The 144179-nt window shown below is 39.2% G+C and overlaps 1 protein-coding gene, 2 non-coding genes and 1 pseudogene across 4 annotated transcripts; 3 read left to right on the top strand and 1 right to left on the bottom strand.

Moving 5' to 3' along the window:
• The first annotated feature begins 2053 nt into the window (after positions 1-2053).
• Positions 2054-2129, top strand: TRNAT-GGU (transfer RNA threonine (anticodon GGU)). Its single transcript has one exon. It is a non-coding gene; the product is annotated as a tRNA-Thr (tRNA).
• Positions 2130-11935: 9806 nt separating this feature from the next.
• On the top strand, positions 11936-20005 carry LOC136335450 (elongation factor 1-alpha 1-like; annotated as a pseudogene).
• Positions 20006-44141: 24136 nt separating this feature from the next.
• Positions 44142-114782, top strand: AP4E1 (adaptor related protein complex 4 subunit epsilon 1). Of its 2 annotated transcripts, XM_066276376.1 has the most exons (21): positions 44142-44304; positions 46424-46495; positions 49668-49791; positions 55244-55317; positions 57087-57208; positions 59737-59896; positions 61959-62125; positions 66417-66490; positions 74782-74904; positions 75007-75116; positions 79361-79504; positions 80621-80729; positions 80840-80958; positions 85893-86195; positions 88033-88147; positions 92385-92508; positions 97508-97766; positions 101067-101624; positions 102695-102885; positions 110154-110311; positions 111749-114782. In XM_066276376.1, the coding sequence occupies exons 1-21, from the start codon at positions 44155-44157 to the stop codon at positions 111907-111909; spliced, it is 3417 nt and encodes a 1138-aa protein (XP_066132473.1). In that variant the 5' UTR covers positions 44142-44154; the 3' UTR covers positions 111910-114782. The 2 variants fall into 2 exon arrangements, with proteins under 2 accessions (XP_066132473.1, XP_066132474.1); XM_066276377.1 differs by lacking the exons at positions 44142-44304; positions 49668-49791.
• On the bottom strand, positions 103460-103647 carry LOC136336789 (U2 spliceosomal RNA). The gene has a single exon (XR_010731603.1). It is a non-coding gene; the product is annotated as a U2 spliceosomal RNA (small nuclear RNA).
• Positions 114783-144179: the final 29397 nt, after the last annotated feature.

Here is a 144179-nt window from a genome sequence, read left to right as displayed (position 1 = left end):
CCCAAGTTTTCTTTCCCATTTCAAGAACCAGAAGATTCTTTATTTACATAAAGGCTCTGCCTCTGCCTTCCCTTGCTATAACGCCTGTCAGGTAGCTAAGGAAGATGTGTTCTGCTCCATCTCATTGGCTCTATTCAAAGTGAAAATAGAAGGGTTTTGGTCATAAGACAAAAGGTTTTAGTACTTCTTCTGTGCTTCCCCTTACACAATGACCTAGAAAAATTTAGACGTGAATGGATATGAGAAAGAAAATCACAGTCTTGCTATTCTGAACCTGCATGTAAAGTCAGACCTCAGAAGTTATCAAGTTGTAGTTTTGAGGCCACTGGGGTAGCCTAGAATGTTTTTGTTTTCTCTTTTTGTTGGCCACACAGAGGATAAGCAGAGAACCTACAGCCATGAAAGCTGCCTAGAGGCCTGGCAGCAGGGGCATTTACCTGAACCATTGGGGGAGAAAGTCCAGTCTCCTCAGCCAACAACAAGGGCCTCTCTTTTCACTGGCATCCGTTTAACTTTTAGATAAGGCACCTATGTTCAGTTTTGCACAAAGTGGCTGATTTCAGAGCAGTCGAAGCAGGAATGAAATTAACTTGGTGAATCTCAAAACAACACCAGATGAGAAGCCCATTTGGTGCTCACAGGAAGGTGACAAAGGTTAGGTTTGCCTGAGATGAGATGGATGTGATCAGAAAGAGAAGGACTAGTCAAGGAAAAAGAATGACATGAGTCATAGGATACTTCTGGAATGTGAAACAGAAATAGTTTACCTCTGTGGTTTCGTTCCCTGAGAAGTTTGAATACGCAGAATATAATTCTCCCAACCTTGCTCACTATCCTGGTTATTACCCCTAATCTTAGATTCTGAAATAGTTTTGCGGGGGTGGAAGGCGGCCACGACATAATATGGTCTACTACTGTCTTTACCTAGGCTCAGAGAAAGACATCTTACATACGTGTCAAAAGAGACTGAGGATTGGGTGGTGATGTGTCCACAGGAACCCAGGTCTGCAAATGGTCGTGTGTAGCTTCCTTAAATTACAGGATAGACTTAGGCATCAACAGTTTACCTGCTCAAGAAATTCTACTAGGAAGAGTCTAGTCCCTAATAGCATTTTTTCTCCATCTAGTCCCTCTATCTCAGCTCACTCCTTAGTGGTGATTCTTCCTCCAATTCCTTCAGTCTTCCAATTCCCACACCTGGTGTCCATCAAACACCCATCTTCCTATCCGGAATTATTGCAGAGCGCCACTTGATTCCTTGCAGGTGGGAAGCATGCAGATGGGAATGGGTGTTGCTCCAAGTTTCTCCCACATTCTCTCTATCAGGTGGATAGAGTTTAAGGGCATGAGTACCAACCACATTTTAAGCAAATCTGTTTTCTTTATTTTACTGGCCACAGTATAATTTTACTTGCAATACAAATATAACAGTGACTTATACTTTCTTTCTGGCGATTGGATGTGAGGATCACATACTCTTATTAAACAACCCTCAGCAGTTTACACTACATCTATCGTGACTTCAGTTCATCACCGTCCCTACCTGCAATGCTACCTGACACTCCCCTCCCCGAAGAGAAGAATTTGAATCTCTTGTGCTTCCTTTACTCTTTTGTGTAGAGACTCTCTTTTATACACATTCATGGCTTGTTGGAATCATGCTGCCCAGCTTCCTTTTCTTTCCAACCGGGTTCGGAGGCTTGGGGGTGATGTGAATTCTGTGCTCCTCTGTGTCTACTGGGTGCTTTGTTCCCTCTTTGCTCTTTCTTCTCCCTTCTCCTGCTCTCTCATCACTGGCATCTCCAATCTGCTTTTTCTTATCTCTTTCTTCCTTTGTCTAGTCTTATTGTACCCTCTAAGAAATGTGTCTAGCAGGAAGATGGTGTTGGTACAATTTCTTCTTTGGCTAGACTGCTAACCCTTGAACCAATGCCCATACAGTTGAAAGTCTGGATATAACTTTGGACTCCCCCCAAAACCAGAGGTGGATTAAGGTCAGTTGAGGTCCTGGGTGCAGAAGAAAATATTGGGCCCCTTAAAAAAAAGGGGAGAGGCCCTGGCCGGTTGGCTCAGTGGTAGAGCGTCAGCCTGGTATGCAGAAGTCCCGGGTTCGATTCCCGGCCAGGGCACACAGGAGAAGCGCCCATCTGCTTCTCCACCCTTCCCCTTCTCCTTCCTCTCTGTCTCTCTCTTCCCCTCCCGCAGCCGAGGCTCCATTGGAACAAAGATGGCGCGGGCGCTGAGGATGACTCCTTGGCCTCTGCCCCAGGCACTAGAGTGGCTCTGGTCGCAACAGAGCGACGCTCTGAAGGGGCAGAGCATCGCCCCCTGGTGGGCAGAGCGTCGCCCCTGGTGGGCGTGCCGCGTGGATCCCGGTAGGGCGCATGCGGGAGTCTGTCTGACTGTCTCTCCTCGTTTCCAGCTTCAGAAAAATACAAAAAAAAAAAAAAAAAAAAAAAAAAGGGAGAGACAGGGAAAATAAAAGTACACGTTAACCATATTTTTAAATAAATAAAAAATACTATGTACTATGAATGTTAAAATTGCACACATGAAACCAAACTTGGTGTCATTAGAAAAAAGTGTAAAGTTGGGGTTTTGCGGGGCCCTTCAGAAGTCGGGGCTCAGGGCGCATGCTCGGTGTGCCCGCCGTTAAATCTGCCTCTGCCCAAAACTTAAGATTGGTTCCAGGCCATCACAGATGATAAAGTCAGCAGATGCTCAAGTCCCCTCTATAAAATGGCATCGTGCAAAGCACACAGTCATCTCTCCACATCCAGGAACTCCCAACTATAGATTAAAAACAATATAGGTCTTTATTGGAAAAAAATGTACATATAAGTGGACCCATGTAGTTCAAACCTGTATTGTCCAAGGTTCAACTGTAGCTATAGCTTTTGTGTGGTCTCTGAAGTTTCTGTTCCAGCAACATGTCACAGAGGACAGCTGGACACTGAGGGAAGGAGGGGGGAAGTTGGGCAGAGAAAGCGAGGAAAGGAGGGGTGGACACCAAACAGGCAAACGTGGGCTATTGGGGAGTTACCCCTAAAAACAGACATACTTCTACAATATTTGTCATTTACAAAATGCTTTTTACATTTGTCAGCTGGTTTCTTTGGAGTGTATGTATGCTTTTTTATGTGCTGCAGATGAGGAAGTTGGAGATTTAAATTAAGAGTAATATAAACCGTGATGATGCAGTTTATAACAGCAGAATTGGGATTTGGGGCTTCTGACTTCAGCTCTGTTTCTCTATGGACTATTCCATAGTGCCTGGAAAGGTGAGGGGGTTGAACTCTGGGAGGATTCAAGTCTTCTTACAAGGCTATGCTTTTCACATATTTAAAAAACCAAAAAGTCAAGATGGAAGCCCTACATTATTGTGATTAATTTTTATGGTGGCAATTAGGTAATTTTAAAATTAGGCATGTTTGTTATAACAACAAGTAGTGAATTACTTTCCAAACTGGGAATATTCCATGATATTCAATTGAATAACGAGTAAAAGTGTGGAAGAGGAAATGTGCTTAACCCTTTGAGTAGTGAGTTTTTTGTTAACCCTTCAAATGAGGATGTACATCAGGGGGAGTCAACCTTTTTATACCTACCGCCCACTTTTGTATCTCTGTTAGTAGTAAAATTTTCTGACCGGTTCCACAGTAATGGTGATTTATAAAGTAGGGAAGTAACTTTACTTTATAGAATTTATAAAGCAGAGTTACACCAAGTTAAAGCATATAATAATAATTACTTACAAAGTACTTTATGTCAGATTTTTGCTAAGTTTGGCAGAATAAATCTTTATAAAACAACTTACTATAGTTAAATCTATCTTTTTATTTATACTTTGGTTGCTCCGCTACTGCCCACCATGAAAGCTGGAACGCCTATTAGTGGGCGGTAGGGACCAGGTTGACTACCACTTATGTACATGAGCGTTAGTACTACTCAAAGGGTTAAAGACAAATATAAGATTAAAATGTTTAAATCCCTGAGACAGTGACAGAGTATGAAACCTAATTTCCATGTGTGCCCTCCTTCTAGACCGGCTTTGCTGCAGTCCTGGGTAGAGGCGGAGGATGGGCACGGAGACCACTCAAGGTGCCCTCCCACAAGTCAGGAATGGTGAACATATTAGTGGGTCATTTTTTTTATTTCAAAAATCTTCAAATTCTATTTTTCCTCCTTTCTGTGCCTTTGTAAACTCTTTGTTCTACTTTATTTTTTTCAATGTTTATTTTATGGATTTTAGAGAGAGAAAGGGAGAGAGCAAGAAAGAAACAGGATCACCTGTTCCTGTATGTGCCCTGACCAGAGATGGAACCGGCAACCTTCACACTTTGGGATGATGCTCTAACCAACTGAGCTATCTAGCCAGGGCTGTTTGTTCTACTTTAAAGCCCCTTGGAATCACCAGGTCAAACAGTCTGGGCAAGGAGCTCACTGACTGTAAGGTCTCTGGAAAACAGACTGCTGCGTCATTGCATTTGGAAAGCAATCATTTAAGATAGTGTTCAGGTAGGTGAAAGAACAGCACAACAGACTGACAGAATGACCCAGGAACCTGAGCTGAAGCTCTGGCCAGGAGGCCTCTGTTTTGCTTGGAGTCCTGCCCCAATTTAAGGGTCAGATTGCAGCTCTCCTGAAAAATTGCTCTGTAATAGGCAGTGTTGCAGAGTTGAAAATTCCAACAAAGCACCAGAATGTCTGAGATAAGAGAGCTCTTTGTAAATTAAGGAGAAAAATAAAGGACATCAGCATAAATTTATCTCTAAGCCAAATCTGGATAATGTTAAAGGACTTCCCAATAACACCATTTAACTCCTTCTTTACAAGGAAGTACAAGAATTTGCACTGAAAGGCATGTCTCCCTTTTTCTCAGCAAAGCAAGGTGCATCACACCAAGAACTTACTATTTAAACTGTGGAAAAAAGGAAAAAAGAAAGTAGAAAAGAAGGTAAAATGGGAAGACCGCAAGGAAATGACCCACTCTCAAACATCTAAAAAATTATGCCAATGTTTGCTTAAAGAATGACTTCAGCCCCATTGGGACTGCTCATCACCCCCTCACCCCTACTGTCCTCTTACTTTCCTTCTTATGCAACTTCCATCCACGGTCGTTGTATACACCCCCATTTTCATTGCCCCTCTTTCATAGTACCTGTCTGGCAAACTTCTAACTCTAATTAAAACCAGCTCTCCCTACTTCGTACTTAAAGGTGTTGGCTAAAATTACAACCATGCCAACTAGACTCCATTTAAATTCGTCATCACGGACATCCCCTGGGCCTCCATGCTGCCAGGCTATTCCATCGCATCACCCATTCCCCTGGGTGGCTAGTCCACATCTGCTGCCCCTTTATACTCTGAAGGTCACCTTGCTTACCATTTCCTTATCTGAATAATCAGAGGAAACTTCCATGTGCTCCCATCAATGCAGTTCCTCCAGGACTCCTCTCTGTGAAGTTCTTGAAAGATGCGACTCAGCATTGTGCTCATGTACCTACTCTATTTGTCATTTACCTAAAGGGAAGAATATTTACTAGAAGTTAAAACAATCAAAGAGTATCAAGATAACACTGTCCTGGGTATGGTCCCTGGTAGCAGTATTCCTTTGCCTTGTGTTGCTGCATCTCTTCTGTTTGAAGCTTCAGTAAGTGAACGCAAGCCAATCTAAAGTAGGGAATGAATGTCCCCTTGTCGACATTTCTGCTGAACTTCAGGTCACATGTCTCCCTGAGCCAGCCCTGAGAGAATGCTAAGTATACAGACTGCTTCTGGGTCTCACTGCTGCTAACCCTGTTCAGCTGCCATCCAGAGCCCTGCCCAAGGTTTGCAGGTGCATGCCCCAGGGGTAAGATGGAACAGCACGTGTACAGGGCTGTCACTGAGAGTGAGCTGAGAGCCATCCTGTTTTCTGCTCCTCCTGACGTCTGCCAGAGGAAGAGATCATGGTAGGGCTTAAGACAACAGTACTGGATATATTCATAACAGCTACCATTTATTGAGTATCTGTTATGTTCCAAGAGCCTTAATGCATTTGCTTATTTAAGTCCCACAACCACATTCCAAGGTAAGTTTCATTGTCCTTACCTTCTAGATCTGAACACCTTCCTGTCTCTAGGGCCCCAGTTTCAGATTTCCAGATAGCACTTTCTCTGGCAAGAACAAACATTTTTTTCTAGGTACAAGTAACAGGGCTGTCCTAATCCATTGAGATTCATATGGAAAGAAAAGAGACATTACCTCCACCTCAAAAGCGACAATACAGGCAGAGATAGAGCACAGTCTCAGAGGTTAACAACAATTACGTTTCCAACGAGACGACCTGGTCAGGTTCTCCGCTGAGAACATTCGTGCTCAGGTTTCCTACAGTGCTCCCCCGCAACCCGCGGAAGCCATCGGTTTCGCTTTCTGTAAAGGGTCCGGTTGGTTCATTTCACCGGAACAAAAGGTGACATCGATGTGTAGTCTATCTAGACTGAAAAAGTGTCTAGCTTCAAAACAATAGCTTTTCCTGAACCACCCCACCTCTTAAAAATCTTATAGTTTCTGGGCATTCTGTTGAAACAACCTCATTCCAAAGATTAAAATACTGAGATTTAGAATATCTTGCTCAAGATCAGTCGGGACATGAGCCAAATCAATGCATTCCTTATTGTGGAACACTTAAATTAAACTACTCTTAACTCATAAAGACTTAAAATTTTTTCTTTTTAATTTATTGATTTTAGAGAGAGAGGAAGGGGGGGGGAGAGACAGAGATAAGAACATTGATTTGTTCCTATATGTGCCCTGACTGGGGATCGAATCAGGAATCAGCACTTTGGGACAAAGCCCTAAATAACCGAGCTATCCTATCTGGCCAGGGCTAACCTAAAAAAGACTTTGAAAGACATCTCTTAATAAGGACCCAAGGTTGAATATGACCCTATGAAATTTTTTTTCCCCTGTGGAAAAGAAAATAGCCCCAAATTGCTATATGACTATAGCTGGAAAAAAATAAATATTGATGAATTCTATATCATTGGAGCTTAGAGCTATAAACAAACTTTAGATTTATTTAATCCAAATCCATCATAAAATTTAAATATAAGAAAAAACTCAGAATAGCCATATTTAAAACAGAAAAGTGCCTTTAGATTGAGGTAATGTTATTTTCATAGACACATTATTGATAACTAATTCTCTTGAGACAAACATTATATTAGAGTAAGGTATCTTTGAGGCCACAACTGGTCCTTTTTATATTATTGGTAAAATTACAGGTTTGAAACATATGTTAGGATGAAGGTTAAAAGTTATTTCATGAAGACTATGAAAATACAATGAAAGTTTTGGCTTTCATACAAGGTTAGAGTTTGTTTTGTAGATTCTTCCTCATAATTAGATTTAGTGTTTAGATTATCTCATGTGACTCTTATAAAAACAGAAGTTTCAGCCAAGCACTGACAAGCAAAATATAAATGAAAAGCTTTTTCCTTCAGGGACTAGCCTAGCTATAGTTTTAGCTGGAAATTTAGTAATGCATCTACACATGGATGGTAATTAAATCTCACTTCTAACAAACTTAAATTTTAATGACCGTTTATAGCTGGATAATACATTGTATGTAAACAAGTCATAGATGGAGACCTTAGTTTCCTCATTGGTAACATACAATGGTTATAATTGGTAATTGTAACTAATGTGTGTATAGCGCTTGTCTCCAAAGCTCTTTTCTGTGCATGCTCTTCTTTAAGTCTATAAAGTAAGGACAGATGCTGTTACCCTCATTATACAAATGAAGAAACTGAGGCTCATAAGGGTAAAAATAAATGACCAAAGTCATGCAGTTTGTAAATGGTGGAGCTAGAGTTCAGATGCAGCGCTTCAGATACAATTCTGTGTAGGTGCATAACCTGCCTACCACCTCTACAAATCCGATTTAATAAAGTCATGTTTAGTCATTACTCAATTATAACCAGACTTTTAAAGTACCTTAAACACTATTCAGCAGGTACAACATGTTCTCTAGCCTGCAGGACTGAATGCTCTTATGATTCCACTGTAGGAGGATCCAATTAAGTGCTAAGTTAATAGCCAACTTTATAGCCAAGCTAATAAGAAAAGCCACAATGCACTGGCTCCATCTTGTCAGAACAGCCACTTTTAAGACTTTGTGCTGATTTATGTCCCCTGCTATTTGTTGGAACCCCTAGATTACTGTAAAAAATGCCTTCTCCCAGTGCTCTGTTACTAACATGTGTTAAGTCACAATGGTAGCCAGACCATTTGTAAGTAAACAATGCTGAGAATTCAACGAGTTTAAGAAAGGGTGGTAGTTAAGTATCTCTTCTTTCTCAGATATTTGACCCTGGGCATTTGTAAATCCTAAGAAGCCACTGTTTCAACAGTTCTTGGTTTCCACCCTAAGTCAAGCCAAATATTACATTTGCATGGTAGGTATATCTTCGTATTTTCCAAAGGGCTTGCACAGTCACTATTTCATTTTATCCTTATAAAACACTAATGCGTAGAATGAAGTTGTTCTCTGTAGTCTCCAAATAGCTAGTCATTTCTTTACTTAGTCTGTGATTTTGTGTCTGCTTTTAACCCATTGGGGCGTTACAAATGTTAAAGAGTGAATACAACAAGAGGGTCATAGAACTTCTATGAAGATAACATGTAGAATGAAAAATTTTAAAGTGTTAGTCCCCCCCCCAAAGTTAGTTGTGCTTGAAGTCAAGGAAGCAGCAATGATAAAATAGAGCAACATTGTGTTTCAAAAGTTATAAATCAACTTAAAAAATATAACCTAGGTTAAGCAATCAAATGTACAATTTGAAAAGATAATAGGAAGTTGGTAGGAAATGGCAAAAAAATACCTTTGTAGTAGAAATGCCAATAATACTTAAAGAGAAGGAAGCCAAAATAAATTAATACTAATTATTAAAAAAATATATATAAACAGTTGAACACAACTTTACCAAAACCCATGAATTGTCAATGTAAGAGAAGAGTATGTGGCATGAAGTTAACAATTAGTCATCATGGTTTAATCAATGGTCCTTTTTTTTTATAATCAAGTTTTAAAGATTATTTGAAAGTGTTAGTTCTCACAAAGAAGAAACATATACTAGTATGTATTTAAGAAAAAATATCTGAAAGCATATACACCACTTTATTAGCAGCAATTGTCTAGGAGAGAATATTTATTCGTGTGGACCTTGAACTGATCTCACACAGAAGTTTCCAAAAGTTCTTGAAGTATGTGAGCTATTATTCTCTTTCATAAGACAGTAAGTTCAGTCTCCTGTAAACATTCCAACTGGAGAGCTACTGATCTGCCTGTAAACTTACTGTCCCTTGAGACATTTTAAGTTAGTGTGTTTCAATCGTGAGCCCATCAGAACTTGGCTTTGTGCCTTTCTTATGAATTCTAATGGATGAGAGAGAAAGAAGAGAAGCAAGAGTGAGATCCAGGAGTCATAAGATGGAGGATAAAATATTTTGGTCCTATTTTAACTTCTCCAGGAACAGAGTGAGGAGCATTTTAAGTCTAATGCCCATCGTTTTGTATTGCAGAATACTCAGGGCCTCAGGGCTTTCAAACCATTTTATATCTGGAAAGACTCCAGACAAAGCTCAATATGGTTTATGGCCATTTGGGAACCATCCCGGCTCTGGAACAGGAGTTGTTTTTCTCATCTGCCCCCTAAAAGTGCACGTAAGTGGCCACCTAGTGACCAGGTTGGGAATTGCAGCTTCCCTACAGCCCCCGGGGAAGTTTTGTTAACTTAGAGGGCTCATGGAGAATGAGTTAAATTAGGTTGCCAAACCCCTCTCTAACGGAGACCACCTTAATGACCATTTTCAAATCTCTTTGTCCAGAAGCATCTCCCAGAGAGCCTTAAATTCTCACATTACCTAACAAGGTTACCAAGGGGGTAAGTTGAAATTACATAAACTAGGACATATAAATGTAGTTTTAAAAATTACTGTTATTGGCTCTGGCCGGTTGGCTCAGTGGTAGAGCGTCGGCCTGGCGTGCAGAAGTCCCGGGTTCGATTCCTGGCCAGGGCACACAGGAGAAGCGCCCATCTGCTTCTCCACCCCTCCCCCTCTCCTTCCTCTCTGTCTCTCTCTTCCCCTCTGGCAGCCGAGGCTCCACTGGAGCAAAGATGGCCCGGGCACTGGGGATGGCTCCTCGGCCTCTGCCCCAGGCGCTAGAGTGGCTCTGGTCTCAACAGAGCGACCCCCCGGAGGGGCAGAGCGTCGCCCCCTGGTGGGCGTGCTGGGTGGATCCCGGTCGGGCGCATGCGGGAGTCTGTCTGACTGTCTCTCCCCGTTTCCGGCTTCAGAAAAATACAGAAAAAAAAAAATAAATAAAAACAAACAAAAATAAATAAATAAAAATTACTGTTATTGTTTTTGTCAGTCAAACCCTTGAAATAAGTCACCCAAAAGCCTTGGTAAATGCCAAGTATGTCATAAAATCAGAGATGTTAAGAGAGGCAGACTTGAAAAATTGATTTCAAGAATGAGGAAACTGAGGCTCAGAGAAGTAAAGAGGGGGGACCTCATGGGGCTCTTATCCATTCATTCTTTTCTCTCTTTTTTTCTTTTTCTTTGGGAGAGATATGAGAAGCATCAACTCACAGTTGTGTCACTTGTTAGTTGTTCATTGATTGCTTGACCAGGGGGCTTCTGCTGAGGCAGTGACCTCTTGCTCAAGCCAGAGAACCTGGGCTCAAGCTGGCAACCATGGGATAATGCTGATGATCCCCACATTCAAGCTGGCAACCTGCACTCAAGCTGGTGATTCTGAGCTCAAGCCAGATGAGACCAGCTCAAGCTGGCAAACTCAAGTTTTCAAACCTGGAACCTCAGTGTCCCAGGTCAACACTCTATCCATTGGGCCACCACTGGTCAACCTCATTCATTTCTTGATTATTATTCGGCCCTGGCTGGTTGGCTCAGCAGTAGAGCACTGAAGTCATGTGTGGATGTCCCAGGTTTGATTCCTGGTCAGAGACACAGGAAAGGCTACCATCTGCTTTTCCCCCCTCCTTCCCCTTCTCCCTCTCCCTTTCTCTCTTCTCCTCCCGCAGCCATGACTTGATTGATTTGAGTATATCAGGCCCCCCCGGCCCTGAAGATGACTCTGTGTAGCCTCTGTCTCAGGTGCTAAAAATAGCTCAGTTAGGAGCGGCCCCTGACAGGGCAGAGCATCAGCTCCAGACCGGGGTTGCTGGGTGCATCCTGGTCAGGGTACATGTGGGAATCTGTCTCTGTACCTCCCCTACTCTCACTAAAATAAGTAAATAAATAAATAAATAAATAAATAAATAAAGACGGATAAGGCACAAAGGGAACTCTATCTAAAGAGGAGCCAGATTCAGAAGCAACTAAAAAAGTCTGGCAGTGCAGTGGTGGAGCCGTGCAAACGACCTGCTAATTCCAGCCCCACTGGAGGCACTGGATCCATATAAGACAACATATTTAAAAAACACACAGAATAAACAAAACATGGCACCTCCATAAAATGGAATATTATTTAACTTTAAAAAGGAAGGACATTCTGACACAGGCTACAACACGGGTAAACCTTGAAGACATTATGCTAAGTGAAATAAGCCAGTCACAGAAAGACAATGCTGTATGATTCCACCAATGTAAGGTTATTAAAGTAGTCAAATTCATAGAAACAGAAAATGGAATGGTGGTTGCCAGGAGCTGGGGGAGGGGCACATGGGGAGTTATTGTTTAATGGGAATAGACTTTCAGTTTGGGAAGATGAAAAAGTTCTGGAGATGGATGGTGGTGATGATTCTACAACATCGTAAATATACTTGATACCATTGAATTATACACGTAAATGTGGTTAAGATCTTAAATTTAAAAACTATAAACAGAAAACTACGAGAATGAAACCACTATGGCTCCATGCAGTATGACGTGGGACTCTCGCAATACTGAGCAAAGGAAGCCAGACACAAAAGGATGCAGACTGCAGGCTTCCCTTAAAAGTCAGGGCGGTGGTCGCCTCTGGGGACAGCAGAGAGGGGATAGCACGGGCTTCCGGGTTCCGGTAATACTACAGTTTCCTGATCAAGGAGTGTTGACTTTGTAAAAATTAATTGAACTACATACTTATAATTTGTGCAGTTTTCCTTGTGTGTGTTCAGCTTCATGTTTTTATTTTTGTTGATTTATAAAAAACATAGAAAAACGGAAGAGGAATCAGTAGGATAGTGAAGGGATTTTAAACCTTCCTAGGAGGAAAAGTTGAATGTTTTCAGGATGGTTAAAGTAGTTTGTTAGTCTTTAACTATTTGAAGGAGTGGCATGCAGTAGAGGAAGCTGACTTTGACGACTATCCAGCAGGGTAGAACTTGGAGGTGATGGTGGTGGTGGTGGGGGGGCAGAGGCAAAGGAAGGCAGAAGGCAGCTCATTATAAAGGATACTTCCATTGCAGGGTCCGAATGGGGTCTCTCAGGAGATCACACAGCTAAGTGGAATAAGCACGGACTTCTGGGCCAGCTGTAACGGGAACCTGGCTCTGCCACTTATTTGGACTATGTCATTCCATCAAGTGTCAGTTCCACATCTGTATAGTGGGTTAGTGCCAGCTACCTTATGGTTACTAACAGGATAAGTGATAATGTCTTTAACATGCCAAGCATGGGCCTTAGCCCATAAGAGGTTCTTAGTAAGTGGGTAGAAATTATTTTTAGTAGAAGGTGGAGAACACCTCAGAGTGGTGTTAGAATATGTATTCAAGCATTGGTCACTTTCAGCCCCAAGAATTTATAATTCTTTGTAACTTTCCCAAGATCACATAGCTACTAATGGCAAAGCCTTCTGTTCCTGACATCAGTTTACTCTAGTGGGCCTTAGGCAAGGTTACTCACTGCAAGCCATTGGTTAATCAATCACATCAGCAAGAGGCCCTAAGGAACAGGACCTTGTTCTTTTTATTTTATTTTATTTTTTTGACAGAGACAGAAAGAGAGACAGAGAGAGGGACAGATAAGGACAGACAGACAGGAAGGGAGAGAGATGAGAAGCATCAATTCTTCATTGTGGCACCTTAGTTGTTCATTGATTGCTTTCTCATATGTGCCTCTCATATGGGCTCTAGCAGAGCGAGTGACCCCTTGCTCAAGCCAGCGACCCTGGGCTCAAGCCAGTGACCATGGAGTCATGTCTGTGATCTCACGCTCAAGCTGGCGACCCCGCACTCAAGCTGACAACTTTGGGGCTTTAAACCGGAGTCCTCTGTGTCCTAGTCCAATGCTCTATCCACTGAGCCACTGCCTGGTCTGGCAGGGACCCTGATCTTCTAAATTCTGAGTGTGCCTGGGAAAAGTTCAAAGAGGGAAAATCTGGAAAGGTTGTTGAATTGATGGGCTATGAACTCACAGCCTTGAGGATAGTGTGAATCTGGGGTTGGTGGGTGAGGGAGATAGGGAAACAGTTCTAAAAAAGTAGATTAAACCAAAAATTAAAAGACAAACTTAGCCTACTGTACCATTTTTTAGGGCCCAAGTAGTTGTGGGATTGTTTTGTTTCGTTCCGTGAACTGGTAGTTAAGATAGCACTTATAATCAGGATTCTCTCTAAGGTGGGCGCCTGGGCAGCTGCCCAATGTGGAAATCACAAAGTACACTCCTTACTCTTTTTTAATGTTCATCTGCACAACAGCGTATTCTAAGCACCCGTAGTAATGTTCATTCATCCATAGGTAAGAAAAATTGCAAATGAGGATGCCAATCAAGAAGCCTAATGGAAATATCTTAAAGAACAGTTTTATTGTTTTTAGTCGGGTATTATTTAATATTTTTTCATTAATATTTTAAAACTTTCTTATAATCTAGTTTTGTGTGCCTCTTTTATTGTTCTTATTTAAGTATTAAATGTATAAAATAATAACTACCTCTTGGTATATTGTTTTTTTATACTTAATATGGTCATTAGGGCAGAGAACCGGTTGTTAAATTATTTGAATCCCACTACTGGGCCCAAGTCTTACTCGTTAAATTAATAAATCATTAGGCATAAATGAGATTTGGTACTTTGAAAACCGTTTTCTTTATTTGCTAGGAAAGCAACAGAGTCAATCCACATAGAAGAGAAAAACCGGGGTTAGTGTTGGGCAAACAAGTATGTTAGGCTTGCTCGCTTGTACTTTGCCTGATTGGTGCCTGAGCACGAGGCAGCAGCATGTGTGTATAGTCTGTGTAAGGCTGCAGGTGCTTGCCCAACGGGTGGCAGATTGTAGATTGCAGATTACCTGCCGCCATTGGGAGGGGCCATTTTTGCTACTGTTTGCTGTAAAAGGAGTCCCCCACCTACCACCACCACCTGTTCGCTCATCAGCTCTGAGAGAGAGAGTGCACGGGTTTTTTTCCCTTGCCTGCTTACTAGTCTGCTGTTGTGAGACTCTAATAAACAGAATGGCCCACCATCTTCAGGCTACACAGTTCCTTTACCATCTATCTGAATCCAATGAGAACCTGCATGGCCACGACCACCGGTTTTACAGTTAGTTTAGCACTTTTGGTTAAATTTTCCCAAAGCCTCTTTCTTACCGTGACTTTAGGCACCTTTACAATTCCAAAGAAAATGACTTGCTGGAGTGGGGCTTCTCAGTTTTACTGTAGGCTTCTTTCCTGACCTCTATGAATATTTATTCCTATGTTGGATTTATGCCCTGGAAAAAGGAGAGTCCCTGTGACAAGAAACATGAAGAAACAAACACCTAGAAACAGTCTCTCTTTGTTTTCGCCTTGCACACTCTGGTCAGACTCACAATCCAAACTTGCTCGTTCTCTATGGCTGCTCGAATGTTAGAAGACATAAGTCCAAACAACTTTCATATTAAATGAAAAATAAACGATATGAATATAGCTTGCTATAGCTTCGGCCTTAATTAAAGAACAGAAATACCATCAGCTTTCTTTTGCAAGTAGCAACTTATTTTAGCACTTCCACCGTTCAGACTAAAGCCCTTCCTAAAAACCAACATAACAGCCCAAGCCCACACAGAAACCTCAGCTTTTAGTCATATGTCTCGCAGGGATGTTACATCATTTCTTAGTTTACTGAACGGTGATATTTCCTGAAATACACAGACCCACTGCAAGAGTTTGCCTAACAGATTTGGGAATGATTGGCAACGAGATTTCTTTATTCAGTGATCCCATTAGCGGGTCTCCCCCTCCCTGCCCACCCCCTGCCCTTGGACAGTGAGCCTGTCCTTTTCATAGACAGCATACAAAGCAGTTGTCTTATTTTTGAGATCCCAAGAAGCCCCTACTAGACGGCGTTAGGGTCCTGTGGAAACGATGGCACACTCAAAATGAGAAATTTGAGGAGAGTATAACAAAGACTATTTACAAAGGTAAACAGGGTTTTGGTGGAAAAAACAAACAAGGGATTGGACAGTATCCCAGGGTTAGTAGCTATGAGCAAAGGAAAGGGAGTAGTGAGTTCCATCCGCGGTTTTAAACTTTGCATTCATCAGAATTACCTGGCGGGCTTTGTGAAAACAGGATGGCCAGGCCTGACCCTGTAGCTTCTGTCTCAGTAGGTTTGGGGGTAGGACCCATGCGCCTGTATTTCCCACACATTCCCTGGTGATGGTGAGGGACAGCAGAGTTTGCCACCCCAAAGTATGCTTTTGGGGGTACTGATTATTTTAAGTTGGTTATTTTTAGGAAGCAAGAGGCTCTCTCCCTTACCTGCCTAAAGGACTTTCCATAGAGATCCTGTTCCAGGGAGCTATTATTATAGATCACTATAGTTTAATATGAACTAGGTGCCATAGACAGGGAGGGACCTAGCAAGGTTGATCAAAGCCCTCTCTGTGTCCCAGCAACCATCTGTTTACCAAACTTGATGGGAATTGCCTTCCAGCCCTTTGAAGTCCCAAACTATAAGTACCCTCACCCCCTTAGCTCAAGGTGGCAATTTATGCCTCAACTGTCCAGTTCGCCCTCTGCCTCCATATTCTTATAGAACCCTTGTATGTACATACATAATAAATTTGGTTGTTTTCTCCTGTTAATCTGTCTCCTGTCAATTTGATTATTAGACTAGCCAGAAGAATTTAGAAGGGTAGAAGGAAAATTATTTTTCGACTTCCACAAGGGCAATGCTGCTGGTCTGGGAGAGAACTGCGTGGAGAAGGCAGTTTGACTTGAGTTACCCTCAGCACAGAGGTGTAGCCACCCGAGGAGACCCAGCTGGGAGGATCCTGGGAGAATCTAATCCAATCAGAGGAATAGTTCTCTCCCAATCCCCTTTGTTGCTATGCATTTTATTAAAGTCAGTGAGCAGTGAAAACAATGGGAGCCCATTGGCTCAGTTCAGAAAGATCAGTCTGCATGATACAGATCAGAGTGGATCTGGAAGAGCAAATGTAAAATATCAGCACTTTCACCCAAAAATATCTGCGAGTCTCTTCTCACCATTTTTTTTCATACTATGTGATATTTCTATCATGCTTTCCAGTGTACAAGAACACTCTTGTACGGGATATAAGGTGATTCTCCTGGCCAGGTGGCTCTGTGCGTAGAGCATCATCCTTGCACTCTGAGGTTGTGGGTTCGACCCCAGTCAGGGCACACATGAGAAGCAATCACCGAGTGCATAACTAAATGGAACAACTGAGTGGAACAACGAGTTGAAGCTTCTCTCTTTCTTCCTTCCCTACCTGTTCCCTCCATCTCTCTCTCTTTCTTTCTCAAATCAATGGAAAAAATAATTTAAAAAAAGATATGATGTGATTCTCACAGTACCCCTACAGGGTAGTTGGAAATAATATTTATGTTCACTTACAAATAAGGAAACCAAGGTTCAAAATGGTAAAGGCTGCACATTGGATAAGCTGGGACTTCAACCCAAATTTACTGGGTCTCACTTTGCAGCTCTTGCTATCACTTCACACTTCAGATATGAAGGAATCTGACAGTGATGCTGGTCTCTCCACTCCAGGCCCCTGCAAAGCTTCTCTTCACCCCTCATGAGCAAATCCTTCAAGCCGTATTCTCTTCTAGAAGAGGTGACTCCCTTCCTAGCTGAGGAGCTCAAGGGCATTTGATAAATTTAGTATCCTGCTTGAATAATTTCTTTGAGTTATTCCCTGGTTTTCCTTTCTTCTTTCTTTCTTTCTCTTTCTTTCTTTCTTTCTTTCTTTCTTTCTTTCTTTCTTTCTTTCTTCCTTCCTTCCTTCCTTCCTTCCTTCCTTCCTTTCCTCTTTCTTTCTTTCTTTCTTTCTTTCTTTCTTTCTTTCTTTCTTTCTTTCTTTCTTTCTTTCTAGGAGGGAAAATAGTGAGACTCTCACATATGCCCCAACTGGGATCAACCTAGCAACCCCCATCTGGGGCTGATGCTCAAATCAACCAAGTTATTTTTAGCACCTGAGGCTGATGCACTTGGACCAACCAAGCTATCCTCAGTGCCTGGGCCAACACTCAAATCAGTCGAGACACCATCTATAAGAGGGTAAGAGGGAAAAAAGGGGGAAAGGGAGGGGAAGAGAAGCAGATGGTTGCTACTTTTGTATGCCCTGACCAGGAATTGAACCTGGGATGTCCATACACTGGGCTAACACTCTATCCACTGAGCCAACCAGCCTGGGCCTCCCTGATTTTCAAAATTTCAAAAGTAGGGTTACTTAAAGTCTTGATATGGGGGCTTTGAAAAGCCCAATAAAGCAGAGCTCTTACCCCCTCTGTGTTCAGAACCTTTTAAAAACAGACCACAAATCACACACCTGTAGATAAAAGTGTCAGACCTTCTGGGGAGGTAGGAGCAGGTGTATGTGTGTGCATGAGGGGCTTGGGGCTGGGATGCACCTGTCTGGTAGACAGGCTAGTCCCAGAAGAAGATACAGAAGGGGCCGAGCTTGTTCAGTTCCTTACCCAGGGCCTAGTTAGATGAGTCACTCCTTCCTTAGGGAGAACTGAGAGGGGAGTAGCAGGAAGGTAAATGCTCTTCCTAATTTTGAAGAAGTGGAAGTTTCTAGTTTATGGAGCTGGGAGAGGGAGATAATGACTTCCTCCAGCAATAATGCCATTTTAGGAATATCTTGCACTTAGCAGTATATAAGAACAATTGATGTAGTTAATTCTGTCAGATGACTTAGATACTGTATTTTTAAAGACTTGACTCTTACTTTTTTACAAGGGGTTTGCTGCCAGAACCTAAGTGTCTTAAATCCACCACTAAATCAAAGCTAAAAAAGAGGAAGGAAGGAAATCATAACATCATCGTCACTGGACACGTAGATTCCGGCAAGTCCACCACTACTGGCCATAAGATCTACAAATGTGGTGGGATGGACAAAGGAACCATTGAAAAATTTGAGAGGGAGGCTGCTGAGATGGGGAAGGGATCCGACAAGCATGCCTGGGTCTTAGATGAATTGAAATATGGATGTGAGCATGGTATCACCACTGATATCTCCCTGTGGAAATTCAAGACCACCAATTACTCTGTGACCATCAGTGATGCCTCAGGATACAAAGACGTTATCAAAAACGTGCTTACAAGCACATCTCAGGCTGACGGTACAGTCCTGATTGTTGCTGCTGGCATTGGTGAAGCTGAAGCAGATGTCTCTAAGAACGAACAGACCCGTGAGCATGCCCTCCGGCTTACCCACTGGTTGTGAAACAACTGATTGTTGGTGTTAACAGAATGGATTCTTCTGAGCTGCCCTACAGCCAGAAGTAATACAAGGAAATAGTTAAAGAAGTCAGCACCTACATTAAGAAAATTGGCTACAACCCTGACACAGTAGCATTTGTGCCAATTACTGGTTGGAATGGCGACAACATGCTGGAGCCAAGTGCTAACATGCCTCGGTTTAAGGGACAGAAAGTCACCCAGAAAGATGGCAATACTAGTGGAACTTCACTGCTTAAAGCTATGGATTGCATCTTGCCACCAACTCATCCAACTGACAAGCCCCTGCGTCTGCCCCTCCAGGATCTCTATGAAATTGGTGGTATTGGTACTGTCTTTGTGGACTGAGTGGAGACTGATGTTCTCAAACCCAACATAGTGGTCACCTTTGCTCCAGTCAATGTTACAACTGAAGTCAAGTCTGCTGAAATGCTCCATGAAGCTTTGAGTGAAGCTCTTCCTGGGGACAATGTGAGCTTCAATGTCAAGAACATGTCCATCATGGCCTTGGCCTGTTGGCTCACTGGATAGAGCATTGGCCCAGTGGACGGATGTCCCAGGTTTGATTCCTGGTCTGGGCACACAAGAGAAGCGACCATCTGCTTCTCTCCCCTTCCCTCTCCCCCTTTCCCCTTCTTCCCCTCCTGCATCCAGTGGCCTACTGGTTCGAGCTTCAGCCCCGGGCACTGAGGATAGCTAGGTTGGTCTGAGTGTTGGCCTCAGATGATAAAAATAGCTCAGTTGATTTGAGCATCGACCCTAGAGGGGGGTTGCCAGGTGGATCCCAGTTGGGGTACATACAAGAGTCTGTCTCACTCCGCTATTCTCACTTAAAACAAAACAAAACAAAACAAAATGAAACAAAACAAAAACAAACAAAAAAACATGTTCGTCAAATATGTTCATTGTGGCAGTGTGGCTGGTGACAGCAAAAATGACTCAGAAGGAAATAGCTGGCTTCACAGCTCAGGTGATTATTCTGAACCATTCAGGACAAATCAGTGCTGGATATACACCTGTGCTGGACTGTCACACAGGTCACATTGCATGCAAACTTGCTGAGCTGAAGGAGAAGATTGATCGTCGTTCTGGGAAAAAGCTGGAAGATGGCCCAAAGTTTTTGAAATCTGATGATGCTGCCTCTTCGATATGGTTCTTGGCAAACCTATGTGTGTTGAGAGCTTCTCTTACTATCCTCCCTTGGTCATTTTGCTGTTTGTGACATGAGACAGACAGTTGCTGTGTGTCATCAAAGCAGTGGACAAGAAGGCAGCTGGAGCTGACAAAGTCACCAAGTTTGCCCAGAAAGCTCAGAAGGCTAAATGAATATTAATCCCCAATAACTGTCACCCCAGTCTTTTTTTTTTTTTGTATTTTTCTGAAGCTGGAAACGGGGAGGCAGTCAGATAGACTCCCGCATGTGCCTGACCGTGATCCACCCGGCATGCCCACCAGTGGGTGATGCTCTGCCCATCTGGGGTGTTGCTCTGTTGCAACCAGGGCCATTCCAGCACCTGAGGCGGAGGCCATAGAGCCATCCTCAGCGCCCGGGCCAACTCTGCTTCAATGGAGCCTTGGCTGCGGGAGGGGAAGAGAGAGACAGAGAGGAAGGAGAGGGGGAGGGGTGGAGAAGCAGATGGGCGCCTCTCCTGTGTGCCCTGGCCAGGAATCGAACCTGGGACTCCTGCACGCCAGGCCGACTCTCTACCACTGAGCCAACCAGCGAGGGCTGCCACCCCACTCTTAATCAGTGATGGCAAAACAGTTTCAAAGTTGTTTATCTCAATTGGCCATTGAAATTTACTAGTAAAACCTCCAGAAGAAACAGAATGTTTTGTGTATCATTTGGGGTTTTTTTTTGTGTGTGTATGTGGCAGTTTTTAGGTTATTAGTTTTTAAAATCAGTACTTTATAGTGGAAACAACTTGACCAAAAATCTGTCACAGAATTTTGAGACCTATTAAAACAAATTTTAATGAGAGGAGAAAAGAAAAAAGAAAGACTTGACTCTCATTAGTACATTATTATGGCTTCAGGCCTCAACAGTACTATCACATCTGTGGAACACTACTTTAGTTTCCTTTAACTTGGTGCATTTCTGGATCCCTTGATCACTCTCTACAGTGCTGTGGGATCAGGGCCTGCCTGCCTGAATATTAAGAAATTTCCCATGGTTTCTTTCTGAGAAGACCTCTGCTTATCAACTCTTAAGCTTATCTCTTTTTCTTGTCCAGGATCTATTGGGAAAACTTACAAAGATTTCCTGGGAACCAGATTTTTAAAACAAGTGTCTGTGGGAAAATACTCTCCAAGCACAGAGGGGGCTGTGTTTTTGCCTCTACTTATTTCTCAAGCTCCTTGGGGAAATGAAAGTATTACAGGTCAAATCCTTTTACAACTAAGCTCCGCTGGACTGTGCAAATACCTACTATGGATTAGAATGTTGTTTCATGGACCATACTTTGAATTAGGTTAGACATAAACTGGGCTGTGGAGGAGGGCTCTTCGTTAAGGATTTTCATTGCGAAGGTATTTGTTGTAAAAAGAATTTACCTTGTAAACATAGATCTACTCCAGCTGATGTTTTTACCAGGCTGATTCAGACCGGGGGCAGGAGTGGGAAAACACTGTGTACACAGTCTGCTGGCCAGCGGTCAGGGCAGAGGAAAGCAAACATAGGCAAAGGTCTGTGTGAAACGGGAATCTGAGTCACAGAGGGAGAGGAAGAAAATAGCATGTGTCATTCTGAAAAAGCTCCTCTTAGGGAAGTTTCTTTTGGCTGTACCGGCTGCCTCTCCCCTGCAGAGAGTGGCAGGGCCTCACTTGGCCCTTCTTGCCTCCTTGTCAGATTCAAAAGGAAGCAACCTTCAGGCAAATTCCTTCTCCTGCCCACAAAAGAAAATAAAAGGAAACTGAGAGTTCTGGTCTCGGAAGAAAGTGGGCTGGGTTTTGAACGAACCCAGTAGAGTGTCCTGCCAGTAGAGGCTGGGAACGTACAGTCACTGGGGCTTGCTCCTCTGGCGCCCTCTTGGGCATGAGGGTGGAACTGTGTTCTTCAAAATTGCCTAAACCCGCACCAGCTCAGTCCTCAGAACTCTATCCGGTCTGTCTTTTTCTAGGTCTTTTTTAGGCCTTTCAGCCTGAAGAGTTTCCTCAGCAACTTCTGGCCATTCCCAAGGCTCTACTCCTGAAGATTTTCTCTGGTCGCTCCAATAGAACCTCCTCAATATTTTAATATTTTTAAATGAATTCTCTTCCCATTTCTGCATGCTTCTCTTGGTCTCTATGTTCCAGAAAAAGCCTATAGTAAACTGTCAATCAATAATGGACAAGTATTTCTAAAGTTCATTTAAAATTTTACAGTTTTATTTAAGAGTAATTTACATATCATAAAATTCACCCATTGTAAGTATACAAATTATTTTTAATAAATTTATTGTGCTGTGCCACCATTGCCAACACTCTAGATTTAGAACATTCCCAAAACCTCATCAAGTTTCTTTATGAGTATCTCAATCAATCCTCAATTTCACCCTTAGTTTCAGGCAAATACTGACCTCATTTGACTTTATAGGTCAGATGAAGTAAATGCAATAATAAAATATGGAGTATTTTTCAACTGGCTTCTTCTTTTTTTTTTTTTTTTACAGAGAGAGAGAGTCAGAGAGAGGGACAGATAGGGACAGACAGACAGGAACGGAGAGAGATGAGAAGCACCAATCATCAATTTTTTGTTGCGACACCTTAGTTGTTCATGGATTGCTTTCTCATATGTGCCTTGACTGTGGGCCTTCAGCAGACTGAGTAACCCCTTGCTCGAGCCAGCAACCTTAGGTCCAAGCTGGTGAGCTCTGCTCAAACCAGATGAGCCCGCGCTCAAGCTGCCGACCTCGGGGTCTCGAACCTGGGTCTTCTGCATCCCAGTCCAAGGTTCTATCCACTGCACCACCGCCTAGTCAGGCTGGAAAGTCTTGGTATATCATTAGTGGTCCCCCAGTTTGAGAATCACTACCATGAAACACCAACTCTGATTACCTTGTAATGGTTAATTTTAGGTGGGCATGGAGTGCCCAGATTAAATATTATCTCTGGAGGTGTCTGTGAGGGTGTTTCTGGATGAGATTAGCATTTGAAGTGGTGAACTATGCAAAGCAGACTGCCCTCCCCATTGTGGATGGGGCAGCATTCAACCCATTGAGGGCCTGAATAGAATAAAAAGTCAGAGGAAGGGGGAATTTAATCTATGCTTGACTGCTGAGTTGAGACATGTCTTCTCTTGCCCTTGACTGGTAATTACACTATCAGCCATCTGGTTCTCAGAACTACACCACCATCATTCCTAGGTCTCTAGTTTGTAGACAGTAGATAATGAGACTTACCAGAATGTATAACTGCATGAGCCAATCTTGATAATAAATCACATATATACACACATATATACATATATATCTCAGTTCTGTTCTCTGAAAAATCTTGACTAATAGACTCTCTCTTTCATCTTCATGTTTTAATTTACTGATAAATGCATAATTTTGTAGTAAAGAATTATAATAGCACAGTCAGTAAAAGATTTTCAAGCAGATTGTTTTTTTCTGATAAAATCATGTAGGTGGCCTGGCCAGTTTTCTCAGTGGATAGAGTGTCGCTTCAGTATATGGATATCCCAGGTTTGGTCCCTGATCAGGGTACACATGAGAAGTGACCATCTGCTTCTCTTCCCCTCCTTCTCTCTCTTTTCTCTCTATTCCCCTCTTGCAGCCAATAGCTCAATTGATTTGAGTGTCAGTCCCAGGTGCTGAGGATAGCTCAGTTGATTTGAGCATGGTTCTCCGCATCCCAGTCCATCGCTCTATCCACTGTGCCACCACCTGGTCAGGCTCAACTGGCTTCTTTTATTTAATATTGTTTTTGAGGTTCATTCATGTTGTAACACGTATCAGTGCTTTATTCCTTTTTCTGGCTGGAAAATAGTCAATTGTAGGGGTCAGTGGTAGTCAACCTGGTCCCTACCGCCAGTGGGTGTTTCAGCTTTCATGGTGGGTGGTAGTGGAGCAACCGAAGTATAAATAAAAAGATAGATTTAACTATAGTAAGTTGTTCTATAAAGATTTATTCTGCCAAACTTAGCGAAAATCTGACATAAAGTACTTGGTAAGCAATTATTATTATATACTTTAACTTGCTGTAACTTTGCTTTATAAATTTTATAAAGTAAAGTTACTTTCCTACTTTATAAATCACCGTTACTGTGGAACCGGTGGGCAGTTAGAAGATTTTACTACTAACAGAGATACAAAAGTGGGCGGTAGGTATAAAAAGGCTGACTACCCCTGGTATGGGTATACTACATTTTGTTTATCCATCCAGCACTTGATGGGCATTTGCATTTTGGTTATTATAAATGGTGCTGCTGTGAACATTTAGGTACAAGTCTCTGTGTAAACATGTATTTTTATTTATTTTTGTATATATACCTAGTAGTGGAATTTCTGGGTCATATGGCAAATTTGTTTAGCTTTAAAAAAACTACCCAAATTTTTTACAGTGTGGCTGTTCATTTTACATTCCTGCCTGCAATATATATATATAAAAGTTTCCCCACAATCTCTCCAATAGTTGGTCTCATCTGTCCTTGGATTATAACCCTCATTAGTATGTAATGATATTATTGTGGTTTTAATTTGCATTTCTGTAATGACTAATGATGTTGAGAATCCTTTCAAGTGCTTTTTAGCTATTCATATGTCCTCTTTGGTGAAATGTGCATTCATATGTTTCACTCAGATTTTAATTGGATTGTTAGACTTTTTATTAGTGATGAGTCCTTTGTATATTTTAGATACAAGTTCTCTATTAGATACATACTTTGTAAATATTTTTCTTAGTCTGGGTCTGTCTTTGCAACTTATTAAGAGTATCTTTAGAAGCACAAAATTTTTTATATTGATGAAGTTCAATTTAGTAAAATTTTCTTTTGTGAACTATGCTTTTGATATCATATTTAAGAACTCTGCCTAGCTCAAGGTCATAAAGATTCTATCTATCCTATGTTTTCTTCTAGAACTTCTCTAGTATTACTTTTACATTTAGGTCTAAATCCATTTTCAGTTAATTTTATGTATGGTTTGAAGTAAAAATCTAAGTTAACATATTAGCATATGGATATCCAATTGTCCCAGAATCATTTGTTGAAAATACTGCCCTTTCTTCATTGAACTGTCAGCTAATTCCTTGAAAATCAATTGACCATAAATGTAAGAATTTATTCCTGACTCTTAACTTTGTTCCATTAATATATATTTCTATCTCTATACCAATATCATGTTGTCTTGATTATTGTAGGCTCATAGTATGTTTTGAAATTGGCTCTTGTAAGTCATCCATCTTTGTTCTTTTTAAAAATTGTTTTGGATATTCTATCTAAAATTTAGAAACAGCTTGTCTGTTTGTGACAAAAAGGCTGCTTCAGCTTTGCATAGAATCTCTAGGTCCATCTGCAATCACAATATTGATTCTTGCCAATCCATGAACATGGAATATCTACTTAGTCATTTAAATCTACCTATCAACAGAAGGAAAAAATGACAAAATTGAAGGGAGAAATACAGGCTGCAGTAGTAGTTGGAGACTTCAATATCCACTTTCAATAATGGATAGAAAACCAGACAGAAAATTGATAATGTAATAGTGGTCTTGAATAATGCTATACATCTCTTAGACCTAATAGACATAACATATACAAAATACTCCAGCCAACAACAGCAGGAATTTATATTCTTTTTAAGTTCAGATGGAATAGAGTATATATTTGGCTACAACACAAATCTTAATGTATTTTAAAAGGTTGAAATCATGTAGAGGAGGTCCTCTGGTTATGACACAGTTCTGTTCCTACAACAGTGATGTACCCAAATTTTGGTGTAAGTCGAAACACACCCTACTAACACAATTTGAACACTTGTATTTTTAATGGGCCAAAATGGCGTAAGTGTACTGGGGGACACCAGCTTCCTCACTAAAGCTCTGCATAACTGCATATTCATTTGTTGGGCGCAACCAAACTACTTCACTCATGTAGTCCATAAGTACGTTGCTAAGGGTGTAAGCCAAAACACTTTTGTCTTATTTTTCTAAAAGTTTTTATGGGGCCCTGGCCGGTTGGCTCAGTGGTAGAGTGTCGGCCTGGCGTGCGGGGAACCCGGGTTTGATTCCCGGCCAGGGCACATAGGAAAAGCGCCCATTTGCTTCTCCATCCCCTCCCCTTCCTTCCTCTCTGTCTCTCTCTTCCCCTCCCGCAGCCAAGGCTCCATTGGAGCAAAGATGGCCCAGGCGCTGGGGATGGCTCCTTGGCCTCTGCCCCAGGCACTAGAGTGGCTCTGGTCGCGGCAGAGCGACCCCCCCCCCCAGGGGCAGAGCATCGCCCCTGGTGGGCAGAGCAGAGCGTCGCCCCTGGTGGGCGTGCCGGGTGGATCCCGGTCCCGCGCATGCGGGAGTCTGTCTGACTGTCTTTCCCTGTTTCCAGCTTCAGGAAAAAAAAAAAAGTTTTTATGGGAGTGAGCATTGTAAACTCAAAATGTTGTATGTCGAGACTGTCATAACCTGAGGACCCCCTGTGTATATATGCAAAGTATTTTTTTCTGATCACACGAACTGAAACTAGAAATCAATAAAAAAAGGAAAACTGAAAATATGTGGAAATTAAACAACATACTCAAATAATCAATAGGTCAAAAGAGAAATAACAAAGGAGATTAGAAAACATCTTGAGATGATTGAAAACAAAAACACGGGGGAAGGGGGGGTGCACAAAGAAAACTAGATAGAAGGTGACGGAGGACAATCTGACTTTGGGTGATGGGTATGCAACATAATTGATTGACAAGATAACCTAGACATGTTTTCTTTGAACATATGTACCCTGATTTATTGATGTCACTCTAGTAAAATTAATAAAAAATAAATAAATTAAAAAAAAAGAAAACGAAAACACAACATACCAAAATGTATGCAATGCGGAAAAATAGTATTAAGAGGGAAATTTATAACTATAAACATATATTAAAAATAAAAAAGGATTCTTTTTTTTTTAGCTCCACTGAGGTATATTTGACAAATAGGAGATGTATAAAGTGTACAACTTGGTGTTTTGATACATGTATACACTGTGAAATGACCACCATAATCAAGCTAATTAACATACTCATCATCTACCTCACAGTCACCATTTTCTCTTTGTGGTAAGAACACTGAAGTTTCACCCTCTAAGCAAAATTTCAAGCATACAACACAGTATTGTTAACCCTGTCACCACGGTCTCCATTAGATCCCCAGACCTTATCATTTGTAACTGAAACCTTGTACCTTTTGACCTACGTCTCCTCATCCCCCCCCAACTACCATTCTACTCTCTGCTTAATAAAAAAGGATTCTAAATCAATAACCTAACTGTACATATTAAGGACCCAGAAGTAGAAGATAAAACTGAACCCAAAGCTAACAAAAGGAAGGAAATAATAAAGATTTGAGCAGAGAAAAATACAGTGGAAAATAGAAAAACAGTAAAGAGGTCAATGAGACTCTTCCAAACTCATTCTTTTTTCTGTTTTTAAGATTGAATAAGTTCTATTGATCTTCTTTCAAGTTTATAGATTATTTTTCTGCCATCTCAAATTTGCTATTGAACTCCTCTAGTGAATTTTCGATCATACTTTTCAACATTTGGTTCTTTTAAAAAAATTTTTGTTATATATGTTCATTGAAATTATTTATTTAAGTCATTATTGTCATATATTCTTTTAATTTTTATATGTGTTTTTTTAGTTCTTTGAACATATTTATAAGCACTTTGAAGTCTTTGCTAAATTCAACATGTGGGTGCATTCAGAAAGTTTTTATTAACTGCCTTTTCCCCTGCATATAGGTCATACTTTTCTATGTCTTTAAAGTTCTTACAGTTTTGTTGTTAAAAATTGGGCATTTTAGATTAAATTCTGTAACAAATCTGGTTTTTAATTTCTACCTCGAACAATAGTTGTGTTGGTGGTTTTTATTTGTTTGTTTAGTAATTTGCTTGGACTAACTCCATGGGTCAGGCTCCATCACATTGTGTGCTCACTGATGTCTCTGGTTTCTTAGGGATCACCCTGTGTCTGCCGAACTTAGTAGTCAGCCAATGATTGGTCAGAGATTGTACTCAGACATCAAGAGCCAGTAAGATTTCCATTCCTCTGCTAATAGATGTGTATGTGGTCACGGGAGAACTTCCACATTTTAGGCCAGAGGTCCCCAAACTATGGCCCGCGGGCCGCATGCGGCCCCCTGAGGCCATTTATCCAGCCCCTGCTGCCCTTCCAGAAGGGGCACCTCTTTCATTGGTGGTCAGTGAGAGGAGCACATTGACCATCTCATTAGCCAAAAGCAGGCCCATAGTTCCCATTGAAATACTGGTCAGTTTGTTGATTTAAATTTACTTGTTCTTTATTTTAAATATTGTATTTGTTCCCATTTTGTTTTTTTACTTTAAAATAAGATATGTGCAGTGTGCATAGGGATTTGTTCATAGTTTTTTTTTATAGTCTGGCCCTCCAACGGTCTGAGGGACAGTGAACTGGGCCTCTGGATAAAAAGTTTGGGGACCCCTGGTATATATGTACTACATCTTCTTTATCCAGTCATCTATTAAAGGGCTTTTTGATTGTTTCCATGTCTTGGCCACCGTGAACAATGCTGCAATGAACATGGGCTGCATGTGTCTTTATGTACCAATGTTTTTGAGTTTTGGGGGCACATACCCAGTAGAGGGATTGCTGGGTCATATGGTAGTTCTATTTTTAGTTTTTTGAGGTACCACTATACTTTCTTCCATAATGGTTGTGCTACTTTACATTTCCACCAACAGTGGATGAGGGTTCCTTTTTCTCCACAGCCTCTCCAACACTTGTTATTACCTGTCTTGTTGATAATAGCTAATCTAACAGGCGTGAGGTGGTATCTCATTGTAGTTTTGATTTGCATTTTTCTAATAGCTAATGAAGATGAGCATCTTTTCATATATCTGTTGGCCATTTGTATTTCTTCCTAAGAAAAGTGTCTGTTCATGTCTTCTTCCCATTTTTTAGTGGATTGTTTGTTTGTTTATTGTTGAGTTTTATGAGTTCTTTGTATATTTTGGATATTAGGCCCTTATCTAGGCTGTTGTTTAAAAATATCATTTCCCATTTAGTTGGCTGTTTTGTGTCAGTTTCTCCTGCTGTACAAAAGCTTCTTATTCTGATGTAGTCCAATTCATTTATTTTTGCCTTCACTTTCCTTGCCTTTGGAGTCAAATTCATAAAGTGCTCTTTATAACCAAGGTCCATGAGTTTAGTACCTATGTTTTCTTCTATGTACTTTATTGTTTCAGGTCTTATATTTAGGTCTTTGATCCATTTTGAATTAATTTTAGTACAAGGGGACAAACTGTAGCTGAGTTTCATTCTTTTGCATGTGGCTTTCCAGTTTTCCCAGCACCATTTGTTGAAGAGGCTTTCTTTTCTCCATGTGTGTGGTTGGCCCCTTTATTGAAAATTATTTGACCATATATATGTGGTTTTATTTCTGGGCTTTCTATTCTGTTCCATTGGTCTGAGTGTCTATTTTTCTGCCAATACCATGCTGTTTTGATTAATGTGGCTCCATAATATAATTTGAAGTCAGGTATTGTAATGCCCCCAGCTTCGTTCTTTTTCCTTAGGATTGCTTTGGCTATTTGGGGTTCTTTATAGTTCCATATAAACCTGATGATTTTTTGTTCCATTTCTTTAAAAAATGCCATTGGAATTTTGGTGGGAATTGCATTGAATTTGTATATCGCTTTGGGTAATATGGTCATTTTGATTATATTTATTTTTCCTATCCAAGAACAAGAAATATTTTTCCATTTTTGTATCTTTTTTGATTTCCCTTAACAATGCTTTATAGTTTTCATTATATAGGTCCTTTATATTCTTTGTTATGTTTATTACTAGGTATTTTTTGTTGTTGTTGTTGCAAGCATGAAGGAGATTAATTTTTTGAGTTCGTTTTCTGATGTTTCTTTGTTGGCATATATGAAGGCAATGAACTTTTGTATATTAATTTTGAGTCCTGCGACCTTACTGTATTGGTTTATTGTTTCTAGTAATCTTTTTGTGGAGTCTTTGGGATTTTCAATGTATAGGATCATATCATCTGCAAAAAGTGAAACCTTTACTTCTACTTTTCCAATATGAATGCCTTTTATTTCTTTTTCTTGTCTGATTGCTCTGGCTAGAACTTCCATCACCATGTTAAATAAAAGTGGAGAGGGTGGACAACCCTGTCTTGTTCCTGATTTAAGGGGAAAAGTCCTCAGTTTTATGCCATTTAATATGATGTTAACTGATAGTTTATCATAAATGGCCTTTATTATGTTGAGATATTTTCCTTCTATACCCATTTTGTTGAGTGTGTTAAACATAAAATTGTGTTGTATTTTATCAAATGCCTTTTCTGCATCTATTGATAAGATCATGTAGTTTTTGTTCTTTGTTTTGTTGATATGGTGTATTTCATTAACCGTTTTACATATGTTGAACTATCCTTGTGATTCTGGGATGAATCCCACTTGATCATGATGTATTATTTTTTTAATATGTTGTATTCGATTTGCTAGTATTTTGTTTAGTATTTTAGCATTTGTATTCATTAAAGATATTGGTCTTAGTTTTTTTTTTGTGTGTGTGTGCCCTCCTTGCCAGGTTTCAGTATAAGGGTTATGTTGGCCTCATAAAATGTGTTTGGAAGTATTGCTTCTTCTTCAATTTTTTGGAAGACTTTGAGTAGAATAGGAACCAAGTCTTCTTTAAATGTTTGATAGAATTTATTAGTATAGCCGTCTGGCCCTGGACTTTAATTTTTGGGGAGGTTTTTAATAGTTTCTTCTATTTTCTCCCTGCTTATGGGTCTGTTTAGGCTTTCTGCTTCTTTATGACTCAGTCTGGGAAGATTGTATTGTTCTAGGAATTTATCCATTTCTTCTAGATTGTTGAATTTGGTGACATAGTTTTTCATAGTATTCTACAATAATTCTTTGTATATCTATGAAATCTGTGGTTATTTCTCCTCTTTCATTTTGGATTTTGTTTATATGAGTCCTTTCTTTTTTTTCCTTGGTGAGTCTTGCCAAGGGATGGTCAATTTTGTTGATCTTTTCAAAGAACCAGCTCCTTGTTTTATTAATTTTTTTCTATAGTTTTTTCTATTTCATTTATTTCTGCTCTGATTTTTATTATTACCTTTCTTCTGCTGGTTTTGGGTTGTCTTTGTTCTTTTTTTTCTAGTTCCTTAAGATGTGAAGTTAAGTGGTTTACTTAAGCTCTCTCTTATTTGTTCATATAGGCCTGTAGTGATAAGAACTCCCCTCTTATTACTGCTTTTGCTGCATCCAAGAGATTCTGATATGCCATATTGTTATTTTCATTTGTCTGTATGTATTTTTTGATCTCTGCGCTTATTTCTTCTTTGACCCACTCATTTTTTAAAAGTATGTTGGTTAGTTTCCACATTTTTGTGGTTTTTTTTTTTTTTACCTCTTTTTTGCAGTTGAATTATAGTTTCAAGGCTTTATGATCAGAAAATATACTTGGTACAATTTCAATTTTTCTGAATTTGCTGATGTTATTTTTGTCGCCCAATATATGGTCAGTTCTTGAGAATGTTCCATGTACACTAGAGAAAAATGTATACTCTCTTGCTTTGGGATAAAATGTCATGTAGATGTCTATCATATCCTATTGTTCTAGTGTTTCGTTTAAGGCAGGGGTCTCAAACTCGCGGCCCACGGGTCGCATGCAGCCCGCCGAACAATTTTGTGCAGCCCGCAGACTAATCCACGAAGTTCAAAATATTTTGGATAAAATTAAGTAAGCCTAGGGGCCTACTTGTATTTTTCATTTCTCTAGCATCCTAGCTAGATATTAGTTTAGTTAACAGCAGTTGTGATGCGAACTACAGTTTCTGGTCGTTTTGTGACACTGAGTAAACTGCATGTACAATTGTGCTTGTTGTCCTAATTTTTTTTTTGTTTTCAACTGCAGTGAAAAAAGTGTTGCATAACAGTTGCCTTTTGTAGACCTAGTGCGGCCCGCTGAACGGCTGTGATCTTGCTCTGCGGCCCACATGCTGAGTTGAGTTTGAGACCCCTGGTTTAAGGCCAATATTTCTTTATTGATTTTCTGTTTGGATGAACGATCTAGAGCCGTCAGCAGTGTATTGAGGTCTCCAAGTATGATTGTATTTTTGTCAGTTTTTGTTTTTAGGTCAGTCAATATCTGTCTTATATATTTTGGTGCTCCTTGGTTTGGTGCATATATATTAAGAAGTGTTATATCTTCTTGATTCAGTGTCCCCTTAATCATTATTATAAAATGACCATTTTTGTCTCTGATTACCTTTGCTGTCTTGTAGTCAGCATTGTTAGATATGAGTATTGCTACACCTGCTTTTTTTGGATGTTATTTGCTTGGAGTATTGTTTTCCAGCCTTTCACTTTGAATTTGTTTTTATCCTTGTTGCTTAGATGTGTTTCTTGTAGGCAGCATACAGTTGGATTTTCTTTCTTAATCCATTCTGCTACTCTGTGTCTTTTTATTGGTGAGTTCAATCCATTTACATTTAGTGTAATTGTTGACACTTGAGGGTTTCCTATTGCCATTTTATATATTGCTTTCTGTTAGTTTTGTATCTTGTTTGATTCTTCTCTTTTGTTTGTAATCCATACTTCTTTCCTCTGTTACTTCTTTTTTCAAGTCATGTGCTTTTTTCAGGGGTGGTTACCATTAAGTAATGGAAAGGGTACCTATCATGTTCATTGTAGTACATTATCTTATGAGTGCTTTGCACTTCATCTTTCTTTGATACTGTTAATCTTTGTCCTCTCTGCTTTTTTGTTTTTGTTGTCAGAGTTTAAATTTGATTTTATTGTGTTCTTGGTGTAGCTTTTACTTGTGGTTTTGTTTTGTTTTGTTCTTTGTATCTGGTTGGAAAACCCCCTTTAGTATTTCCTGAAGTGGGGATTTTCTGGTGATAAATTTCCTCATTTTTTCTGTATCTGTAAATGGTTTTTTTTTGGTGTTTTTTTTTTGTATTTTTCTGAAGTTGGAAATGGGGAGGCAGTCAGACTCCCGCACGCACCTGACCAGGATCCACCCGGCATGCCCACCGGGAGCGATGCTCTGCCCATCTGGGTCACTGCTCTGTTGCAACCAGAGCCATTCTAGCACCTGAGGCAGAGGCCATAGAGCCATCCTCAGCACCCAGGCCAACTTTGCTCCAACAGAGCCTTGGCTGCAGGAGGGGAAGAGAGAGACAGAGAGGAAGGAGAGAAGGAGGGGTAGAGAAGCAAATGGGCGCTTCTCCTGTGTGCCCTGCTCGGGAATTGAACCTGGGACTCCTGCATGCCAGGCCGACGCTCTACCACTGAGCCAACCAGCCAGGGCGCTGTGAATGTTTTTATTTCTCCTTCATATTTGAAGGATAGCTTTGATGGGTATAGTATTCTTGGCTAGAAGTTCCTCTCTTTCAAAACTTTAAATATTGGGGTCCACTCTCTTCTAGTTTGTAGAATTTCTGCTGAGAAATCTGATGATAATCTAATAGGCCTTCCTTTATATGTTGTATTCTTCTTTTCCCTGGCTGCCTTGAGAATTTTTTTTTTGTCATTGGTTTGTACCAATTTCATTATGATGTGCCTTAGAGTAGGTTTGTTGTGGTTAAGATAACTCAGTGTTCTGTTTGCTTCTTGAATTCGAGGCTTTAGTTGAGGGGTCCCCAAACTTTTTACACAGGGGGCCAGTTCACTGTCCCTCAGACCGTTGGAGGGCTGGACTATAAAAAAAACTATGAACAAATCCTTATGCACACTGCACATATCCTATTTTAAAGTAAAAAAACAAAATGGGAAGAAATACAATATTTAAAATAAAGAACAAGTAAATTTAAATCAACAAACTGACCAGTATTTCAATGGGAACTATGGGCCTGCTTTTGGCTAATGAGATGGTCAATGTCCAGTTCCATATTTGTCACTGCTAGCCATAACAAGTGATATGATGTGCTTCCAGAGCTGTGATGTATGTGTCCCACGTCACCGGAAGTAGTACTGTATGTGAGCAATGCTGCGCTTTGTGGCGCCACCACATACAGTACTCTATTAACTTATTAAAAACTATCATCTATTAACAACTTAAAAAACACAGTTTAGTAAATGCTTGGGCCAATGTATTGTTTAGACTTTGGGACAAATTGCACATCTGCATCCTGTGCTCCTCTCACTGACCACCAATGAAAGAGGTGTCCCTTCAGGAAGTGCAGTAGGGGCTGGGTAAATGGCCTCAGGGGGCCACATGTGGCCCACGGGCCGTAGTTTGGGGACCCCTGCTTTAGTTCTTTCCATAGGCTTGGGAAGTTGTCATCTATTTTTTGTTTGAATATGTTCTCCATTCCATTTTCTCTCTCTTCTCCTTCTGATATACCTATTATTCTTATGTTGCTCTTTTTGATGGAGTCAGACAATTCCTGTAGGGCTTTCTCATTTTTTTAAATTCATGAGTCTTTCTCCTCTTCTCTCTGTTGTGCCTCTAGTTACCTGTCTTCTATGTCACTAATTATCTCTTCTATCTGGCCTATTCTATTAGCTAAGCTTGTTACCTCGTTTTTCAGTTAATGAATTGAGTTTTTCATCTCTGTTTGATTCGTTTTCATAGTTTCAATTTCCTTGGTAATATATTCTTTCTGTTCATTGAGTTGTTTTTTGAGCTCCCTAAGTTGCCTTTCTGTGTTTTCTTGTATATCTCTGAGTATTTTTAGGATTTATATTTTAAATTCTTTATCATTTAACTCCAAGGTTTCCAATCTATTAAAATTTTTTTCTATAGATTTTTCCTCATCTATCTGTGCTACATCTTTGTCTTTTGTATCCATTATATTTTATTTCCTTTTCCTTAATGGCATCTGAGGGTGGTTTTGTTAAAAGAATTGATAAAGAATAAAAAATAATAATAAATTATTTTTTTGAGAAAATACTATGAAAAACTGAGAATTATATTGTGTTAAATGGAACAAAAACTACCTAGAATGGGGGCTGAATCCATTTTTTATGTTAGATAAAATTATGTTTACTGAGTTTTTCTCTGAGATAGTAGATTGTTGTTTGTAAAAAAAATTCTTTCATATTTTACAAATGTTAATGAAATGTTTAGTTAAACAAAATTAAATAGGGTTTTTATTATAGGAATTCATGCCATCATGAATATAACAAGATGCATTTCATATCTCTAAGAGCAGGGTTGTGAGTAGAATACAAGTGTGCAGCATTTTTGAATTAATTTTGCCGCAGATTACCTTTTACAATAAATATTTATTAACAACTTAAAAAACACAGTTTAGTAAATGCTTGGGCCAATGAATTGTTTAGACTTTGAGACAAGTTGCACAGGGGGTTGGTTATAGTAGAGTCGTCAATGGGTACTTCTTTATAGTCCCACAGATTATGGCCAGTACTGGGGAACAAGTAACCAGATGCCCTCCTAGCACTTCCTTTCCTCATAATTCTTCTTCTGGTTATGTTTTTATCCATGACACACTCAGCTACCACAAGTCCCATGTCTGAGGCAAATCATATCATCTATGCTGACAGAGAAGGTAGAACTGGGGCTTGGATGGGGTTCTGAGTTCCTAGTTCCTTGCTTCTTTCCTAAAATAGTTTTAGTTTTTCTTATGAAATTAATATACTATAATTTTCAAAAATTCAATAAATAGCAAGAAGTATCTACCATCCAAGGCAACCATTTTTAACATTTGGATATTTATGTTTACAGATACTTAGCTATGCACACCCTTCCCTCTCACCACATGCTTCCTTTAAGAAACGTACCATGACTGCTTATTAAGTACCAGGTGCTATGCCAGCACTACGCAAATGGTGGTGAGCACCTGGTCCCTGCATTCAAGAAGCATTCAGCCTAGTGAGGGGGAAAGACATTAAATAAATTAGGCAAATAATTTTATATTTACACATTGCAATAAGTATGAGATTGCCATGTATTCTGGCAAAGATGGACTCAAATCACACGTTTTAGAAACTGTTTTCTTCACTTCTATCAGTGTATCATGAATATCTTTTTATGATAATAAATATAGAATTGAAAATAACAAAAACATGCTCCAAAAAAAACAATTGCTCCTATCCCCAAGGGTTGAGTTCTAACAGGGGAGAGAGATGTATAAATAGATTATTTGACTTCAGTTTTAGTAGAGGTTGTATCAACTATAAATCTGGGGCAGGAAAGACTTCATAGAGGAACTAATGCCCGAGCTCTCTTTTAAAGGATAAACAGGAATTTTCCAGTTAAGTAGAGTGGAGGACTATCACTGTGTGCAGAAACACAAGGAGTTAAACGTATGGCATGTTCAGGGCACTGTTGGCAGCTTAATATCACTGAAACAACAACAACAAAAAATGCTACTAAGTCTGGTAGGAGAAGTGGCTAGAGAGGAAGTTGATGGAAAATTTATCAAAGTCTAGATCTCAGGAGTTTACATTTTACCTATCAGACTATTTTGAACTGAGAATAATATGATCAGGTTTTTAAGATAGAAAGCTCTTTCTGAAGGGTTGGCTGAAAAGAGAAGAAACTTTAATAGTGGGTGACTAATTAGAATATTTTTTTTAATAATAATCCAGGACAAAGATAAGGTACTAAAGCAAGGTGGTGGCAGGGAAAATGGAGCAACGGGGGTGTATTAAGTCATTTATTAGGGGTAAATGGGGGCAATTTAGCTAGAATGGGAAATCAGAATTATTGGTGAAAGCTGATAAGGCCTTTTCAGGGCAAGCCTTGCCAAAAAGCAATTAAACCCAAAGAGCAAGAGGATGAATAAACTTAAATGGAGTTTAGATGTTTAGGGGGCTGGGAATAGAATAGATGACTTAGAGCCTATGGAAAAGAGTCTGGCCGAGGATAGAGGTTGAGAACTGGGTGGATACGTGCGTGTTCCCCTTGCAGCTGGTTCCCAGGCAAATTCCCAGGACAGCATGGCAACCCTGGAGCAAGTGAGCATGAACCACTGTTGTCTGTCTTCAATACTGTACTCCCGTCCAGAGAGGGGAGTCATTTTCAGAAAAATATGGCAGCAAAAAATGATTCCCTAGAGATACATCCTGGAACAAAGTGGGCTGAATTCTCTGTGGACATAGTGTGGAATCTAAGGCTTTCAAAGAGAAAACTAATGTTTTTGCATAAAATATGTCTGAAGAAATAGATTATAGCAATTGCTTTTAGGGAAAGCACACGGGCGGCTAGGGGATGGGAAAGGATACAGACTTTCTCAGTATAACTTGTTATACATTTTGAAATTTTAATAACATGAATTTACCATTCATTCACAATAAAATATTTTACAAAGGAAACTTAGCAAATACATGTATACTGAAGAAAAAAAATTTTTTTTTTTGCTGTTTCACACAGCTGTATTTCTAAGCGAGACAGCTATGCTTGGAAAGTTTGTGGTGGGACCGATGATATTCTTATGAGGAATATTGTAGCTAGTTTGTCCCCTGCTGTCTTATGGCCACTTCACCTTCTTAAGGTACATGCACCTTACTCGTGTACTGAGTCACTTCCCTGCCCTATTTTTATCTCAGTGAAGCCACCTTCCTTCTTGACTGGAAGAGACAGAGGAAATCCAGTTCTAGAGGGTTTAATTTAATAGGTTCAATCCCTGTGATAGTATGGCATTCTGAGTGAAATTATCTGGGACAGAAGTAAAGATGGGAAAAGGAGAAAGAAGAGTCCATATTTACAGAAAAATGGACAGGCCAAAATTACAAGCTTAAAAGAAAACATCCATAACCCCTTCATTTCAGGTCAGGGCTTGGAGCCAGAGTCTCAAAACAGGAAGACGCAGGCAACCACTTTACTGTCAATACCATGAAAGTACCAGGGAAAGGAGGGGTGGGGGACACTCAGGCTCCAAGTCTAGATTTAGGGCTGCAATTTCAGTTCTACCCCTAAGGTGTGTGACCTTGGGGAAGTGACTTCCACAGTCTAAGTATCAGTATTCTTTACTACAAAATTAGGTGACTGGATGGGTTGATGACCTCCAAATTTTTTTCCAATTCCCACATCCTATAATTCTAAATTATATATATTATAAAGTCCTGCTATATAATTTTATAGCTTTTCCTAGCAGGAATTTCACTTCTGGGCTTTTGACATTTGTTTCTTGGCTCCATTTTCAATTTTTAACTTAGCAAGTTAGAACCTAGAGGCGGGACGGTAGGAACTGGTGAGAATTCAACAATCTCTGTGTGTGGGTCACAGGGCAGGAAGCCTTGGAGCAACTTCTTCATAATCTGGTCAATTCAAGATAATTTTATCTTTTTTCAAGTTTCTCTTTTCGGAGAACTCCTCTGTCTGTTCTTGCAACCATTCACCTTATCCTTAAATCTTCTGCTGTTCACTGGTCTATACTCATATATCAATTGATGTGACTGAATGATAAACATCATGATTATTTCAACAAATAATTGAGCACTTATTATGTACGAGATAAGAAATTTTCCAACTTTGTGACCTCAGGACCCCTCTACATGCTTGAAAATTATTGAGGACCTTCAAAAGCTTTTGTTTATATGAGTTATATTTATATATTTTTACTGTATTAAAAAGTGAAACTGAAAACATTTAAAGCTATTAATTTTAAAATAGCAACAATAAACCCATTACATGTTAACAACATAAAAACAAAAAACAAACCCAGCTATATATTCAAAACAAAACAAAAAAATCAGTGAGCACACAACGCAAACAGTTCAAATGCCATGGAGATGTTCATCTGAAACCTATGCACTCTTATTTATCAGTGTCACCCCATTAAATTTAATTTTTAAATTAAAAATATATATTAAAAAATTAGTGAGAGGTGTAGTATTGTTTTACAATTTTGCAAATCTCTTTATTGTCAGGCTTAATATGACAACTGGAGTCTCATGCCTGGTTCTACATTTAATCTTTTGCTTTGGGGTTTGTATTAGTTTCCTTGGGCCATTGTATGAAATCACCACAAACTCAGTGGCTCAAAACAGTAGAAATGTATTCTCTTACCATTTTGAAGGGCAGCTGTCCAACATCTCATCTGACTGGGCAGGAACCAAGGTGTGAGCAGGGAAATGCTCCCTCTGGAGGCTCTAGAGGAAAACTCATTCTTTGCCTCTTCAGCTTCTGAAGGCTGCTGACATTTTTTAATTTGTGGCTTCCTGGTTTCAATCTCTGCCTCAGTCTTCACCCCAGCTTCTCCTCTTTTATGTGTGGTGCCTAATCTCCCTCTGCTTCTCTCTTGTAAGAATTTTGTGATGGCATTAGGGACACACAGGGATAATCCAGGATTATCTCTTTATCTGAAGATCCCTAATCATACCTGCACAAATATTACTGTGTTAACATTCACCAAATCCAAGGATTAGAATGTAGACGTATCCTTGGAAGCCATTATTAGCCTATCACAGGGTCATTATTTTTTTTTTTTTTGAAGTTTATGAAGAAAACCTGGTCACACACAGATATGTAGTTCAGAAAAAAAAAGTAATTAATAGCCTTTGCAAATAATTGTGGATATTCTTCTTTGGTATACCACCACAACACAACAAGAAGTTGTTTCTTAAAGGTTTGTTGCAGTGAGGAATTTGAGAACATATTAGTGAATTTTTGGTACTGGATTATATAAAAATCATTGGTGTGCAATGCTCTTTCAATGGATAGTTAGTCCATGCATAATTTTATAACATCATGCATTGATCATTTGGAAAATATTGGTTCACTGAGTTACATAGGTCTTCTAAATGTTGAACATATACTTATAAATCATAAATAACATTCATAAATATCACCAGCAATCTTATTAGAACAGTCCTTGTATATCGGGAAATTATCAAACTTCTAGTGGTAGATACACATTTTTCAAAATTCTAGTTTTCCTGTGAAAGCTTCAATTTTATCAGTGGCACCAAATACTGTCACTTATTTTTCTTGAAGTGACAGACTAGCTGTCCATTTTCAAGAACCCTGTTTAATCATTATTTCAATTATTGAAAATTGTGTTCCATGAAGAAAAGTGGCTGATTTAGCTCTCAAGTCACACATTTGCACAAGTAATTTTCCTTGGGAAATCTTTATTGTGCATCAGAAGAACTGCTTTATGTGTTCTTCCCATTTTGTCATACACAATTTTAAAAGAAATGTACTCAAGGGTTGAGATTTAATAACATTAAGAATTCTTACTGCTTCACTAAAGATAATTCAGTGGACTGTGCCTGGGTGACTCAGTGGATAAAGTGTCATTCACTTGTGCTGAGGTCCCGGGTTTATTCCCTAGTCAAGGAATGTAGGAGAAGCAATTAATAAGTGTACATTAAGTGGGACAATGAGTTCATGCTTCTCTCTCTTTCTGTTCTCCCCTCCTCCCTTCCTTTCTCTCTCTCAAATCAATGGAAAAAAAAAAGAGGTATTCTTTGGTGAAACTTGATTTTTTAAAAAACAGTTGGGAACCTCTGCCTTGATTTGTGTCAAGGTGTCAAGGGTTTTTATACCATTCATGCAAATAGTATAGTTCCAAGATAAACTATGAGATTTTAAAAAAATTGTTCAGTGATTTATTTATTTATTTTCACATTCTGGTGTTTAGCACCAAGTCATTTATATAAAATATCTTCTTCAAGTATTAGCTGGTGCTGACACTGGATAGATACAAGCAAAGCAACAAGTCTAGCTACATCTATAATTATATATTGTCTATCTGAAACGCAGTATCATTCTGTAGATGAGATGTTAACTTAGTCTTTGTGTTTGAAACTAATTTTCTAATTTGGTGAGTTACTGCACCTTTGGGGAACAGCACTGCCATGATTTCTTTGACTGATATTTCAGGTAGCAGGCATTCGATGAGTAATGTACAGGTTATATTAATGTCTCAGTTATTGTATGCCTGTTGGGCAGATAGAGTATATTATGCTCACTTTGTTAAATATGACGCTGCCCACGAAGAGGCCGTTGCCCAGGTGATATTAATGTGTGTTGAGAATCCTTGTAGCCTGGGGCTTGGTTTTGGGATTAAGCCTTTCCCACCCCATTTTGATGTGGGGTGGTACAATCCAATCATGCCTCAGAGAAGTGACTTTGTATTAGAGACTTCCCTACTTTGTATATTGGATTAGAGGTTGTGAAGCTACAGTATAAAGTGGGGGCGGAACGGGAGTTTGCGCTCTTGGTTCCTGGGATGATTAGCATGAGAGAGCAGAGGAGAGAGCAGAGCAGAGAGCAGAAGGAGGCCACGTGGAGTAGGCCAGGAAAAGCAGCCAAGATGGCGGAGTGCTGAGTGAGATGCCAGTTTGTGTAGTGTTTGTATCTGGGATAAGGAAGGAGATGGGGAACTGAGGAGAATAAGGCTGGTGAGCTAGAAACCTTTGATTCTAGGAAACTCGGATAAGTCAGTGGCTTTGTGAGCACTGAATATGAGTGGCTTTTGGAGCCCAGTGTATATTTTTACTTGCCCGCCGGGTGCAAGCTAGAATTAAAGAAAATGGCCTATCAGTTTTTGGCTCCATTGTTTCTTTACCGACTGTCCGAATCCAATGCGAACCTGCATGGGCCGGGAGGCTGTTGTGATGGTGGCCCTGGCCTTGGCTCCTGGCTTTACAATGCCCTTCTCCAGTCAGTGCAATAAATAATTTAACCGGTAGGCTGCTTCAGTGAGTTTGAAAAGTAGTAACAAAGAAGCTTTGGCTTTTTTTTTTTTTGTATTTTTCTGAAGCTGGAAACGGGGAGGCAGTCAGACAGACTCCCGCATGCGCCCAACCGGGATCTACCCAGCATGCCCACCAGGGGACGATGCTCTGCCCATCTGGCGCGTTGCTCTGCCGCAATCAGAGCCATTCTAGCGCCTGAGGCAGAGGCCACAGAGCCATCCTCAGCGCCTGGGCCAACTTTGCTCCAATGGAGCCTTGGCTTCGGGAGGAGAAGAGAGAGACAGAGAGGAAGGAGAGGGGGAGGGGTAGAGAAGCAGATGGGCGCGTCTCCTGTGTGCCCTGGCGGGGAATCGAACCCGGGGCCTCCTGCACACCAGGCTGACGCTCTACCACTGAGCAAACCGGCCAGGGCCTAAGCTTTGGCTTTTAAACATCTTATATCATGCTTAAAATTTTAAATTCCCTTTCCTTGGAACTGAATGATCTCAAAATGATGCCTCAACTTAACTGGCAACATAATAGTATTTGAAAACCTTCTGTTGAATAAGACAAGATAAGGTAAATTGTTAACATCTCTAAAGTCAGGGGGAAAGAAAGCTTTTGTTATGCTTTCTTTACTTATCAGCTGCTTCATCAGATTCTTCCCTTTACTGGGAGGGAGAGAATCCTCTAGTACTGATGTCAATATCATCTTTTTCAGCATCTTTACATGTGGGAGAGTTGAAAAGGCAAATCTTCCAATCACCCCTTCCTAAGCCAATGAAAGATCCTAAAATTAAAAAAAAAAATCATAAACGAATTTCATTTTAGAGTAAAATATTAGTATCTAAAAGAAGAACAGTTTTAGATAAAATTTAAATATTTAGAAAAGTTTTCAATAAATTAAAAAATATTCTCACAAAACAAGTCAATAAAACAGACCTTTTTCTTACGTTTCTTTACAGATACAAGGACAATTTAGGGATTTCAAAAAACCATTTGTTTGAAGATTAATGCGGTTACAGAGTTATAAGAGAAAATAGCTCCTTAGAACACACAATAAATACTGAAGAAAAATTGAGTTAATCTCTGAAAACGCACATATGTAAACCGTAAACCTTAGAACAGGGGTCCCCGCAGGCCGCATGCGGCCCCCTGAGGCCACTTATCCGCCCCCCCCCTTCCGGAAGGGGCACCTCTTTCACTGGTGGTCAGCAAAGCGCAGCGTCACTCACGTACAGTACTACTTCCGGTGACACTGGACGCACACGTCACAGCTCCGGAAGCGTGTCATATCACTGGTTACTGCTACCAGTGACAAATATGGAACCGGACATTGACCATCTCATTAGCCAAAAGCAGGCCCATAGTTCCCATTGAAATACTGGTCAGTTTGTTGATTTAAATTTACTTGTTCTTTATTTTAAATATTGTATTTGCTCCTTTTTTTTTTTTTTTTTACTTTAAAATAAAATATGTGCAGTGAGCATAGGGATTTGTTCATAGTTTTTTTATAGTCCGGCCCTCCAATGGTCTGAGGGACAGTGAACTGGCCCCCTGTGTAAAAAGTTTGGGGATCCCTGCCTTAGAAGATTCTAGAAAATATAACAGTGCTCAAGCGCACATTTCACCTGTCAATAGAGCGATTGTATGTAACGTATTCCCGTGAAAGTGTCTCTGGATGCTCCGGAGAGGATGAGAGTAAAAATAACAAATAACATTTAAATAATACGAACATAGTTTTGACTTCGTGGATCCCCCCTCAGAAGTCACCAGACCACATTTGAGAACCAGTGAACTAGATTCTGTCCTAGGTAGAACCAGGGGTAATAGCAACAGATAATCTCTCTGGGAGACACATATTTATGCAGTAGCAGCTGTGATCAGCCCTACGACGGAAAAGAACGGCTCCTGTGACAGGGTGGTGGGGCAGGGACACCTGTCCTTCCTGCCTGCTGGACCAGGTGGACCGCTCCAGGAGAATGGCCTTTAGAGTGCCGCTGCCGAGCCGGAGTCCGCCGGGGCGGGGGCTGGCCGCGCGACCACCTGCCCTTGCTGGCTGTTCCCCAAATCTGAGAAGCGACAGCGGCTGCGAGTCGCCCCTGCGCGGCGGCCTTTGAACCCGGCAGGATGGATCCGCGGGACGGCCGGGCCGTCTGTCATTCAACCCCGCCAGAGTCCCGCACAGCGTGGGCCACGGGCGCGCGTGGCGCCGGGCCCCGCATCGGTCCGGTCCCGGGCGGTGCGGTGGGAGGAGGTGGCCGATGCTCGTGGTCCCTCAGACGGGGAGCGGTGGCCGAATCCGCGCCAGACCTCTGCACCTCCAGCTGCGGTCTCGGGCAGCGCGGCGGCGGCTCGACGGAACGGGACACGTTGGAGGACGAAGTGTACGAGGGGCGGGTCTGAGCGCTACCTCGGGAGGACCCAGAGGCGCCCGGGTAGCCCCGACTGCCGCAGACACCGGTTCTTCCGTTCCTTCTCAGGATGTCAACCTCCGGCGCCAGCTGTGCGCGCGGCCTTCCCGCCCGCGGACTCTCGCGTCCTCCCGCGGCCGCTGTCGAGAACGACACCGTGCTCATCCACGCGGGGTACGAATAAAGATTTCTTCTTCAAACAAACAGGAAGTGCCTACGGAGGCCCGGCAGGCGCGGCGCCTGGCCGGGCATGAAGCCGGGCGGCGGCGGCGGCGGCGGCGGCGATGAGCGACATAGTGGAGAAGACGCTGACGGCGCTGCCGGGACTCTTCCTGCAGAACCAGGGGGTTGGCGGGCCCGCGGCAGCCAAGGCGTCCTTCTCCTCGCGGCTGGGTGGCCTCATCCGCGGGATCACCGCGCTCACCTCCAAGCACGTACGTGCCGGCCGGGCGGGAGGTCGGGGAGGTCCGGGAGAGGCCCCGGCTCTGGGAGGCCCGGCCCCGCCGCGAGCCCGCGCGGCTGGCCCTCCGGCGGGGCGCAGGGACCGCGGGTGCGTGGGTCCGTCTTTGCGTCTGTCAGGAAGCGACACTTAATCTGTCCGGACTGACAGCTGGGAGGCCGGGTTTGCACAAATGGCCCCGACACTGACTCATGAAGATCTGCGGACAGCCCTGATTAATTTTTGAACCCGCGTGAGTTTCCTGGACGCTGAAGTGCTAAAACACCAACACGTATTTCTTAGGTTGTTTGAGGATTAGGTGAGATGTCGAGCGTGTGAAAATGCAAGCGCAGTGAAGTGTCAGCACTCACCTTCAACAGAGATTCTTTCCCTGCTCCGATGTCCCTCGCTGGAACGGACGCTGCCGTCCTAACCTGTTGTTGAATATCTTTGGGGAGCTCGAAGTGTAGACCCATGGGTAGGGCAAAGAAAGAAGGCGTGATTCTTCCAAAATGTAAAATTTGCTGAATAAGTCGTTACCTCTGGTGGGCTTTGAAAATGAGCAGCTATTGAACAAGTTAACTAAATTCGGACAGACTTTTTGGTAGTTGCACGGAGTGATTAAGATAGTGATGATTCAAAGCTTCAAGGAGCTTATATCTTTAAAAAATATGTTATCTCGTAATTTGTACAGAAGATATTTATGGAAGAGGTTATGTGTTCAACATTGAGGAAGGAGAAAAAACACATTTCCTTTTCCCAAGGAATGGGTCATTTCATTCATCGTGGGCGTTAGACACGTCTAGGCGATACATAATGATACAGGTGCCAGCCAGGAGAGGAGAGAAGACAAGGAGAGGTGTTTCAGAGTGCCCTGAGTGTTGAAAATGTTCTTTTAAAACTGAAATAAAATGATGGAGAGGGTCCACTTCACATTCAGAATTTATTATTTGTGGATTTAATATTGTTTGACTTAATGTTTTGTTCTTTGCTAATTTTTTATGAGATGCTGAATGAAATTAAAAAAAAAAAAGTTTTGGTCCCAAATTGCAGTTGAACTGTACTTAAGGTGTCTGTATGGGACGGTACTTTACCAGTATGTCTCGATGAGTCTCCTAATGGACATCTGTTAAATCAATGTGTAAGGTAAAAGATAGCATTATATTAGTCAAAAATGGGACCAATTTCCAAGTGTTTTTAAGTATGTAAAATATGATGCAGAGAGTAGAATTGACCACATTTGTGTCTTTAAGGTATGTTGGAGATGAGAAGTGAGGGAAAGGATGTGAGGAATAAGGAGAAAAGGATAGGGAAGGAGAATAACATATTGATATAAGGAAACAGACCGATTTCTGTTTCTGCGTTCTCACCCTGTTTCTCTGTTCCATGAAGACTTTTTTATTTTAAGGGAAAGGTGTGAGAACCTTATTGTGGGCCAGTACATGAAGAATTTCTTTTCTTTTTCTCCACCGTTAATTAAAAAAAAACCCCAAAACCCCCATATTTTTTTGTTGAACTGTGTTTAAGGGGACAGTAACTGAGTGAAGAAAAGAGGAAGGTGGGTTAGATTGAAAATATTTATTCTTTCTAGGAATGATTCTCAGGATTGGAGAAATGCCTTTAGGCAAATCTTAAGCACATAATTTTTATGACTGTCCTTTAAAATAATGTTTCATGTGACCAGTGGTGGCCCAGTGGATAGAGTGTGGAACTTGGACGCTGAGGTCCCAGGTTCGAAATCCTGAGGTTGCCAGCGGGAGTGCAGATTCAGCAGCTTGTGCATGGCGTCACTGGCTTGAGCATGGGATCACTGACATGATCCCATGTTTGCTGGTTTGAAGTCCAAGGTTACTGGCTGCTTGAGCCCAAGGTCACTGGCTTGAGCAAGGGGTCATTGGCTCCGCTTGAGCCCCCTGGTCAAAGCTCATATGAGAAGAAATGAAAACAACTAAAGTGATGCAACTACGAGCTGATGCTTCTCATCTCTCTCTCTCAAAAAAAGAATGTTTCTTTTTATTGAAATTATGTATCATAAATTAATTTTCCATTTAAAAAGTACTGTTACAGTTTTAAAAGACAGTTATTCATGCATTTATATATTTTCACTTTGTCAGGAGGAAGAGAAGTTAATCCAGCAGGAACTGAGTAATCTGAAAGCAACTGTTTCTGCTCCTTCAACAACACTGGTAAGTTCCCATAGGCAGTGCCAGCGCGTTTGGAATTTGAAATCTGGTCCACCGTGCACTCCATAGTGACATCTAATTGATCACTTGCTAAAATCTAATTTATCATATTTACAATCAGCTATGGGTGGTAGCAAGTCAGATATTAACTTTAGCCTTTTATTATTGACTGGCTGCACGGAGCAAGCCTTGCTTAACTGATGTCAATTTAGTGCCGATGTGATGATAATCACAATATATAAATGTGGTAACACTCCTGGGACCCCAGTGCTGCTCTCACTGTTTTAATGTTGTATACTGGGAAAAGGTGAGTTTCTATCATTTCAAATAATCTTGTCAGACTTGAATTGACATATTATAGATTTCATTTCACTGTTACACATCTTGGAGTGTTGGTTGACTGACAAGGTAAAAAGATGGTTTTCTTGCTGTAAAACTAGGTATATTTATTGCCCAGCAGTTGAATCAGAGTCCAGTTTTTTTTTTAAATGTTTATTTTATTGATTTTAGATCGAGAGGAAGGGAGAGAGGGAGAGAAAGACAGGAGCATCAATCTGCTCCTGTATGTGCTCTGACAGGAAATCAAACTGGCAACCTCTGTACTTTGGGATGATGCTCTAACCAGTAGAGCTATCCGGCCAGGACAGAATCCAGCTGTTTTTAGACGTGGTTCCATATAATTAGATGTTTTAAGCAACATTCATTTTATCAATTTTTTAATGAGTGGCTACTATATGCAGGTCACTGTAGGACTGTTTCTAGACAGTTAGATTAAGACGTAGACTATTTTCCCCTCCTAATTTTAATATGGTTTCACATAATGAGATTTTTTTAAGCAATATTTATTCAGCAAAGATTTAGCAAGTGCCTTCTTTGTGTAAGTCGTGGAGATGTTCTCCCTCCTCTGTAAAAATATCAGGTGATTATTTTGCACGAGTATATGCATGTACATGAATAACACTTGTAAAGTCTGAGAGAATGTGTATACAGTATATATTTTTTGTGATCATAATATATGGACAAATGAAACTTGAAACATAACTAATCTGATATATCTATGTATATATGTTTGTGTGTGTATGTATAAAATTATTGTGCTTCATTGTACTTGATAGAAATGTTAAGCAGAAATGGTTTCGCTCTTTTTACTTTGTTAGATTTCCATTTTCTATAATTGGCACTAATAAATATTTTTCTTGCTACCAGGTATAAACCTGGTGAGGGCAGAACTAAGATAAATAGGTAGAAGTCAGGAAGGAAAATTTTGTAATTATGGCTATTCAACTCTGGGCATGCTTTACAGAGTGGTTTGTCCCTGAGATGGTCATGAAGAGGTTAGTTTGTTAGAGGATTGTAAAGAGAATCCCTGCAATGGGAAATGCACTTTCCTTTCTAAAAATAAGAGAATAGCAATGTATGTAATATAGTTTTAAGTTCATGACTCTTGAAAAACTCTGAGATAAATGTTACAAAACCAGGATCAATCCTTCATGGCTCAAATGAACGCTTTCTTTCCCAATTTATATAGAAACCTTTTGAAGATGGACTTGTAGTAACTTACAAAGCTTGTTTTCTCAGTATTTAGTAGTCTTAACGTGCTAGTGAATTAACTTACATTACTTTAAACATAGGTGACCTAAATTAAATCTTACTCCCCTAAGATTTTCCTATGGTTTCTTTTTAAACTCTTTATATTTACATACATACATACATGTAAGTGAAATATTTAATATTATTATCCTTACTTTACAATATTTTATTTTATTGTTTCTTAAGGGTTTTGTGATTTAGTAATCCTGTAGTATACTAACCTTAATTAATTTTTAGATAATAAAACGGTCTGTAAGCTTTTCTTCGAAATACATTTTATTTATATTGTTTCTTATTAAATTTTTCTGTAAGTATTGGGAATATTCAATAATGCAAATACTCAAAAATGCAAATATTATAGGCCCTGGCTGGTTGGCTCAGTGGTAGAGCGTCGGCCTGGCGTGCAGAAGTCCTGGGTTCGATTCCCGGCCAGGGCACACAGGAGAGGCGCCCATCTGCTTCTCCACCCCTCCCCCTCTCCCTCCTCTCTGTCTCTCTCTTCCCCTCCTGCAGCCGAGGCTCCATTGGAGCAAAGATGGCCCGGGTGCTGGGGATGGCTCCTTGGCCTCTGCCCCAGGCGCTAAAGTGGCTCTGGTCGCAGCAGAGCGACGCCCCGGAGGGGCAGAGCATCGCCCCCTGGTGGGCAGAGCGTCGCCCCCTGGTGGGCGTGCCGGTTGGATCCTGGTCGGGCGCATGCGGGAGTCTGTCTGACTGTCTCTCCCCGTTTCTAGCTTCAGAAAAATACAAAAAAAAAAAAAAAGCAAATATTATAGTAATAAATTTATAGAATCTCCTAACAATTTAATTTCTTGTGTTGAAAATATTGATAGACCCAGTTTAGAAAAATAAATATTGTAATGGCTCTATTATTAATGAAATACCTTTAGTTTATAATAATTGTGAGAGTTGTGAAAGAATATCTATAGAGCAAACTATTACATATTATATAGAGCATGATAATTCTGAAGATAGTCCATACACAATTATGTTTTTAAATATGAAAAATATTTCATTGCAGAAATTATTACCAACGTGTGGGAATTTTATGGATGTTTTCATGTGACAAAATATATTAAAATAGTGTGCTGCATTCTAGAAGCCAAGTCACATTACCATTGGTAAAATTTTATCTGAGGATCATGTGTCTCATTATAATCAAATTTTACAGGAAGGGCATCTAGAACTTTAAATAGGTACGGTTGACTTATTTTATGGTGTTGCCACTAATAAAATACTGAAATTATTTTACTGACGTGAACACTGTTGGGAGTTGGCCCTGACCAATTAGCTTAATTGGTTAGAGCATCGTCCCCAAAACGACAAGGTTGTGGATTTGATCCCTTGTCAGGACACAGGGAAGCAACCAATGAATGTACAACTAAGTGGAACAACAAATGAATGCTTCTCTCTTTTATTTATAAAGTCTGACTTCAGATGATTAATTTGTATTGTGTGTGTGTGTGTTTGTGTGTGTGTATTTCTCTTTTCAGTGCCAGGATTAAAGGATTCTCTTGTTAAATGATTATGACATAATAAAAAAAAATCAAAACACTATTTATACAGTTACTGGACATTTTCTTTTCAGAAAATGATGAAAGAATGTATGGTGAGACTTATATATTGTGAAATGCTTGGATATGATGCTTCCTTTGGCTACATACATGCAATCAAGTTGGCACAACAAGGAAATCTTTTAGGAAAAAGAGTAGGTATGTATATGTTTGACTTAATGTTGTCCTTAAAGTTCCAGATACTTTATAAAATGAATGACGGCAAGTATATAGTATGGTTTTAGAACATTGTCTTGCAGTTTCCAAAGCATTAAGGAAGGTAATAGTAAAAGAGAAAGACAAAAAGGTAAGACTAAAAATATAATAAAAATAAATTAAAAATGTAATAGTACTCCAAAAACTCAGCACCTATAAATAAAGTCAGTTTTCCCAATACATAGCATCTTGGAGCTATAGAGAAGATGAAAAATTGCCTATTTTTTGATGGTGGTTGGATAATTACATATATTTGTCAAAACTCATTAAACTATACACTTAAAAATGGTGAATTTTCTTGTATGCAAATTATATATACCTCAGTGACACTCATTCTTTTTCTTTTTTTTTTTATTTGGAAAATTAACAGGGTGACATTGATCAATAAGTGTATATAAATTTCAGGCAAACATCACTATATCATTTCAATAGTCAATTATGTTGTATATCCATCACCCAAAGCCAAATCAGTTTCCATCACCTTATATTTGTCCTTCTTTACACCCTTCCCCTAGCCCTCCTGTCCTTCCCTTACATTTTTCTCCCCCAGTAACCACTGTACTCTTATTTATATCCATGACTCTCAGCTTTGTATCCCACTTATGTGTGAAGTCATACAGTTTTTAGCTTTTTCTGATTTACTTATTTCAACTCAGTATAATGTTATCAAGGTCCATCCATGTTGTCATAAATGACCCTATGTCATCATTTCTTATGGCTGAGTATTCCATAGTATATATGTACCACTTCTTCTTTATCCAGTCATCTATCAAGGGGCACTTTTGGTTGTTTCCATGTCTTGGCCACTGTGAATACTGCTGTGATGAACATGGGGGTGCATGTGTCTTTATTACCAATATTTTCGAGTTTTTTGGGGTAGATACCCAGTAGTGGGATTGCTGGGTCATATGGTAGTACTATTCTTAATTTTTGAGGAACCACCATACTTTCTTCCATAATGGTTGTACTAACACTAATTTATTTTAAAGATTTTATTTTATTTTATCTTATTTATTTTTTGTGACAGAGACAGAGAGAGACAGAGAAAGGGACAGATAGGAACAGACAGACAGGAAGGGAGAGAGATGAGAAGCATCATTTCTTCATTGTGGCTCCTTAGTTGTTCATTGATTGCTTTCTCATATGTGCCTTGACCGGGGGGGCTACAGCAAATCGAGTGATCTCTTGCTCGAGCCAACGACCTTGGGCTCAAGCTGGTGAGCTTTGCTCAAAGCAGATGAGCCCGCGCTCAAGCTGGTGACCTCAGGGTTTCAAACCTGGGTCCTACACGTTTCAGTCTGATGCTCTATCCACTGTGCCATTGTCTGGTCAGGCTAACACCAATTTTTAAGTCTGTCTAACCTCATCAATTTAATTATCAGAAATGTTTCTGTAGAGAATAAAACCGAAATTGACTTGAATAATTTTAACTACCATGTTCTCAGTTTCACAGATGTTTATTATGAGGATGAGAGGTATCTTAAAAAAATTTTTTCTCTGTAGTCCACCTTTAGGACTCTTAGGAAAAATCCTTTCAAAGACTTAAATCTTTTGTTTGTATAGATTCGGCTTCATATCAGAACCCCAAGAAGGAGGCTCTTTAGAATAATGTGCGACTAGAAGAACATGTTCTTTATTGAAAGGAGTTGATAGTGTCATGTTGCCAAGGACGAGCATTCTTCACAAGTTATATTGTAAAATGATGGGATGGGGGATGGGAGATGTCTTGGTAAAGATTTGCAGACTATATGCATGCACTGTTCCACCTGTTGAACCTCACTCCACCCAAAATACTTGTCCAATTCTAGGCTTGTTGTATTCTTCCTTCCATGTATTATAGAATGTCCTCTGGCATCCTGTCTCTCCCTTTTCATATTCCAAATCAAGTCTGAACTTTTCTGTGATCACTTAGGTGGCTCCTACCATCTGTTATTGTATGGTGTTTTCTTTTCATATATGAATGTTTTAGCCCCAAACTAATTAAAAAATCCCTAAAGGCAGGAAATCTTGACAGTACTAAATAGTTAATAAATATTAGATGGTTGATGGTGTAGTTATTTTATACAACTCTTTCTATATTCTGCTTCATAGACGTCTATGTAATTTTTTTCATTTTCAGTGTATTTAAAAAATACATGAAGTGTTACATGGTTCAGAACTTTTTGTAGATATAATCAGAGAAGTCTCATTTTTTTTTCTTTTTTTTTTATAATTATCCAACAGTTTATTTTTTAGTCTTATTCGTTTTTAGAAAGGAGAGAGAGAGAGAAGGGGAAGAGGAACAGGAAGCATCAACTCCTATATGTGCCTTGACCAGACAAGCCCAGGGTTTTGAAACAGCAACCTTAGCATTCCAGGTCGACACTTTACCCACTGCGCCACCACAGGTCAGGCTAAAGTCTCACTTTCATATCTAGCCCCTCTACCCCTTTTGCTTCTTACCATTATAGGTAACTTTTTTCATTAGTTTCTGATTTGGCTTTCTATTGTTTCTTTTTGAAAAAATAAAAAGCAAATGCATGTGTACATACTCCCGCAGACTGTCTTACACAAAAGATAGTGTGCTGTGTAGATTATTCTACACCTTATTTTGACATCTTCATAGTTTTATACAGTTTTCATTGGGTTGATGGATGTACCATTCATAGTTTTTTCAGCCAGGTTCATATTTGTGGACATGTAGTTTTTGTTTTTATTTTGTTTGGTTCTTTGTTCTTATAATAATATTGTAGTGAATATCCTTGTATATGCTATTTCATAGTTATGGAGGCTTATCTTCTTAAAGGAGACCTCACAGTCATTTTTATTGAGATTCATGATCTTCCTTGAGAAATATTGCCAACTAGAGAGACATATATTTGCAGGTATCAGACACTCTTTTTTTTTTTTTTACTTTATTTATTTAAGTGAGAGGAGGGGAGATAGAGAGACAGACTCCCACATGCACCCTGACCAGAATCCACCTGGCAACCCCCATCTGGGGCTGATGCTCAAATTCTCAGCACCAGGGCCGATGCTTGGACCAATGGAGCCACTGGCTGCAGGAGGGGAAGATAGAGAGGAGGAGGAGAGGGAGGAGAAGGGAAGTAGATGGTTGCTTCTCATGTGTGCCCTGACCAGGGATCAAACCTGGGACATCCATACCCCAGGCTGATGGTCTATCCACTGAGCCAACCAACCAGGGCCTACATATTCTTATGTGTGCCAATAAAGTGAAAATTATTTTTTATGGTAGTATTTAAATCTTTTACATGTCTTTGTTCTGGTTCTATTGCCTCATTGACTCTCTTGAGATTACTAAGGCTAGTTTTGGTGCTTTCTCTGCTGAAGAATACCTTCTTATTTTTCATGTTAATATTGTTAAATAAATAAATTTCAGTACCCATTAAATCAGACATTATGTTAGGTTCTTTATTCAGTGAGATAATATTTCATGTTACAGAGGAGAAAACAGAGGCTCAGAAACATCAAGTTACTTGTCCAAGGTCATAGAGGTAATGAGGGGTGGAGCCAGAATGTGAACCTAAGTTTCTATGAGTCAAAGCCTGTATCCTTATGCTATACGTCACTCTTGGTCATAGCAAATATACTCCATAATCATAATTGTTATTTTTTGTTTTCCTGAAACCTTGATTTTCATTTTTTTTTTTTGTCACAGAATATCTTTATCCTGTTTCCTGATCATCAAAACAGGAAATTTTTTGTAACATATAGAATTAAGGTTTCCTTGACATGATCTTTGGATTAGTTTGCTGGTCTTCTTGTACTTTGATATTTGGTGACTTGGGTGTGGGTGATACCTTAGCTGAACAGATGAGTTCTTAGTAACCTGATAAAAATCTAATCTCTGCTGTAATGACTTTCTAGGGTTTTTCTCATCTCTTTCCTTGGCACTGGTTAGTTTTTTTTCCCCTCTCTCATGGTTGTGGGAGTAATATCTCTTCTCTATTTTTAGTGAAGATGTTACAGTCAGTCACACTGCTATTTGGTTGTGAGAATAGGAACTTTTATGCATATTTTCCATGTTCCCCAACACACACAGACAATGTGAATGCTGGCTAATGACGGGTATAGTTAACATTAGAATCCCTAATGAAAGGGCTGAAAGAATTGAGAAGAATGAAAATGGGATTCAGGGAATAGGGCCTCAGGATAGACAGTGTGGGGAGACAGAAAAGCAGAGGGGTTAAAAACATGAACTAACTCCCACTGGATGGGTTGAGCCCTATCCACCATGTAATAGCTATAGACCAGGGGTCGGGAACCTACGGCTCGCAAGCCACATGTGGTTCTTTTGATGGCTGCATCTGGCTCGCAGACAAATCTTTAATAAAAAAAATAATGTTAAAAATATAAAACATTCTCATATATTACAATCCATTTCCTACCGCTCATGTTCATGGTTGCAGGTGGCTGGAGCCAATCACAGCTGTCCTCCGGGACAACACCAAATTTTTATTGGATAATGTGTGATGTACACGGGTTGTTGTATGGCTGTCACAGAATTACATTTTAACATATGTGGCGTTCATGACTCTCTCAGCCAAAAAGATTCCCGACCCTTGCTATAGACCTTGGGCAATTACCCTTTGGGGGCTTCATTACTATATTGTGGGTAATAATATCTGTCTCATAGAGTTGTGAGGATTAAAAGAAGTAAGGCTTGTAATGTACTTGACCCACAGTAACTGTCTATCAAATGTTACCAGTATGCAGGGTGACAGGAAAATGACATGGAGCAGCTAGATTCTAAGTACATGACATATGTCTTAGTATTCATGTATTTCTTCACTCCTAACATGTCCTTTTTTTATGTTTGAATATTATTGAAATAAAAATGCTTATTTAGTCAATGGGTACATTTAATGAGGAGACAAGTGTTTTCCTCAACAGCTGTTATTCATTCAATAGTGCATCTTTAAATTGAGAAAATAAGGTATTATTCATGGCTTAATATATGATTTACATCATACTGCTTAGTATTAGGTGGTAGTTCATTTAATAACACAAATAGCCAGTAACTCACTGTTAACTATAGTAATTATTAGTTTTTAAGTAATTCTATGTTTGGCTACAGGATAAAAAATGTTTTGGTTGATTGTGTAGAGATTTGCAACATAGAAGGCATATATTCCTGGTGTCATTATGCAACTTTAAGTTGGTACACATAGCCTCTTTTCCATTTTAGATATAGCCTGTGAAATGCATAATTCTGAAAGATTTCAGATGAAGACCGCCTGAAATTTTCCTTACTAAAGATTTTAATCCTCATATTTTGCAATTTGTTTTCATATTTACCTGCAACTAGTATCTTTGGCACTTAAATTTTGGAATATGTTATTGCTTTAACTTCTTGGGAAATGTTATAATGACGTTTTCCCCTCAAATTTTATAGGTTATTTGGCGGTTTCTTTATTTCTACATGAAAGTCATGAACTGTTGGTTCTCCTTGTGAATACAGTTGTAAAGGTAATGTATTGTATGTTGGTTATTATGAAGACTTAAATTATTTCTGCAGGCATCTGACATGTTTCCTTAATCAGATTGAATTAGATATTTTTGGAAGAAGGTAGTCTTACAGAATGGGCTTAGAAAGATCTTTTAGATCAGTTTTTTTTTTTTTTTGAATCTTTTTTTTTGTTTTAATTTTTTTATTTATTTTTAATTTTTTATTTATTCATTTTAGAGAGTAGAGGGAGAGACAGAGAGAGAGAGAGAGAGAGAGAGAGAGGAGAGAGAGATAGAGAGAGAGAAGGGGGAGGAGCTAGAAGCATCAACTCCCATATGTGCCTTGACCAGGCAAGCCCAGGGTTTCGAACCGGCGACCTCAGCATTTCCAGGTTGACGCTTTATCCACTGCGCCACCACAGGTCAGGCTAGATCAGTTTCTATAACTTGAAAATGGTGTTAGTAATAGAACTTAACCAGGTTATGAGGCTTAGATGAAGCACTATGTAAAGTAGTAGTTGCTACTGCTCCTGTTACTGTTTCGTTTAAAAAAGCAGTGTTAGATAACTCAGATCTCCAGACTCTTAGCTCATGTATATCCATACTGTTGTGTCTTTTTCTAGAATCTGTTCTAAAGGGATATACGTGTAGACTGAATAGTTTAAGTATTTTAAAGGAGAATAGAGTATAATTGGATAACTGGAATGTACAAATAATAAAAACAGAATTTAGTCCATACAATATTTTTTCCTGTTAAATTCTTAATCAGAATTGGTCATGAAGTATAATTGAATTGTTCAGCTTTTTCTTGTTTATCCGGTGTCAGTCTTTTGATAGGTGGGTAGTGTGTGTGTGTGTGTGTGTGTGTGTGTGTGTATAGTTCTTTCTGAATTTTAAGTCATATATGCTCTATTAAAATTACCAGTAGCTTAAATTTTTTGAAACTTTCTTTATTTTTAATGCAGTGAGAGGAGGGGAGTTCAGAGAGACAGATTCCCACATGTGCCCTGATCGGGATCCACCCGGCAAGCCCACTAGGGGGTGATGCTCTGCCCATCTGGAGCATTGCTCTGTGGCTCACCAACCTAGCTCTTCTTAGCTTCTGAGGCGGAGGCCATGGAGCCTTCCTCAGTGCCTGGGGCCAACTCACTCCATTCAAGCCATGGCTGCAGGAGGGGTGGAGAGAGGGAGAGAGGAAGAGAGAAAAACGAGAGGGGGAGTGGTGGAGAAGCAGATGGATGCTTCTCCTTTGTGCCCTGATTGGGAATTGAACCTGGACATCCACATGCCAAGCTGATGCTTTATCACTGAGCCAACTGGCCAGGGACCGAAACTTTCAGAAACTTATTTTCAGTTTCTATTAGAATGACTTATAAAATTTGTGCATGTATAAGTATGTATGAATGCATACATTTTATTGTATATATTTGAGATTTTCTTTTAAACTTCCACTCATATTGATTAACATTGATTAATAAGAAAAATTAATAAAAGTGGTTTGTTATTAGAAAAGTTTTAAAAACTGTTATAAAGGAGACTATTTTGGCCAATATCAGAACAGAAATACAGTTTCCTTTTGGATCACTGGCTTTTTGGCTATGTTTATCTATTGACTTTGTTAAGGGAAATGAAACAGGGATAGTTCTAGAAAATATGAGGTAAGCGTGAATGTACAAATTAATTATGTAGTGGAAAACTGTTAAGTATGTGGGACCATTGCAATGTTGAGCTTGCTATCCCTAGTTTCGAAATTTGCACTAAATGTTTTCTTTGCTTAATAATTCTGTCAGGACTTGCAGAGCACTAACTTGGTGGAAGTATGTATGGCACTTACTCTTGTCAGCCAGATTTTCCCTCGAGAAATGATTCCAGCTGTTCTTCCATTAATAGAAGATAAACTTCAACATTCTAAGTAAGTAAATTCCTTTTGGATAGGTGTATACACTTTATATTTCAAAACAAAAATTTGTACTAAAAAATTTATTATGACTAAACTAATGCTAGCAAGGTAGAGAGGGTATTCTTTGTCAGGTAAAATGTAAAAATTCCCAGTAACATCATTCTTTTTTAACGTGGGTTTAGGAAAATAGTAGGCAGCTTTCTAAAGTTAACCTGAGAGACAGCGAGGAGCTCAGCGTTAGGAATCCCTGGCTTTCCTCCCACTTCCGCCGCTTCCAGCAGTGGTCTCGGTTTCCCTAGGCTGTATGGGCTTGGTCAAAGCGCCTTAATTTCCACACCGCTGTTTGGAGGAGAAAGTGAAATAATGGAAAACATTTGAAAATCAAGTGCTATGAATACAGAGAGCTTCAGTGTATTGGGTATACTTTTATATTAAAACTATAACATTCAAATTCTATTTTATAGTAGAATATATCCTAATAAACCGTAACTTGTAGTTTTTTGCTAATCTTATAAGGTTCCTTAACTCTGTCTTTAATGCTTGGCTTATTTTTTCACCACACTTGAATTATTGTGTTTTCCACCATACCCGTAACTTTATAACCTTTAAAACTAGGTAAAAGTTTGCGGTTATTTTCCATTTTCTTTTATGATTATAGTACTTTAGTTATGTGTACATTATTATTTTATTTTTTTAGTCAAGGTGAGAGGCAGGGAGGCAGAGAGATAGATTCCTGCATGCACCCTGATCGGGATCCACCCAGCAAGCCCCCTACCGGTGATTCTCTGCCCAACTGGGGCTGCTGCTTTATTGCTTAGCAACCAAGCCATATCCATGCCTGAGGCGAGGCCATGGAGCCATCCTTAGCACCTGGGGCCAACTTGCTTGGACCATTAGAGCCATGGCTGCAGGAGAGGAAAAGAGAGAGAGAGAGAGAGAGAGAGAGAGAGAGAGAAGAAGAAGAAGAGACAAAGAGACATAGAGAAAGAAGGAAGAGGGTGAGGGGTGGAGAAACAGATGGTCGTTTCTCCTGAGTGCCTTGACTGGGAATTGAACCTGGAACTTCCACACGCCAGGCCAATGCTCTACTGCTGAGCCAACCAGCCAGGGCCAGTTATGTGTACATTCTTGATAAGATTTTTTTTGTTACTTATACAATATATTTTTCATATGCTTTAAGTCAGTATTTTTGTGTTCTAAGATTATAAAATATTGACTCATGGTCTGTATTTTTTAAAAAATAACTAAAATGATAGTTTTACTAAGTGGTAGATTCTTCAGACTTGTTATAATGTTTTATTTATGTCAAATCTTGGTTTAAACCAAATGATGAGTATTGACAGATAATTACTGGAAATAAAATATTAGCTTTTCTTAGACAATTATGCGTTGATCTGATCATAGCGGAGCATATTTTTATTATTTTTATTTTTATTTTAAAAAATGATTTTATTTATTGATTTTCAAGAGAGGAGAGAGAGAGAGAAATGGGGTGAGGGGAAGAGTGGGAAGCATCAACTCAAAGTAGTTGCTTATTGTATGTTCCTTGAAGGGGCAAGCCTAGGGCTTCAAACTGGAGACCTCAGCATTCCAGGTTGATGCTCTAGCCACTGCACCACCACACGTCAAGCCAGAGCATATATTTGTATAAAACTTCCATACCACCATTCCTTTGTGGCAATCATATTTACTGACTCATTATATGAAATTCTTCTGAGAGTTGATTTTTTTTCCCAATTGCTTCTCATCCACTCTAATTTCAAATCCTGAATTTTCCTATCTTCTACTAGTTAGAGTTCAGACTTTGAAATTCTGCTTCTGCAGTATGGCTGTATCTAATTACATGTTATGCAGTGAAGAGCTAAAGAACATGGGTCAGAACTACAGGTAGGCTAGTGGATGTCATCAAGAAGATGTGAAACGGGTTGGACTGGACTCTGAATCCCTGGCTGTATGTATTTCAGCATGCCAGACAAACAGCCGGAATCCAGGTATCTTGATGTCTTGTGCTAGGACCACCACTTAGGGCCAGGCCTAGGTGTTCCTGAGCCTGTTCAGAGGTTTTTTGTTTTTTTTTCTGACCTCATTTACCTTTTCTCTCCCAGAACTAATATTGGTTGATACCCAGTAGCAATACATTGGGATGTTGTTTACATCACCATAGTATTACTACTAATTAACTTGTTAATTCTTTCTATGTTTAAAAAAATCCATCATGGTATAGTTTGCCTAGGAAGATAGTGAGTTGCTTGTTAATGGAATTTAGCGGAAGCTAGATGACCATTTGATAGGAATCTTATGAAAGGTATTCTTTTTTAAAGATTTATTTATTGATTTTAGAGAGAAGAGAGAGAGAGAATTATACATTTATTAATTTATTTATTCTAATTCACCAAACTATAAAACATTTATTAAAAGTGTACTAGAAAATCTCTTCAGACATTATATGCAAGATGTATATGTAAGGTTACTAAAAATTTAATTCATGATTTACTTAGTTTAAAAAAATAGTTTGTTTAGATTTTATTTTTTATCTTTAGGGAGATTATACGAAGAAAAGCTGTTCTGGCATTATACAAATTCCATCTCATTGCTCCTAATCAAGTACAACATATCCATACTAAGTTTCGGAAAGCACTTTGTGACCGAGATGTTGGGGTCATGGCTGCTTCCTTGCACATATACCACAGATTGATTAAGGTAAGTTGTAAGTGTCAGCAGGTACTAAGTAGTTGCCATTAGAAAAATATAATTATGGAATTTTTTAAAAACCCTCAGATTTTTCAGTCAAATGCTTGCTTAACACTTCAAGTTTTTTATTTTTTAATTTTTTCAAATAGAGTTATATAGGGAGAGGAAGAGAGTGAGAGAGAGAGAAACATCAGACTGTTCCTGCATGTACCCTGCCTGGGGATTGAACCCACAAAGGTTGCATATCAGGACAATGCTCTAACCAACTGAGCTGTCTGGCCAGATCTCAAGTTTTTATTATTGACTTCTAAATAGTAATTTTTGCAAGTTGTATTAATAGCATGAGTTGTAGGCACACTACAGAATAAGTCTTTTAAAAATGTTTTTTATTGAATTTGTTGGGGTGACATTGGTTAATAAAATTATATAGGTTTCACAGGTATAGTTCTACAATACTTCCTCTCTATATTGCATTGTGTATTCGCCACCCCAAGGCGTCTCCCTCCATCAACGTCTGCCCCTCCTCAGACGTTTCTTTTTTTTTTTTAATGCCTAAATTCTTTTTATATTGTTTCAAAAACAGAAAAATGGTAGGTAGGAAGGTGATTGAAATTTGCAGATTTGTCGTTTTTCAAGCAGTGATTGTCTTTTATACTAGCGGTCCCCAACCCCTGGGCCGTGGACCGGTACCAGTCCGTGGGTCATTTGGTACCGGTCCACAGAGAAAGAATAAATAACTTACATTATTTCCATTTTATTTATATTTAAGTCTGAACGATATTTTATTTTTAAAAAATGACCAGATTCCCTCTGTTACATCCGTCGTAAGACTCACTCTTGATGCTTGTCTCAGTCACGTGATACATTTATCCATCCCACCCTAAAGGCCGGTCCTTGAAAATATTTGCTGACATTAAACCGGTCCATGGCCCAAAAAAGGTTGGGGACCACTGTTTTATACAACTTCATGGGGTGCATTACAGTCTATAGAAACGAGGAGAGCTTGTAAGTGTTGTGTAGGGTATAGACTACAATGTTGATGCCATACATTGATATTGTGTCAGAAAATTTAGGAGGGCTGAATTGTATGGTAAAAAAATTTTCTAAATGGTGACATGGGTTTTTACTAATCCAGCCCCAGTGTATTGCCTGAAACCCTTTATTTCCCAAAGTATACATTTGTGAGAAATTTCCCTGGTACTGCATAACAAAATGGGATGTGCTGTGAATTGAATTTAAAATTATAGAACTGAAGGTTTTTTACTTTTATGCATAATGTCCCAAAATAGTATGATATAGATATTTGATATTAAATCTTATTTTTTCTCTAACATGTACCAAACTTTGAAAGAGCTATTATTTCCTTTAAAAAATTTTGTCCTTGATAATATAATAAAATTTACAATGACAAATCTAGTGTTCATTTTGAGGAATATGTATATAATTTCCCCAGCCCAAGAGATTAGTCAGGTAGATAATGAAGGTACACAAACATGTTTAAGTACTCTAGGGTTAATTAGTTTTTAATAGACAGATTCACTGATTTTGGAGGGTTTAAATATTTGAGTAGTCTTGGCTGTGCTCTGTGCTCTTCCATCTAGAACACATTTAGCTCATTTGCATAAGAAGTCTTGTAAACAGGGTTCAGAGATTGCACACAGGCCCTGACTTTCATCAGAAGTAGAGATATTATAGCCCTTTTTCAATATGCCAGTTCTTTTATTTATTTTTTTAATTGAATTGCTGGTATTGGCTGTTAAAGGTTCTATATAAGATAAATTGTTGGAACTTTTGAAATGTGATTATACCGTATGGGAACAAGTAGGGAGAAGTAGAAGTTTTTGGGGGGATGATTCAGCTTTGTATCACATAGCCAGAGGAGTTTCATCAGGGAAGAAATTAAGCAGATGAGAGCAGGTTCATTAAATGTGAACATGGAATTTCTAAGTCAACATGTATTAAGTTATCAATAGATTCTATATGGCATTTAAACCAAGTGTATTTTATATGTATTAAGACATTAACAGGAAGTGTTTTGTGTGATTTATTTTATTTTGTGTTTTGGATGCAGGAGAATTCATTTGGATATAAAGACTTGACTGGGAGTTTTGTAACAATTTTGAAGCAAGTAATTGGAGGAAAGCTCCCAGTAGATTTCAATTATCACAGTGTCCCAGCACCATGGTTACAAATTCAGCTCTTGAGAATACTAGGACTTCTGGGAAAAGATGATCAAAGGTAAACTAAGTGTGATAGTCCTAGGGTAGGCCGTAGTCATGTGGAGGCTTCAAGATAAGCCAGATTCTCCCAATGCTTAATTGTTTTAGTAGTAATAAATAAACCATAAATTTAATCAAACATAGATTCAGGTTGCTGGGATAATCCTGACTCTGCTTCTCTAAATCCCATCCTAGTGAAAGGTACCTCTGGAGCTTTATATTTTCTGTGAAGCTTTAGCTTTCTTAGTCATTTTAGTTTAGGGGTTGGGAAACTTTCTGTCAAGGGCAAGATAATAAATATTTAGGCTTCATGAACTGTATGTTGGCTGTTGCAACCATTCAACTCTACTGTTATATAGCTCAAAAACAGCCATAGACAGTACATAAATAAATGAGCACAGCTAATAAAACTTTTTATGGACATTAAAACTTTTATTTCATACATTTTATGTGTCATATAACGCTATTTTGATTGCCTCCCCCAAAGAATGGTAAAAACGATTCTTAGCCACACAAAAATAGACAGCTGAACAGATGAGGCCAAGGGACTATAGTTTGCTAATCCTTGCTCTATTTGAATATGAGTGCTTTTCCTCCTCCTCCTCCTCCTCCTCCTCCTCCTCCTCCTCCTCCTCCCCTTCTCCCCCTCCTCCTCCTCCTTCCTTCTTCCTTTGTTTTCTTTCCCTTTCCCTCCCTCCCTCCCTCCCCCTTCCTTCCTTCCTTCCTTCCTTCCTTCCTTCCTTCCTTCCTTCCTTCCTCCCTCCCTCCCTCCCTCCCTCCCTCCCTCCCTCCCTCCCTCCCTTCCTCCCTCCCTCCCTCCCTCCCTCCCTCCCTCCCTCCCTCTCTTTCTCTTTCTTTCTCTTTCTTTCTTTCTTTCTTTCTTTCTTTCTTTCTTTCTTTCTTTCTTTCTTTCTTTCTCTCTTTCTCTCTTTCTCTCTTTCTCTCTTTCTCTCTTTCTCTTCTTTCTTTTTTTCCCTCCCTTCCTTCCTTCCTTCCTTCCTTCCTTCCTTCCTTCCTTCCTTCCTTCCTTCCTTCCTCCCTTCCTCCCTCCCTCCCTCCCTCCCTCCCTCCCTCCCTCCCTTCTTCCCTCTGTTCCTCCTCCTTCTCCTCCTCTTCTTCCTCCTCCTCCTCTTCCTTCTCCTCTTTCTTCTTCTTCTTTGTTTATTGTATTGATTTTAGAGAAAGACAGGAACTTCAGTCTGTTCCTTGCTCCTGTGTGTGCCCTGACTGGGGGTTGAATCGGCAACCTCTGTGCTTCAGGGCAGTGCTCTACCAACTGAGCTATCCAGCCAGGGCTTTACCTTCTTAATTCATTTGTCTGAATTACTCTTTTAGCCAATTTGTATTAAACTTTTTATGAGTATCTTTCCAATTATATATGCATTTCATAAATTTTTATTTTGCTGTAGCTTTTCAAACTGAAAAGTTCCAAGAATACTACAAGGAGCTCTTTTATGCCCTTTATCTAGATCCATCAATCATTTGCATTTGCTCATTCTTTCTCTCTTTCAGTATGTGCATGTGTGCACATATTATTTTTATTTAAAATTTTTTTCTGAACTGTTTGAGAGCAAGTCCAATTAGATTTTAGATCCTTGAGAGCAAGGATCATGGCTGGAGTCCCTGAAGTGTTTCTGTCTTAAGAAAATATTTGCTAATCTGTGTTCTGACTTTATGAGATATGGTTCTCTTTTATGCAGTAGGATTCATTTATATTCTGATTCTTAGCCTACCTATGAAGGGATTGCCTTCTAGGCTGTTGCTCCTAGTAATGCCTTGTCAGCATCCTGTTAGCTCCTGATAAGTGCTAACTGGGATGTATCACTCTTGGTATTGCTATTTTACCTTTTACTGTGTTTATAACACTCAATCCTGATTGAAAACTAGGCTGAAAACCAGGATGTGATGGAGAAGATGCACACTTTAGAATTGCTTGTACTAGCCTGACCGTGGTGACGCAGTGGATAGATCGTAGCCCTGGGATGCTGAGGTCCTGGGGTTGAAACCCCAAGGTCACTGGCTTGAGCCTAAAGTCACTGGCTTGAAGCCCAAGGTTGCTGGCTTGAGCAAGGGCTCAGCTGGGGCCCCCTGCCCCATCAACACACATGTGAGAAACAGTCAATGAACAGCTAAAAAGTGACACAACTAGGAGTTGATGCTTCTCATCTCTCTCCCTACTTGTCTGTCTCTGTTTGTTTCACAACCCCCCCCAAACTAATTAAATTTTATTTTACATAATCTAACATATCTTATTGTGGAGCTCTAGTTGGAGTTTACTGGAATTCTCTTAAAACCATAAATTTCATAGTAATGTATCTTACTGATCTAAAAAGACTTAATGCCATCATATGTTGTCAGGAAGTAACTTTGGGGCTTTTAGTGAGTTTACTAAATGTACTAATTCATTATCTTTCATCCTTCTTACTTTCATGATTGAATTTGGAGAATACATACACAGATGTCTAAGCGCTTACCCTCAAAGAGCTCAGTTTAATAGAAATTAGGCGCAATTAGAGTTAATAAAGATTGGAATGTTTTTATAATGTGAAACATTAAAATATTTTCTCCTGGATTGTCCTAACTCTAATGAGATTTTATGTTAACATAAATCTTACATTTCTTAAGGCATGATTAACTCAATGTGATAAAGTAAAAATGTTATGAGATTCTAATATATTTAATTGAAAGCATTTACTAGAAATCTTCTTATATTTATGGATTTTTATATCGTTTTAGTTTTTTCTTGTGTTTTACAGCATTCTGCTTTTTAGGTTATTTATATTTAGCTTGATCATGTCTGCAAATGTTTCTACATTTCATGTGGTTAATTATAACTCTTACACCAGACATTGGCTTTTTTTTTTTTTTTTTTGGTATTTTTCTGAAGTTGGAAACAGGGAGGCAGTCAGACAGACTCCCGCATGCGCCCAACAGGGATCCACCCGGCATGCCCACCAGGGGGCGATGCTCTGCCCATCTGGGGCATCGCTCTGTTGCAACCAGAGCCATTCTAGCGCCTGAGGCAGAGGCCATGGAGCCATCCTCAGCGTCCGGGCCAACTCTGCTCCAATGGAGCCTTGGCTGCTGGAGGGGAAGAGAGAGACAGAGAGGAAGGAGAGGGGGAGGGGTGGAGAAGCAGATGGGCGCTTCTCCTGTGTGCCCTGGCCGGGAATCGAACCCAGGACTCCTGCACGCCAGGCCGACGCTCTACCACTGAGCCAACCGGCCAGGGCCACAGACATTGGCTTTTAAAATTAAGAAATTAGACTGTAATCTAGGTGTAGCATTACTGAATTTTGGGGGGAGAATTTGTGATGCCTATATGGTTATTGTCTGGAAGAAATGCTTACATGATAAAATGAAGGATTTTAGACTATGGTTCTGGATTCTGACTGGATATTTGTACTTCAGTCAAGGCATCAGAAAAGAACACGCACTTCAGATTGAATTTTATAGCTGTATATTTGTAGAAAAAGAAGATATTTTTGAGAAAGATACATGATAAACAATCTGTATAGCCCCAGATTATTTTGATCTTTTTGTTTGTTTGCTTTATAGTGTACAATCTCTGCAAGACTACTGTGTATATTCTGTGTTGAGGTAGTTTTTATTTCTGTTAGTGCTTTCTGAATTTGTAAGACATACAAGAATTCCAGTTGAGAAGCCATAGTTTTCACACTGGCATCTTGGAGAGGACTTTTCTAGGCAGGAGGATGAGTGAATGTAGGACTCTATATAAAGTACTGCATTTTCTTGCAGTATCTGCTTCAACCCAAATACTAAACAGTAGTTAGTGATCATAAAGACATAAGGAATGGTACAGATTGGTTAATTTTCTTTATATTTGACATAAATAAAAGTTAAACTTTTCTTTCTAAAGAACTCACTGTTGCTCAGAGAAAAACTAGTATTTGAATACATTTTTTAAATTATGAAGTTTAAATATAGATGAAGTACTATGTGGAATAATTGGATATGAGAGGTATTACTGTAGTAACTAGAAACAGGTAGAAATATTTTGTTATAAAGAAAATTATAAAAGATAATGTGTTCAACCAAATGAAAACCTGATTTGTAAACTAGGTACAGGTTGAAGAGAGAGTTGATTGACTTATGTCTATCTTCATTGATTAGTCAACTTAAAAAGAGGAAATGTAATGTAAAGAAGTGAAATTCTCATAGCTTCATAAAATGAATTTTTTTCACTTCCTTTTTGTAGATCCTCAGTTTTAAAGAGAGAGTTTGAAAAACTATATTTTATTGAGTTATAATACTATATTTCTATTACAAATAAAATATCTTTTAAACAGGACAAGTGAATTAATGTATGATGTTCTTGATGAATCCTTACGAAGAGCCGAGTTAAATCACAATGTCACATACGGTAAGTAACAGGTAAATACTACTCTAAAGATTTATAGTATTTTTCAGAATTATAGCTGAATCTCTGTCAGAATACTACAAATTCCAATAGAACTTTGTTAATTTTTTTCTTTTTTATTTTTCTTTGCTTTCTCTTTGTATATATGTCAATTTTTAAGTTGATTCTTTGGGTTATTTTTCAATGGAAGCATTGAATAATTAATTGAAATAATGTGAAATCATCACATTCTTTTAAATATTGACCTAAATTCATGACCTAAATTCATTATTATATTTGTCTCTCTTTTAAGACTTCCCCCCCCCCCCCCCCCGAAATGAGAAGCAGGGGATAGGAAGACAGATTCCTGCAGGCACCCGACTGGGATCCACCTGGCATGCCCACCAGAGGACGATGCTCAGCCCCTCTTGGGCATTGCTCCTCTGCAGCCAGAGCCATTCTAGAGCCTGAGGCAGAGGCTATGGAGCCATCCTCAGTGCCCTGGGCCAACTTTGCTCCAGTGGAGCCTTGGCTGTGGGAGGGGAAGAGAGAGACAGAGAGGAAGGAGAGGGAGAGGGGTGGAGAAGCAGATGGGAGCTTCTCCTGTGTGCCCTGGCCGGGAATTGAACCCGGGACTTTCACACGCAAGGCCAACACTCTAACACTATGCCAACTGGCCAGGGCCAAGACTTTATTTTTAAGAGAATTCTTTCTTTCTTTTTAAGTAAGAGAAGGGTAGAGAGTGAGGCAGACTCCTGCATGCACCCCAACTGGAATCCACCCATCAGCCCCATCTGGGGCTGATGCTTGAATCAACTGAGCTATCTCCATCATCCAGGGCTGATGCTTGGACCAACCAAGCCACTGGCTGTGGGAGGAGAAGAGAGAGAGAAGTGTGTGTGTGTGTGGTGGGGGGAGGAGAAGCAGATGGTCGCTTCTCTTGTGTGCCCTGACCAGGCTGGGACACAATTCGGGACGTCAAATTCGGGATGTCCATATACCAGGCTGATGCTCTATCCACTGAGCCAACTGGCCAAAGATGAGAAATTATTTCTTAATAAAAATATTCATAAACTCAGTAGACCTGTTCCATATTTAATAAGCCAGTTCTCATATACATCAATTAGTCAACTAGTTGTCAAATATTTCTTAGATTTCTCTTATTTGTCAGGCCCTGTGCAAGATGATACTTGGAATACAGCTGTGAATAAAACTTACCACTGAGCTCAGAGACTGGGTAGGCGGAAAGGGCCAGGTGCTGTAAGTGTTGTGAAGGAGAATGGTAGGGTGCTGTGGGAGAATAGAGCAGCCAGTCCTAAGGGAGGGGGAGAACAAGGAGCGTTTCTATAAAATGTATTTATATTTAAGAACAGAACTGAAGGGTGAATAAGACAGAGGTATGGATATATAGATATGTGCAATAATATACTATTTGTAGAGAGACAATAGTTCTTTATATATCATTTTACATAATTTGAAAGGATAATTTAGTGATAGGGGACAAGAGTAAGTTGGGGGAGGAGGGTGGAAAACTCAGAAGAGTAACCAAAAAAACTTCCAATCTTAATAGCCAGAGGGAGGAATTATTAGTTGTTTATTGATCAGTCTGAGAAATTTCAGTGAAGAAATTGGGGTATTTGGAGATATTTAAAAGATAGAAGTAAAACAATTTGAACTTTGCATGCTGTGGAGAAGAGTAGTAGAAGAGGCATTGAGAGAGATAAAATGAGAAGCCACTTCTTAGTCTGGTAAAGTGCTGTGAAGTGGGTGATGGAGAGCATTACTGGTTCTTTCAGACCATGGTAAACTGGATCTTTTTTTTATTTTTTATTTTATTTTTTTCATTTTTCTGAAGCTGGAAACAGGGAGAGACAGTCAGACAGACTCCCGCATGCGCCCGACCGGGATCCACCCAGCACGCCCACCATGGGGCGACGCTCTGCCCACCAGGGGGCGATGCTCTGCCCATCCTGGGCGTTGCCATGTTGTGACCAGAGCCACTCTAGCGCCTGAGGCAGAGGCCACAGAGCCATCCCCAGCGCCCGGGCCCTCTTTGCTCCAATGGAGCCTTGGCTGCGGGAGGGGAAGAGAGAGACAGAGAGGAAGGAAGGGGAGGGGATGGAGAAGCAAATGGGCACTTCTCCTGTGTGCCCTGGCCGGGAATCGAACCCGCGTCCTCCGCACGCTAGGCCAACGCTCTACCGCTGAGCCAACCGGCCAGGGCCGGTGAACTGGATCTTTAAAAACAATGGTTATAGAATTGTAGGGTAGAGGGCAGAAATTAAAGTAGTTTAATTGTAATAAAAATACTTGACAAAGGTGCATTCGGAATGAGGAGACAGGATTGTGTGCATAAGACTAGTACAGGAAAAATAATGCAAATGGTAGTGAATTGGGATAGTAAATTTAAAAGGACAGATATATGTTTTGCATGTATAAGTGGTAATCAAAGGCAGTAAGAGTTGTTTAGTTTGCAACCAGTGCTTATTGAATGCCTACAAAACAAAACCTTGATTTGTATATGAGGTACAGATTGAGGAAGAGTTGATAGATTTATATTCCTCCATGATTAGTGTGAGAGATTAAAGGACGACTAAAGTAGACATAGCCCTTGCTCTCATGAGTGTGTAGTGTCATGAACAGTTGATACTATCTAGGATCCTGCTGTGTAATGAGGAGAATAAGGGGCCAGACATAAGGATGACCTTAATTGAGGCAGGTGGTTTGGCTAGCAGCTGTCAGAAGACACAGAGAAGTGTCACAGTTTTTGGAGGGAGCTAAAGTAAGTTAAGTTTTGCTTGAGAATAATCAGTGTCTAAGATAAAAGTTTGGAAGGCTCTTTAGGAATTCTGTTTAAAATCAGTTAAGAATGTTTTTCTTGAAGAAAGCTTATTTTGTAATTGCATTTCAGCTTTAATTTTTTATTTTTTTGACTAGGTAATATATGCACATGGTTCAAAATTCAAAAGGTACAAAAGGTATACAGTGAACAGTAAGTGTTCCTTCCATCTTTACCATCCACCTTCCACTTCCCCTTTCTGGAGATAACCACTGTTACCTGTTCCTTTTGATTTGGAAATGACTGTATACCTGGTGAAAGATTTTTTAAAAATGTTTCCACTAGGACACACTTTTCTTACTAAGATTGCTGAAAGCAGCCAACACCAGCAGTTGGTTTCTTTGTGGGCTGTCAGGCCAGTGTTTTGCCTTCCACAGAAACTATCAACAGTTCTGTTGTTTTATTTCCTTTGTTCATCTCTTCATGATTATGCTTTTTAGCCCATATATGTATGGATCTAATTTATAGCTAATGTTGACTTAATCAACAGTAGAGTATTCTCTAGTAATCCTAATATAAATATTTTATTGTTTAAGAATGTGACTTTTCAATTATAAACTTCCTATGGGAAGGGACTGTGTCTGTCTTACTCACCAGCAAATCCCAGGTTCTGGCACTGGGTTCATCAGTGAGTAATGTGTTTTAATGGAACGGAAGGAAAAGAAGATAAAACTTTTATCAGTTATCTGTCTGACTGAGTCTCAGTATTAATACTTTCTAAACTGTGTGTTTATAGAAGTTCATTATTGTAACTTTCTCTTCAGATCAAGATAAAATCACATCAAAGATGTTTATTGAGTATCTGCTATGTGCCAGGCATTATATGAAGTGATGTAGAGGCTATGAAGAAATATAAAATGTAGTTTTGCCTGTAAGGAATTTATAATATAATGGAAGAGATAACTTGTGTATGAAAGCATAAGACCAGTGTAAGGCAGAATGCAAAGGGATGGCACAGGGAGTAAGTACTGCCGGAGTGTAGAGGTGGCAGAGATCACTGTGATTACTGATGTAATATGACCCTGAGAGACAGGTAGGATTTAGAGAGGAAGAAGGGGGCTGAAGGGAGTTCTAGGAAGAGAGATCATGGGACAAGGTTCAGAAGTGGAGATACTTATAACACTTTCAGAGAACAGAGACACCCTAAGCCTGAATGGATGGTTCATAGTGGCAGCAGTGGAAAGGCCAAGATATACAGGTCTTTACATGGCAGTCAAATGAGTTTGGATTTCATACTGTATAAATTTGGAGGTATGGATGACTTTTGAGCAGGGTACTGATAAGATGAGAATGACATTTTTAGTAAACTAGTAAATTGGAGAATTATATAAAATGGAGCATGAAGGACATAACCATCAGAGGTAGACAGAAGTACCTTTCCCTGTTTTTCACATTAAGTGTACCTGAAAACCCTGGACATTATATGTAAAATAAACATAAGGCTCTGAAAGGTGGAGAAATGAAGGTAGACTGGTTAGGGACCTTGGGACACAAGGAACGACACCATGGTGAAAACCTTGCGTTTTCTTTTTGTCTCATGTACCCCAGACTGGGTACAGGAGAGTCAGCAACCTGAAAATGCCAACAGGTGCAGACAAAAATACCTTGAGAAGAAAAGGGCAAACTAGCGAGATAGAACACATTTAGAGACTAGCCCCTCTATTCTAGCCAAGCACAATACAGAAAAAAAACTGTAATCCACCCACTGCAGCAACGACAGTGGAGAGCTGGGATTTCCACCCTCACCAGGCATAAGGAGGTGCCCCAACCCTCCCCGTGGGCTGGTGGAGAGAAGCCAGGTGTTAGCAGGGACACCCTTGCTTGCATGGTCAGTGGAGTTGATATGGGAAGCCTGGATTTCGCATTATCCAGGAGTAAGTAGTAACAAGATACCCCACCCCCTCTTTGCTGGGCTGGTGTTAGAGCAGGGATCTCAAACTCAACTCAGCATGTGGGCCGCAGAGCAAGATCACAGTCATTCGGCGGGCCGCACTAGGTCTACAAAAGGCAACTGTTACGCAACACTTTTCTCACTGCAGTTGAAAACAAAAAAAAATCAGTACAACAAGCACAATCGTACATGCAGTTTACTCAGTGTCACAAAACGACCAGAAACTGTAGTTCGCATCACAACTGCTGTTAACTAAGCTAATATCTAGCTAGGATGCTAGAGAAATGAAAAATACAAGTAGGCCCCTAGGCTTACTTAATTTTATCCAAAATATTTTGAACTTCGTGGATTAGTCTGCGGGCCGCACAAAATTGTTCGCATGCGGCCTGCGGGCCGCGAGTTTGAGACCCCTGGAACAGAAGCTAGTGGAAAGTCTGGGCTTTCATCACTGGTCAGGGATACTAAGGCCACCTCCTCAGTGTCAGTGAAGCAGAGGCAACATAGGGGCGATAATGAGGTAGCCCTCCCTCTCGCAGGCAGGGCAGTATTAGGAGATACTCGTATCTCCCGCCCAGGAGCCAGGATTCCCTCCTCTCAAAGTGCCAAAGAGGGCAGAGTGGGGAACCTGGGCTCCCACCTCCCAGACAGACTGGTGTCAGGAGACAGAGACATAGCTTACTGAAGACTAAAGTCAAGTCTAGTCTGAAAGGTAAGGTATCAGTAGAACTTCTTCAATTTTTGTGCATATTGCAACCCAAAATATTTATGATAAATCCACAGTGTCATAGATGTTAGAATGTTACTAATTTTTAATTTGGTAATTTTGGCCTGATAGTATTTTGGTTAGGACCTAGGTTGCTCTGGAAGAGTAAATAAAGCTCTACATTATGTTTTTATGTTTAGACATCCTCAGAAGCACTTTTAACCACTGTAGAGAAAAGACAGCACAGTGGCTGCTTTGTCATTTATGGACTTATATTATGGACTTACTCAGATTTTTTTGGAGTTGGAAAGTAAAGGGACTTAGTTTTAGGTAGAAAAATCATTTTGAAATCTATTAAATTTTTTTTCAGCTCATTATGCCTGAGGTGACTAGTAAGTGCTGTTTTTGAACTATTTTATCTATACTAGCTTTCCAGAAATTGTATGAGCATGTATTTATAAAAGTTTAGATTTTAGCTCTGGTCGGGTATCCCAGTTGGCTAGAGTGTTGTCCCAATACCAAGATTGTGAGTGTGATCTCTGGTCGGGGCGCATACAAGAATCAACCAATAAATATATAAATAAGTGGAACAACAAATCGATGGTTCTCTCTTTTCCTTTCTTTTTTTCTCTCTCCCTCTTCTCCCCCCCCTCTTTTTCCCCCTTCCTCTCTCTCTAAAAAAAAATTCAGACTTTAGATGAGTAATGAGAAGTTTTTATATGTAGCAAAACAGTTTGATAACAGGAGAGTTCTGAATGATCGGAATCCACAAAGGAAAATATGTCAATTATAATAGAAAATGGAGCATCATCATTTTTAATCTTGCTTAAGACTGTCACATTAGTTCAGGATTTAGCAAACATTTTCTGAAAATTGGGCCAGATGGTAAATATTTTAGGCTTGTAAGGCACGTACGTTTTCATCATGTATTTTCCTTTGTGTTTTTGCTTGTTTTGTTTTACAACTTTTAAAACATGTAATTATACACCTGAAAGTAATATAATGTTATATATCAATTATATCTCAAAAAATATAAAAACCATTCTTAGTTCACAGGCTTGCAAAAATAGGCTGCAGGCTGGATTTAGTGGTACTTGCCACTCCTGCCCTAGATGATATAGTTAAGGCTCTTTTTGTTCAGTTCATAAAGTTGTAAAGTCAACTTTTTGACATATTATAGTGCAATATCTGAATATACAAAGTATCTTTTAAGGTTCAATTAACTTTGTAGGTTTTCCTTTAATTAAAGTGTGTTCTCTTCTGAAGGAGAAATTCTTTTTTTTTTTTTTTTAAGTGAAAGGAGGGGAGATAGTGAGACAGGCTCTCACATGTGCCTCGATTGGGATACACCTGGCAACCCCATCTGGGGCCAATGCTCGAATCAACCAAGCTATCCTCAGCACCTGAGGCTGACTCTCAAACCAGTTGAGTCACTAGCTGCAGGAGAGCAAGAGGAAGAGAAGGGGGAGGGGAAGAGAAACAAATGGTCCCTTTTCTTGTGTAGTCTGACCAGGAATCAAACCCTGGATGTCCATATGCCAGGCTGATGCTCTATCCACTGAGCAACCAGCCAGGGCCCTAAATGAGAAATTTATATTCCTGAGTTCTATATAACTCCCTATAGAAAGGGGTTCCATAAAGTTTTTTACACAATACTAATGTGTGCCTCTATTGATAGACAAAGTAGTGTAAAACATAGGTAGTTGAATATTCAGAATCTGTCTTGAATACAAAGAAGTGTCAAATGTAATGTTTTAAGCTTTTGGAAACAGAGGAGTGATTCTGTCAAGGACACTTGATATTCTTCAGTCTGTACTAGAACTGTTTAAAGTCTGCTGATACTGTCTCACTTCTCATACTGTGATTGGACAGGGCAGGCAAGACCTAATGGGGCTCACGGATTCTTCTTTATCATGGCAAAGCTCCAGTACCTTGACTCACTCATGCTCTTTAAAAGAGTTTGAAAAAAATTTTAGTGTCCACTTTGATCATATATTATATATATCAGATCTTTGACTAAATGAGAAAATCATATTGAACACTATCAAGATGTTCAGTAGATTGTTCTATATTCTTTTTTTTTTTAATTTTTTAAAAATTTTATTTATTCATTTTTAGAGAGGAGAGAGAGAGGGAGAAAGAGAGACAGAGAGGGAGAGAGAGACAGAGAGAGAGGAGGGGGAGGAGCTGGTAGCATCAACTCTCATATGTGCCTTGACCAGGCAAGCCCAGGGTTTCGAACCGGCGACCTCAGCATTTCCAGGTCAACGCTTTATCCAGTGCACCACCACAGGTCAGGCTGTTCTATATTCTTTGAGGTTAATTTGAAAGAAGTGACTTGGAAATTTTTGAGCAGTGGCTCTACTTTGAAATAAATGCTAGGGCATCCCAAAATGATTATAGTGAAATAAACCACATATACAGTTTTTTTTTACAAGTGGTAAAAACTGCCCGAAAATATTTTAAAGCATTTAAGGGGTGTTAGGAATATCTAATTCTGTAGGGTCAATGAATATAATACTATGTGTCCATTGGAATGTGAGCTCCTGGAGGGCAGGGTTTTGTCTGTTCATTCACTGCTGTATCCAAACTGCTAGAGCAATGCCTGGCATGTAGGAGGTGCTCAGTAAATACTTGCTGCATGAATGAATATCATGTTTATCTATTACTACACATAATTCTCTTTATACTGTGGTAACGTAGTCCTAATAATAATATAAGCCTGAAAACAGTAAAGTTTATATCTTTGAATTTTTCTGTAAAAAGGTTTTTGACTAAAACTGACCTTCCAATTAGTTTGTTTTGTTATGAATTCTACACAAACATGTTTTTTTGTTATACCTTAACATGATCACTGACATTTTTATATTTTCTTTCTCTAGCTATTCTGTTTGAATGTGTGCATACAGTCTATTCTGTTTATCCCAAGTCAGAATTACTTGAGAAGGCTGCCAAGTGCATTGGAAAATTTGTCCTGTCACATAAAATAAATCTCAAATATTTAGGTAAGATGATTGGATCTTTTGATAGAAATTACAAAGAGAGGTTTTGAAATTTGCTGAGTATTTGTTTCAGGTCACTTTATATGATGTGATCTTTGCTTTTAGGACTGAAGGCTCTTACCTATGTTATCCAACAGGATCCCTCTCTGGCTCTTCAACACCAGATGACAATAATTGAATGCTTAGACCATCCTGATCCCATTATTAAAAGAGAGGTAAACTGATATTTTAAATTGTATACGTGAAGTGTTACAATTTCTAAACTTTTTATTGCTATTATGGAGAGATTAAAGTGGTGAGCAATGTGTATGAGTGTGTTTGTGTGTGTGTATATACATGTGTATTTTAACTTTTGAGAGCATTTTATTATTTCTACTAAAAGTTAGGGGACTTTCCAAAAAAATTTTTTTTGTCAATATCCATAGGAATGGTTTTAAATTATGAATTGGAGAAGTTAGGTCCAGTTACTTATATGGATTCATTAATATCTTTTTGGTCCAAGAATTGTATCAATAGGAGATCTGAATTTTATTCCTAGTTCTTCCTATTGCTACAATTTTAAGATGTATTATATGATGATTAATAATTTTTCAGCCTGACTGGGCAGTGGCGCAGTGGATAGAGCGTCAGACTGGGATGCAGAGGACCCAGGTTCGAGACCCCGAGGTGGCCAGCTTGAGCGTGGGCTCATCTGGTTTGAGCAAAGCTCACCAGCTTGGACCCAAGGTCGCTGGTTCAAGCAAGGGGTCACTCGGTCTGCTGAAGGCCCGTGGTCAAGGCACATATGAGAAGGCAATCAATGAACAACTAAGGTGTCATAACAAAAAACCAATGATTGATGTTTCTCATCTCTCTCAGTTCCTGTCTGTCTGTCCCTGTCTATCCCTCTCTCTGTCACTGTAAAAAAATTTTTTTTTAAATTATTCTCCATAACATTTGTAAAATAGGCTAATACATTCCCTATTACATATGTAGGAATATTGAAAGAATTAATAAAAACATTTCTAAAATGATTTTAACTTCTTGGAAGAAAAGATGTATAATTTACTTAATTTTTTTCAATGTTTTCCTTTGGTAAAATTGCTTGGTTGTCTATATAAATATTTCTGTTAATTCTCATGTAAAGAAATTACTATTCTTTCATTTAAAATGGTATATAGAACCTAGGTAATAAAATTGGATAGTTTTATTTTTGACTTTAAAAGTAATAAAGATAAAACTCTGGCCAGTTGGCTCAGTGGGTAGAGTGTTGGCCCAGTGCGTTCATCCTGGGTTCATTTCCCAGTCAGGGCACACAAGAGAAGTGACTATCTGCTTCTCTCCCCCTCCCTCTTCTTCTCTCCCTCTTGCCTTTCTGCAACTCGATTGGCTTGATTGGTCTAAGCGTTGGCCCGGACACTGAGGACAGCTTGGTTGTTCTGAGTGTGTCCGCCTCAGGTGCTAAAAATAGCTCAGTTGATTCAAGCATCAGCCCCAGATGGAGGTAGCTGGGTGGATCCCAGGTGGGGCACATGCAGAAGTCTGTCTCACTATTTCCCCTCCTCTCACTTAAAAAATAACTTAATTTAAAAAATTAAAAGCAATAAAGATAAGAAAGACCTAAACATTTAAATTAATTTAAAAGCAATGAGTTAAAAATAGTTATTGAGAAAACACTATTATATTAAAAATTGTAATTTTTAAATTATAAGATTATGAATTTTGAATATAAAAGGTACTATTTTTGAAACAAAACTAATTGGATACACATTTTTTTTGCATTTATATTTTTAATCTTCTGAAATTGTTATATGCCTTGAATGAATCTGAGAATTTTACAGAGTACTAATTTCTATGTGTGGGTATTGTAGAAAAATGAGAAGGCACAGAGAGATAGTAACAAATAATTATACAGCTCTTCAATTTTGAACAGATATAGAGCATATATTTTCTTTGTGTGGCTGACTAAATTGAACAGGGTTGACTTTGGCAGCGTTCTTATTGTTATATTGGATTATTGGGCTCTCATTTAAAAATCAGAGTCAAAGGGAAAATAGGTGACTCTTAATAATCAGTTCTGATATGTTTGGCCTATTACCTACAGAGAGAAAAATAGTTTGAATTCTTTAGGGATGGTATTGAGTATCAGTGGTGCCACAAGAAGGCACTGCAGTGTTGTGTCCTCAATGCCATTGTGACATCTAATGTCTTAGTAATGGTATGGCAAAAACTTTGGTCCTTGGGTGTGGAGTGACCCATTGGCTGGGATTTCCTTTGACCTGGTTTTATTGCCTTTCTTTCATACAGGGACAAAGAAGGCAAGAAGGAGCTAACAGTAAAGACCTCTATTCGTGCAGTTCCTAATACTATACCCCATTCAGTCCTAGAAATGCTAGATTTTTTGGTGTTAGAGTAGGAAATAAACTTGATGTAGATTATCTAAAAATGTATAACATAATTTAGAGCAGGAGTCTCAAACTCAACTCAGCATGTGGGCCACAGAGCAAGATCACAGCCATTCGGCGGGCCGCACTAGGTCTACAAAAGGCAACTGTTACGCAACTCTTTTCTCATTGCAGTTGAAAACAAAAAAAAATCAGTTCAACAAGCACAATCGTACATGCAGTTTACTTAGTGTCACAAAACGACCAGAAACTGTAGTTCGCATCACAACTGCTGTTAACTAAGCTAATATCTAGCTAGGATGCTAGAGAAATGAAAAATACAAGTAGGCCCTTAGGCTTACTTAATTTTATCCAAAATATTTTGAACTTCGTGGATTAGTCTGTGGGCCACACAAAATTGTTCGGTGGGCCGCATGCGGCCCGTGGGCCGCGAGTTTGAGACCCCTGATTTAGAGTCTACAGGGAGCACATCAGAAACAGCTTCTTAAATTGAAAGCTATTGATGGGGGATCTATGTATTTATTGATTTTATTTTATTTATTTTTTATTTTATTTTATTTTTATTTTCCAAGTGAGAAGAGGAAAGCTAGAGAGACAGACTCCTGCATGCATGTGACCAGGATCCACCTGGCAAACCCAATGTGGGGCTGATGCTCTGCCCACCTAGGGCCATGCTCACAACTGAGCTATTTTTAGAACCTGAGGCAGAAGCTCCATGGAGCCATCCTCAGCGCCTGGGCCACTGTCTCAAACCAATTGACCCATGGCTGCAGGAGAAGAGAGAGAGAGAAGGGGAAGTGTTGGGTGGAGATCAGATGGTGGCTTCTCTTGTGTGCTCTGATCAGAAATCGAACCCAAGACATCCACACACTGGGCCAGCTCTCTACCACTGAGCCAACTGGCCAGGGTCTTATTTATTGATTTTTAATTAGAGTTAAGGATGAACTGAAAGAGTTGTTTAAAAACATCTTTCAGAATCTGTTATAAATTTGTATTTGAAGTCCTTGTTGTAAGAATTGAACAGTTAAAAAGAGCTCTAAAGATACTTTGATCAAGCTTGTCAGGTAGGATATGTGGAAATTCTCTTGCTGCTAATATTGTTGATCTTAAAATACCAGTGAATGATATTTTCTGAGTATTGCCTTTGGTCTCATACTGATTTCTGAGAGTTATGTTGTTTTTGAAACCTTAGTGTAGGACCTTAGAAAGCCAGCCAAATGGGAGCTTACTTTAGTACTGGTCTTTGTTCATCTTATTTGAGGATCAAGAGGTATGTTCCTCAGCGCCGAGAAAGTAGCTATAAAACTGTTCTTTGATACCTGAGATTCTTGCTACGCTTTGAATTGTTTGAGCCACCAGCCTTTGTCTAGTCATTAGACGCAGGGGTCCCCAAACTTTTTACACAGGGGGCCAGTTCACTGTCCCTCAGACCGTTGGAGGGCCACCACATATAGTGCTCCTCTCACTGACCACCAATGAAAGAGGTGCCCCTTCCAGAAGTGCGGTGGGGGCCGGATAAATGGCCTCAGGGGGCCGCATGCAGCCCACGGGCCATAGTTTGAGGATGCCTGCTTAGAGGCTCTTTGCCCTTAACTGACAAACCCACTTAGGTGCTGTTATTTGTTGTTTGGGTAGTGTGGAAAATACAGTTTGCAAGACTGGATTTTTATGTGTGTATGTATGTGTGTACACACATTCTTCCAGGCATAAGTACTGTAGGTTTAAGAAGCTGTTTTATTTTTAGAAAATTGATTATAATAAAGGTTTAAACTTTTTAGTCTGTTATGTAGAAGTGTCAGATCATAATTAAATCAATAGAAGACCTTTAGACCTTGGTATTGGTCATAATTCATTTTTTAAACAATAGTTTTATCTCTCTTAAGTTCTATTTATTTCTAATAAAGTTACCTTTATTAAGTTCTGTGCATTTCCTGAGCATCTGTTAACTGTCCTGCCCAGGAGATCTATGTAAAAGTGGAAGAATCAACTGTGTTATTAACATGTATGTTACTGTATTTATTGGCGTTATCATGTATAGTTTTATAATATTGTTTTTATTTCTCTTTCTTAAATAGACTCTGGAACTTCTTTACAGAATTACTAATGCACAGAATGTAACAGTGATAGTCCAGAAAATGCTTGAATATTTACATCAGAGCAAAGAAGAGTATATTATTATCAATTTGGTTGGCAAAATAGCTGAACTGGCTGAGAAATATCCTTTGTTTGAACCATAATCACAAAACACCTCAGTTACACAGTGAGTTTAAAGTGATTATAATAGACATGTCCACTTGCAAGTTGAGTTCAGAGACCCAGCAATAACTTTCATTCCTGGTATACAAGCCTCTCTTATCAAAAACAGGACTTTGTGTAGACTTCTAAGGGATGGCCTTTTTCCTTGCTCTTTTCATTCAGTTGGCCAGTATTGAGCAAGAAGGTAAGGAATCTCTGCCTGCCTTCTCTATCAGTCCTTCCTTGTTTTTGACTTTGCTTCCTACTGAAGTTTCTTTTCTGAGTAAAAGTTACTGTTTGGAGAGACATGGGGGATCAGGATGCTAAAATTTAAACTATAGAGGTTATCAAAAGTGGGTTTACATTATATGGAAAATAATACAATAATTAATAAATGATAATACAAGAATATTCCACATGCTTACAACTGTAAACCTGCTTTGCTCACCCCTGTATTGTTTGTATTAGAAATAGAGCATCTGGGAACTCCATTTGTATGTTACTTTTCTTCACATTAGTTTTGTAAAAATTAGAGGAACTTCTACAAGTCACACAAGGATATTTCTTTCTCTTTAAGATGACTGTTATTAAAGCTAAGAAAGAATGAATGAAAAATGTTAATCAGATTATCTTGGAAATTTCTTAAGTTCTTGCCAGTGCAATAGCTATGGCCAGCAGAATGATAAAATGTTAGAACTGAAGAGGAACAATTTGAAATGAGTTTTAAACAACTTGTTCAAGTAGGCATATCACTGCATTTAGTTTCTCTAAAGCGTATATCATTTTCCATTATTTGTCCATAGTTTGCTGGAACATTTCTTTCAATTCTTTTACATTTATTTATTAGATACCTATTATGTACCAGGCAGAGTGCTAGATAAACCAACACGAACTGGTTTTTAAAATTTATTAAATAGGATTCACTGAGCACCCATTTTAGATAAAACTGGATTATACAACAATTTACTGGCAGAGGTCAATGGCAAAAATGCCAAACTAGGATGAATTGGGGGGTTATTTTTTAAAAGGTTGATGCAGAAATCATAATTTTAGTAAGTAGCATTTGGAAGTGTACTTGTTCTTAACACTGGGACACATATGCTCCTGATAATGCGTGGTTCATTCAGACAATGAATGCTGTGTTTTCAGTGGGAGGAGATGTGATGCATCCTGACATTCCCAATAACTTCCTGAGACTGCTAGCAGAAGGTTAGTAAACTACTGCGTTCAATAAAGTAAAGGTTTTAAAATGAAATGTTTTTATTACAGTCCTTAGTAAATTTAATGGCGATTAAGATGATATATCAATTTCTTTGTAGGTTTTGATGATGAAACGGAAGATCAACAATTAAGACTGTATGCAGTTCAGTCTTATCTCACTTTACTAGATGTGGAAAATGTGTTTTATCCACAGAGGTTTCTTCAAGTTATGAGTTGGGTGAGCAAAGTGCATTCAGTCATAAATGTTTATACTATTATTTTTTGTAAAAACAAATATTAACTATATATCTCCTTCAGAAATCATTCAGTTCTACTCAGCTAACTCCTTCAGCTGTCAGTTTTCCCCCGTGGCTACCTTCTGTCACTTCTCTACTGTCCATTCATTCTTCCAGCCATCTCACTTGTGTAGTCTCTTAAATATGGGTATTTGTTTAGATCTGTCTACAGTGCATTTGTTGTATTTTCTTAGTGAATCTATATTTGGATGTGTGAATAGTCATATATCTGTGATATATTAGTTAAGAAATGCTGCATGACAATGTTACCACAAATTTAATGCTAAAACAACATAAACTTATTATCTCATAGTTTCTGTGGGTCAGGAGTATAGGCATGGCTTTACTGGGTTTTCTGCTTAGGGCTACTTCGGGTTGCAGTCAAGGTGTTGGCTGGGGCTGCTGTCTCATCTGAAGCTTGACTGGTGAAGGATCTGATTCCAAGCTCAGATATCAGTTTCTTTAGCAGTAAAACTGAGGGTTTGAGGTTCATACTGTCAACTCTAGGCTCCTAGAACAGCCTTTAGTTTTTTGCCACGTGGGCTTCGCAACATGGTTGTTTGCAATGTACATCATCTCTTTGTAAAATGAAAGTCACACTTCTATGTAATTTAATCATATGTAATCACATATATCCTGTCACCTTTGTGTATTCTTTCCTGCACATATGGGTCAGTGTTTCTTTATGGGAGAGATTTGGAGAAGTGCAACAGCTGGGTCATAGGCTGTGCACATTTTAATAGTTTTACCAAAACTTAGCTTGTTAACTTAAATTTTATCCAGACTTTTATTTAAGAATTTTCTCGTCTAAGGGAAACTTGAAAGACTAGTATAACAAGTACCCCTATACTTTTCTTCTAGTGTCCCAGTTATTCTTTTTAATCACTTTACTTTGCTTTCCTGTTTCAACACCTGTATCTATATCTAGGTCTACCTATATACAGTTTGTTTTGCTAAACCATTTAAAATTGAGTTGTAGACATCATGACACTACCCATAAAAAATTCAACATGAATCCTGTAAGAATAACATGTTCTAGATCCCCGGTTCTCAACCTGTGGATCGCGACCCCGGCGGGGGTCGAACGACCAAAACACAGGGGTCGCCTAAAGCCATCGGAAAATACATATTTATTATACAATACATATTTATTATACAATACATATTTATTATACAATACATACATATTTATTATATAATACATATTTATTATACAATACATATTTATTATACAATACATTTTTAAAATATATATTTTCCGATGGCTTTAGGCGACCCCTGTGTTTTGGTCATTCGACCCCTGCCGGGGTCGCGACCCACAGGTTGAGAACCGCTGTTCTAGATAATGATTAAACCATTATTATACCTATAATAAATGTAACATCAATTTATTAATATCACCTAATATACAGTTTACATTCAGATTTATTCAGTTTTTTAAAAATGCCTCTTATGGCTGTTTGTCTACTCCTCTCAATCCTAGATCCAGTCAGGGTTCACAAATTGTATTTAGTTGTGTCTTTTAGCCTTTTAATATTTTATAATGAGTCTTAGTTTCTTTCTGTTTTCATAACATTGATTTTTTTTGGATGAATAGTGTTAACTTGTAGACTGTTTAACATTTCTGAATTTTTTTATTATTTCTGATTCAGTTAAGCACCATTGGCAATACTTCCCACTGCATCGTATCAGGATGCACATAATTTCAGTTCCTCCAGTTATTGGTGATCGTAAGCTTCTTTGCTTATTGAACATGCAGCCTTCAGACTGCTCCATTGTAAAAGTGTTCTTTCTCTTTAGTAATTTGTCACTAATCTGTGAGGCTGTGTGAGCCTATTTTCCTCAACTCTCTTTTACCAGTGGTTTTAGCATTGATCATCTTTGCCTAAATTGGTAGTTGGTGACCATTTGTTTTTTTCCTCCATGAACATGACATGTCATTCCCTATATTTAGAGTGTTTTTATTTCTTTACAGCATACAAATCCTGTACGTGTTTTGTTAGATTGATACCTTATTTCATTCTTTTAGAGCAGTAACACATTTATTTTTAATTTTGGTTTCTAGATGATTGTTGCTAGAACTATACACAAATGTAAATAGCTTTTTGTATTTTGATCTTGTGCCCTGCAGTCTTGCTGAAGTCATTTATTAATCTAGGATTTTTTTTGTCAATTTCTTGAAACCTTGTTAAGAATTTTTGCATCTCTGTTCATAAGGGATACTGGTCTGTAGTTTTCATATTTTTCTACTCTCTCTGTTTGGTTTTGGTTATCAAGGGAATATTGGCTTCATAAAATGAGTTGAAGGTATTCTTTCCTCTTCAACTTTCTGGAAAGATTGTAGAAGAGAGTTGTTTGGTTTTTAAGTATTTGGAAAATTTCCTGTTATCCTGATTTCTAGCTTGATTCTTTGTCAGAGAAAATACTGTGTGACTTTAATTCCTTTTAAATTTGTTGAGGTTGGTTTTATGGCCTATGCTACAGTTTCTTATGATTTGTTCTTTGGGTGCTTTAAAAGAATGGTGGGTATTCTGCTGTTGTTGGGTAGTATGTTCTATAAATGTTGATTAAATTCTTTTGGAGATGGTGTTGAGACAGGGGTGTTGAGATTAATCATGTGGCCTCCACTGACACTGTGAAGGGGTGGCCTTGTTATTGCTGAGCAGTGGTGAAAGTCCTGACTCTCCACAGGCTTCCCCTGACACCACCCCAGCAGCGAGGGGAAGGGGCACCTCTTTATACCCCTGGGGAGAGGCGAAGACCCATGTGGTCTTTACAGACAATGCCGAGGAGGGGCCTCTACAGCTTGGTGGGATGAAAGTCCTGACCCCCCACTCGGCCTTCCCTGTCACCATCCTTTTGGGGTAGTTGGTGACTCTTACAGTCTGGTAGGGCTTAAAGTCTTGGCTCTTCACTCTGCCTTTGCCGGTAGGGTAGGGCTGCAGTTTTTTTATGTTGTGCTTGGCTGGAGTTAAAGTGTATTGTCTAAAAGCTTTCTATCTTTCTGGCTCTTTGTCTAGAGGGCAGGCTTTTTTCTGGGATGTTTTGTTTAAGCCCATTGGTGTTTCCAGATTGTTGGCTCTTTAGTCTGGGGTATATGAAGCTATAGCGAACTCACTGTATCGTTCCTTAGGTCCCACGGTCCTTCACTGTCTGCCTTTGTGTCCTTCACCTTTCAGTCTTTTTATGTGTTTTATATATAACATCAAGGGTTTTCAGGTGTATTTAGCGGGACGAATAGGGGAGAACTGCATCTGCGCCATCTTCCCAGAAGTATAAATCCACTGATTTTGAACTGGGATTTAGGTTACCTGTTCTTCCAGAGTGGCAACCACTTTTATTGAACTACTCAAAAAATAATCTTCCTGTTTAAGGATTGAACTTAATGAGTCATGTTTCTTTTTCCTCTGCTTCTTGTTACTAGCTAGACATCTTCCCTTGACTGACACCTCACCTCCCTCTTACTTTTCTTGCTCGTGGCATTATTACACCAAAGACATGAGAAGACTTAATAAATACCAGTTAGGAAAGAGCTCACACTCCATGAATTAGCAGTGTATTAAGGATTTTTAGACAAGTAGGATTACATATCAATCACCTGAGTATGTTAGGCCTAAGAAAAGAATTTGAAATATAGATCAGCAATAGGTCAGTGTCCCTCCGAGTTCTATGACCGTCTCCATCAGAATCAGCTGATGTGTGTTCAGAATGTAGTGGATTGTGGTTAGAGCCTAGAAATCTGTATTTTAATGAAGCTCTTCAGGTGACTCTTATGCATAGCATATGAGAACCACTTATTTAAATGCTTATTGGAAAATAGTAACAATGTGAAAGTGTTTGTAAAAACCAACAACCAAACCTGGAAGTTCAGAAGAAAGCTAACTTGTCTATTTTATATATCAATGATAAGAATATGAAAAACATGTTTGTATTGCTTCCAATTCTTGGTATAATTTTGACTTAAAATATACAATTGTATCTTTTTTTTTTTTTTTTTTTTAGCGAAAGGTAGGGTGGGACAGACAGACAGGAAGGGAGACAGATGAGAAACATCAATTCTTCGTTGCAGTACCGTAGTTGTTTACTGATTGCTTTCTCATATGTGCCTTGACCAAGGGGCTCCAGCCAAGCCAGTTACCCCTTGCTCAAGCCAGCAACCATGGGGTCATGTCTATGATTCCACATTCAAGCCAGTGACCCCACGCTCACGCTGGTGAGCCTGTGCTCAAGCCACATAGCCTTTGCTCAAGACAGTGACCTCGAGTTTCTAATCTGGGTCCTCAGCATCTCAGGCCCGACAATCTATCCACTGCACCACTGCCTGGTCAGGCAAAATGTACAATTTTATCTTTATCTACAGTAATAACTTCTTTACTACAAAAATGTTTTTTGTTTTTTATTCAGTGAGAGATGGGGAGGCATAGAGACAGACTCCCACACGTGCCCTGACTGGGATCCACCAGGCAAGCCTCCTATGGGGCAGTGCTTTGCCCACCTGGGGTGTTGCTCCATTGCTCAGCAACTGAGCTCTTTTTTTAGCACCTGAGGTGAATGCCATGGAGCCATCCTCAGTGCCCAGGGCCAATTTGTTCCAATCAAGCCAAGGCTGCAGGAAGAGCAAAGAGAGAGAGAGAGGCAAGAGGGGGAGGGATGGAGAAGCAGATGGGCGCTTCTCCTGTGTGCCCTGACTGGGAATTGAACCTGGGACATACACACGCCAGGCCAACTCTCTACCTCTGAGCCAAGCAGCCAGGGCAAGAATATGTTTAATCATGACTAAATTCATTCAGCAGTAGGCACTTTGTTTAGATTTTCTAGTATAGTTTGCTGTATAATTTGATATTTGTATATAAACATTTTCTTCTTTTACTCATAGGTATTAGGGGAGTATTCCTACCTCTCAGATAAGGAAATGCCAGAGGAAGTTATAACCAAGCTCTGCAAGTTACTTATGAATGATTCCATTTCTACAGAAACAAAAGCATGGTTAATTGCGGCTGTGACCAAGTTGACACCCCACGCACACTCTTCTAACATCACTGAGAGATTAATCCAGGAATTTACTGTATCTTTGGATACTTGTATGAGACAGCATGCATTTGAATTAAAGCATTTGCATGAGAATGTAGAACTTATGAAGTGCTTGCTTCCAGTTAATAAGAGTTGTGAAGACGTGATGGTAAGACATCTTTTTTAGACATTTAAAAAGAATATATCAAAATATAGTTTCTGTAGCTCTTCAGACAAAGGTTGGAATTTTTCTCACATTAATGTGAGAGAATTTGAGAGCTTCAGTTCAGTAGTGATCCTGAATAGTCAGGAATTGAGTATCTCTTCTGGAGAACCGCAGTGAAGGGGTTTGTATTCTTGACAGTCTCGTTTTCTATATACTAATTTAAGAATTTTTATCTCCTTTGAATTTCTCTAATATGTCATTTTATTATTATTCTCTTTTTAAGAATGTAAAAAATAGTTCTCCATTTTATTTTGTCTAAATTCTTTGCCACTTTGGAACCTGACCACCCACCTTTCTTTCTCCCACCTCCTCTTACCCATCTCCCCCCTTCAGTCCTACACATTCAGTTACTGCTCGCCCTCGGAATCTGTAGCAGTCTCTCCCTCAGGTTGCTGTACATCAGAAAACTTCTAAAAGAAAACCAGCTTTGCTCAAATTTGTGTGTGTTAGATGTCATACAGTTGGGAGTGGAGAGGATTGGCAGTATTCTCATTAATTCTGAATCAGATTTCCATGATTTGTGTTAATTTTGAACCTTTGTTCACTAGTCCTTTCAGGAGCTCCCCAAAGACAGAGGCCTTGCTTTAAAATTTGGTAGACCTTTCAGAGACATTCATTGAAATGATGTATAATATGTTGCATATAAAATTAAACTAGGAAATAATCACACTTCCCCTCCTTTGTCCAAGAATCTTTTTGAAACGAAACCTTTCCAAATTCAGAGTATGAATGCCACTTAAATGTTTGAAAACTACCTGCTGTTCTAAGTTATTTGAGCTGTTTGTGTACATTTGGCTAGATCAGAAGCAAATCTGGTTTCTGAGGTCATCACTTCTATAGCTTCTTATGTGTATCTCATTTTTCTTTCTCTCCTTTTTCTCTTCTCCTTTTCTCTTTACTCATTTTTCATCTTTTATTTTTTTCATGTAATTATTCTCTTATACTTTTCTATTCAGGCCGAAATTAAGTAAAGTAAGTAATTTTCCATAGATTTGTGAAAAAGTATTTTCAGGTAGAAAGGAATCAGATAGTTAAATCAAAGGCACTTGTGGGAGGCTAAATAATAGCTCCCCTAAAGGTCCATTTGTCAGTCCCTGGAACCTGTGTGTTTGTTTCCTTACATGGTGAAAGGAACTCTATAAGTGTGATTAAGTTAAAGATTTTGTAATGGGGGAGATTATCCTGGATTATTCACCTGGGCATGAGATAATCACAAGGGTTCTTAGAAACGTGAGGCAAGAGTTCAGCAAAGAGAAGGCTAAGTAGCAATAGAAGCAAAGATTAGAGTGATGTGGCCATAAACCAAGGAATGCTGGTGGCGTCTAAAGCTGGAAGAGACAAAGAATTTATTCTCCCCTGGGCCTCCAAAAGGAACTAATATTGTTAGCACCTTGTTTTTATCCCCCAGCAGCAGGAAAGTAATGCAGATTATAACTCATAGTGTATATCTTCTCCTCTGTTAGGTTGCAAGTCTCACGAAGGCAGAACTGTGTCTTTCTTTCTCTCAATCATAGGACCTAACATGATGCCCTAATATATTAGATGCTCAAAAATGTACTTTGCAGTGCATGAAATTAGTAATAACTGCAAATGACTTAGCTGAGTGATTTGATTATAGAGATTTCAGAAAGCTAGAGAGTTAGGTAGTCCTTTCAAAGTTGAAGTTCTATTTTTTACCTAAAAATTGTTTTTAGGGGCTGAAAGTACTTATATCAATGTACAGTCTACTGTTTAGGGTAAATTTTTTTTAATTACTAATTTTTGCTTCAATTTAATACAGGTAGATGCTTCCTTATCTTTTCTGGATGGTTTTGTGGCTCAAGCACTCAGTCAGGGGGCAGCACCTTACAAACCTCACCACCAACGGCAGGAGGAAAAACTTTCTCAGGAAAAAGGTAATATTTTATGAGTTTATCAGCTAGATTATAGGGACATTTAAAAAAAAATACATGTAAGTAAATAATTGAAGATATTTACTTTTATTTTCACCCTTTAAATCTTTTTTTTTTTTTTGTATTTCTCTGAAGCTGGAAACAGGGAAAGACAGTCAGACAGACTCCCGCATGCGCCCGACCGGGATCCACCTGGCACGCCCACCGGGGCGACGCTCTGCCCACCAGGGTGCGATGCTCTGCCCCTCCGGGGCGTCGCTCTGCCGCGACCAGAGCCACTCTAGCGCCTGGGGCAGAGGCCAAGGAGCCATCCCCAGCGCCTGGGCCATCTTTGCTCCAATGGAGCCTTGGCTGCGGGAGGGGAAGAGAGAGACAGAGAGGAAGGAGGGGGGGGTGGAGAAGCAAATGGGCGCTTCTCCTAAGTGCCCTGGCCAGAAATCAAACCCGGGTCCCCCACACGCCAGGCCGATGCTCTACTGCTGAGCCAACCAGCCACGGCCCACCCTTTAAATCTTTTATGATTTGTTTACCCTGACCAGGTCTTTGAAAACCCAGGGGGGAAAACTTAGCTTGGAGGTATTCCCAAAGTCAAAGGCTTTATATACATCAGTACCTAAGATATGACAGCTACCCTGCAATTTTGAAAGACCTTGAAGGTAGAATTATCATGTCGGTCACTATGATAGAGGGCTGACATATTAGTGTGACCATATCTGCGAAAAAGGTTCAGGAAAAAACTGGTTACTATGGACTAGTGAGTTTCATTTTCATCCTGAGCAGTCTCATATATCTTAAGTGTGTAAGAATGCTTCCTCCAACAAAACAGCGGATCAGCGAAGTTCGGAACAGCTAAGGAAGGAGAGAATAGCTTAAACTACATTGAAGAAATGTAGCCTGTCAGGGAAAGATTTCTGTCATGATTTTAGTAAAGAGAAAATTAGATATTTGGGTGGTGGATGGAAAGTATGTCCATGAGTAAAAGGGGGCCACTGAATGTTACCTAGACAGAAGTTCAGAATGTTAATGCTGAAATATTTAATGCTGACAGGTCTTTTTTGTTTCTGTTCATCATTTAAAGACTTTGTTGAGTGCTTAATATTTTCCAGGCTCTGTGCCAGGCATGTAAGTACAAGTACTTTGTTTGGTCTCATGTGAAATGAGACCAAAAAGAATAAACACTAATAATTGGCTGGATGTTATCTTTTTGCAGAACTATTTACTCTTTTAAAGTTTCTGACATATTATTTAGCACAGTGATAGCAAATAGCCTAGAAAATTCAATTTTCTTTCAAAGGGTAATCAATCTCCTTCACATTAACACCTCATATACAGGGTAGGGCAAAAGTAGTTTTACTGTGTGAATACAGTTTATATTTGTATTATTGTTTATTAATTGTATTATTTTTCATATGAATACCTGTAAACCTACTTTTGCCCCACCCTGTATGGGTTTAATAGGTGGGGGGAAAAAAATAAAGCTTTGAATTACAGTTGCTCGATCTGTGATGATAGTGCATATAGAGGCCTATGACATCCAGGGAATGGAGTGAAAATATGGAGTTCCAGAGTGGGAGGTGTAGTCCAGTTGCCAATATTCCTATTTTCTTTTTTTTTTTTTTTCAGCCATGGAGAGAGAGAGAGGGACAGACAGGGACAGACAGACAGGAAGGGAGAGAGATGAGAAGCATCAAGTCTTCGTTGTAGCACCTTAGTTGTTCATTGGTTGCTTTCTCATATGTGCGTTGGCTGGGGGGCTCCAGCAGAGCAGGTGACCCCTTGATCAAGCCAGTGACCCTGGGCTTCAAGCCAGCAACCATTGGGTCATGTCCCATGCTCAAGCCAGTGGCCCTGCCCTCAAGATGGTGAGCCCGTGCTCAAGTCAAATGAGCCTGCACTCAAGCCGGCAACCTTGGGGTTTTGAACCTGGGTCCTCTGTGTTCCAGTCCAATGCTCTATTCACTGTACCACCACCTGGTGAGGCCATATTTCTATTTTCAATATATCTGTGTCCATCAGTTGCTATTACTGCAATTCAGGGATGAAACAGGGAAGGGGTGGTGGGATGAGGAGCCTAACTCCTGGCACTGCCTGTCTCCTTCCTTAAAAATAAGTTAAGGCCCTGGCTGGTTGTCTCACCGGTAGAGCATCGGCCTGGTGTGCGGGGGACCCGGGTTCGATTCCTGGCCAGGGAACATAGGAGAAGCGCCCATTTGCTTCTCCACCCCCCTCTCTCTCTTCCCCTCCCGCAGCCAAGGCTCCATTGGAGCAAAGATGGCCCAGGCGCTGGGGATGGCTCCTCGGCCTCTGCCCCAGGCGCTAGAGTGGCTCTGGTCACGGCAGAGCGACCCCCCGGAGGGGCAGAGCATCACCCCCTGGTGGGCAGAGCGTGGCCCCTGGTGGGCGTGCCGGGTGGATCCCGGTTGGGCGCATGCGGGAGTCTGTCTGACTGTCTCTCCCCGTTTCCAGCTTCAGAAAAATACAAAAAAAAATAAAAAAAAATAAAAAAATAAAAAAAATAAAAATAAGTTAAGTGGCTGATGTAAATATGATAGATAGTCTTGGAATTCCCCAAGCTAATATTTCTTTGTCAAGTACTTTTCCCCCCACAGAACCATCATTATAAATGGGGTTAAGTCTCAAATTAGGCTTTTTCCCTTTCTTCCCAAGTCTATTTTTCAAAAGTCCTCTAAAGTAAAATTAAAGTTTTATGAGCTTAGACTGTTACATCATGGAGAAAGAAATCAGTCATGAGACAGAACATAGAAAATGCCTAAGAAGTACTTGAGGAGTAAGTTATAAAATTATCTAGCTTACAATTGGACTGGGTAGAAGATAGAAAATTTAAAGAGTAAAGAGGAAATAGGTTTTGGCCTAAAAAGGTGTTGATTCTAGAGTCCTTCAAGTATCAGTCAGTTCTGATACTGATCTTACTGAAAATTTTTATAAGTCATTTGTAGAGAGTAGTAGTTAAGTGTCACTTTTATGAATGATACTTAACCCTTGTGGGGAGAAAAATGCTAAGTTTATAAGAAACCAAGTTTATAATAAATTTCAGGAAACTATTGTAATATACTAAGAATTGGTAAAAAAAAAAAAAAGATGGGATGTTGGGGAACAAACTTTTTTTTTTTTTTTTTTTTTCATTTTTCTGAAGCTGGAAACAGGGAGAGACAGTCAGACAGACTCCCGCATGCACCCGACCGGGATCCACCCGGCACGCCCACCAGGGGCGATGCTCTGCCCACCAGGGGGCGATGCTCTGCCCATCCTGGGCGTCGCCATGTTGCAACCAGAGCCACTCTAGCGCCTGAGGCAGAGGCCACAGAGCCATCCCCAGCGCCCGGGCCATCCTTGCTCCAATGGAGCCTCGACTGCGGGAGGGGAAGAGAGAAACAGAGAGGAAAGCGCGGCGGAGGGGTGGAGAAGCAAATGGGCGCTTCTCCTGTGTGCCTTGGCCGGGAATCGAACCCGGGTCCTCCGCACGCTAGGCCGACGCTCTACTGCTGAGCCAACCGGCCAGGGCTGGAACAAACTTTTATTACCAGTTTCCACACAAGAGAAACATTTAGGGGCCCTGGCCATTTGGCTCAGTGTATAGAGTTTCAGCCTGGTGTGTGAGTGTGATGTCCTGGGTTTGATTCCTGGTCAGGACACACATGACAAGTGACTATCTCTTTCTCTTCCCCTCCCACTCCCCCTTCCTCTTTCTTCCCATCTCACATCCAATGGCTTGATTGGTTTGAGTGTCAGCCTCAGGCACTGAGGATAGCTCAGTTGATTCGAGCATCGGCCCCAGATAGGGGTTGCCGGGTGGATCCATTTGTTATAGGAGTTTTTAAGCAAAAGTGTATTCATCTCTTCAGAGCTTCTTAAATGGTTTTGCATGAGAGCAGCAACTTTTCAGTAAATCTGGTTTATCAGTTGTCTTTCCTAATTGAATTCTTTTTTAGCTTCTAAGGGGGGTAAAATAATAAAAATGAAGGACTCATCTTTGATTAGCTAATAGTATGAAGACTGTAATAGAATTAAATAAATCATAGCTGCTTTGTTATTATTATTCTAAATATTTGGTTAGATCATCTCTAAAGTCCCTTCCAGTTTAAAAATTGTGATTAGATTCTAGTTATTCTAGTTATAGAATCTATATCTAGATTCAATTATTTTATTTCAGTAATGATAGTAACTGATGATTTTTGCTTTGTTTTAAATATGAACCTCTGTTATTGTTTTAATATTCTAGTTCTCAATTTTGAACCATATGGACTTTCCTTTTCTTCATCTGGCCTTACTGGACGGCAGTCTCCTGCTGGCGTTTCTCTGGGTTCGGATATATCTGGAAATAGTGCAGAGACAGGACTGAAAGAGTAAGTTTCCTTTTTGTTAAAATTGAGAACATGGGAGTATTTAAATACCTTTAAATGTAGAAGGGATCCTGAAAGCTAAAATTCTGCGTGGGCTGTTGCTTTAGTTGTTTTTATTTCTTGCTCTCAAGAAATAAACTTGATACTGTATAACGTGTCCTTGTACTTTAAGAGAGCTTGCTTATTTCCAAGACAGCAGAGGATGTATATAAGCTTTACACATAATAATGATGTATGTTATTACTACATATTTTATGTATGTGTTTATATATAAAAATGTATATTGCATGTATATATTTTTTAAAGAAGTATATGAAAAACTTATATAGCCAGGTCAGTATTGTGCATACCATTCTACATTTCTCATAATCTACTTTTTATAACCATCTCATGGGAAGATTGACAGATATGGAGACTGATATAAAATAAGGTGATTGACTTCACTTGAAAGTTGTGTATTCACTCAAAATTCTTTTAGACCTTCTTTCCTACCACCTGGAAAATTGGGGATACATATGTTTAAATGTCTTATGTACAGCCAAGTCTTCATCCTTTCTAAGTAGATTTTGATTTTGGAAATAGAAATAAATTACTTTCAGAAACATGATTAAAACTAATAAAATGAGATAATTATATATACAAAATGTCTCATACAACTGAGTACATAATGATTGATAAATGGAAGCTGCTGTTATTGTCATTGCGATCATTATTGTCATCATCCAAAAGCTGAATTTATCAAATCAAATTTGTGGTGAATTTGGATGACTGTGGCAATATCCTGTTTTGATATAAAGTAGTGATAATGATTTTCTTGTCTGTGTAGGAGCTTCTTCTGAAAGAGTTCAAGTGTTTTGAGTAGTGGCAGCATTGTTGGAATAAATGTGATAAGATCTCAAAGGTGACAACTCTGAAAGATGACATTTGAATTTTTAGTTTTTATATCTCCATTTAGGAGTCAGTCACCTTATTTTATATTCACTTTTGCACTCATTAGTCTTCCAGGAAGATGGTTATAAGAAGTATTTCTCAGCCCTAGCCAGTTGGCTCAGGGGTAGAGTGTTGGCCCACATGTGGGTGTCCCAGTTTGATTCCTGGTCAGGACACACAGGAGAAGTGACCATCAATTTATTCACCCCTCCCCGTTACCCATCTCTCTCTCTCTTTTTAAAAATATCTCTCTTCTTCTGCAGCCATAGCTCAATTAATTTGAAACGCATAAGCGCTGGGTGCTGAGTATGGCTTCACGTATCTCTGCCTTAAGCACTAAAAATAGCTTGGTTGTGAGCATGGCCCCAGATAGGGGCTACCAGGTGGATCCCAATCGGGGCGCATGTAGAGTCTTTATCTCCCCTCCTCTCACTTGGAAAAGAAGAAAGAAAAAAATGAAGCATTTCTCAGAAGAAAGACACATAGGTTATGAGGAATATAGAATGATATGCTGGATGAAAGGGCATAAGTTTAAATTCTCTTAGCCTTTTTTCTTGCTCTGTGGACACGCATTTTTTTCCCAGACATTCGATTTTGTTATTCCAAGCATGGGATGCAGATATGGTTTATAGGCATGTGATAGTGGAGGTGATAGCAATTAAGTGCCTCAGGGAACTGAGGGGCGAGGGAAGGAGAGACAGGAACCCTCCATACCCAGGGAGGAAACTTCGTCCCTTTTGCCTGCACAACAATTGACAGCATCTGCTTTTTCTAGGATGTTGAACTAGGATCTGGAGGACTTGACAGGGCCTTGTAAATTCTACATGCATACATGTACTGCCATCAGAGAAATGACATTTGGCAGAGCAGTAAAGGAGTTACACATGTGCTGTACTACCATTAAATGGAACGTGAGGGGTAAATTTAAAAGTCTTTTCCAAAGAGGAGCACAGTTCACACATTGATTCAGATTAGGAACCTGTGTGGTAATTGGCAATGTGGCTCAGCGTTAGAGAGGAGACAGTCACTCCTGTATCTCTGGCAAGCTGATAATAAAGCAGTAGCCACCCCAGTTTAGACTATCTTACCTTAAGCTCTATTATAGGAAACACCCTACCTCAAATGGGAATTCCTAGAGCTGAGTTAAAATATATCCCTAATCTTTTGAAAGTTGTTTGGCCAGAATTTACTTCTGTGTTTCAGTGGTCTGATTCAAAGTAATACAAAGGTATATCGTATAAACCCACGAGTTCTATTTTTGTTATCGTCAGAATCCAGACAAAGATTACTCATGTTTATTTTTATTATTTATTTATTTTAGTGAGGAGAGAGAGAGAGAGAAAGGGAGAGAGAGAGAAGGGAGGGGAGCAGGAAGCATCAACTCCTGTATGTGCCTTGACCAGGCAAGCTCAGGGTTTTGAACTGGCGACCTCAGCATTCTAGGTCGATGCTTTATTCACTGTGCCACCACAGGTCAGACCAAGATTACTCATGTTTAAAAAATTCTTTTACATGTTTCATACCATATTTTGTATATATAGGCCTTATGCTGCTCTCTTATTTATTTTCTTTCTTTTTAGATTCTCTGTATATAATGAATGGCAGAGAAAACTTATGCTGATAATAGGCATGTTATGTAGATGAAATGAACCAGAAAACACTTTAAAATAGCTCAAGGCTACTTTTAGGCTTATTTCCCCCCTTTCCCATTTTGCTTACTGTTGTGGGTTGGGTTCTGTGAGAAGCACGTGCAGCGTGATAGAATTTAGCACGTAGAATATTAAGGAGTGCCCTTGGGATCTGTGTCTCTGGAAGGAAGGAAAAGCAGCAAGTTTGGGCAGAGGAAGAGGTTTAGATGCGGTGTAGTGCCAATGACAGCTTCTTCTGACCCCATGGGGAGCTCTGAAGCAATGACCCTTCAGGGTTGTACTGAGTTGGGTCGGAATGGGTGGATTGGCTCCATACTTTTGTTCATGAGTCACTGCATGTGGATTGCTCCAGGAAGGGGCATTATCTTCTGTGAGGTGGTGCTGTCCCCCTAAGGAGGTCCCTGAGGGGGTTGCACTGCCAACAGCCGGGACAGCAAAGTTATTCATTGAAGGGAGATCTTGATGGAGCATCCTAATGTCCAACATACCTGTCTTTTTTTGTTAAACTAATATTTGAATCATTTATTAGTAAAACTTGAGGACTTGCTTTAAAAAAAAATCATTCATGGTAACTGGAGTTATAGAAACACTGTAATTCTGCTTGGACATTGATAAACCCCTTAGAACTGTTGCTGTAGAGCATCCTAGAGATGGTGGGGTCACTTTAATGCAGGGGTCGGGAACCTTTGTGGCTGAGAGAGCCATGAATGCCACATATTTTAAAATGTAATTCCATGAGAGCTATACAACAACCCATGTACATTATGCATTATCCAATAAAAATTTGGCTCCAGCCACCCACAACCATGAACATGAGCGGTAGGAAATGAATGAATTATAATACATGAGAATGTTTTATATTTTTAATGTTATTATTTATTTTATTAAAGATTTGTCTGCAAGCCAGATGCAGCCATCAAAAGAGCCACATCTGGCTTGCGAGCCATAGGTTCCCGACCCCTGCTTTAATGGCTCCTCTGACCACATTTGGGTCAGCTCACTCAAGGACAACCAGTTTTCTTCTAAGAGGTTGATAGGTAACAGTTTTTATTTTTTAAAATAACTTTATAGACAATTTTTTGGTACCTGAAAGGGAGAAATGGAGACACTTGTAAAGGACCATTTAGCAGTCAGATTTATTGAGAAGGAATGGACTAATTCCCTGTAGTCATTCTTTATTAACTTTTAGATTTTCTTTCAGCCAGTTAGTACTTAATAGCATTAGTTCTTCACTCAGTATGAAGTGTAACTATCTACTTTTGTTTCTGCCGTGGTACAGAAAATCAAATTGATCACAATTCTAACTAATTAGAAGGGACTAATAATCAGTGCAGACATTTTTGAGCCTATCTTTTAGATTCATTTCATGATCTGCCTATGTTGTAGTACAAATTTTTAAAATGCTATTTTGGATCATGACAGGGCTACTTAACTGAGCCAAAGACACATAGTTCTTAGATAAACACAATAGAAGCAATCTTGGGCTGTTTCAGCCTGCACCTATCATTAATATTAAGACACTCCAGATTCATAGCTGTAACTTTTGGGACAAAAGCAGGTGAGTTCAAATTCAAACATTACTTTAATTCTTTTTCAACTTAGGTATAAAAACCTCCTAACCTTCATGCTTTTTCCAAAATCTTATATATTCTAAGATCAAATCTCACTTTATTTTTATAAAAGTACATTATAATAGTTGAAAATGTAGCTAGTGCTTATATTAAGAAAAAGTTTTGGATTACAGGTAAGTTTACATATTGGAATGGATTTGAATTGGTTTTCTTTTTCTTTCAACAGGATTTTTTTAATAAATTTATGTAGGGTTATTTCTTTTATTGAGTGAATGTAGCTAAGAAACGTGAGTCATTTTTTGTCTTTAACCCATCAGGATTAAAGATAAGATATTTTGAAAAGTCAGTGGGTTCTGGACATCTTATTTAGGCAATTAAATGAAAACTAGATAGTCTGAAATTTGAAACTAAGTCTAGAGTTTCATTGCTTTAAATCCTTTGGCCAAAGGTTGGGGGGAGGTTGGCTGTAACTGAACAATCTAGAGCTCCGGGTGTTACTTCTGGCATATAGAATACAATATAGAAGCTGGTTCTTAAACGCCATGGCAATGATATGTGTTTAAGAATGCTTCAAGATTGCCTGGCCTGTGGTGGCACAGTGGATAGAGCATTGATCTGAAATCCTGAAGTTGCCATTTCAAAACCCTGGGCTTGCCCGGTCAAGGCACATAAGACAAGCAAGCAATGAGCAGCTAAAGTGAAGCAACTATGATTTGGTACTTCTCGTTCCTCCCCTTCTCTCTCCTGTCTCTGTAAAATCAATAAATAAAATCTTTTTAAAAAAATGCTTCAAGAAAGTAATTACTTAGCCATTATTTAAGATGACCTGATTTTCATTATCAATCTCCTTAGGACAAATAGCTTGAAGCTGGAAGGGATAAAGAAATTGTGGGGAAAAGAGGGCTATCTTCCTAAGAAGGAAAGCAAAACTGGTGATGAAACTGAAGCCACACCTGTTCTTCAAGAGAATATAACAATGGACAATGTAGATCAGAGTGTTAAAAAGAAGGATCAATCTCAAGTCCTGGCCCAATCTAAAGAGGAGCAAGAGAAGCAACTGCTGGCAAGCTCATTATTTGTTGGGCTGGGATCAGAAAGTGCAGTCAATTTGGTAAGTAGCCAGTTACATTCCTCTGAGACTGTGTCTCCTGTTTCATGCAAAAACCTGGCTCCCTGAAAACTCTTGGCCATCTTCTACATATGTGGTGGGAAATTGCTTCCCCAGTGCCAGAGCCACCAATAACATTCTTTTATATTCCTGAAAGAGAAAAGCTAATTTGCTCAGCTTGAGTCAGTGTTTCTTTAGTCTGTCTAGTCAGCTAGGGTAAGGGTCAGGGTCCAAATAAAGTAACAGATATAATCAGGGATGTTCTTACCGCAGTGGGTGGAGGACAGTGCTCAGTGGGAGGGAGGCTGGGTGGAAATACTGTCAATAAGAGTTCAACATTTGTTGATTTGTCTGTGGAAAAAGTACTTCTTATAATGTTGTTTTTAATACTGAAAAATAGGAATCAATTTAGATGTCTAACAGGAGAACAGGTACATAAATTATATTAGCTGAGAATATTACTCAGCCATTAACACTGATACATACTGCATTGTAAAATAAAAACCTACCAATGATATATTAAAAACAATATAAAAATTTTATATCTTGCCTATAACAGTTAAGAAGATAAAAGTGTTTTGAGACTGAAAGGATTTATATGAAAATGAAAACTACATTCAGGCATTATGATTATGATGATTTTCACAAAGTTTTTATGCTAATATATTATTCTCATAGTAAAAGAATGAAAAACTAGAGTGAAAGATGGGTATAGTTTTTTGAACATCTGAGAATTCCATGTCATTTTCTCTTTGGTGGGCTGATGAACCTACCTAGTGCAAAATGGTGATTAGGGCTACATTTTCTAAAGTTTTACATTATCCCAGTTCTTTCTCTCTTCCCTTGGTGGAATTTTCTCTCCATCCCTGTCACACTAGGCCAAGCTCTAGGCTACACTTTTGCCTGTCTCTCTCTCTTTTTCAGATCCCATTTCTGTCAGTCTTGATATTCACTTCATCTTAAGAACAAATTCAACCTGAAAGTATTAATAGGCAACACATCTTAATGCCATCTCACTCAACATCTGCAGTTCAATAGCAGAGAGACTGATCTCAGGTCTCTGAGTTGTTCCAGCAGGCTGTGGTGAGGACACAGGGAATGCTGGGACACTGATGTGAGAGCACCCAGGTCAGACTGCATCAGGGTCGGGGTGCACCCAGGTCGGACTGCATCAGGGTCGGGGTGCACCCAGGTCGGACTGCATCAGGGTCGGGGTGCACCCAGGTCGGACTGCATCAGGGTCGGGGTGCACCCAGGTCGGACTGCATCAGGGTCGGGGTGCACCCAGGTCGGACTGCATCAGGGTCGGGGTGCACCCAGGCTTAGGTGGGGCCCTGATTTGTGAACCTCACTGCTGGTATTGAAAGATTCCTGCCTACTGCACAAAGTACGTAGTTAGAGACTTTCTCAGGAGAACATCAGGGTAACAAACTAATTATCATACTTTTTTTGTAATGCACTTGAGATCAGAAATGTAATTAAGATGTCTTTCTATTTAAATTATGCTTATTTATCTTTGGGTTACCCCTTATACATACATTTCCCTTCAGCAATCACTAGAACAGTTTGGTTTTTTTAGAGGCAGTTATTCCCCTTTCTTATGGGACTCTGATTTTAGTAAGGAACTGTGTTTTAACTCAGATGGCGTCATGCAGAAAGGAGGGGAAGCAAGTGATTATATGAAATTATTATGTATCCTCTCACTCATCCCCAACTTTTCCTCTGTCGCCAGGGCACAGCAGACATATTAGCTGATTGGATATGCTTTATCTGTATCGTGACACCTTTTATAAATTTTTTAATTGAATTTATTGGGGTAAAATTGGTTAATAAAATTATATATAGGTTTCAAGGATACAAGTTTATAATAATACATCATCTGTATATTGTATTGTGTGTTCACCACTCCAAGTCAAGTCTCCTTCCACTTATCCCTCTTTTACTTTTCTACCTCTCCTCAGCCCCTTTCCCTCTGGTAATCACCGCACTGTACTCTGTGTCTAGGAGTTTTACATTCAGTGTTTTTAGACTGTGGTTGACTGCAGGTAACCGAAACCTCAGGTAACCGAAAGCATGGAAGGCAGAACCACAATTAAGGGGGGACTACTGAGTGTCCAGTTCAAGTCCCATGGCTACTAGAATCGAAGTCCTTTACTCACCCACCCACCTCCACTTGTTTTTGTATTAAAATAATGTTAGTTCTTGTTTGATGACTTCTGAATTGGAAGGTAGAAGATGAACTCATCTGCTGAGAGTTGGGGGAGATGTTGGGAATTGAGAGAATGGGAGGATAAAAAAAGGAACTAGAATTCTGGTTAACTAGAATCATGTGAAAGGTGATCACAAAGTATTATAGCCCCCAGGAGGATGGAGACAGGGACTTGGACTTCGAGTAGTGCCTGTCTGCTCTACTGATTTTAGATAGAACTTTGAGGGGCAAGAGGACACTTGAGTCATCTCTTCTTACATAGATTTGCAGACCATTCCTCAGGAGGATTAGCTCAAGGATGACAAATTTGCTGTTCTCATCTCTTGAGTTAGTAGCAAATGTCACTGGTCACTTACAGAATTCTTTCCTGCTCTGTGTCTCAGTCAGCCACTGACAGTTTATTCTTGAGGTAAAAGCAGTTTGTCTTCTCTGTTTACTGACTCACAGGCCATGAAATCATGATTAATGTAGATTACTGGGTCAAGAGTTTGAGCCATCCCTGTATTTGAGGATATCTTACCTTCTACAGGACAACTCTGAGAAACTAAAAAAACAGCTAGGTTTAACCCTGGCTGGGTGTCTCAGTGGATATCGCATCATTCTGTGTGTGCCGAGGTCACAGGTTTGCTCTCTGGTCAGGGCACATATGAGAAGCAACCAGTGAGTGCACAACTAAATAGAATAGCTACATGGAATGAGTTGATGCTTCCCTTTCTCTCTCACACACACATCAATGAAATTTTTTTTTAAACAGCTAGGTTTCACACTGTTGTTAATTTGTGCAATTCTGTACTCTACTATTATGAAATCTAACAAGTTTTTAGAGTTGTTCACAATTAACTTTTTAAAGTTATTTATTTTTCTGATTTTATGTGTTTTTAATAAGAAATAAGATTTAGCTAATAGTTCAAAGTTATATAGCTTGTCAGAATTTCAAGACTTAAGATTTTATTTATCTTTGATTCTTTTTTAATCTATGTCTTATAGATAGAACTTAGCAAGCTAGTAAATTGCTCATTTGAAATTATAAAAAAATGTTTAAAACTCATGAGTAGAAGAATGTTTTCTTTTCATATTATGTTTCATTTTTGCAGCTAGGAAAAGCAGATGCAGTCTCTCACAAGTTCAGAAGGAAATCAAAAGTCAAGGAACCCAAAAGTGGAGAAACAACCCATGCTCAGAATACGACCTTTTCTTCCTTTAGTTCTTCATCAAATATGACTTATGAAGAAGATTACTATTTGGATAATTTGCAGAATAGAGGAGACAAAGAATTAAAGAAACTTACTCTCAGTTCAGAACTTTTGGATTCAGAGTCACTCACAGACCTTCCCTTTGTTGAGAAACTCTCAAATTGCAGGCAGTCTACACCTTCTTTGTTTGCTGATGATAATATGCAAGTTTTTCACCCTTCTCAATCCACCGCAGTCTCAGTTGGCAGTGAAACTTCTTTAGCTTCTTCTTTGTTGGAAGAAACTGCTGAACACATGCATTCAGATCTTATGGAGGTCTGTAGTAATGAAACCGTGTCAGTGTCTTCTTACAAAATTTGGAAAGATGATTGCTTATTGATGGTGTGGTTAGTTTCTAATAAGAGTGGTTTGGAATTGAAAAGTGCTCACTTAGAAATTGCTCCTGCAGAAAATTTCAAGGTAAGAAAGGAATGGCTCATTATTTCTGCCATAAATGTACAATGCTTACTTAGTGTTTCCGCTGTTGGCTCCTCTGATGGCTTATTCATTTCTTTTACATGTCTTTTCTCTTTAACAAAAAAGGTAAAAGATGTGACAGATTTTTAAATTTTTATGAATAGGGGTGAATTATTCAAAAGAGAAGAGGGAACATAATAAAGATTGTATTGGGGAAGGCCATAAATAGTATCAAGTGGGTTTTGATAGAGCACAGTAGTTGGGAATATAGACTCTTGACTCAGACTGCATGGCTTTGAATCTTAATTCTGCTGCTGATTAGCTGTGTTACATGGTCCAGTTATATACCTGCTTTGTACCTCAGTTTCCTCACATTTAAAGTGCAGACATTAATAGCGTGCCTTTGCATCATACTGAGTGCTCAGGCATCAATTGTTTCTTCCCTCCAAGAGACTGCCACTGTGATTTATGGAAATGTGCTAATTGCATTATTGTGTCCTTGGTGGAGTTATAATGAAATTTGACCAGTAGATCAGTATTCCACAAAACTGACCCAATTTCTTCTATGAGCTAGAATATGTTGAATGGGATATTATCTGAACCTGACCAGGGCAAAAATTCCTGACTCTAGATGTGCATTAGAATCACGTGTGAATTAAAACCCAATTCAGTTGCCTTGAGTAAGGGTGGAGAAAGAGAAAGGAAGACACCTGTATATGTCTATTTTTTAACTCTTAGCTTTAAAAATCTATTAGCCAGAGTCACAACATAGTCATCTATTGAGAGTCACAACATTAGAGTTTAATAATCTTTATACAGAGGTTTTCATTGTAATGACATTTGTTATGCATTTTTGACCTGTGTACTATTCCATAATTATCTGTGCTAGTGAATTTTTCTCAAGGGAAGGTGTCAGTCATTTTCATAATGTGATTTGTTACTAACATCTCACCATAGTATGCTTTTATACCACATTAATTAAATATAGAACATTGGTATTCATATGATTGATGTATTGATCAATTGTCTGTATTGATTCTTTTTTCAATACTTTTATTGACTTTTATTTACAGATCACTGAGCAACCTGGATGCTGCTTGCCTGTGATAGAAGCAGAGAACACCAAACACTTTCAATATAGTGTGCAGATGGAAAAACCTTGTACAGAAGGGAATCTTTCTGCTGTTGTAAATTATCAAATGATAGACACTCATGCTGTTCAGCTCGAATTTTCAATAAACTTATCACTGTTAGATTTCATTAGGTAAATATTTTCTGGAATGTAAATTCAGGTTATTCATTCATTGAGCAAATATTTGTTGGGCCCTTCTCTGGACAGAAGCACTATGCTAGGTGCTAGGAAGTATAACAATTCAAAACTAGACACAGCCCCTAACTTTAGGGAGTGCTCAGCCTAGGGAGGAGACATTGAACAATTATATAAATACAGATATACTTGTAAATTGTGCTTTGAAGAGAAAGTAAATGGTACAATGACTGATTATAATATGGGACCCAGTTTAGGTTGGGGTTGGTTATTAATCCTGGAAACTTCTTAGAGAAACTGATATTAAGGTAATATTTAAACTGAAATAACTTTGAAGAGTCTACATGGCTTTTTTTGAAAGCTTTTAAAATTTCTATTATTTGTATTTCATTTGTTTGATTAATTCTTTCATAAAATCTGTTTATTAAACTTTAGAAATCTGTAAGAAAATTACTCAACAAAGTTATTAGACATGCAGTAAGTATTTAGCATTTATAGTAGGCACTGTACAATCTGCCAGAATAATTGGAAACAACTTCACCTCTTCTGTCATTTAGTGTTTTTGTATTTTTCTTGGTGCTTCAGTCCTGGAAGTACTATAATCCCAGGCAATGCTGGAGTGGAGGGAGCAAGCTCCAGTTCCGTCTCCTAATTCAAATATCCATTTAATATATTGTCCTTGGGTAGCAGGCATGTCAGATATTAAACTGATCAGAAGAGATAATACATTTGATTTTTGCCGAAAAGCTGAGAAGCAATTCTCATTTACTGTTATGAATATATTGTACTGTATTCAAACATATTCTAAAATGAAGGCTGCTTGAACCAAGAATGCAGAATACCAGTGATTATCTATAAAAATTTTAAATCTCCATACATCCACTTGTGTTACACTACTACAGTTTTTGCCTACTCTTTAAAGCCTTTTAGTAAGAATATGGATGTTAATCTGTCAAAGAGTATTTATACCCATGTCACTATATAAGAAAAACTTACATTCTTTAACTATGAGGTGTCTCCCATGATGAGCATTCATAACCTGAAGAAGCACAATATATATAACACAGTTCTTCTGTACATATTAATAAAATCCTCTGTATCTTTAAAAATATTTTCTTAATTATAAAATCAGTATATAGATACAGAATTATAAAAATTCAATGCTATAGAAAAAATATAAGTTGAATATAAAAGTTTCATATAATCCCACTTTGAGATAGATACCACAGTGTAACTATTTGATCTTCTGTCTCTTGAACCATTTTTTTTTTAAATAATTTTATTTTTTTAATGGGGTGACATCAATAAATCAGGATACATATATTCAAAGATAACAAGTCCAGGGTATCTTGTCGTTCAATCATGTTGCATACCCATCACCCAAAGTCAGATTGTCCTCCGTCACCCTCTATCTTGTTCTCTCTGTGCCCCTCCCCCTCCCCCTTTCCCTCTCCCATTCCCCCCTCCCCCCCGTAACCACCACACCCTTATCAATGTCTCTCAGTTTCACTTTTATGTCCCACCTACGTATGGAATAATGCAGTTCCTGTTTTTTTCTGATTTACTTATTTCGCTTCGTATCATGTTATCAAGATCCCACCATTTTGCTGTAAATGTTCCGATGTCATCATTTCTTATGGCTGAGTAGTATTCCATAGTGTATATGTGCCACATCTTCTTTATCCAGTCATCTATTGATGGGCTTTTTGGTTGTTTCCATGTCCTGGCCACTGTGAACAATGCTGCAATAAACATGGGGCTGCATGTGTCTTTACGTATCAATGTTTCTGAGTTTTTGGGGTATATACCCAGTAGAGGGATTGCTGGGTCATAAGGTAGTTCTATTTTCAGTTTTTTGAGGAACCACCATACTTTCTTCCATAATGGTTGTACTACTTTACATTCCCACCAACAGTGGATGAGGGTTCCTTTTTCTCCACAGCCTCTCCAACATTTGCTATTACCTGTCTTGCTAATAATAGCTAATCGAACAGGTGTGAGGTGGTATCTCATTGCCGTTTTGATTTGCATTTCTCTAATAGCTAAAGAAGATGAGCATCTTTTCATATATTTGTTGGCCATTTGTCCTTCCACCTGGGAGAAGTGTCTGTTCATATCCTCTTCCCATTTTTTTATGGGATTGTTTGTTTGTTGTTGAGTTTTATGAGTTCTTTGTATATTTTGGATATTAGGCCCTTATCTGAGCTGTTGTTTGAAAATATCATTTCCCATTTAGTTGGCTTTCTGTTTATTTTGTTATCAGTTTCTCTTGCTGAGCAAAAACTTCTTAGTCTGATGTAGTCCCATTCATTAATTTTTGCCTTCACTTCTCTTGCCATTGGAGTCAAATTCATAAAATGCTCTTTAAAACCCAGGTCCATGAGTTGAGTACCTATGTCTTCTTCTATGTACTTAATTGTTTCAGGTCTTATGTTTAGATCTTTGATCCATTTTGAGTTAATTTTTGTACAGGGGGAGAGACTGTAGTCCAGTTTCATTCTTTTGCATGTGGCTTTCCAGTTTTCCCAGCACCGTTTATTGAAGAGGCTTTCTTTTCTCCATTGTGTGTTGTTGGCCCCTTTATCAAAAATTATTTGACTATATATATGTGGTTTTATTTCTGGACTTTCTATTCTGTTCCATTGGTCTGAGTGTCTATTTTTCTGCCAATACCATGCTGTTTTGATTGTCGTGGCCCTATAATATAGTTTGAAGTCAGGTATTGTAATGCCCCCAGCTTCATTCTTTTTCTTTAGGATTGCTTTGGCTATTTGGGTTTTTTTATAGTTCCATATAAATCTGATGATTTTTTGCTCTATTTCTTTAAAAAACGTCATTGGAAGTTTGATGGGAATTGCATTAAATTTGTATATTGCTTTGGGTAATATGGCCATCTTGATTATATTTATTCTTCCTAGCCAAGAACAAGGTATATTCTTCCATCTCATTATATCTTTTTCAATTTCCCTTAAAAATGGTTTATAGTTTTCATTATATAAGTCCTTTACATTCTTTGTTATGTTTATTCCTAAGTATTTTATTTTTTTTGTTGCAATTGTGAAGGGGATTATTCTTTTGAGTTCATTCTGAATTGTTTCATTGTTGGCATATAGAAAGGCTATTGACTTCTGTATGTTAATTTTGTATCCTGCGACCTTACTGTATTGGCTTATTGTTTCTAGTATTTTTGTGGATTCTTTGGGGTTTTCGATGTATAGGATCATATCATCTGCAAAAAGTGATACCTTTACTTCTTCTTTTCCGATATGGATGCCTTTTATTTCTTTGTCTTGTCTGATTGCTGTGGCGAGAACCTCTAGTACCACATTAAATAAGAGTGGAGAGAGTGGACAACCCTGTCTTGTTCCTGATTTAAGGGGGAAAGCCTTCAGTTTAGTGCCATTTAATATGATGTTAGCTGATGGTTTATCATATATGGCCTTTATCATGTTGAGATATTTTCCTTCTATACCCATTTTGTTGAGAGTCTTAAACATAAAATTGTGTTGTATTTTATCGAAAGCCTTTTCTGCGTCTATTGATAAGATCATGTGGTTTTTGTTCTTTGTTTTGTTGATATGGTGTATTACTTTAACCGTTTTACGTATGTTGAACCATCCTTGAGATTCTGGGATGAATCCCACTTGATCATGATGTATTATTTTTTTAGTATGTTGTTGTATTCGATTTGCTAGTATTTTGTTTAGTATTTTAGCATCTGTATTCATTAGAGATATTGGTCTGTAGTTTTCTTTTTTTGTGCCATCCTTGCCTGGTTTTGATATGAGGGTTATGTTGGCCTCATAAAATGTGTTTGGAAGTATTGCTTCTTCTTCAATTTTTTGGAAGACTTTGAGTAGAATAGGAACCAAGTCTTCTTTGAATGTTTGATAAAATTCGCTGGTATAGTCGTCAGGGCCTGGACTTTTATTTTTGGGGAGGTTTTTAATGGTTTTTTCTATTTCTTCTCTACTGATAGGTCTGTTTAGGCTTTCTGCTTCTTCTTGACTCAGTCTAGGAAGGTTGTATTGTTCTAGGAATTTATCCATTTCTTCTAGGTTGTTGAATTTAGTGGCATAAAGTTTTTCATAGTATTCTACAATAATTCTTTGTATACCTATGGTGTCCGTGGTGATTTCTCCTCTTTCATTTTGGATTTTGTTTATATGAGTTCTTTCTCTTTTTTCCTTGGTAAGTCTTGCCAAGGGTTTGTCAATTTTGTTGATCTTTTCAAAGAACCAGCTCCTTGTTCTATTAATTTTTTCTATAGTTTTTCTGTTCTCCAATTCATTTATTTCTGCTCTGATTTTTATTATCTCCTTTCTTCGGCTAGTTTTGGGTTGTCTTTGTTCTTCTTTTTCTAGTTCCTTAAGGTGGGAAGTTAAGTGGTTCACTTGGGCTCTCTCTTGTTTGTTCATATATGCCTGAAGTGATATGAACTTCCCTCTTATCACTGCTTTTGCTGCATCCCATAGATTCTGATATGTCGTATTGTCATTTTCATTAGTCTGTATATATCTTTTGACCTCTGCACTTATTTCTTCTTTGACCCATTCATTTTTTAAAAGTATGTTGTTTAGTTTCCACATTTTTGTGGGATTTTTTTCCTCTTTTTTGCAGTTGAATTCTAGTTTCAAGGCTTTATGATCAGAAAATATGCTTGGTACAACTTCAATTTTTCTGAATTTGCTGATGTTGTTTTTGTGGCCCAACATATGGTCAATTCTTGAGAATGATCCATGTACACTGGAGAAAAATGTATACTCAGTCACTTTGGGATGAAATGTCCTGTAGATGTCTATCATATCCAGGTGCTCTAGTGTTTTGTTTAAGGCCACTATGTCTTTGTTGATTCTCTGTTTGGATGACCGATCTAGAGCCGTCAGTGGTGTATTGAGGTCTCCAAGTATGATTGTATTTTTGTCAGTTTTTGTTTTAAGATCAATAAGTAGCTGTCTTATATATTTTGGTGCTCCTTGGTTTGGTGCATATATATTAAGAATTGTTATGTCTTCTTGATTCAGTGTCCCCTTAGCCATTATGAAATGGCCATTTTTATCTCTGAGTACTTTTCCTGTCTTGTAGTCAGCATTATCCGATATGAGTATTGCTACACCTGCTTTTTTTTGGATGTTATTTGCTTGGAGTATTGTTTTCCAGCCTTTCACTTTGAATTTGTTTTTATCCTTGTTACTTAGATGAGTTTCCTGTAGGCAGCATACAGTTGGATTTTCTTTTTTAATCCATTCTGCTACTCTGTGCCTTTTTATTGGTGAGTTTAATCTGTTTACATTTAGTGTAATTATTGATACTTGTGAGTTCCCTATTGCCATTTTATATCTTGCTTTCTGTTAGTTTTGTGTCTTGTTTGATCCTTCTCTTTCATTTTTCTATCTTTTGTTTTTATTTGGTTGTATTCCATACATCTTTCCTCTGTTGCTATCTTTTTTATCTCATGTGCTTCTGTGGTGGTTTTTTCAATGGTGGTTACCTTTGAGTAATGAAAAGGGTCCCTACCCTGTTCATTGTAGCAAACTATTTTGTGAGTACTTTTGCACTCCATCGTCCTTTGCTACTGTTAATCTCCATCTTCTCCCCCTCTTTCTTTTTGTTGTTGTCACAGTTTAAATTTGGTTTTATTGTGTTCTTCTTGGAGCTTTTACTTGTGGCTCTGTTTTTTTTTTTGTTCTTTGTATCTGATTGGAGAACCCCCTTTAGTAATTCCTGGAGTGGGGGTTTTCTGATGATAAATTCCCTCATCTTTTCTGTATCTGTGAATGTTTTTATTTCTCCTTCATATTTAAAGGATAGCTTTGATGGGTATAGTATTCGTGGCTGAAAGTTCCTCTCTTTCAGGACTTTAAATATTGGGGTCCACTCTCTTCTAGCTTGTAGAGTTTCTGCTGAGAAATCTGATGATAATCTAATGGGCCTTCCTTTATATGTTGTATTCTTCTTTTCGCTGGCTGCCTTGAGAATTTTTTCTTTGCTGTTGGTTTGTGTCAATTTCATTATGATATGCCTTGGAGTAGGTTTGTTGGGGTTAAGAAAACTCGGTGTTCTGTTTGCTTCTTGAATTTGGGGCTTTAGTTCTTTCCCCAGGCTTGGGAAGTTCTCATCTATTATTTGTTTGAGTATGTTCTCCATTCCATTTTCTCTCTCTTCTCCCTCTGATATACCTATTATTCTTATGTTATTCTTTTTGATGGAGTCAGATAATTCTTGTAGGGCTATCTCATTTTTTTAAATTTTTGAGTCTCTTTCTTCTTCTCTCTGTTGTGCCTCAAGTTGCTTGTCTTCTATTTCACTAATCCTCTCTTCTATCTGACCTGTTCTATTAGCTAAGCTTGTTACTTCGTTTTTCAGCTCGTGAATTGAGTTTTTCATCTCTGTTTGATTTGTTTTTATAGTTTCAATTTCTTTGGACATATATTCTTTGTGTTCTTTGAGTTGTTTTCTGAGCTCCCTAAATTGCCTTTCTGTGTTTTCTTGTATATCTCGGAGGATTTTTAGGATTTCTATCTTGAATTCTCTGTCATTTAGCTCCAAGGTTTCCAATATATTAAATTTTTTCTCCATAGATTTTTCCTCATCTAGCTGTGTTACCTCTCTTTTGTATCCATGATATTCGATTTTCTCTTCCTTAATGGCATCTGAGGGTGGTTTTGTTGATAGTATTAATGAGATTTAATAAAGAATAAAAAGTTAAAAAAAATAAAAAATCAAAGAGTTGTTTTTTTAAAAAAAATTAATAATGAAATAAAAATAAAATAAAATAATAATTTTTAAAAAAAGGAAATTATTCCCCCCCTCCTTTTCTTGAACCATTTTTAAAATGCATTTTTCTTGGTCTAATTTACTTAAGGAGTTAGGTCTTTGTATCCATAATCTTATATTAGACTTTGATAGAGTGTCTCATTAACCCTAAATCCAAAGTGTACATGAAAGAAAATTTTATATTATATTTGAATGATTCATGAAATTACCTGGTAAAATTTTACTGAAATCACTTATAATCAGAAAAAGAGAGAACTAGGTGATTTATTGAATAAACATTTGCACTTTAATAGCATTTCTTGCTTTCATTATTTTCATCAGATTGGAGGATGATGGTTAGCATTCTAATCATATTTTGTTTAAAAATATGTTTTGTGGTACCCAGTTTAACAGTAATTGCTTTATTCACATGAGTCATTTGAAATGTATGTTTGTCTAGAGTTATTTTATTCTTTTGACATCAATCTAATTTTAAAAATTATTTTCAGACCATTAAACATCTCAACTGAAGACTTTGGCAAACTCTGGTTATCCTTCACAAATGATGTGAAGCAAAATATAAAATTGTTAGACTCTCAAGCTGCTCTGCCTTCTGCCCTAAAAACTCTGAACCAGAAACTGAGACTTCATGTTGTCGACATTATAGGTTCGTATAGTCAAGAACAGGCAGTCCTGTGTTTATGAGGGCTTTCTCACAATCAGAACACAAAGTGTCAGGTATCTTAGAGCTGTATTTTCTGTTATTGGTATCTTTTAGATGAGTATGTTCTTCAGATTTTATTAAAGACTTTTTGTGGTAAAATACACATAACAAAATTTACCATTTTAATTATTTGTGTGTGTGTGTGTGTGTGTGTGTGTGTCACAGAGCTAGAGAGAGGGACAGATAGGAACAGACAGACTAGAAGGGAGAGAGATGAGAAGCATCAATTCTTCATTGCAACACCTTAGTTGTTCATTGATTGCTTTCTCATATGTGCCTTGACTGGGGGGCTACAGCAGAGTGAGTGACCCCTTGCTCAAACCAGTGAATTTGGGCTTCAAGCCAGTGACCTTTGGTCTCAAGCCAGTGACCATGGGGTCATGTCTATGATCCCATGCTCAAGCCAGTGACCCCATGCTCAAATGGTGAGCCTGTGCTCAAGCTGGATGAGCCTACACTCAAGCCAGTGACCTCAGGGTTTCAAACCTGGGTCCTCTCCGTCCTAGTCTCATGCTCTATTCATGGTGCCACCACCTGGTCAGGCCATTTTAACTATTTTTAAGTGTTAAGTTTAGTGGCATTAAATAAATTCATGTTGTTGTACAACTGTCATCACCATCACCTCCTGAATTTTTTTTTCTCCCCTAACTAAAACTGTACCCATGAAACTCTGACTCCTCAGTCCCCCTCCCTCTCCAGCCCCTGATACCCACCATTCTATTTTTTCTCTTTATGAATTTGACTATATATATACCTCATACTAGTGGAAAGATATAATATTTGCCCTTTTGTGACTGCCTTATTTCACATAGAATAATGTCTTTAAGGTTCCTCCATGTTGTAGCATGTGTCAGATTTTCTAATGAATACTTTCCATGGCGTGAATGTACCGCATTTTGTTTATCCATTCATCTGTTGATGGACGCTTGAGTTGCTTCCATATTTTGGCTATTGTGAATAATGATTCTGTGTATATGAGTGTACAGATATCTGTGTTCGAATCCTTACTTTCAGTTCTTTAGGTTACCTGCCCAGAAGTAGAAATGCTGGGTCATGTGGTAATTCTATATTTAATTTTTGGAGAACCTGTTGTAACATTTTTCACAGAATCTGTGCCCTTTACATTCTCTACCAGCAGTGTACAAGGGTTCGAATTTATCCACACCGGTCACTAACACTTGTTATTTATTTAGTTTGATAATTGCCATCCTTATAGGTATGAAGCTCTGTAGTCTTTTGTTGTGGTTTTGGTTTGCATTTTCTTAATGAAGTGCTGTTGAATATCTTTTCATGTGCTTATTGGCCATTTGTATATCTTCTTTGTAGAAATGTGTTGAAGTCCTTTTCTGTTAAAGAAATTTTAATTTTTGTCTTTTGTAGGCAATGAAGGGCTGTTGGCCTGCCAGCTGCTCCCGTCCACTCCCTGTTTGCTGCACTTCCGAGTTCACAGTGACACATTAGCCGTGTGGCTCAGATCCGCCTGCTCCATTCTTCCTGACTATTTACTGTATCAGTGTCAAAAGGTGATGGAGGGCTCCTAGCAGAAGCTCTTACATCTTACTCCATCAAAATAAGTGGTTTACATAGATAAACTTATTTACCAAAGTAAAAAAAAACTCATGGTACTTCTAATGGAAATGGGGATAATTACAAGTTGTGGTTTTATGTGTTTCCTTTATGATTCCTGATCAAGAAAGATCCCCAAGAAACTGTATCCTTAACCTTTTACTCAGGACTGTACAGTATGTTTGGGTCCAAAAGAGTGACCTAAGCTAATGTTATAAACTGCTAATGATTTATATGTCACTTAGTGTAAAGGGACTGAAAAATATTTATTTTGTTATAAGTAATTTTATAGCAGATTTACTCTAGTGCTAGCAGATTTATAGTAAAGCCAAGTCTGAGTTCTGTGCATTAACGAAGGGGAGACATGGAATTGCTAACCCCACCTACTTCATATTTGGCTTTGGAATGCAGCGTTTGCTTTTTGGTAGGCAAGCCATTACTTTGAATTATGTTTTGCTTATATCAGTATTGAACTAAGTTGGCACAGCACACACTTAGTTCAAGAGATCTGTGAGCATGCTGGATATTGGGGGATTCAATCCGTGATACAGTTTTTATTGTAGATAGCTGTGATACATAATTGCAGGTAATTTGGTTACAAAATTTGTCTGTTTTCCACTTGCATTTATTTTCAAAATTAAAAATGAATCACTGTATTCATATGTTAAAAAGTCAGAGCCATTTACAAAATATTGTCAATATGAAACAAACCCACAAAAGCCCACGGTACTAAAGCAAACACTTAGAAGGACTTTTTAGTTATGGCAACTATCTCAGTTACCACTTTGGTTCTTTTGGAAAGATAAAATTTATGATTAGGGTATAAACAGCAAAACCTGTTTTCTTGGCCTTTAAATCCACTAGAACTCAGTGGATGCAACCAAAACAGTGACTAAGTACACCATACAAGTTCTCCAGTAAAAAACATCATTGTCATATTATAGTTGTGCCTTTGTGGCCTCTGTCAGATCTATTATCAGCCTAATATGAATGATGGACCAGAATCTTGAGATTGTGCATTAATGTTAAAAATGGAAGTTATATTTTATAAAACCTTATGGTGCTGTGGAAATACTATTTACTTTTTCTGACACTTCACCATGGAGACTGTTCAGTAATACAATTTTAAGTCACTGCAGTTCGTACTGTAAATAATTGGTACTGTTTACCACCCAGGTGCAGAGTTCTGGTTTAAGGCTATCTCGTTAATTACAGCTGGTCTGAAAGATACTAGGGGGATTCCCCAGAGCTGATGGATTTCATAACTCATTTGTGTCTACCATATTCCTTCCTAAAAACAAAACAGTATTTTTTGAAATTAATTCTTAAGTTATTAATTTAAAAAATGTAATACCTTGCTACTTTCCTGCTTTTTAAATACACAGTAAAACCTTGCTGTAAAAGCAATGAAAAGTAGCTGGAATTTACTGTGTAGGTTTCTCCCTTTTAAATAGAAGGTGAGGTTCGTCCTCAGGGTGCCAGCAGCGTCACGAGGCAGGGAAGGCGCTGTCTCTGGAGGTGTGCTGGACACCGGGGGCTAGCCTCCTGGGCGTCCTCTGTAGTCCTACCTCTGTCAGCAGCGCCCCCGCCTGGTTCTGCTGCTACTCTGACAGCGGAATCAGTGCCCTCTCACTTTGCAGAGGAGCGCCCCTGATGTTTTGGGTCCTTACTTCCATGTGTTTGCATGGTCACTGAGGCTGGGTTGCATGTAGGGAGATGGCTGTAAGATGCCCAGCAAGCAGGTAAGCAGGTGGGCAGTTTGTCTGGAAGTGATTACAGCGAGCTGCTGCCTGGTCACAAGGGTGCTCGTGAGTGGTAGCAGCAGTTGTCATGAGAGACGTGCTTGGCCTGTAGAGCTGTCCAATGGTGGGAGACGTGCAATGGTAGGTTAGGGCTGGGAACAGGATTTTGAGTCTTCCTAAGGGAACGTGGTGTCACTTTTGTTCTTTCTGAACCCACCAAAGGAAAAGTAGGGTTACAGGATTTTTATTGGAATGTTTAGAGAATGTTTACAATTTTTATATTTTTATGATTTTAAAAACAACAGTAGTAGGAAAGAGTAGATTTTAAAGAACTTCAGAGCAGTATATATTCTGACTAAACTATATAATTTAGTATTTTAAATTCTAAGTCAGACATCACCAACTTTTTGTGCATTGTAGGAGACGTGACTATAAAGTAGGAAGAATGATTACTGTGGGTAGATCATCTCCTTATGTGATAGTCATAACTTAGTCAGGTGAGGGGACTTATAACAGTGGGGTTACTCAGCTGTGTGAGTTCTGTGCCAGGCATCTTTGCCGAGAATGCAGGTGGCAGCAAGTGTGAATCTGGGCAGAATAATGGGGAAGACCGCGAAGTCTTAAGAGCAGGTGAAAGGAGAAGCAGGCTCCCATCAGAGTAGTCCCTGTGGAGGCAGCAGCTTGGGCTCAGGGGATGGGCCTGAGTGAGGATCCTTCTACAGAGCATAGGTGGAGGCCGAGCAGTTCCCGAAGCCAGCGTGCCGGCCACAGTGTGTGCTCTGCAGAGGAGCAGGATTTGAAACAACGTTCTGCTCACATCTACCAAAACACTGTGGCAAAAATGCAGTATTTTTTTCTTTATTTTATTTCATGTCAATAATAATTTTAAATATTGAGCTGTTTGTCTTAATTTTTATGGATAAATGTGGTATTTTTCTCATAATTGTGAGCCACTAAAGTGCACTGAACCTATTTACATATCTTTAAAGTGTTTTGCTGTGTTAAAATTTTAGGAGGGAAATATGCAAGTGAATAACAAGCATTAATTACCATATTTTGGAGTTGAATTCTGTAATTTGAAATAATTCAATTAAACATATAAATACAAAGTGATCTATACTGTTCTTTGGTCTATATTCCTTTATTATCTAAATAGCTGATGATAGTAGTACTATTCAGTAATTTAATAAACATTAGCTAAAAAGAGTAGGAACAATTGGAATGGGATGAAGAAGTAATTTACTTGTTAAGGCCCATAGGAATCTGGTCTACTTGGTTATTAAAAATAAAGACACTGGCCCTGGCTGGTTGGCTCAGCAGTAGAGCATCGGCTCAGCATATGGAAGTCCCAGATTCGATTCCCAGTCAGGGCACACAGAAGCGACCATCTGCTTCTCCACTTCCCTCTTTTCTCTCTCTCTCTCTCTCTCTTCCTCTCTTGTAACCAAGGCTCCATTGGTTTGAGCGCATTGAACTTGGGTGCTGCAGCTGGCTCAGTGGAGCCTCCACCTCAGGTGCTAAAGATAGCTTGGTTGTGAGCATGGCCCCAGATGGGCAGAGCATCGGCCCCAGGCGGGCGTTGCCAAGTGGATCCTGGTTGGGGCGCATGTAGGAGTCTGTCTTTATCTCCCCTCCTCTCACTTGGAAAAGAAGGAAAAAACAAATATAATGATACCTGCTTGCCTGGCCAGTGATGGCACAGTGGATAAAGCATCGATCTGGAATGCTGAGGTCATTAGTTCGAAACCCTGGGCTTGCCCTGTTAAGACATATATGACAAGCAACCAGTGAATAACTAACGTGAAGCAACTATGAGTCACTACTTCTCGCTCCCCACCTCTCTCCTCTACCTGTAGAATGAGTAAATAAAACCTTTTAAAATTAAAAAAAATTATAGATACTCCTGTTTTTATATTATGTCCCAAGAGAGTTTTGTGGGCTTCTGACAGGTTAGAGTGTGGATTGATCCTCTGATGTGTGACCATACCCCCTGCTTTCATTCCAGCCTGACCAGATCATTCCAAAGTTCTGTGTCTTTTTTTTCCCTTTCACTTTTTTTTATTGATTTAAATTTATTGTGTTTACACAAATTCAGGTGTCCCACCGAATACATCCCCCAACCCCATTGTTCCCCTCAACATCTCTCTTGTCCCCCTCCCCCACTGCCCTCCCCCCTTCCCTCCAGGATTTGCTTTTCTGCTCTCTGTAACACTGTTATGTATATATAATTTCACCAATCTCTTCCCCTTTTCTGATCCCATCCTATCATCCCCTTTCGCTCTGGTTTCTTTGATCCTGCCTCAGTGTCTATTCTGTTCCTCAGTTCCCATTGTTCATTGGATTCCTCAAATGAGTGAAGTCATATGATATTTTTCTTTCTCTGCCTGGCTTATTTTACCTAACAATAGTTTCCAGGTTCATCCATGTTGTCACAAAAGGTAAGATTTCCTTCTTTTACATGGCCCCATAGTATTCCATTGTGTATATGTACCACTGGTTGTTTTTTTTTAATTTATTAAATTTAATGCAGTGACATTGATAAATCAGGGTACATATGTTGAGAGAAAACATCTCCAGATTATTTTGACATTTGATTGTGCTGTATACCCCTCCCCCAAAGTCAAATTGTCTTCTGTCACCTTCTATCTGGTTTTCTTTGTGCCCCTCCCCTCCCCCAACCCCTCACCCCCGTTGCCATCACATTCTTGTTCATGTCTCTGAGTCTCATTTTTATGTCCCATCTATGTATGGATTCATATAGTTCTTAGTTTTTTTCTGATTTACTTATTTCACTCCATATAATGTTATCAAGGTCCATCCATGTTATTGTAAATGATCTGATGTCATCATTTCTTATGGCTGAGTAGTATTCCATAGTATATATGTACCAAAGCTTTTTAATCCACTCGTCCTCTGACGGACACTTGGGCTGTTTCCAGATCTTCGCTATTGTGAACAATGCTGCCACAAACATGGGGGTGCTTTTCTCCTTTTGGAGCCGTTCTATGGTGTTCTTGGGGTATATTCCTAAGAGTGGGATAGCTGAGTCAAAAGGCAGTTCGATTTTCAGTTTTTTGAGGAATCTCCATACTGTTTTCCACAGTGGCTGCACCAGTCTGCATTCCCACCAGCAGTGCAGGAAGGTTCCCTTTTCTTCACATCCTCGCCAGCACTTATTCTGTGTTGTTTTGTTGATAAGCGCCATTCTGGCTGGTGTGAGGTGATATCTCATTGTGGTTTTAATTTACATTTCTCTAATGATTAGTGATGTTGAGCATTTTTTCATATGCCTATTGGCTATCTGTATGTCCTCTTTGGAGAAGTGTCTATTCATTTCTTTTGCCCATTTTTGGATTGGATTGTTTGTCTTCCTGGTGTTGAGATTTACAAGTTCTTTATAAATTTTGGTTATTAACCCCTTATCAGACGTATTGTCAAATATGTTCTTTCATTGTGTAGTTTGTCTTTTTATTCTGTTCTTGTTGTCTTTAGCTGTGCAAAAGCTTTTTAGTTTGATATAGTCGCATTTGTTTATCCTGTCTTATATTCCCTGTGGAGATAAATCAGCAAATATATTGCTCTGATAGATGTCAGAGAGCTTACTGCCTGTTTTCTTCTAAGATGCTTATGGTTTCATGGCCTACATTTAAGTCTTTTATCCATTTTGAGTTTATTTTTGTGAGTGGTGTAAGCTGGTGATCTAGTTTAATTTTTTTGCAGGTAGCTGTCCAATTTTCCCAACACCATTTGTTAAAGAGGCTGTCTTTACTCCATTGTATTTCCTTACCTCCTTTGTCAAATATCAGTTGTCCATAGAACTGGGTTTATTTCTGGGTTCTCTGTTCTGTTCCATTGATCTATATGCCTGTTCTTATGCCAGTACCAGGCTGTTTTGAGTACAATGGGCTTGTAGTATAACTTAATATCAGGAAGTGTGATACCTCCCACTTTATTCTTTTTTAAGATTGCTGAGGCTATTCGTGTTCTCTTTTGGTTCCATATAAATTTTTGGAATATGTGATCTATATCTTTGAAGTATGTCATTGGTATTGTAATTGGTATTGCATTGAATTTATAGATTGCTTTGGGTAATATAGACATTTTAATGATGTTTATTCTTCCTAACCATGAGCACGGTATATGCTTCCACTTGTTTGTATCTTCCTTGATTTCTTTTATCAATGCTTTGTAATTTTCCGAGTACAAGTCTTTAGTCTCCTTGGTTAAGTTTACTCCTAGGTACTTTATTTTTTTGGTTGTAATTGTGAAGGGGATTGTTTCCTTAATTTCTCTTTCTGACTGTTCATTGGCGTATAAAAATGCCTCTGATTTTTGAGTATTTATTTTATATCCTGCCACTTTGCTGAATTCATTTATCAGGTCCAGTAGTTTTTTGACTGGGACTTTAGGGTTTTCTATATACGATATCATATCATCTGCAAATAATGATAGTTTTACTTCTTCTTTTCCAACTTGAATGCCTTTTATTTCTTTTGTCTAATTGTTGTGGCTAGGACTTCCAGGACTATGTTAAATAAGAGTGGTGAAAGGGGGCACCCCTGCCTTGTTCCTGATCTTAAGGGTATTGCTTTTAATTTTTGCCCATTGAGTATGATGTTGGCTGTGGGTTTCTCATAGATGGCTTTTATCATGTTGAGGTATGTTCCCTGTATTCCCACTTTGCTGAGAGTTTTGATCATGAATGGGTGCTGGATTTTATCAAATGCTTTTTCTGCATTTATTGAAATTATCATATGGTTTTTCTCCTTTTTGTTTATGTGATGAATCACATTGATTGATTTACGAATATTGTACCAGCCTTGCCTCCCCAGAATAAATCCCACTTGATTATGGTGTATGATTTTTTCCATATATTGTTGGATCCGGTTTGCTAATATTTTGTTAAGGATTTTAGCATCTATATTCATCAGAGATATTGGCCTATAATTTTCTTTCTTTGTATTGTCCTTGCCTGGTTTTGGAATCAGAATTATGCTTGCCTCATAAAAGGAGCTTGGAAGTCTTCCTTCCTCTTGAATTTTTTGAAATAGTTTGAGAAGGATAGGAGTTAGTTCTTTGAATATTTGGTAGAATTCATTTGTGAAGCCATCAGGCCCAGGACTTTTCTTTGTTGGGAGTTTTTTGATAACTGTTTCGATCTCATTTGGTGTAATCAGTCTGTTTAGGTTTTCTGATTCTTCCAGATTGATTTTTGGAAGATTGTATGTTTCAAGAAATTTGTCCATTTCATCTAGATTGTCTAGTGTTTTGGCATACAGTTCTTCATAGTATTTTCTTAAAATATTTTGTATTTCTGTTGTGTCAGTTGTTATTTCTCCACTCTCATTTCTAATTTTATTTATTTGAGTCCTCTCTCTCTTTTTCTTGGTGAGTCTAGTTAAAGGTTCATCAATCTTGTTTACCTTTTCAAAGAACCAGCTCCTAGTTTCATTGATCTTCTGTATTGTTTCTTTAGCCTCTATGTCATTTATTTCTGCTCTGATCTTTATTATTTCCTTCCTTCTACTAGCTCTGGGCTTTACTTGCTGTTCTTTTTCTAGTTCTTTTAGATGCAGGGTTAAGTTGTTTATTTGAGCTTTTTCTAGCTTCTTAAAGTGTGCCTGTAGTGCTATGAACTTCCCTCTCAGTACTGCTTTTGCTGTGTCCCATAAATTTTGAGTTGATGTATGCTCATTGTCATTCGTTTCTAGGAATTTTTTTATTTCTTCTTTGATCTCATTTTTAATTCATTCGTTATTTAACAACCTGCTATTTAGTTTCCATATGTTTGAGAATTTTTGAGCTTTTCTGTTGTGGTTCATTTCTAGTTTCATGCCGTTGTGATCAGAGAAAGTGCTTGATATGATTTTAATCTTCTTAAATTTTTTGAGAGCACTTTTGTGCCCTAACATGTGGTCTATCCTAGAGAATGTACCATGAGCACTTGAAAAGAATGTATATTCTGCTGCTTTAGGGTGAAAGGTTCTGAAGATATTTACTAAATCGAGCTGATCTAGTGTGTCCAATAAGTCTGCTGTTTCTTTGTTAATTTTCTTTCTTGAGGATCTATCTAGTGATGTTAGTGGAGTATTGAAATCCCCTACTATTATAGAATTGCTGTTGATCTTGCCCTTTAAATCCATCAAAGTCTGCTTTATATATTTAGGTGCTCCTATATTAGGTGCATAGATATTTATAATAGTTATATCTTCCTCTTGGATTCCTCCCTTTATCATTATGTAGTGGCCTTCTTTATCTCTTACTATATCCTTTGTTTTAAAGTCCAATTTGTCTGATATAAGTATTGCTACCCCAGCTTTTTTTTCATTTCCATTTGCATGAAATGGTTTTTCCATCCTTTTACCTTCAATCTATGTGTATCTTTTGTTCTAAGGTGTGTCTCTTGTAGACAGCATATGTACGGGTCCTGTTTTCTTATCCACGCAGCTACCCTATGTCTTTTGATTGGATCATTTAATCCATTTACATTTATGGTTATTATTGATATGTAGTTGTTTATTGCCATTTTCTTCTTTAAAGCTGTATTCCTTTTTTGCTATATTCTTTTCCCACTTTGATCTGTTTACAACAGGCCCCTTAACATTTCCTGCAGCATTGGTTTGGTTGTAATGAATTCCTTGAGTTGTTTTTTGTCTGGGAAGCTTTTTATTTCTCCTTCGATTTTAAACAATAGCCTTGCTGGATAAAGTAGTCTTGGTTGTAGGTTCTTGTTCTGCATTACTTTGAATATTTCTTGCCATTCCCTTCTGGCCTCAAGTGTTTCTGTTGAGAAGTCAGATGTCATCCTTATGGGGGCTCCTTTGTAGGTGATAGCTTTTTTTTTCTCTAGCAGCTTTTGATATTTTCTCTTTATCGTTTAGCTTTGGTATTTTAATTATGATGTGTCTTGGTGTAGGTTTCTTTGGGTTTCTCTTTAATGGAGTCCTCTGTGCTTCTTTAACTTGTGAGAGTTTCTCCTGCATTAATTTAGGGAAGTTTTCAGCTATGATATGATTGAACAAAGTCTCTATCCCTTGTTCTTTTTCTTCTTCTTCAGGAACCCCTATGATGCGGATGTTATTTCTCTTCATGTTGTCACAGAGCTCTCTGTTTCTTCAGACTTTTTGAGTCTCTTTGTTTTTTCTTATCTGCTTTCATGCCTTCATTCCAGTTGTCCTCCAACTCGTTGATTTGATCCTCAGCTCTATCTATCCTGTTTTTAATTCCTTCCATTGTGGTCTTTATTTCTGATATTGTATTTGTCATCTCCGTCTGATTCTTTTTTATACTTGCTATTTCTTTATTTAGGTGTTCATAATGACCATCCATTGTTGTTCTAAGATCCTTAAGCATCCTTACAATCATTATTTTGAACTCTGCATCTGGAAGTTTGATTATTTCCATATCACTCAGTTCATCTCCTGAAGGTGTCTCTTGTGGTTTCATTTGGATTGCACTTTTTTGTCTTCTCATTGTGTTTGGGTGTTTTATTTGTAGAGTTGGTTGAGTCTAGGCTTGGTTTTGTCTGCCTCCAGTTTTCAGTTGTGTTATTTCTAGGTCTTCTTGGGTTGGTATTAGCTATTATTTGTAATCCACTTTCGGATTTGGGCAGCTTTGAAGCCTTGATTTGTTTGTTTTCTTAACAGGTGATAGTCTTGTTTACTGATCTCAGCAGGGGGCTTCCTTGAAACTGTGTCCAGGAATGCAATGGGTGTAACCTGAGACTCTGAATCCCTCTTTGGCCAACTAATGTCTCTGGGGGCAGGGTGTTTTCTCAGCTTCAGTAGGGGGAGGTGTATCTCGGATCTCCATGGAGACCTGAGTTACTGCCCCTCCTCCCCACTTCTTGTTTTCAGCTGTGTCTTGTTGCGCTGAGTGGAGCTGGAGAGATGTCCGGAGATTTCTTATTCGGAAGCAATTCAGTACTGTTTTGTGGAAGGTTCAGTCCCTCCCCCAGCTATGGCCACCTCCAGCACGGATGAGTCAGCTTTTTTAGTTTGTCTCCTGCATTCCTTAGCCCCTCACAGTCTGTCTCTCTCCCTGTCCTTTCCACTTGGGAAATAAGCTGGTCTTTTCAACACACCTCGCTCCCTGGTTGACAGGCAAGTGGCTGTGAGCAGTATTTTCTGCTCTTTTCCCTGGGGTGAGATCCCCTCTGGGATCTCAGCCTCCCCCTCCCCTCCGTTCCTATAAGCAGGGGAGATTCAGGCACTCCCTATCAGGTTTGTTGTGGCTTCTTCTTTGCTCCTTGGTTTTTGAGAGCTGTTCTTGTGGTCCAGAGTTGGTTTTTCATGCTGATTTTTCCTAAATTGATTTGTATTCCAGTTTGGTGGTGAGAGCTGGGCGTCTGTGCGTCCGCCTACTCCACTGCCATCTACTAATCCCTGCACCACTGGTTTTTAATCCACTCGTTTACTGACGGACACGTGGGCTGTTTCCAGATAATGGATATTGTAAACAATGCTTCAATAAACATGGGGGTGCATTTCTTCTTTTGAATCAGTGACTTTGTGTTCTTAGGATATATTCCTAAGAGTGGGATGGCTGGGTCAAAAGGCAGAACCATTTTAAATTTTTTGAAGAATCTCCATACTGTTTTCCATAGTGGCTGCACCAGTCTGCATTCCCACCAGCAGTGCAGGAGGGTTCCCTTTTCTCCACATCCTCGCTAGCACTTATTATGTGTTGTTTTGTTGATGAGCACCATTCTGACTGGTGTGAGGTGGTATCTTATTGTGGTTTTTTTAAATTTGCATTTCTCTAATGATTAGTGATGTTGAGCATTTTTTCATCTATTGGCCATCGGTATGTCCTCTTTGAAGAAGTGTCTATTCATTTCTTTTGCCCATTTTTTGATTGGATTATCTTCCTGGTGTTGGGTTTTACAAGTTCTTTATAAATTTTGGTTATTAACCCCTTACCAGATGTATTGTTGAATATGTTCTCCCATTGTGTGGTTTGTCTTTTTATTTTGTTCATATTGTCGTTAGCTGTGCAAATCTTTTTAGTTTGATCTAGTCCCATTTGTTCATCCTGTCCTTTATTTCCCTTGCCTGTGGATATAAATTGGCAAATATATTGCTGTGAGAGATGTCGGAGAGCTTACTGCCTATGTTTTCTTCTAAAATGCTTATGGTTTCATGACTTACATTTAAGTCTTTTATCCATTTTGAGTTTATTTTTGTGAATGTTGTAAGTAAGTGGTCTAGTTTCATTTTTTTGCAGGTAGCTGTCCAATTTTCTCATCACCATTTGTTAAAGAGGCTGTCTACTCCATTGTATGCTCTTACCTCCTTTGTCAAATATCAGTTGTCCGTAAAGGTGTTGGTTTATTTCTGGGTTCTCTGTTCTGTTCCATTGATCTATATGCCTGTTCTTATGCCAGTACCAACTGTTCTGAGTTCAATGGACTTGTGGTATAACTTGATATCAGTAAGTGTGATACTACTCACTTATTCTTCTTTTTCAAGATTGCTGAAGCTATTCATGTTCTTTCTTGGTTCCATATAAAGTTTTGGAATATTTGTTCTATATCTTTGAAGTATGTCATTGGTATTTTAATGGGAATGGCATTGAATTTATAAATTGCTTTGGGTACTGTAGACATTTTAATGATGTTTAAACAAGTGGTATATGCTTCCACTTGTTTGTATCTTCCATGATTTTTTTTATCAATGTTTTTTAATTTTCTGAGTACAAGTCTTTTAACTTCCTTGGGTAAATTTACTTCTAGGTACTTAGTAATAGGCAATTGGTTTATTGAATAAATGACTAAGGAGACCTGTTCCCTCAAAACAAGTCATCTGAACCAAGTAATATCCAATGATTGGCTTTATTAATACTATGGCTCTCTCAGAAATAGTGATCCGGTCCGGTTTACAGATAGTCAGTGGAAAAGGGTTTCACTGAAAATAGCTTGTACCGATTTGGAGAGAGCAAACATGATTGCTTGAAAAGACCCTTACCAGCCTAAGGCTAAGGCCAGGAAAACCTGCCATGCCATTTGAGAGATTGCACTACAAATGCAGTGTGATAATGACTTGGGGGGACTTATCTGAATTATGGCAGACATAAAGTTTTACTGGTCCAGAAGAACTTGTGCCAGGACAGAATGCAGTACCTTTTTGATCAGTAAAGTTAAAGATAGGGAGCTAATGATGACGACAAAGCAGATTTACCAGCTAAATTAGCACACCTATTTCTTTAGAAAACTGAGCGCTGTGGTAATGGGAGAGACAACTGTATTAACATTAATAGGGTCAAAAGCATCAGGACAGTGGGGAAAGAACAGGCTCTCTGGGAAAAGCATCAGGAAAGGAGTTACTTGAAAGGAAATGTGTTTCATTTGCATCACATGGGAAACTTTATGGTAGGCGCATGAATCCAAGATAGGGGGGTGCCCACAAAATGAGTTCCGTTGAACCCTGAGCGTTTGAAGCTGGGCCTGGCTGTGGGGGAAAGCACAGATGATGTCAAACATCCTGGGTTGCTTGGAGCCCTGTGATACTGAAACAACAGTGGGTCCTTCTAAGTGGTTGCTGCTTGATGTAGGCTTTGTTCCAAGGGAAGGAATCAATTTCCTTTAGTTATTTTAAACTATTTTCCTAAGTGGATGAGTACTTTTCCTTCCCCAAAACATTAAATTGTCAATGTGACTAAATGGCTGACCTCAGGAAGTTTTTCCCTAATGGGGTCTGGCAGGACATGTGCCAAATAAATAGACACTGGAGCCCAGAGATTATTTGTGTTTCAATAAGAGAAAATAATTAATCTACTTAATTGTCCATCTCCTATACTTCTTATACAGTGTGTCCGTAAAGTCATGGTGCACTTTTGACCGGTCACAGGAAAGCAACAGAAGACGATAGAAATGTGAAATCTGCACCAAATAAAAGGAAAACTCTCCCAGTTTCATACCTATTCAGTGCAGTTCAATGTGGGCTCATGCACAGATTGTTTAGGGCTCCTGAGGTAGCTATCCTGTATAGCCTCTACAGACTTGTCACTGACTGATGGCCTACCAGAATGGGGTTTTTCCACCAAACTGCCGGTTTCCTTCAACTGCTTATCCCACCGAGTAATGTTATTCTTATGTGGTGGCGCTTCGTTATAAATGCGCCGATATTCATGTTGCACTCTGGTCACGGATTCAAATTTAGTGAGCCACAGAACAAACACACTGAACTTTCCTCTGTACCATCCACATCTCAACTGGCATGGCCGTGGGCTGCTCTGCTGTATACACAGTGTTACGTCATCATCTGCACGTGCGCACATGCTGCCACATCATCCTACAGAAACTGGGAGGGTTTTCCTTTTATTTGGTGCAGATTTCACATTTCTATTGTCTTTTGTTGCTTTCCTGTGACCGGTCAAAAGTGCACCATGACTTTATGGATACACTGTATTATTTGACCAGTAGGAACAGAGGAAGGCTGTCAAGGACCAGCGCGGCTAGTAATTGTCCAGGTCCTGAGTGAGAATGGTGCAGAGTGAAGAAATAAACTCAGAGAGAAAAAAGATGGGATCGGGAGATCTCTTTGCACAGCCAAAAGCTGGCAAGAGCGAGTCTCTACTCCCAAACAAACTGCTTTATTTATAGGGCAGAGCAAAATCATTACAAATCAAAGAGATTTTTTTTTTTTTTTTAACAGAGACAGAGAGTCAGAGATAGGGATAGACAGGGACAGACAGACAGGAACGGAGAGATGAGAAGCATCAATCATTAGTTTTTTGTTGCGCATTGTGACACCTTAGTTGTTCATTAATTGCTTTCTCATATGTGCCTTGACCGCGGGCCTTCAGCAGACCGAGTAACCCTTTGCTCGAACCAGTGACCTTAGGTCCAAGCTGGTGAGCTTTTGCTCAAACCAGATGAGCCCGTGCTCAAGCTGGCGACCTCGGGGTCTCCAACCTGGGTCCTCCGCATCCTAGTCCGATGCTCTATCCACTGCACCACCGCCTGGTCAGGCAAATCAAAGAGATCTTTGATACAAAGTCACAGTTCCGAGGCAACCCAAGAATTCTCCCCAGTACAGAAAACCCTCCACCCTGCATAACATCTTAACTTCACAAAACAAAGGGTAAACATAGCTAACACAGAGGTGTGGAGAAGGGCATGTAAATTGCCTTTACCAACTTAAACTAAAGTCAGAGGTTGTGGGGAAGAACTTAGACTTTAGCAACTTAATCAAGCGAGTGAGGTGGGGGGAATCAATCAACTTAAGCAAGATGAGATGAGTAGAAATACTCAGCTTCATAGCCAATATGGAGTTGTGGGGAAGAGCTTAGCCTTTAGCTTAAGCCTTAAACTGAGAGGGCTTTGCCTGCTTGCAGTCTCCCACACAAGGCATACATATTCTTAGGGAGAAGCATTTGATCTGAATTGTAACCATGTAATTTATCAAAGGTAAGGGCAAAACCAATGATTGGAACAAGCTGGTCCCTATTGATGATAGATCAGGTATAAGAATATTTTTTCATCTTAGTTGACTGATTCATGGTTGATGGCGTTAAATAGAAGAGTTATTGTGAGGTATGGGAAATGTTTTGAACCCAAACATTGGCTTCACATACAGAAGTGATAGATTATCCTTTGTTACTCCTAAGGAACCTACTGAGTCCTACATAGCCTCAGAATGAGGTTGGTCATCAAAAGACCAAGTGATTAAGAGAGGTAGAACTTTCAGCCCCATCCACTGACCTCAGGAAAGGGAAAGGCTTGGGGGGGCTATAAAAACTTTGAACAGTAGAATTTGATGAGCTTTCCTGTTGGTGAAGGTATCTACATCATGGAAGGTGATATGCTCCAGTTCCATGGGACAGGAGTTTCTGCACTCAGGACCCTTCTGTTTCTCACCTTATGGACTTGTTCTTCTGGCTGTTCATTTGTCAGCCTTATAATATCCTTTATAGTAATCTGGTAAATGTAAGTAAATGTTTCTCTGAATTTTGTGGGCTACTCAAGCACAGTCATTGAACCTGAGACGGGAGCTATGGTATCCTCCAGTTTATAGCCATTTGGTCAGAAGCACAGGTGACAGTTAGCCTGGACTTCTGATTTGGCATCTGAAGTGGGGTTAGTCTTGTGGGACTGAGCCTTTATCTGGTATGATCTGATGCTGTATCCAGGTAGATAGTATCATAATTGAGTTTATTTGTAGGACTAGTGTATGTCTGCTGAGAACTAGAGAACTGCTTCCTGCTGTGGGAAAAAAGCATCAATTATCAAATAAAAATTGTTGAGCCCTGGCTGGATAGCTTGGTTGGTTAGTGTCATCCTGAAGCACAGAGGTTGCCGGTTCGATCCCCGATACAAGGCACATACAGGAACACAGCTCAATGTCCCTGTCTCTCTCTCTCCCTCCCTTCCTCTCTCACAAAAATTAATAAAAAAATATTTTAATGTATTTAAAAATTGTTTTATATTTAGATTGTACAATGGGATTTTAAAAAGGTATACAACATGATGATTTAATATACATACAGTGTGAAATGATAACATATCCATCACCTCATAGTTATTTCGTTTTTGTGTGTGGTGAGGACATATAAGATCTTAGCAAATTTTAAGTATATAATACAGTATTACTAACTACAATATAATCACCATGCTGTCCATTAGACTGGGACCTTTGTAAAATCCCACTCCCTAGAGTCAGATGATTAAATCAGAGCCTCTGAAGGATGGGACCTGGGCCTCAATAATTTTTAAACTTTACAAAAAATTAAAATATCCTGACCTGTGGTGGCGCAGTGGATAAAGCATTGACCTGGAAATGCTGAGGTCGCCGGTTCGAAACCCTGGGCTTGCCCGGTCAAGGCACATATGGGAGTTGATGCTTCCAGCTCCTCCCCCCCCTTCTCTCTCTCTGTCTCTCTCTCCCTCTCCCTCTCTCTCTCCTCTCCAAAGTGAATAAATAAAATAAAATTAAATTAAAATGTGCAACCAAATTTGAGAACTACTGGGTTTGAGAACTACTGGGTTTTTTTCCTTTTTTTTTTTTTTTTGGTGTGTGTGTGTGGAATAACAAAAGGCTTTATTGAGTACAGAGCATGCATCCCGCCCATCAAGGTTCCCTGGCCCCGAGGAAAGATGGAGGCCAGGGAAGTCTCAAGGAGTGATCCGTGTGAGGGATATTTAAAGGGTCCCTATGGTGGTCGAGCTAATATGACGTGGTGAAATCTCACTGGCTGGCAGATGGTCCCTGTTTTCCAAAGGATTCCTGGGAAGTTTCTTTTGGTGCACTTGGTTGTGGGCGGTCCTAGCCAAAGTTCGCGGGTCTGACCTTTCCCATTATCCACTGACCTTACATTCTGACCTTTTGTGTTAAATAGAAAAGGGGTGCCGTTTATTTGTCTGGCTACTTCCTGCTGATTAGGGGCATTGTGGGGAGGGGGAGATCGGAAGGTGGTGGTTTGGAGGGGTTTCAGGAGAAACATCTGTGTGGCTGTGAGTTGAGAAACTTCACAGATGCGGTCCTGTAAGGATTTAAAAAAAAGAGGAGTAATAGGGGATTTGTAGGGTCCAACCTTTTGGTGAGCTGGAGATGGATGGAGTCCAGTGGTTCCGACTGCCAGTGGTCCTGTAAGGAGGCAAGCTTGAGGCAAAACTGCATGTCAGGAGTGGCATAAAAGGGGAAAGGAAGGGGTCCCATCCACTCCTATAACTGAGACCTGTGAGAGAATTAGAGGTCCAGAGTGTGATGGCAAAACAGAGAAGGTAGTCCCCATGTCCACCAGAAATGAGATGGACTTACCAATAGTTGCAGCATACCCTGGGTTCTCCGAGTCCAGGCCGTGTCCTAGGAGTTCGAGCGATGCAGCTACCTGGCTGGCTTGGCCTTCCCATTCGGGTGGCTTGTCCTCCACGTAGAGGCACCGAGGAAAAGCCTGTTGCCCAAAGGGGCAATCACTCCGCCAGTGACCAGGCTGCTTGCAGTCAGGGCAGGGCTCAGTGGGCAGCTGCGGGCAGGGGCACTGGGACCAGTGGTCCTGCTTGCCACACTTAAAGCAAGCTGCTGGTGGGGTTTCTCTTTGTGGCTTGGATTTGTTTTGGGCACTTCCTGTGTCTTGCCTCTGTTGTTCTACTGGCCTTAGGGTTGCCACAAGAGCCGGGGTTTAGAGCGTTACCTTCTGCTGCATGTGGGCCTGGTGAACAGCCTTGGCCTGTTTCTACTAGTTGGGACCGTTAAAATCTTTAAATGCCGTGTTCACAGGTTCTGGATAGGGGTTTGGGGGGTTTGAGAATAAGAGGAGGGGGGCTCGTGCAGAGCCGGCACCCAGATCCTGCAGGAAACACTGGAGCCAAAGGCAGGACAGGGCCAGAAGTTCCTGCAAGAAAATTGGGGTTGGACGTCCTGAAAACCAGTGTAAGAGCCAATGCCAGGCTGAGAATGGCCTGATGGAGGAGGGGTTTAAAAACACAGTGGAGAAGGGAAGGGCCCCTGACAGCAGGGGAGGAGAAAGAGAGATGGTACAGAATTTTGCAAAGGGAGAGGAGGATCTCAGAGGAAAAAGACCCGAGCACAATAGAGGTCCGCAGAGGGACCAGAGAAGTCTCAAGAGAGGGGCGCCCCCAGGGGTCAGACAGGAGGGAGAGAGAGTTGGGAGTCCGAGGAGAAGGAAGATCAGGAGTGGAGGTTTTAGGTGAGGTTTCTCTGGCCAGAAAAAGGCTTGCGCGGTGGAACAGGCACACAGAGATTAAGGACGGGTGTGCGAATAATTAGAAGCTGTGTATGTAAGAGATCTCCAATCAGTTCCCAGGTTTTTTGGTGATAGTTAAATTGGTGAGGGTGTTAACACCGAAAGTCCCTTCAGGAGGCTAATTCTTTGGATTCTGTGGCCTGGCCACAGCAGAGAAGAAGAACAGTTTCTTCTTTAAGGAGGGAGATTCCTGTGCTCCCCACAGCCGCCCTCAGTCCTTGGAGTGGTCAGATTTAAGTATCAGTGTCGTAAAACTCAAAGTCTGGCCACGGACAGAAAAGGTAAAGTGGATATGCTTGGGACGTCTCCACAAGCACACTCACTCGGAACAGAAAAGACTTCCCTGACATAGCTACGGTTTCGGACAGGGAGTCTCGGCAGAAAGAACTCAAGGGTGACTGGAGGCAGGGGACTTACCGCACCATGTGCCGAAGTGGGTGGAAGGTTGGAGATCCTGGTTCTTTCTCGGAGGGGACGGGAAGAGGAGCGGTCCTTGCGGACTTCAACTCCTTCCGGGTTTTCGGCACCAAAATGTAAGGTATTTTTCCCTGCCGAGGAAGAAGAAATTGGGCCGGAGCCACAAAGTGTGGAATAACAAAAGGCTTTATTGAGTACAGAGCACACATCCCACCCGGGGAGGTTCCCTGTTCCTGAGGAAAGATGGAGGTCAGGGAAGTCACAAGAGACTACTGTTTTAAATGCTGTCTCACCCTATTCTTCCCCAATGGGATTGTGGTTGTATTTTCCCTGTACCCCTTCCTGCTACTGAGATTGATTAAAAGTTATTGGCTGTTGAGTGTTTGGGAGGTGAGTAATGGCATTGTCTGGAAAGCTACTGGGCAGGCGTGGGGGAGGAGTCTTGTGTGAGTATATAAAAAGTTGTAGGTGCTGGTGAAATGTGGCAGTGGCGGTTGCAGTTTGAATTTCCCTCAATCTCCACTTAAAAAGGGGCAGAGAAACTAGATAGCAAAACCAAAAACCCACATACAATTTTTGCAACAAAACTAAGTGACAGGATAACCCCATGAGTCCCAAAATGTAAGCAGCTGGTAACAAGTCACCAAAGCCAAAATGTGTGCATATTATTTGCATCTCTGCAGAAGGAAGCAAAGGGAAGTAACGGTTGTCTAATAGACCCAAGAACACGACAACTCTGAAATAGCCAGTAGGTCACTGGAAAGCACAGTGGGTCAATTTGAGGTTAGCTTCTGCAACTGGACATGGTTTTGCACTACTCACAGGGAGTTAGTGCAAGTCACAGTAAGATCTGAAGCATTCTGGACCATGTGGACTCTTGACACTGACCAGTTGTACTTCTTGTCCAGTAAAGGAGGGCATACTGAGTAGAAACTGCTTGGAGAGGTATCAAAATTGAGCAGGATACATAGGCTATGATATTTTGTTGTCAAATTTGTTTCCTGACTCCACTTACTACTTATTTGTACCTTTTGGTAAATTTACTTAAATACTCGGGGCCCCCAGTTTCCCATCAGTATAATGAGGATAATGATACCTACCATATAGGGTTGCGAAATGAAATAATGAACATGATGATCCATGTGGTCATGATCTATCAACTTTTGTATCCATTTCTTAACATCTTGATGAGAAAAGAACTAAAGGGGTCAAAGATAAAGGAAAGAGACAGTCTAGGCAAAAGTGGGAAAGTTTGGCAGAGCCAGAAAATACCAGAAAGCAAGTTGCCATTGTATTTTAACATTATAGGAAACAAACAAAAAAGCTTTGTAAAGTTAGAAAAGTTATTCTGAATCATGCCTTCTAAATATTTAGGAAAACAATTTTATAGAAATATAAACAGACATACACCCATATAAACCCATGAAGTTTTGACCCATAAAGTTTATATGGGTCAAATCCCATATAAACTCTGAGGGAGGGGGTTGGTGGGAGGAAGAACAATGTAAATTAGAGCTGTGTAAACTCAGATGAAGTGAAATGGTGGTAAATAGTCAAAGAAAGTGTTAACTATTAAAGGATGACAAACAAGGTCCAACATATGGAGCTCTGAGAGAAGAAATTCATAGCACAGAATAAAAACAAGTATGAAACAATAATGTCAGGGAACATTCCTGAAAGTGCAATTTTTAAAAATGATTTGAAACTAGAAAGATACCACATACCTGAGGATCTCAACTGACAAACACCAAGACACGACCTTCTAGTAAGATTACAAAACCATTTCAAAAATAGAAAAAATTTCTTCGCCACCTAAAAAAAAAATAAGTGACTTATAAGGAAAATAAGTTAGATCATTATCAGACTTTTTGACACTTAGCTTTTCACCAGAAGAAAATAGAATAACACATTTTAGATACTCCAGGAAAGATGTGAACCAAGGATTTATACTCAATAAAACTGATCTTTAAGTGTAAAGAACACAAACTGCTATCAACATACAAGTGGTCATGGAATATTGTTCCTGTGAACCCTTCCTGAGGAACTTACTAAGAATGAGATTCAGAAGGACTGGTTGTAAGCATAAAATATACAATTATTTGTAGAACTAGGAATAAATGAAGATTAGAAGGGAGAAAGAATAGTATGCAATGGCTCTGTGTACTGACAATGTTGATACAGTACAGAAAGGGGAAAATTGAAAGGCATATGCAAAATATATAAAATATTTTTAGTAATTGGTAGTGGTAGTATTATCTAAAAGTAATGTGGGATAAAACAAATGAGTAATTATGAGATATTTTGATTTTTGTCATAATCTGTATTCTTGAGACCAAGATTCTTAGTGGAATATAGAAAAGAGTTATACCTGGCCGGTTGGCTCAGTGGTAGAGCGTCGGCCTGGCGTGCGGGGGACCCGGTTCGATTCCCGGCCAGGGCACATAGGAGAAGCGCCCATTTGCTTCTCCACCCCCCCCCCCCCGCCCTCCTTCCTCTCTGTCTCTCTCTTCCCCTCCCGCAGCCGAGGCTCCATTGGAGCAAAGATGGCCGGGGCGCTGGGGATGGCTCCTTGGCCTCTGCCCCAGGTGCTGGAGTGGCTCTGGTCGCAACAGAGTGGTGCCCCGGAGGGGCAGAACATCGCCCCCTGGTGGGCAGAGCGTGGCCCCTGGTGGGCGTGCTGGGTGGATCCGGTCGGGCGCATGCGGGAATCTGTCTGACTGTCTCTCCCCGTTTCCAGCTTCAGAAAAATACAAAAAAAAAAAAAAAAAAAAAGAAAAAAAAAGAGTTATATAATATAGAAGAGAGTGAGTAAACTCTGTAGTTACCATTTTGTATTGAGGATACACACACACCCCTTCTACCCAAGTTATGGTCCTGAAATACTGTAACACCATTTCCCACTAAAATAAACTAAGACTTCTTGGAGAACTGGTTCATTCCAGGTCTGGGGGCAGAAATTATACAAAATGACCCTGGAATGTCTTTTACACCAGGTAGCAAAGACTAAAGTCATAACAAGGGACACAGTAGCTAACTTGAAGAGAATTCTGTTGGCCCAAAATGACATGATTTGAACTTCATTACAGGTATGCATTGAAATTCAAATATGCTTAAACCTTTGGAGGATTGTAAGGAATAAATTCATTGTGTTAAAAACTAGCACATAGATTAAATCACTGGGTAGCAAAATAGTAAATGGAAACATCTCTTAAAATATTCCTGCTAATAAATGAAAACAAATGATAGAATATCTATACTTTGCACTGTTCAGTGTATTAGTAGATCTAGGCATTGAACACCAATCAATGACTGCTAATATCACAAAGAAAGGCCACCAGATGTTTGTTTTTTGTATTTTTCTGAAGCTGGAAACGGGGAGAGACAGTCAGACAGACTCCCGCATGCACCCGACCGGGATCCACCCAGCACGCCCACCAGGGGGCGACGCTCTGCCCACCAGGGGGCGATGCTCTGCCCCTGCGGGGTGTCGCTTTGTTGCGAACAGAGCCACTCTAGCGCCTGGGGCAGAGGCCAAGGAGCCATCCCCAGCACCCGGGCCATCTTTGCTCCAATGGAGCCTCGCTGGAGGGGAAGAGAGAGACAGAGAGGAAAGAGAGGGGGAGGGGTGGAGAAGCAGATGGGCGCTTCTCCTGTGTGCCCTGGCCAGGAATCGAACCCGGGACTTTTGCACACCAGGCTGACGCTCTACCACTGAGCCAACCGGCCAGGGCTTGTGCTTCCTGATGAAAGAATGCAAATCACTTATGGTCTTATCCAAAGTGATAGAATAATGTGAGTTTGTTCAAGTCTTTAGGTTGAATTGCCAACTTGCAACTCAACATACAAAAGACTGAGGAATAAGTTTAACTGCACCACAAGTTTGCAATCAGCAAAATTTAGACTGCAAAATCCTAGAGGCCAAATGGCCTGGGTTCTTCAACAGATAAGGAAAAGAAAGACATGAAAAGGAATCTTCAGATTAAAAAGGGCATGGCATATTTAGGGTTTTTTTTCTTTTTTTTTTTTAGGGAGAGAGAGAGAGACAGACAGACAGACAGAAAAGGGGAGGGAGGAGCAGGAAGCATCAACTTCCTTATGTGCCTTGACCAGACAAACCAGGGGTTTTGAATTGGCGACCTCAGTGTTTCCAGGTTGATGCTTTATCTACTGTGCCACCACAGGTCAAGCTGAGTTTCTTAAAAATGGGTAAGACTATGGTGTCTAGGTGTGGACAGTTGGATATTAAAACTAAAAGGAAAACAGGAAGAGATTGTAAATAAATGTCTGGGTAATATTACTTTGGGGGCAGGGAGAAGATTGTGATTGGAACTGGGCATACTAAGGGGCCTTGTGGGTGGTTGGCAAAGTAAATTATTATTTTTTAATAGATTTTTTTATTTATTCATTTTTAGAGAGACAGGAGAGAGAGAGGGAGAAAAGGGGGGAGGATCAGGACGCATCAACTCCCATATGTGCCTTGATCAGGCAAGCACTGGGTTTCGAAGTGGTGACCTCAGTGTTCCAGGTCGATGCTTTATTCACTGCACCACCACAGGCTAGGCATAAATTATTTTTTGATCTAGGTGGTAATACAACGGTTTCCCTCTTATTGATAACTTAAGTTATTCATTTGTATAGTGTGGTTTTCTATATCTATGGTTTATTCTACAGTTTAAAAAAAAGGGTTTTCTAAACAGTTGTAGGTCATTAAAGGTTCTTAGTGATGAAATCTGTCATTGCCTATAATGATCATTTTTTAGCTCATATTATTATTTATTACTAATCTATACTAATATTAATCTATTTTGTGTCTTTATTTTTTATTTTATGTTTTTGCAAGAGTGAGCAAGTGAGAGAGATAGAGAAAGAGAGAGAGGCAGACAGGGACAGACAGGAAGAGAGAGATGTGAAATGTCAATTCTTTGTTGTGGCACCTTAGTTGTTCATTGATTGCTTTCTTATATGTGCCTTGACTGGGGGCTCCAGCCAAGCCAATAATCCTTTGCTCAAGCCAGTGACCTTGGACTCAAGCCAGACACTTTGGGCTTCAAGCCAGTGACCTTTGGGTTCAAGCTAGCAACCATGGGGTCATGTATATGACCCCACTCTCAAGCCAGCAACCCTGCACTCAAGCCAGATGAACCCGTGCTCAAACCTGCAATCTCAGAGTTTCAAACCTGGGTACTCTGTGTTCCAGGCTGATGCTCTATCCACTGTATCACCACCTGGTCAGGCTGTTGTGTCTTCTTTAGAGAAGATGGAACAGCAAGACTACCACTGCCTGTGGAGAAGAAAACATATCATTCACTCAGCTTTCATTTCTCTCTTTTCCAAAGACTTTTGTATTGAACTATTCACAAGATGTGATAGTTCCTTGTTCAACACATTTCATTACTCTTCTTTTTTTTTCTTTCATTCTTTGGCAATATAATATGAGCAAGCAAAGGTTTTAAGTATGTATGTGGTTTGGCTTGGATGTTGTATAATTGATTTGCCACAAGGGGATTATGAGCTGATAGCTGTGGTCCTTTGGTGACATGCCCTTACTGTTTCCTTGTTGGGCGGCTAGATGAAGAAAATCCAGTGGAAGTCTACCGAAAGGAGGCAGGGGTGGCCACTGGCTGGAAGAAACTTGAGCTTCTGAATAAAGCAGTTCTTTTCCCTGTCAATGTCCTGGGACTGTAATATGAATTAAAAAGAAGCCTTGGGTTGTGTTAAGCCACTGAGATTTTTGAATTTGTTACAACACCTAGAATTACCCTGACTGATGCAACTACTCTGACCTGTGCTGTCCAATAGTTAACCACTAGCCACATGTGTTAATTGAGCTCTTGAAATGTGGCTAGTGAGATGATGTCAGAGTAATGGTGGTGTGAGAGGTACTCCTGATCTCTCCCCTTGAAATTTCAACAAATTAAACAACTATAATGCAGTGAAGGAATCCCAGCTGGGCTTGCAGGCACACCTGAAAGATCCACACACCAAATGGACTAAAGATGGGATGGGGTGAAAAGGGGGTGGTGGAAGATAAAACATTCACAGTGGGCTTTGGAGAGAAGAGGAGACAAACCTGGAGTGACTGGGTTTTTTTCTATATTAGATTACAGGGGGGAGGGAAGCTTGAGCTCTCTGGATTTTGTTTGAGGGGTACAGAGAGAGAAACTCAGAGTGACTGAATCTTCTTCTCCTGAGAGGAGCAGTGAGATAGAGGGGCAGAGGGGGAGATAAACCAAAGTGGTCAGAGTGTAGGGTCATGGCCAGTGTTCCTCTGGTCTGCCTGCAGCCTGCATTTGGCAGAAACAGAGAAAGCTAAAGTGTGGCCTCCCCAACCTCCCAGATCCTGCCTCTTTTACCAGCAGAGACACACCTCACAGCTAGCTCTCCGTAGCCACTCTCTCCCCTACAGAACAGAGGTGTTTCACGTCAGGTCCCCAAGTCTGTTGAGATGTGGGAAGGAGTGCCTAGAAACCTCAGATCACCACTGCTAGAGCTATAAAGCCAGAAAGTTTAAGATATAAGGCCAAAGCCAGAAAGCCCTCACAACATGCCCCACCTGCCAATGCAACTGTGGCCCCACCTACATCTTTGCAACAGCAACATCTCAGCAGAGGACAGCCCAGAAACTTCACAGAGCTAAAAATTGTAGTAGAGAGACACCTATTAGAAGAAACCTCTCAAAACCAAAATTTATTTTTCCTTCCCTCCCCTCTTTTCCTTTTTTCTTCTTATTCTTTTTTCTGTTTTGAATTTTATTTTCTTAATTTTTATATTTTTTATTCTTATTTCTTGTAGATGTTTTGTTTTTGTTTTTTTGTTTGCTTTCAATCTTTTTTTCTGTGGTTTTTCCTCTCATAATTTTACATTTTTTAATTGTATTTTTCTATTTTAATTTATATTTCTCTTTAGTTGTTTTTTTTGTTAGGGTTCTCAACAATACCACCCTCAAATGGCAGCAAGGAAGAAGAAATCAAATACCGTGGCTACACAAAATGAAGATGTAGTTCAGAGAGAAAATGAAAAATCCCCAGAACAAAAAATCTCAATCACATGGAAGCCTTGGAGTTAAATGATAGAGAGTTAAAAATTGAAGTTCTGAAAATACTCAAAGAGATATGAGAAGACACCTATAGGCAACATAATGAGCTCAGAAAACAAATTAATAAAATGAATACCTTACTAAGAAATTGAGGCTTTAAAAACAGAGATGAAAAACTCAATACATGAATTGAAGACTGAGGTAGCAAATTTAGCTAATAGAAAAAATCAGATAGAGGGAAGAATCAATGACATTGAAGATAGTCAACTAGAGATGCTACAGAGAAAAGGAGAGAGACTCATGAAAAAAAAACTGAGAGAGTTCTACAAGAATTGTCTGACTCCATCAGAAAGAGCAATATAAGGATAATAGGTATTTCAGAAAAAGGAGGGGGGGGGAGAAGAGAAGGCAGAGCCTATTTAAATTCTTTTTTTATAAAGCATTTTAATTTTATTTATTTATTTATTTTGTGACAGAGACAAAGAGAGGGACAGACAGGAAGGGGGAGAGATGAGAAGCATCAATTCTTCATTGTGGCACCTTAGTTGTTGGTTGATTTCTTTAACATATGTGCCTTGACTGGGGGACTACAGCAGACTGAGTGACTCCTTGCTCTGAGTCAGTGATCTTGGGCTCAAGATGGTGAGCCTTGCTCAAACCAGATGAGCCCGCACTCAAGCTGGCTACCTTGGGGTCTCAAACCTCGGTCCTCCACATCCCAGTCCGATGCTCTATCCACTGCGCCACCACCCAGTCAGGCAAGGCAGAGCCTATTTAAACAAATAATTGATGAGAATTTTCCAAGCCTATGAAAAGAGTTAGAGCCTTGAATCACAGAAGCAAACAGAATGCTGAGTTACCACAACCCAAAGAGACCTACTCCAAGGCATATTATAATAAAATTGTCAAAAATTAGTGACAAAGAAAGAATCCTCAAGGCAGCTAGGGAAAAGAACAATATAACATATAAAGGAAAGCCCATTAGGTTATCATCAGACTTCTCAGCAGGAACTCTACAAGCCAGAAGAGAGTGGACCCAAACATTCAAAGAATTGAAAGAGAAGAATTCCCAGTAGAGAATACTATATCCATCAAAGTTATTCTTCAAATATGAAGGAGAAATAAAAACTTTTACAAACATACACAAGTGAGAAAATTTATCAACAGAAAACCCCCACTACAAGAAATACTCAAAGGGGTTATTCAACCAGATACAAAGAAAAAAATAACTACAAGAAAAAATTCTAACAAGGTCACAATAAAAACAAGGATAATCTGTGACAATAACATAAAAGGGTAGAGAATAAAGATCTGCAGAAGCAAAAGAGAATGGAATTCAGGAGCACTCATAAGACAAAGAACTCTTGTACATATGAACATTTTTCTTTTAATAACCTAATGGTAACCACTCATGAAAAAGACATTACTGAACTACACAGCTTAAAAAAAAAAGAAGAAACAGGAAAAAAAGTATGGAATACCACCAAACAAAAACAACTGACAAACAAAAAAGAAAAGAACCAAACAAGACTCAGAGATACCAGAAAACAAAACATAAAGTGGCTATAGGAAATCCTCATGTGTCAATATTTACCCCAAATGTAAATGGACTGAACTCACCAATAAAGAGGCACAGAGCATCAGATTGAATGAAAAAGCAAAACTCAACTCTATACTACCTTCAAGAGACACATCTAAGGTGAAAGGACAAAAGTAGATTCAAAGTGAGAAGTTGAAACACAATTCTCCAAGCAAATAATATCCAAAGAAAAGTAGGGGTAGCCATATCCATATCTAACAATGCTGACTTCAAGACAACAAAGGTAACCAGAGATGAAGATGGACATTTTGTAAGGATAAAAGGGAGATCATATCAAGAAGACATAGGCGCTGGCTGGTTGGCTCAGTGTTAGAGCATCAGCCTGGCATGTGGAAGTCCTGGGTTCGATTCCCAGCCAGGACACACAGGAGAAGTGCCTATCTGCTTCTCCACCCTTCCCCCTTTCCTTTCTCTCTATCTTTTCCCCTCCTGCTGCCAAGGCTCCATTGGAGCAAAATGTTGGCCCAGGTGCTGAGGATGGCTCCATGGACTCTGCCTCAGGTGCTAGAATGGCTCTGGTTGCAGTGGAGCAATGCCCCAGATGGGCTGAGCATTGTCCCCTAGTGGGCATGCTGAGTGGATCCCGGTTGGGCACATGTGGGAGTCTGTCTGTCTGCCTCCCCCTGCTTCTCACTTCAGAAAAAAAAAGACATAATACTCTGAATATATATGTACCAAACTAGGAAGCACCAAAATATATAACACATCTATTAACTGATCTAAAAACAGAAGCAGACAAAACAAACAAACAAACAAACCCAATTATAGTTGGCGACTTCAACACAGCTTTACCCAAACAAAGCATAAATAAAGAACTATTGGCCTTAAACAGCACTCTGGCCCAAATAGACATAATAGACATTTATAGGACATTTCATCTGAAAATGTTAGATTATACATTCTTCTCCTGTGTGCACGGCACATTCTGAAGCATAGACCAAATGTTGAGCCACAAAACACATCAACAAATTCAGGAAGATTGAAATTATACCAAGCATATTTTCTGATCATAAAGTTTTGAAATGAGAATTCAACTGTAAAAAGGAAGTAAAGACACCCACAAAAATGTGGAAACTAAACAACATACTTCTAAAAAATGATTAGGTCAGAGAAGAAATAAAAGCAGAGATAAAAAATGTATACAGACAGATGAAACTGACAACATGACATATCAAAATATCTGGATACAGTGAAACCAGTAATAAGAAGGAAGTTTATATCATTACATACTTATATCAAGAAACAGGAGAGATATGAAGAAAACAACCTAACATCATACCTTACAGTACTAGAAAAAGAAGAACGAAGGCAACCTAAAGTCAGAAAAAGAAAGGAAATAGTAAAAATTAGAGCAGGACTAAATGAAATAGAGAACAAAAAATCTATAAAAAAATTAAGAGCCCCAGTGGGCAGGCACCGGCAACGCCCATACCCAAACGCCCTAGGCAGCAACAGAAGAGGAGGTGGCAGGCCTGCAGACAGACCATACCTAGGGAACAGAGGCCACACCCAGTGGACTCCAGTGGCCAAGACCTTCTTTTACACAGAGAAGATGAGAAGGCAGAGAAATGCAACACAAATGAATCAAGAGAAATCCCCATAAAAGGACCTGAATGAATCAGATATAACCAAATTACCAGATGCGGAGTTTAAAATAACGATTGTTAAGAGGCTCAAAGATATTAGAACAACAAAAGATGGTCATTACGAACACCTAAATAAAGAGATAGCAAATATAAAAAAGGACATTGAAATAATAAAAAAGAATCAGTCAGAAATGACAAATACAATATCAGAAATGAAGAACACAATGGAAGGAATTAAAAGCAGGGTGGATGAAGCAGAGAATCGAATCAGCGAGTTAGAGGACACAATAAATAAAGGCATGGAAGCAGAGCAGAAAAAAGAAAAGAGACTCAAAAAGTCTGAGGAAACTCTAAGAGAGCTCTGTGACAACATGAAGAGAAATAACAATCGCATCATAGGGGTTCCTGAAGAAGAAGAAAAAGAACAAGGGATAGATACTTTGTTCAATCATATCATAGCTGAAAACTTCCCTCAATTAAGGCAGAAAAACATCTCACATGTTCAGGAAGCACAGAGAACTCCATTAAAGAGAAACCCAAAGAAATCAACACCAAGACACATTATAATTAAAATACCAAAGCTAAGTGATAAAGAGAAAATATTAAAAGCTGCTAGAGAAAAAAAGACTATCACCTACAAAGGAGCCCCCATAAGGATGACTTCCGACTTCTCAACAGAAACACTTGAGGCCAGAAGAGAATGGCAAGAAATATTTAAAGTAATGCAGAACAAGAGCCAACAACCAAGACTACTTTATCCAGCAAGGCTATCGTTTAAAATTGAAGGAGAAATAAAAAGCTTTCCAGACAAAAAAAACCTCAAGGAATTCACTACACCCAAACCAAGGCTGCAAGAAATGCTAAGGGGCCTGTTGTAAACAGATCAAAGGAGAAAAAGAATATAGCAAAAGAGGAATACAGTTTTAAATAATAAAATGGCAATAAATCATTACATATCAATAATAACCATAAATGTAAATGGATTAAATGATCCGATCAAAAGACATAGGGTAGCTGCGGTGATAAGAAAACAGGATCCATACATATCCTGTCTACAGGAGACACACCTTAAAACAAAAGATGCACATAGACTGAAGATAAAAGGATGGAAAAAAAAATATTTCATGCAAATGGAAATTAAAAAAAAAAGCTGGGGTAGCAATACTTATATCGCACAAAATGGACTTTAAAACAAAGACTATAGTAAGAGATAAAGAAGGTCACTACATAACGATAAAGGGAGCAATCCAACAGGAAGATAGAACCATTATAAATATCTACGCACCTAATATAGGAGAACCTAAATATATAAAGCAGACTTTGATGGATTTAAAGGGAGATAGGGGATTTCAATACCCCACTAACATCACTAGATAGATCCTCAAGAAAGAAAATTAACAAAGAAACAGCAGACTTAAAGGACATACTAGATCAACTCGATTTAATAGATATCTTCAGAACTTTCACCCTAAAGCAGCAGAATATACATTCTTTTCAAGTGTTCATGGTACATTCTCTAGAATAGACCACATGTTAGGGCACAAAAGCGGTCTCAACAAATTAAGAAGATTGAAATCATATCAAGTACTTTCTCTGATCACAATGGCATAAAACTAAAAATCAACCACAACAGAAAAACTGAAAAATACTCAAACACTTGGAAACTAAATAGCACATTATTAAATAACAAATGGGTAAACAATGAGATCAAATAAGAAATTTAAAAATTTCTAGAAATGAACGATAATGAGCACACATCAACTCAAAATTTATGGGACACAGCAAAAGCAGTCCCGAAAGGGAAGTTTATAGCATTACAGGCATACCTCAAGAAGGTAGAAAAAGCTCAAATAAACAACTTGACCCTACATCTAAAAGAACTAGAAAAAGAACAGCATGTAAAGCCCAGAGCTAGTAGAAGGAAGGAAATAATAAAGATCAGAGCAGAAATAAATGACATAGAGGCTAAAGAAACAATACAGAGGATCAATGAAACTAGGAGCTGGTTTTTTGAAAAGGTAAACAAGATCAATGAACCTTTAACCAGACTCACCAAGAAAAAAAGAGAGAGGACTCAAATAAATAAAATTAGAAACAAGAATGGAGAAATAACAACTGAAACAACAGAAATACAAAATATTGTAAGAAAATACTATGAAGAACTGTACGCCAAAACACTAGACAACCTAGATGAAATGGACAAATTCCTTGAAACATATAATCTTCCAAAAATTAATCTGGAAGAATCAGAAAACCTAAACAGATCAATTACAACAAATGAGAGAGAAACAATGATCAAAAAACTCCCAAAAAAGAAAAGTCCTGGGCCTGATGGCTTCACAAGTGAATTCTACCAAATATTCAAAGAAGAACTAACTCCTATCCTTCTCAAACTATTTCAAAAAATTCAAGAAGAAGGAAGACTTCCAAGCTCCTTTTATGAGGCGAGCATAATTCTGATTCCAAAACCAGAAAAAGACAACACAAAGAAAGAAAATTATAGGCCAATATCCCTGATGAACATAAATGCTAAAATCCTCAACAAAATATTAGCAAACTGGATCCAGCAATATATGAAAAAAATCATACACCATGATCAAGTGGGATTTATTCTTGGGAGGCAAGGCTGGTACAATATTTGGAAATCAATCAATGTGATTCATCACATAAACAAAATTCAGGAGAAAAACCACATGATAATTTCAATAAATGCAGAAAAAGCATTTGATAAAATCCAGCACCCATTCATGATCAAAACTCTCAGCAAAGTGGGAATACAGGGAACATACCTCAACATGATAAAGGTCATCTATGACAAACCCACAGCGAACATCATACTCAATGGGCAAAAATTAAAAGCAATTCCCTTAAGATCAGGAACAAGGCAGGGGTGCCCCCTTTCACCACTCTTATTCAACATAGTTCTGGAAGTCCTAGCCACAGCAATCAGACAAGAAAAAGAAATAAAAGGCATCCAAATTGGAAAAGAAGAAGTAAAACTATCATTATTTGCAGATGACATGATATTGTATATAGAAAACCCTAAAGCCTCAGTCAAAAAACTACTAGACCTGATAAATAAATTCAGCAAGGTGGCAGGATATAAACAGAATACTCAGAAATTAGAGGCATTTTTATACACTAACAATGAACTTTCAGAAAGAGAAATTAAGGAATCAATCCCCTTTACCATTGAAACCAAAAAATAAAGTACCTAGGAATAAATTTAACTAGGGAGATTAAAGACTTTTACTTGGAAAATTATAAAACATTGATAAAAGAAATCAAGGAAGATACAAACAAGTGGAAGCATATACCGGGCTCAAGGTTAGGAAGAATAAACATCGTTAAAATGTCTATATTACCCAAAGCAATTTATAAATTCAATGCAATACTGATTAAAATACCAATGACATACTTCAAAGATATAGAACATATATTCCAAAAATTTATATGGAACCAAAAGAGAACACAAATAGCCTCAGCAATCTTGAAAAAAAAAAAAAGAATAAAGTGGGAGGTATCACATTTTCGGATATCAAATTATACTATAAGGCCATTGTATTCAAAACAGCCTGGTACTGGCCTAAGAACAGGCATATAGATCAATGGAACAGAACTGAGAACCCAGAAATAAATCCACACCTTCCTGGACAACTGATATTTGACAAAGGAGGTAAGAGCATACATTGGAGTAAAGACAGTCTCTTCAACAAATGGTGTTGGGAAAATTGGACAGCTACCTGCAAAAAAATGAAACTAGACCATCAACTTACACCATTCACAAAAATAAACTCAAAATGGATAAAAGATTTAAATGTAAGTCATGAAACCATAAGCATCTTAGAAGAAAACATAGGCAGTAATAAGCTGACATCTCTCACAGCAATATATTATATTTGCAGATTTGTCTCCCCAGGCAAGTGAAATAAAAGACAGGATAAAGAAATGGGACTATATCAAACTAAAAAGCTTCTGCACAGCTAAAGACAATAAGAACAGAATAAAAAGACAAACTACACAATGGGAGAATATATTTGACAATGCGTCTGATACGGGGTTAATAACCAAAATTTATAAAGAACTTGTAAAACTTAATACCAGGAAGACAAACAATCCAATCCAAAAATGGACAAAAGAAATGAATAGACACTTGTCC

Source organism: Saccopteryx bilineata, chromosome 4 (assembly GCF_036850765.1).
Source record: "Saccopteryx bilineata isolate mSacBil1 chromosome 4, mSacBil1_pri_phased_curated, whole genome shotgun sequence".
NCBI classification, from domain to species: Eukaryota; Metazoa; Chordata; class Mammalia; order Chiroptera; family Emballonuridae; genus Saccopteryx; species Saccopteryx bilineata.
Note: the sequence above shows the minus strand (reverse complement) of the source record. Positions and strands in the feature narration are given on the sequence as shown.

Excerpts from the sequence above, each read along its gene's own strand:
- AP4E1 (XM_066276376.1), top strand. The coding sequence starts at position 44,155 with ATGAGCGACATAGTGGAGAAGACGCTGACGGCGCTGCCGGGACTCTTC. Across the intron at positions 46,496-49,667 it reads CTGCTCCTTCAACAACACTG|AAAATGATGAAAGAATGTAT; the intron begins GTAAGTTCCCAT and ends TTTTCTTTTCAG. Across the intron at positions 79,505-80,620 it reads CTGAACTGGCTGAGAAATAT|GCTCCTGATAATGCGTGGTT; the intron begins CCTTTGTTTGAA and ends TGGGACACATAT.